The 133476-nt window shown below is 42.6% G+C and overlaps 1 protein-coding gene across 1 annotated transcript; it reads right to left on the bottom strand.

The window, feature by feature from the left end:
- Nucleotides 1–9657: 9657 nt before the first annotated feature.
- On the bottom strand, nucleotides 9658–70465 carry LOC132765227 (regulator of G-protein signaling 2-like). The gene is made up of 7 exons (XM_060759458.2): nucleotides 70173–70465; nucleotides 36626–37048; nucleotides 32762–32844; nucleotides 29422–29487; nucleotides 23430–23491; nucleotides 21059–21225; nucleotides 9658–10165 (listed from the first exon to the last, which is right to left on the bottom strand). Exons 2-7 carry the CDS (start codon nucleotides 37046–37048, stop codon nucleotides 9974–9976), a joined length of 993 nt encoding a protein of 330 aa, XP_060615441.2. The 5' UTR covers nucleotides 70173–70465; the 3' UTR covers nucleotides 9658–9973.
- Between the last annotated feature and the right edge of the window lie 63011 nt (nucleotides 70466–133476).

The following is a 133476-nucleotide window of genomic DNA, read 5'->3' on the forward strand; positions in this document are numbered from 1 at the left end:
TAGGTGGGACCTGAACTGTTTAGAGCTTTATAGATTATGACCTCCACTTTGAATTTGGCTCGGCAACTTATCGGCAGCCAATGAAGCTGTTTTCATAAGGGCGTTGCATGCTCCCTATAGTTTGCTTCAGTAAGGAGCCTGGCTGCTGCCCATTGTACCAGTTGAAATTTCTGGGCCATCTTCAAGGGCAGCCCCACATAGAGCACATTGCAATAGTCCAGTCTGGATGTAAGCAAGGTGTGGACCACCCTGGCCAAGTCAGACTTCACGAGGTATGGTCACGAGGTATTATTTATTATTATTTATTTATTATTTGCATTTGTTAACCGCCACTCTCAGCCCGAGGGCGACTCGTGGCGGTGTACAAAACATAGAACATAGAAAAGACAACAGTTTACAATAAATCAAGACCATAACATAACATCTTACGAATACACAACTAATTAAACTAAAAATCCGCTTCGTCTTGTTTGGGGTCATAATCAATCTCATAGTCATAGTCCATTCCGGTGGTCATTCCAAAAACATAGCACTTAATTGAAGGCCTTTTCAAAGAGCCAGGTTTTCAGGCCCTTGCGGAAGGCCATGAGGGAGGGCGCCTGTCTGATTTCAGCAGGGAGGGAGTTCCATAGCCGGGGGGCCGCCACCGAGAAGGCCCGCTCTCTCGTCCCCGCCAGGCGTGCCTGTGAGGCAGGCGGGACCGAGAGAAGGGCCTCCCCAGATGATCTCAAGGTCCTCGTGGGCTCGTAGGCCGAGATGCGGTTCTCAAGGTATTTTGGGCCGGAACCGTTTAGGGCTTTGTAGGATAACACCAGCACCTTAAATTGGGCCCAGTAGCAAATCGGCAGCCAGTGGAGCTGGGACAGCAAGGGCGTTGTGTGCTCCCTGCGTCCCGCTCCGGTTAACAACATGGCTGCCGCGCGCTGGACTAGCTGGAGCTTCCGGGCCGTCTTCAAGGGCAGCCCCACGTAGAGAGCGTTGCAGTAGTCGAGGCGGGATGTGACCAAAGCGTGTACCACCGTGGCCAAGTCAGTATGGCGCACGAGTTGTGCAAAGGCCCTCCTGGCTACCGCCGACACCTGACCATCAAGCCACGGCATTGAGTCCAGGAGGATCCCCAAGCTATGGACCTGTGCCTTCAGGGAGAGTGTAACCCCATTGAGCACAGGTTGCCACCCAATACCCCAGTCGGCTCCATGCAGTTATGTCAAAATTAAGGGGCCTGGTAAGTGTGCAAGAGCTAGATAGGGCAAACACAGGTAGGAAGCAAGGCTATGCAGAAGACTGGTCTTTCCAATAATGGTATGCTTCCATTTGCTTAAACAACACAATTGTGATTTGTGACTAGACAACAGGTTGGTGTGACTGGGCCCATAACCCTTTGTTTGGGAATCTGAACTGTTAGGCACAAAAATAACCCTCAGTTGGGGTGATTCTGCCATAAATATAGCAGAGTACCAGAAGCAAACTTCATAACCAGCAGAAACTTACATGTGATGAGCTGGGATAACCTTCTATTCCTTTGGATGGCACAGGATTGCAGAGTCAAAACTTTAGGTTCAAAAATATTTATTGAAGTAAAAGAAATACATTCTTGATAGAAAAGGTCTTGGAGCTAACTAGCTTACTAAATCTCATCTTCTAAAGAGGTAAAAAGGTAAAAAGTCAATGCAGCTAAATTTGCCTAGAGAGAGGCAAAATGTACATCCTCATAGAAAGAAAAAGCAGAAGAGAACAATGGTGGAGACTACATGGGCAATAAAACTCAAGGTTCCCTCACAGAATTGCATTCAAGGGGTGGGGGGAGAAGACAATGGTTAGCAGGAGGAGGAGGGAAAAAGCCCTTTTGGGAAACATGCATGGGAAAGTGGGGAAAGGAGACCCTCAGCTTTGCTCTGCCTCTAGCTTAGCTACTCATTGAGGACTGGAAACTTGATGACATAAGAAACTTGTGCAATCCAGGGATGAAACCCAACAGTGATAAATGCCCTAGTTGGATCATTGTTGTCAAGGCAAACTCATTCAACTGCTTTTAGTCAACATACAGAAAGCAACTCAAGGCAATGAAAGATTGAAGGATCCCGGTATGTTGAGATTAGAAAAGAGAAAATTAAGATGGGAAAGAGCTGTAGGAAACAGATTTCAGTTAAAGCACTCCCACACATGCACTGCTGCCCTAGGCAACATACAGAGATGTGTGGAGTTTAAGACAGAAGAGATTTTGAGTGAACATTAGAGATGTGGAAGAAAGCACAAATAAACTACCAATGATGTTTTTTTCCCTACATCAGAGTTTTTAATTTCAAGTTCGTTCCCTTCCAAAAGAAATTGATTGAAGCGAACTGAAATACTCATGTATCTGCTCTGGCCAAATTGAAAAGCTCTGTCTGAGTTGCATTGGTTCCTACTTCAGAATAAAGAGAACATAAAATAAATAAACAATGCTATTTTCTAGTACCGAGACACCCTTTTGTATGTACTTATGCCTCACATGTTAATCAATAGGGTGGGAATGGAGTGGAGAGAGAATAAAACCTCAGTGCAGCACCAAATAAGCTAAATGGATATGCATTCCTCAGTAAAATATAAACACTTCTAAAGCTGTCTCAAGTGCCCTCCTCTGTGCCTCTCCAATAAGTGCATATCCAAGCAAACCGTGTGAAATATACTTCAGAAAAAAATAAGGTGAGTGTGAAACCACACACTGAAACCAACTTCCTTACAAAGAAGGAGTCTTGGTTGTTATTTTCCTCTCCTCTTCTTCCTGTCAAGAAAGTTCATTTGGTTTGCTTAAAGGGAAGTCTTTTCTTCTCTTTTCCTACTTAAAGGGGGAAGTTGCTAAAAAGGAGAAGAAACATCTGCCATTCCTCCCCTATCATCTCTCAATCTTTCTCACACATCCAGCTACACCACACAAAGAAGTCTTATAGATTCTTTTTATTGCTTTATGCTTTCAAATCATTTCAGACTGATGGTGACCACAAGACCCCATCACAAGTTTTTCTCAGCAAGATTAGGTCAGAGGTTTGCCATCGCCCTGAGATTGGGCATCAGCTCCAGGTTTTGCCACAGAAAACAACTTGAAAATGTGACTATTTTTGACAGCAAGTTTCAGGGAAGTCACAGCCAGCTCAACCAGTGGTATTCCTGGGTGCAGGGTTATGTGGAAGGTTCTGGGAGATATCGTTGCATGGTTGTGAAAGCCAGAGAGTGTATACGTCTGGCAGAAAAAGGATCAACTCATTTGGTGTTGGAGAAGAGTTTTACAGATACTGTAGACTGCCAAAAAGGCAAATAAAAGGGTCTGAGATCAAATCAAGTCTGATCTCTCTCTAGAAGTCAAGATAACTAAACCAAAGCTTGGACATTAGGGTTGTGCACAGAACTGTTTTCCTTCGTTTCATTCCTTCTTTTGTTATGTCCGTTACCTTCAAGAGCACGTAATGGGAAGGCCCTCCCAGTACAAAATCAGCTCGACATGAAAGCAAGCGGGAGCTGATCCTGGCTCCTCGCCTGCTCTTTGTGAGCATGTGGCGCTTCATGCCTTCTTGCCTTGGAAAGTGTCTGTGTGTGGCGTGCAGGTCCAGAAAGCGTGCATGCCTGCCTGCAGCTGAACACCTCCTCTAGAGTAGGAATGAGAACTTGCCTTCTTGCTTTGGAAAGACAGTGCATGTGTCAGGCATGTAGCCGGGGGGGGGGGGGGGGGGGGGGCTCGAGGGGCTTCAGCCCACCCCCCTGAAATTCTCATGGTGGTTCGTGAAAAGGCCTTACTGGTGCATTATTTAAACTGTTATGTTTATTCATATCATGATCTGATGACCATACTCAATATGGGGGTATTGGGGTAATGATACAAAAGGTTTGCTAGGCTAGACCCTCTTTCACTCAGACTCAGCCCCCTCCCGAAACTCAACCCCCCCAACCCCCCCCCCCCAAATTCAGCCCCCCCCCCCCCCCCGAAACGAAATCCTGGCTACGGGCCTGGCATGTGTGGCCTGCAGGCCCAGAAAGCGTGTGCACCTGCCTGCAGCTGAGCGCCTTCTCTAGAGTAACTTAAGCTGTTTCTTAACCTTTTAATTTTATTATTTATTGCACAATTGTGAAATTTAAGAATTATAAACAGAAAAGGGCAAAGAGATGTATAAATAAAAATAAACTAATCTTGAGGACAGCAAGGGAGAAAAAAGAGAGGAGGAATCATAAGGGCCATCTAGTCCAACTTCTTGCTGTGCAGGAACACACAATCAAAGCACCCCTGACAGATGACCACCCAGCCTCTTCTCAAAAACCTTTAGAGAATGAGACTCCAACACACTCCAGCAATTCCACTTGGAAAATACAATTCCCTGATGTCATGTTACTGCTAACACAGAAGCAGAAGGCACTCATTACAACAAGGTAGTTTATGGTGATGTTGCAGAATTGGAAGCTTTATTTGTGGGCTTTACCTGTGAATATTGAGGAATGGGAGAAGCAATATCACCCGTATTCTGTGATGGGAACCATCTCTTTTGAATGTCAGTATGCTTGCCTCAAGTGATAAAGTTCTGAGAGATTCATGCTGGCAAAACTGTGGGTCTACAGATGTGTATACCTTTAAAGACATTGCACAAAGAGATGTTTATTACCTCCCCACACAATGATTTTCTCTGGTTGCTCAATGGCACAGCTGGTTGCCCACCAGTCAAAAAAGTACTGTCATTGCATGAACCTGATGGAAAAGCAATTAGTTTGGAACCTAGGAAAAGTTATTCTTTGAGAATACAACTTGCAGACAGTGCGTTATTCTTCTGTGTTGTCTCCTGTGGCTTTGTTTTCAAGGGTGTTCTTGGCTGTAGTTTTATCTTTTCACCAGGAGATGCCACACTTGGCCAACCTCCCACTGACTTCCCAGCGGTCATAGCAAGTTCACGCTCAATGTTGGATTCAGCCGTGACCCCATAAAGTTATTTCCAGCTATGGGTGAAGTACATGTTTACAGTACTTGTTTCCTCAATGCTCTTTGAGGCAGCGATTGTGCTTGTCCTGAGCGGCAATTCAGAGACACAGAGATGGCAGTACACATTGTGACAAAACATAAATGCTCAGGTTACTGCAGATAGATCCCTCTCATGGGTGGATTATCCACTTGGGGATCCTGAAATTTAAACTACCATAAAACAAAAGTACAAATCTCTTTCCCTTTCCAATTTTCAGCAACAGCTATTTTTCTCGGCACAGATGTTGCCTTTCCAGGAGAGTCAAGAAAGGCAAAGGCAGAAAAGCCCAGATCTCTTAGGGCCCTTCCACACAACCATATAACCCAGAATATCAAGGCAGATAATCCTCAATATCTGCTTTGAACTGGATTATCTGAGTCCACACTGCCATATAATCCAGTTCAATGTGGATTTTATACAGCAGTGTGGAAGGGGTCCAAGAGACTTGGGGTGTTATTTACACTGAAGTAAAATGCTTTCCCCCCCTAGTCTGTAAAGCCTGTATTGATGCCATATAACACATTATTAAATCAAAGTGAGACTGGCATATACAAGCTTATACAAGCTTACTTTGTTGTTGTTAAAGAGCAGTCTTGAGATGATTACATGTGCTTTCCTTCGTGTTATTTCCAAACCCCATGACTGAAGGTGCTCAATTTCTCTCCCTCCCTCCCTCCCTCCCTTGTGCATTGGAATATATGTATGTCCACATTTTATATGTACGTCTCAACAGGAGGCCCCGGTGGCGCAGTGGGTTAAAGCCCTGTGCCGGCAGGACTGAAGACCCACAGTTTGCAGGTTCGAATCCGGCAAGAGGCGGATGAGCTCCCTCTATCAGCTCCAGCTCCTCATACGGGGACATGAGAGAAGGATGATAAAGACATCAAGGATGATAAAGACATCAAATCATCTGGGCGTCCCCTGGACAACGTCCTTGTAGACGGCCAATTCTCTAACACCAGAAGCAACTTGCAGTTTCTCAAGTCACTCCTGACACGAGAAAAACAACAACAACAGGGCATTGACCATCAAAGCAGTTTGAATGCTGATTGATCCAATTATTTGCACTAAGACAGCTTCAAAAAATAATGGCAACTATATCCACATGAATGTACTTTTGAGAAACAAAGGTGGTTGTATGTGGGCTGTATGTAGCTTTCCATGAAGGGAAGTATCAGGAAACTTCCCACCCATCCCAAATCACATTGCACCCTGACACAACACCAAAGGCAACTGTAGAATATGTAAAATAATTATGGCTTTCAGAAAAGTACCAGTTAAAAGGCCAACTTTTGAACTCAGATTTGAGCCCCCAGGGGATGAAAAAGAACTGAATTAGTTTTTGAATCCTCAAGAATCTCATGTGCTATACCAAGTGAATATGTTATGATTATTATCTTTGGACAAATAGAAGAGTACCCCTTGAATTCTCTTCTGTTTGACTCTGCCATTTTGGAAGGGGTCAACTGTGGATGAAAGCTGGGGTTTGGAAGATGATGGAGGCAGGGGTTGGACTTGATGACCCACGTGGTCTCTTCCAACTCTATGATTCTATGATAGTTTGAGGGGCCTTTCTGGTGCCTCAATCCAATATGTGATCTGTTTAGGATTAAAGTGGCAGGAACCCTGCTCCAAATACAACCTGGAAACGTAGACATAGATGTTGGAAGCATGCACATGAACCATTTTTATCCACACAACTGCAAAGAATACCTCTGTACTTGCAGCGGTCAGATGTATTATATAATTTGGGATATATAACTGAACCTCCATATCAGGCACTGATATCAGGCTGAGCAGGCCCGGAGCCAGGATTTTGATTCGGGGGGAGCTGAGTCTGAGTGAAATAAGGTCTACCCTAGCAAACCCTTTGTATTGTTACCCCAATACCCCCATGCATATGAGATATATTGAGAATGGTGATCAGATCATGATATGAATAAACATAACAGTTTAAATAATGTACCAGAAATGCCTTTTCGCAGATCACCATGAGAATTTCGGGGGGGGGGGCTGAAGCCCCCAACCCCCCCCCCCCTCCCCCCCGGCTACATGCCTGAGGCTGAGGAACCATATTTTCGTTCTTGGTGGTGATTGGACCACAGGTTGGGAATCACTGATCTAAATTATAGGTATGTTCTGCCCTTTTACACTACTCTTTTAACCACTGTAGCTCATGTTTTGGAACATTGGGGCTTTTCCTCAGTCAACTTAGCACCACCTAGTGCTTAGTTTTGCATTTTCCGGTTAAAAACAACTGGATTCCACTTTTCAACCAATACCATTTTCTGATAGCGATTCAGTCCCTAACCCAGCGGGGAAAAATATGGACCTGTCGTATCAAGTGCTGTAGGAAAATTTGAAACCCATCTCTGATATACTGTATGTCTTGCCCATGAAAACCAAAATAAATATATGGGTGATCATAAGTCAAAAGAAAGAAGGAATTCATTCTTAGAGTTTGGTGCTACCTCCTGAGGTCTGCACCTCCTTATCCCTCTAGTGATGCCATTGTTTGGGAGATGTACTCCAAACGTGTAACTATTTCCAATATTGACCACTAATCCCCTTTTCAACAGGCCTATGTTGGAGATAGCAACCTTCCAAGACTCCACTGTTCGTAAATGTGTATAATTGTTAACCTATATTCTATGTGCATGTTGATTTATGTTAATTATTAATTTCTGTATGTATGTATTTTTATCTTTTACAATTTAGCTTGTAAATCGCCTAGAGCAGTGGTTCTCAACCTGTGAGTCCCCAGATGTTTTGGCCTTCAACTCCCAGAAATCCTAACAGCTGGTAAACTGGTTGGGATTTCTGAGAGTTGTAGGCCAAAACACCTGGGGACCCACAAGTTGAGAACCACTGGCCTAGAGCATCTCGGATGGAGGGCGATTAATAAGTAATTAAATATGATGATGATGATGATGAGTTGCCAGTTTGACTTACCTCTTTTGTGTGGGAGAAGTTATAGATGTGATTATACTGAGCATGTGCAGACTCAGCACTCTATTTTGTAGTCAGTCTGCTTACCACCTCATTGGAAGTGGATGTGTTTGCATCAGATCTCAGTGAAGAGGGATGCATGTAGCTGTTTGGACTTTAGTGAGATGTATGACTTTTGGACTTCAGTGAGTACAGCTATACTAAAAACTATGGACAATTGATTAAATATCATACCCGGAGTACTCAACACAGAGAAGAAACTACACCTTATCTAGCTGGGCAAAAGTATGATAGCTGGGACCCTAAGCTAGTAGCTGAGACCCTACGCTGGTTGTGTAACGCGGGTCTGAATTAATGATGGGAACACATGCGCGAGACAGCAGAGCGAGTGAGAGACGCAGGTATGACAGTCCTGGCAAGATAATACACCAGAAATAAAGGAGGGGGGACAGAAAGGGGGGGCACAACAAACAGCCAAGCATAGTGCTTAAGGCTACCCGGATATTGTATGCAAACATTACATTACTTCACTCTTATCCTGTCCCACCTGAGTTAAATTACTTCAGTGGTATCCTACCGCAGTGGCGTCTTTCACTCGCTCCGCTGTCTCGTGCACCTCTTCCTTTCCTTAATTCACAGCTGCATCATGCAAGTAGCGTAGCGTTGGGTACCAGCTATCATATTTTTGCCTCTAACTGAATTCTAATAAGAAATGTGCTTGTATGGTGAATATATACAAGAAGTTTGTTAGTAAACCTGAGATGTTATTTCTAAAGATTACTTTGTTTTGTCTCTTGAGTGCATGTTTTAAACAAGAGGTTTTTAAGGAAGAGTAGATAGGCAACTTCAAAGAAACAACCATCTCCTGCTAACTAAATATATTTTTGTAGTGGCATGTCTTTATCCTTTGTAGTTTAAAGACATGGTTCTTCAGTTTAACACCTGAGTTACCTGTGTGCCATTACATGAATGCTTGTGAATATCACTTGTTCAAAGAGTTGACTTCTAACAAGGTCATGCTTTTCTTGACTAGTGGTTTTCAAAGGTGGTCTCCACATGTTCATGGAGAGTCACATTTGCCAAATGAATGTGACATCATTTTTATCTTTTCAATAAGATTATGGTGCAGTTATTTCCCATAGCTTATGCCAGTGGTTTTCAACCTGGGATCCCCAGATGTTTTTGGCCTACAACTCCCAGAAATCCAAGCCAGTTTACCAGCTGTTAGGATTTCTGGGAGTTGAAGTCCAAAACATCTGGAGACCCACAGGTTGAGAACCACTTGCCTATGTAGTGGCAGTGCTTTTCTGACTGGCGCTGATGGATGGGCAACTATTTTAGTTTTCCATGTCGTTGTTTGCATGTGGGAGCAGAGCAGTGCCATTGAGCAGCCTGTGAAAACTACTGCATATGGAGATATTGGCAATCTCCATGCACATTTTCCACTTGCAATAACATCCTTTCAGAATTGAAATCAAACTCCAGTTGTAGTCCAATACTCAAGAGGCATTGTGAGAAATGTGAAGGAAATGTGAAGGAGCATTGCCTTGCATAGTGCTGACTACAAAAAAAAGTCCTTTTCTGAAAGAAGGGCAGGGAAGATGGCTTTCTAGGGCCCTGGCAGCTACTCGGGGATGCTGTGTTGTGAGATTTGGACTGCTCTGACCTTTCAATAAGGTATTAATTCAGGTTGGATTCCCCACAGAAGAATGGGACAGACACAGTTCAGTGAATGATTCTAGAATTCTAATATATATTATATCAGTCCACAATAACCTGCTGTGCCAAACAGGTAAAGTGCCAATTTTCTATGATCTCTTTTATCTGCAGAAAAAGTTATTTATCGACATGACAAGTCCACCGCATCACCAGAACTGGTCCAACTGGCCTCAGAGAAACCAATAATCCACTTCCTTCATGTGTTTTTAGGCTATGCAAGTCATGAACCAGCAAGCATGGGAACTCTAGGCTGAAGAAAAGAGTTTTTTCCCCCCTCCTCTCCTTGATCAGCCTCATTGGAGAAATGGAGGGTAAGTCCAGTAGGTTTACACAGGCCCATTGGGCTGCTGTCTGTTTGAATGCACCAAGGCTTGGTAAACAAGAGAGCGGAGGAATCGGGGGTACGAGTCCTTCTCCATCAGGCCAAAGATGCGCCTCTGGGCCTGTTCGAAGCAAGAGCGGGTGGGCAGCAAAATGTTCCGGTTGGTGATATCTCGGGTTTGGGAATCGAGGTTCACCTGCAAGAAGAGATACAACAAATGATCAACAAGTGGTGAGGAAATTCTGAGAGCTTCTAGGCTCCTCTGGAAAGCTGATGTTATGTTAATGTCCCTTCAAGCAAACTGTGACTGACAGTGACTCTATCATAGGGTTTTCTTGGGAAGGTTTATTCAGAGGAGTGTTAGCCACTGCCTTCTTCTAGGCTGAGGGAGTGTGACTCGCCTGTAATTAACCAGGGCTCAAGGCCTCCAAAGCCTCTTCTAAACTGCCATATAACCCAGATCAAAGCAGATAATCCACATTATTATCTGAGTCTACACTGCCATGGTAGCACAGCGGGTATAACTGCTAGCTGTAGGAAAGCCGCTGACCAGAAGGTTGGCAGTTCAAAGCTACTAGTTGGGGTGAGCTATCAATTGTCAGCCTAACAATTTGAAAGCATGCAATGCAAGTAGATCATCGCCTCAGCGGGAAGGTAAAAGGGTGCCACATGCAGATATGCAGACATTACCTTGCCTCCCCTATGGCATATTTAACATACTTAGAGGTTCCTATTCATCGGAGGGCTTTCACCCTGGCCTGATGCCGCGCTCTCCCATCAGCTGTACTCGAGGGCCGCTACCGGAAGATCCCTTTCCCAGAGAGGCTCTGCCCCTGTGACTCGGGTCATGTGGAAACAATAGAACATGTGCTCCTTCAGTGCCCGTTCTACAGGGATACCCGTGCCAGGCTTATCTTACCCTTGATAGACAAGCACCCAGGCCATTCAGGACAATTTTATACCTCCCTGCTACTTGCGGATACTAATTCAGCTACAACCTACAATGTCGCAAAGTTTTGTGCAGCAGCATATAAAATCCGCCAGGGAATGACTAGTTCCAAAAGTCAACTGTGTGTCCAGTAATCTTCTTCCCTGAATCTACAATTTGGTGATGGATCTGGGCATTGTATGTTTTTACCCTGTTTCCCCTTCTGCTCCCTCACCCATATTGTGTTTTTAGTAGTTGTATTTATACTTTTAATGTACCAAACATGCCAGGTTTGTATGGAAACGTGACACTATTTCCTGTGCTGGTCAATGACCGAAATAAATGTTTTTGATTTGATTTGCAGACATGATGGCAACACAATCGGAGATGTCCATGGACAACAGGCTCCTTGGCATGGAAAAATGTAACAAAAGCACCCTCTCCCAGTAGCCGGAGTTGAGCATTGCTTCCAGATACTGGAGATGGAAAAGGGGGACGCTCTTTATCTTTGTATGTGTTGTATGTTGTTGTTCACTGCGTGTGTATAAAGGCATTGAATCAGGTATGGGTAAACCCAGGCACAGGAGCCAGATGTGGCCCCTTGGGCTCTTTTCTCATGCCCTCCTCTCTCTCATCATCTTATCCTTCCTTCTCTCTTTCCTTCCTCCTTCCCTCTCTCCCCTCCCTTTTTCCCTCTCTCTTTCCTTCTCTTCCATCCTTTCATCCTTCATTCCCTCTCTTTCTCCTTCCTTCTCTCTTTCCTCCCTCTCCTCCCTTTTTCCCTCCCTCAAACTCCCTTTCTACCCTTTTGTTCTTTGTTCTTCTTCCTTTCCTTCCTCCTTCCATTGTTCCCTTCAACCCTTTAATCCTTCCCTCCCTTTTGTCTTTCCTTCCTTCGCTCTTTCACTCCTCCTTAACTCCCTCCCTTTCCGCCTTCCCTTCCACTCTTTTGTCCTTCCTTCCTTTTCTCTTTTGTCCCTCTCTCTGTCTTTCTCCTTCCATCCTTCCTTTTGTCTTTCCTTTATCCTTCCCTCCCTCCCTCAACCCTTCCTTCTCTCTTTCCTTTCTCCTTCCCCTCCTTCCTTCCATGCTTCTCTTTTGTCTTTCCTTCCTTCCCTCACTCCTTCCCTCTTTCTCCTTCCATCCTTCTCTCTCTCCTTCTTTCTCCTTCAATCCTTCCCTTTCTCCCTTCATCTTTCCTTCCTTCCCATTTGTCTTTCCTTCCTTCACTCTTTCCTCCTCCTTCTCTCTCCCCCTCTTTCTCCTTCCATCCTTCCCCTCCTCCCTTTTGTCCTTCCTTCTTTCCTTCCTTCCTTCCTTCCTTCCTTCCTTCCTTCCTTCTTTCCTTCTTTCCTTCTTTCCTTCCTATTCTGGATTTTATATGGCAATGTAGAAGGGGCCCAAGATACATTTCGGAAGGCCGAACAACACTGATTTATGATCCCCCTCTCATTTAAACCCTCAGTTATATATTTTTTCAAATAAAGGTAATGAGTTAATATGAAATTTCAAAGTTATCATTTCCCATTCTTTTCAGAAAAATGTGGTTAAGATAAAATGTGAACAACATGGACAGCTTTTGATGAGTGCTTATGAAAGAATTCAATGTGATTGCTAATCTCAGGCTATCTGAATATGACCACTGCTAAACTCTCATAAATGCTTCATTCTCTGTCCACCACAATGACCAGATAACAATGTATTTTATACAAAGCAACGGTAAGCCTAATGAGCTAATGAAATGAGCTTTTCTGGCTTTTTTTTTTAATCTGCAAAATTTCTAATAACACTACCACAATCAATTCCTCAGACAATGCTTGATTCAATACTCAATCTACCTAAATCAAGAAATGGGGTTTGGGCCATGGCAGAGCTTCAAAAGCTTTTCTTATTATCTTGAGTTTGCTAAACGATTTTTCTGCTGAAGCTGGAATTGTCAACATTTTCAAACTTACAGATACATTTGGACATATCTCTCCAATTTTGCAGTCAGTCTTTACATTTAGCAACTCTAAAAGTTTCTGTTCTGATTTTCTAAAATGTGCTTTGTATACACTCACGGTAACTCTTGCTTTCTGTTGCATAGTTTTTATCAATAAGGTCAATAGGTTATTAGTGTGCTAATCCTTTCTCTTTTCTTTTTCTAGTTCACTTTCAGACACTGTGGGATATTTCCCCAGAGGTCAATTTTTTCAACCAACAGCAAAACCAGAGAACCAGAATTGCGCAACTGCGAAATGACGTACTGATGAAAACACGAAATGATGGATTTTCACAATAATGGATGAAATCTCAAAATAGCACAGTTTGTCCAATCAAAGAAAAGGAAAGTTGGGTTGGGAAGTTTTTCAACCAAGGAACCGGAATTGCGCAATTGCGAAATGATGTAATAATGGCCAAAATCTCAAAATAGCACAGTTCTTCCAATCCAAAAAAAAAAGGAGAGATGGGTTACGCGGAGCAGAGCATGGGTAAGAAGGAGCAAATGATCCCAGAGCTGAAAACAGAGAAACATTTCCAAAGCTCAACCTTTGAAGTATGCTTCAAACATCCAAACTGGAACCGAAGAAAAGAATCAGTCTGGAAAGCCCTTTCCTATGGGCCAATGTTTTAAGAGTCAACCTGTCACACTGGGGCATCAATCAGCAACTATGAAATCCAGATTAATAAATAACGTAACTATGATTATGTAGAACGTAGATAAAAAATGAGGAAAATGTAACCTAGATCTGGCCGGACAAGCTCCACTTAGCTCAATCCCTTACATTGGCCTCATTGGCTGAAAGCCAGCGTTAGTTTAATTAGAGAGATGAAATCAGTATTAAATAGACATCACTGCATGTGGGATATTACACTAATCTTACAGTGGTCTCTGCGACACAAGTCTGGTAGGATTTCTATTACCTACTGGGAAAAATACCTGCAGAACCTGTTTGATCCAAGGATACAACAAAAACAGATATACACACTGAGAGCATGACTAATAGTTTCTGTTGAATCACTTTCAATTCTCACCTATTCACTCTCTCTGCAAGAATTTTAAGTACCATAAGAAAGCAAACTGTCAGCAATACAGCACAACCTCCTATCCACATCCATCCAAATATGTCTCCTCTAGAAATACGTTAGGTCTTCCAGGCCTTTATTTGACAAGCTTCTTCCCGAAGTTCCTAAAGAACCATCCTGAAATACCTGGCAAATTCCTACAGAATGCATTTTCTAGTCCTCCAGGTCACACTAGGGCAGGTATGGGTAAACCCAGGCCTGGGGCCCGAATGTGGCCCCTTGGGCTCTTTTCTCAGGCCTTCCTCTCTCTCACCATCCTATCCTACCTTCTTTCTCTCTTTCCTTCCCTCCTTACCTTCCTCTTTCTCCCTCCCTCCTTCCTTTCCACCCTTTCGTCCTTCCTTCCTTCCCTCTTTCCTCCCTCCTTTCCCCTCTCTTTCTTCTTCCTTCCTCCACTTTAGTCTTTCCTTCCATCTCTCTTTCCTCCCGCCTTTCTTCCCTCAATTCCCTTCCGTCTTCCCTCCCTCCTTCCCTCAATTCCCTTCCATCTGTCCTTCCTTCAATCCTCCTCTCCTCTCCTCTCCTCTCCTCTCCTCTCCTCTCCTCTCCTCTCCTCTCCTCTCCTCTCCTCTCCTTCCTTTCTTTCTCCTTTTCTCCTGGGGGATGTTTAGATGAGAGCAGGGAAGGTAGAGCAAACTTGAGAGCCATGTTTCAAGATTTAAAAGGGTGTCCCATTGAGGAGAAGGATGGAGAAAACTGACTTTCTGCTACTCTAGAAACCAGGATACAAGGGAGCAATGGTTTCAAATGGCAGGGAAAGGCATTCTGCTGAAAAGATTAGGAAGAAATTCCTGGAGGGAGGCATGGGCTGGCTGGGAGTGTGGTGGAGTCTCCTTCTCTGGAGGCTTTTCTATGTTGTTCATTCGTTCAGTTGTCTCCGACTCTTCGTGACCTCATGGACCAGCCCACGCCAGAGCTCCCTGTCGGCCGTCACCAACCCCAGCTCCTTCAAGGTCAGTCCAGTCACTTCAAGGATGCCATCCATCCATCTTGCTTTTCTATAGAGGCTGTCTATTGGGAGTGCTTTGATTGTGTGGGAGTCTCTTCCAGCTCTAGGATTCTAGGATCCTATTTCAGGAGTAGGCAATACGTGGTTTAATGGATACACTTTTAAGCTCCCATCCACTGTCTCATCCTGATGAAGGCTAACCCTTTTGGGATCCAAACATTTCCAGCCTTTCCTTCACTTCTGCTTCCAAAAGAGAAGAGGAAAGAGAGGAAAGGGCAGCAGGGGGACTTGGGGAGAACTCCCTCCTTTCTGACCCGTCCACCTTGCTGCGGCCTGCCATGTGGCGCCCAAGCTAGAAAGTTTGCCCATGCCTGCTCTGTCACTCCTTTCCACCTGTTACTAAGGAGGTTGTTCAGACCTTGAACTGGTGCTTGGCCATTGTGCCAGACTGGATGAGGGCTAACAAATTGAAATTGAATCCAGACAAGACAAAGATCCTACTGGTCAGTCGAAAGGCTGAACAGGACATAGGGTTACAGCCTGTGTTGGATGGGGTGACACTCCCACTGAAGGCGCAGGTTCGTAGCTTGGGAGTGATTCTGGATCCATCACTGAGCCTGGAACCCCAGGTCTCGGTGGTGGCCGGAGGAGCATTTGCACAGTTAAAGCTTTTGCACCAGCTGCGCCCATACCTTGGGAAGTATGGCCAGAGTACTGCAATGCACTCTATGTGGGGTTGACTTTGAAGACTGTTCGGAAACTCCAACTAGTCTAACAGGTGGCAGCCAGATTACTTACCGGAACAACATACAGGGAGCATACCACCCCCCCCCCCAGCTCCACTGGCTGCTGGTCCACTTCCAAGCACAATTCAAAGTGCTGGTCTTGGCTTATAAAGCCCTATATGGTTACAGCCCAGCTTAGTTATCAGAATGTATCTCTCTCTATGTTCCACCTCATAGTCTAAGATCATCTGGGGAGGCCCTGCTCTCGGTCCCACCAGCCTCGCAAACACGTTTATTCGGGACGAGGGACAGGGCCTTCTCAGTGGTGACCCCCCATCTGTGGAACTCGCTCCCCTATTATGATCTGCATGCATTATTCGCTGATATATCATACAGTCCTAGACACTTGGGAAGTGTCTGACGTGTGATCCAATACAACAGCCAGCAGAGTGATCTTGTTTGCTGTGGACTAATCCTGTCGTGTATCAAATAATGATGATGATGATGATATGTATGTGTGCATGCACACATACACATATACACATAACAGGGATGGGGAACATTGCCCTCAACTGCCATCCCAACAACTGGTCAGTTGAAATTTGGTGTCTATCATGTGCTCAAATCTATTGGATGAACAGAATAGATTTGGAGCTTTGAAGAGCGTTCAGAAACTTTGGCTGGTCCAGAGAGCTGTGCCAGAATGTTAACTGGGGTTGGCAACAGGAATCAAACAACTTCCCTGTTGCAGCAGTTCCACTGGGTGCCAGTTTGTTTACGGGCACAATTGAAAGTGTTGATGATTATAAGGCTCATATGGCTCAGGTCCAGGCTATTTAGCAAATTGTATCTCCTTGTACAAACTTGCCTGAGCCCTGAGATCCTCAGGGGAAGCCCTTCTCTTGGTTCAATCTCCGTTGTAAGCTGAGTTGGTTGGGCTTTTTCCAGGGAAGCCATAATGGCTCCCTCCTTGTTGTCTTTGTGATGGCAAGCCAAAGCCTTTTTATCCACACAGGCTTTTAAAATACAAAGTGCTGCATCGTGCTGTGAATTGTCTTTAAGTTTTCATAAGTTTATTTGAAAACTTATTCATTTATCCATAATTGAATTGTTTTAATAATATTTATTACTATTAAACATTATATAGCCCCCTGGTGGTGCAGCAGGCTAAACCACTGAGATGCTGAACCTGCTGACCGAAAAGGTTGGTGGTTCAAATCCGAGGAACGGGCTGAGCTCCGGCTGTTAGGCGCAGCTTCTGCCAACCTAGCAGTTCAAAAACATGCAAATGTGAGTAGATCAATAGGTACTGCTTTGGTGGGAAGGCAACGGCGCTCCATGCAGTCATGTTGGCCACACATGATCTTGGAGGTTTCTATGGACAATGCTGGCTCTTTTGCTTAGAAATGGAGATGAGCTCCACCCCTCAAAGACTCGACAGGACTTAATGTCAAGTTGAAGAGAGATAGCAAAACCTAGAGAAGGCAATTATGCTGGGGAAAGTGGAAGGTAAAAGGAAGAGGGGCCGACCAAGGGCAAGATGGATGGGTGGCATCCTTGAAGTAACTGGACTGACCTTGAAGGAGCTGGGGGTGGTGACGGCCGACAGGGAGCTCTGGCGTGGGCTGGTCCGTGAGGTCACGAAGAGTCGGAGACGACTGAACGAATGAACAACAACATTGACAAGCTGGAATGTGTCCAGAGGAGGGCGACTAAAATGATCAAGGGTCTGGAGAACAAGCCCTATGAGGAGCGGCTTAAGGAGCTGGGCATGTTTAGCCTGAAGAAGAGAAGGCTGAGAGGAGATATGATAGCCATGTATAAATATGTGAGAGGAAGCCACGGGGAGGAGGGAGCAAGCTTATTTTCTGCTTCCCTGGAGACTAGGACGCGGAGCAATGGCTTCAAACTACAAGAGAGGAGATTCCATCTGAACACGAGGAAGAACTTCCTGACTGTGAAAGCCGTTCAGCAGTGGAACTCTCTGCCCCGGAGTGTGGTGGAGGTTCCTTCTTTGGAAGCTTTGAAACAGAGGCTGGATGGCCATCTGTCAGGGGTGATTTGAATGCAATATTCCTGCTTCTTGGCAGGAGGTTGGACTGGATGGCCCATGAGGTCTCTTCCAACTCTTTGATCCTATGATTCTATGTTTTTTAATTGTATGGTTATCAAAGTTGTGACCTGCTTTGGATCACAGTCCTCCAGGGGAAGATGAACAAATATAATAATCATCATAATTAATAATTGATGGGAAAGGAAAAGGATTTGTAATGCTGGCCTTAATATCTTTTAGTGTTTTGTTGCCAACATCTGGCAGCAGATTGGCAGGCTTCCAGAATGGTTCTGGGGCACAGACTGGCCCTTTTCATATATGTGCATATACACAAAAAAACTTTTTTAGGGACTCAGCAATGCCTAACTTCTGACTGCATAACTTCAAGATGTTTAACACACTGAGCTTTTAACAAGTGCTCTTCTGCCGGCTAAATCACACTTTTTAGCCTGTAAGAAATGAGGCACTTTAGCATTTAAATTGCTGGCATGAATTAGGCTTTTTAAAAAAGCGTTCTTGATTGATTATTTCTCTCATTTCACTGGTTTCCTTTTAGGCTCATCTATCATAAGCACCACTCCATTGTCATCATAGGAGATCACCACTAAAACGTGAAATGCCTCATTAATATCCCAGATTACTTGCCAGACGAAGGGGGAGTCCATTTTTCTGGCCCTCTGGCAGATGGTATTATTGCAATATGATATTAATGGTTGTATTCCCTTGTGCATAATTAATCAATGCTTGGGAAAACTCATTGTTGCTGTTTTTGTTGACTATACAGTTCCCAGAATTTTCATGCCTGCGTGACTAGGGGCTGATTCCAGAAACTGCAGTGCTAGGAATTACTCTGAACTGTGCTCTGACTTATAAAAGCACTGCTTGACTATCAAGCAAAAAGTGGGCGCTAGAAATAATATCATACGAAAGCTGACTAGCACACCCTGGGGATCACAACCAGACACAGTGAAGACACCTGCCCTTGCACTTTGCTATTCTGCTGCTGAGCACACATGCCCAGTGTGGGATACATCTCACAGTGGATGTGGTTCTTAATGAGACATGCCGCATTATCACAGGATGTCTATGCCTTACACCACTGGAGAAATTATACTGTTTAGCCGTCATCTGATATCTACCGGGAAGTAGCAGCCTCTAACAAAAAAACCAAGGCACTGATTTCTCTGGCCCATCCTCTGTTTGGGTATCACCCAGCATGCCAATGCCTCAAATCAAGAAATAGCTTTCTAAGGTCTACAGAGATACTTGCAGGAACACCTCAGCAAACAAGAGTCCAAAAGTGGCAGGCTAAAACCCAGAACCTCAATCAGTGTCTGATACTAGATGAGAAACTCTCCCCTGGGCACACAGAAGACTGGGCGACTTGGAAGGCCCTGAACATACTGCACTTTGGTACCATGAGATGCAGAGCCAATCTTAAGGAAATGGGGCTACAAAGTGGAGTCCATGACATGCGAGTGTGGAGAAGAGCAAACCACAGACCACATACTACAGTGCAACCTGAGCCTGCCATATGCACAATGAAGGCCCTCCTTACAGCCACACCAGAGGTATCCCAAGTGGTCAGCTTCTGGTCAAAGGAAATTTCGCATAATGCCAAGTTTTTAACTTTGCTTGTGGTTTTTCTATACATTATAAATGTATTCTCAATTTGCTTCTGACACAATAAGTAAAAAGTGCTAAAGAGAGCATTTCCTGATGCTGTTGATTCCTACTTTCCAACTATTTGCAAATCATTTGCAGCACCAGCAGAGACTGATGGCTTCCATGTCAGTGGGTTGGTGGATCCACTTTGGGTTTTGATCCAATATCAAAGTATTTATCCAAGCTGGCTTAACTTATTTGGTGCACAGGGTGGAACACATTGGATATCTCATTTAAAATTCAGAGTAAAAGTCAGAACAGATTCACGACTAAATCTCCCTCCCCTCAACATGGAAGCCATTCAGTGTTGCATGAAGACTCTGGAAGCTCTACTCAGTCTTGGGGCCCCACTGGTTGATCTTAGGCAAGTCACATTCGCTCAGTTTAAGGCAAAAGCAAACTCCCTGTGAAGAAATCATGTCAAGAAAACACCGGGATAGGCTGCCATAAATTAGAAATTATATGGAAGCATTATGCTCTGGACTGGCCTTAGAATGACTACAATGGTGGCTAGATGTACTTGGCTGAACCTGCTGTGGTGCTGTATTGGAGTTTAGTGACCGAGCCTACAGGCAGTCCCTGAGTTACAAATAAGATAGGTTCTCTAGGTTTGTTCTTGGTTTGAATTTGCATGTAAGTTGGAACAGGTACATTTTAAGTGTTACTCCAAATATATATATAGGTATAGATATAGATAGCTAGCATAGGAAAGGATTAGTACCCCTATAATTAGTTTTGCTGCCTGTGCAGCAAAAGATTTCAGAACAATTCCCCTCACTTTCTGTTCCTGTGATAATTGGGGTTTTGAAAAATTTGGCTTGTTGTGGAAACAAGGATTTGTGATAAAGCTACAGAGGTGGCACCTTTTCCCCATGATAATAACTCTTTCAGGAGAGAATTTCCCTTCTGAGGGGTTGATTTCTCTCACTTCCTGTTGTCTCATCCCATTCTTAACTATGAGTCATTTGCAAGTTGGATGTTTGTAACTTGGGGAATGCTTGTACATTGGCCCCACTGGACGATAAGCTTGTCTTTTCTGTCACTACCACTGGTCCTGACCAGCCATAATAATAATAATAATAATAATAATAATAATAATAATAATAATAATAAAAAATCTTTATTTATACCCTGCCACCATGTCCCCAAAGGGGACTCGGGGTGGCTTACATAGAGGCCCATCTGATACTGCAATAGGGCATTTGTATGGACAAGCAAAGATGGGATAGATCAGTCTTAGCTACAGTGTTTTCTGTGTAGGCAACAGTGTGCTACTTTAAAAATTATTTTAGCTGAACATTATTTTCTGCACGGCAAATGATTTCTATACATCAAAACCATGTGCAGATTCCTCAACTGTGAATTGTTTTCAAAAACTGCTGAGTTTTTCAAATACTTTCTTAGAGCTGGAAAAAAATGGCTCAAGTTACTCCTTGCTCCCTTTGAGATCAAGATTGGGAAGAAGACACACTTGCTTTTACGAAATATTCCTAAAGCAGGGATGGGAAACTCCAGCTATTGTTGGACCCCAGTCCTACTAATCTGGCCTACATAAGAGAAGATGGGAGCTGGAGTCTAGATACATATCAAGGAGCACAGTTTTGACTCTTTCATCCTAATGACTCAGTTTCATCTCAGAATCAAAAACATTTAACCCAGAAGACAAAAACAGAGTTTTGGATACCACTTTAAGCATTTAATACCTCTTTAGGGGCCTGTATTGTAACGTATTCGTCATATATCTTCCGTGCATTTTCTTGGAGTTTCTCACAGCCACGGAGCTTCCGGTATTCTTCACATGCCATCCAAAAATCCAGGTTCTCTTCACTGAATTCTGACTCCAAGAAAGCGTGAAAGGCAGCTCGGCCATCTAGAGATAGATGAAGAGATCAAAACATTTACTGTGCCTCTTTATGTTGCACCTGAAGTTTAATGAGTTCTGCTAAAATAAACAAAGAAGCAACCTGAAAACACCACAAACTGCATCAAAACTATAAACATGGAATAAATGACAACATTCTTGTTTTTTTCCCTTCCTGCAGTTTGGACCAGTGTTTCTCAACCTGGGGTCAGTACCCCTGAAGGGGGGGGGGGGGTCATGAGGGGGTGTCAGAGGAGTTGCCAAAGACCATCAGGAAACATAGTATTTTCTGTTGGTCGTGGGAGTTCTGTGTGGGAAGTTTGGTCCACTTCTATTATTGGTGGAGTTCAAAATGCTTTTTGATTGTAGGTGAACTATAAATCCCAGCAACTGCAACTCCCAAATGTCAAGTCTATTTTCCCCAAATTCCACCAGTGTTCACATTTGGGTATATTGAGTATTCGTGCCAAGTTTGGTCCAGATCCATCATTGTTTGAGTCCTCAGTGCTCTCTGGATGTAGGTGAACTTTGGTTTATAGAATCATAGAATCAAAGAGTTGGAAGAGACCTCATGGGCCATCCAGTCCAACCCCCTGCCAAGAAGCAGGAATATTGCATTCAAATCACCCCTGACAGATGGCCATCCAGCCTCTGTTTAAAAGCTTCCAAAGAAGGAGCCTCCACCACACTCCAGGGCAGAGAGTTCCACTGCTGAACGGCTCTCACAGTCAGGAAGTTCTTCCTCATGTTCAGATGGAATCTCCTTTCTTGTAGTTTGAAGCCATTGTTTCGCATCCTAGTCTCCAGGGAAGCAGAAAACAAGCTTGCTCCCTCCTCCCTGTGGCTTCCTCTCACATATTTATACATGGCTATGATATCTCCTCTCAGCCTTCTCTTCTTTAGGCTAAACATCCCAGCTCCTTAAGCCGCTCCTCATAGGGTTTGTTCTCCAGACCCTTGATCATTTTAGTCGCCCTCCTCTGGACACATTCCAGCTTGTCAATATCTCTCTTGAATTGTGGTGCCCAGAATTGGACACAATATTCCAGGTGTGGTCTAACCAAAGCGGAATGGAGGGGTAGCATGACTTCCCTAGATCTAGACACTATGCACCTTCTCCTCTTCTTTGCCCAAGCATCCTAAGGGTAATAGTCTAAACCAGCGATTCTCAACCTTCCTAATGCCACGACCCCTTAATACAGTTCCACATGTTGTGGTGACCCCCAACCATAACATTATTTTTGTTGCTATTTCATAACTATAATTTGCTACTATTATGAATCGTAATGTAAATATCTGATGTGCAGGATGTATTTTCATTCACTGGACCAAATTTGGCACAAATACCCAATATGCCCAAATTTGACTACTGGTGGGATTAAGATGGGGGCTTGATTTTGTCATTTGGGAGTTGTAGTTGCTGGGATTTATAGTTCACTTACAATCAAAGCACATTCTGAACTCCACTAACGATGGAATTGAACCAAACTTGGAACATAGAACTCCCATGACCAATAGAAAATACTGGAAGGGTTAGGTGGGCATTGACCTTGAGTTTTGGAATTGTAGTTCTTCTCCTGGGAACAATCCAAAGGCAGGCCCATATGGAATCCCTACTGACTACTGTTTTCAGAATGCATTCCTAATGCATTCAATTGCATTCACTCCCACAAAAGTGTATCTCAAACTGGAGATAAATCCAGCATCCCGTAAGTAAGATAAACACATGTAAGTTCTCTTTTGGACTAGGGCATAGGGTTAGGGTTAGAAGTGCATAGAAGTGGCCAATCCTGGAAGGAGTTAATAATGAAGTTATTACCTCTCCTTCCTTTCCCCATCTTCAACAGTTTTGTACCGGGCATGCTGGAAATAGCTTTCCTAATGAAACTGGGTCAATGCAAATGAGGGAACAGTTTTGTTTCATCTCTCATTTTTAAAAAGCCAGCACATGTCTTTATCTGTAGAATGGACTGAAGTTAAGATTTAGGGAGAAAAAAACCCCCAAATTGAATTGAAAGAAAATGGAGAGATGCTTTTGTCCCTGGCCAAAACAAAAGGCAGTCAGAAGCAGGGATGGATGGAAATCCACTCCTGCGGGAGCCAATTGAGGATTCACCGGACTGGCTGTCGGATTCTCATTTGCTCGGGTCCCCTATGCAGAGCTGTCTGGAGAAGGACATGTTTAAGATGGCTGGTGAACAACACACACTTACACGGATGAAGTAACAGCTTTTCCAAAGAGTCAGACCATTCTTGAGCCTCCTCTGGAGACGGCCTGAAAGGGGGAAAAAAAACACACCAAAATCAGCTAAGAGATCTAAAACAGCTGCAGCATCCTCTCTAATGCCAGGGCCTTTGTACAGTTAGCTATCCATATTTGCGGCTTTCACTTTTGTGGAGTTGATTATTCGTGGGTTAGATTAATATGTTTATCTTGATTCTCTAATTCATCTCTGTGGTTAACATAAGGCCTGCAAAAGGTTTTTTAAAGCCACATTAAATGATTAGAAGTGCAAGTACTGGTTTTATAGAAATTACCGTATATATGCGAGTATAAGCCGACCCGAATTTAAGCCGAAGCACCTAATTTTACCACAAAAAAACTGGAAAAATGTATTGACTCGAGTATAAGCCAAGGGTGGGAAATGCAGCTGGTAAATTTCAAAACAAAAATAGATACCAACACAATTGCATTAACTGGGGTTAAATATTTATGATTATTTATATAAAACTGCAATTTAAGATAAGACTGCCCAACTCTGATTAAACCATTATTCTAACCTTCTTCAGTGTAAATGTGCTTACGTATCCTTCCAATAATAAAAATTGAGTAAAATAATAAATGTGATAATAATTATTATATAGAGTAAAATAATGGAAATCTAAAAATAACAGTAATAATAGAGTAAAATAATAAATGTAACAATAACAATAAAGAGAGTAAAATAATAAATGTAATCATAGTAATATAATGAAATAAAATAATAAATGTAGTCATAATAATAGGGTAAAATGATAAATGTTATAATAATAATATAATAATAATAGAAATAAAATAATAAATGTTATAATAATAATAACAGAGTAAAATAATAAATAACCTTGACTTGAGTATAAGCCAAGGGGCACCTTTTCAGCCTAAAAAATGGTCTGAAAAACTAGGCTTGTACTCGAATATATTCAGTACTTAGATGGGAAGGATCCCTGGTGGTGCAGCAGATTAAACCACTGAGCGGCTGAACTTGCTGACTGAAAGGATGTGGTTCAAATCTGAGGAGCGGGGTGAGCTCCTGCTGTTAGGCCCAGCTTCTGCCAACCTAGCAGTTCAAACATGTAAATGTGATTAGATCAATATGTACTGCTCCAGTTGGAAGGTAACAGCGCTCCATGCAGTCATGCTGGCCATGTGACCTTGGAGGCGTCTATGGACAGCACCAGCTCTTTGGCTTAGAAACTGAGATGAGCACCACCCCCAGAGCCGGACACAAGAAAACTTAAAGTCAAGGAGAAACCTTTACCTTTACTTTACTTAGGTGGGAACAATGTGTTGAAGATATCCCAACAATCTTAGAGGGCCATGGGGTTGCCTTTGGATGAGCATCACATTTTCTCTGTTCCTCTATTAAGGCCTCCCAATTTTCCCAAATAGTGAACATTTCCACCGACAGAGCAATTGAAAGGGGAAATGCCAAATATTTATTTGTGTATTTTATTTATTTATTTATTATTGGGCCACCAATAATAATCCAATGCATCTCTTAATTGTAGTCGCAATCCAATTTCGTCGTCTGTGATTAACCAATCCTTGTTCATCAGTTTCGTTGCACCAGATTAATCGAATGCTTGTTTAAACATCCATGTCTTCAACCCTTTTCGAAATACCATCAGCGAAGGGGCTGATCTCACCTCTATGGGGAGGGCATTCCTCTATGTATTTATTTCCAACTTTACTAGCTTTGTGTCTGCTTTCTCTTGATTTCTGCTCTCTCTGCTATCAGTTGTCCACTCAGGAGACGATGAACAACTCTTAGAGGAGCATTAGTGCGCATCCATCAAGTCCCCAACTCTAATGAGTTAATCACAATGCTCATGCCATCTGTAGTAGACAGGCAAAAAGCCCACACACCATCAACCCCTCTCCTTAGAAAGATGTTTTGGCCTTGGACCAGATTTAAATGGCCGGCAGCTCTTCCTGGAAGGCCAGGATAAATGGACAGGATAACAAAGAGGATTAAAAATTTAAAACACATCAAGATGCATTTTGTCCATTCATTACAAGCATATTTTTCCCTCATCATGTTTTCTTCCTCTAGGATAAAAAAAGATACTTCCTTCTTCCTTGCAATTTTTATTCAGATAATCAGTAACTGCAACCTAAAAATACGATGATTGCATTTTTATGTCACGCTAAGCAATGGTTTGTTGCTTTCGTCACGAATTTTCCCGCAGGCTACAAAACAAACCAGTCCATTTTCTTCATTCTGGTCTGTTTCTCTCCCATCCTTTTGCCAGCTTCGTTTTCATGGTGAGCAGCTCAGGCAATAAGGGAGGGCACACTATAGCTCTCAAACTCTAGCTTGTTTAAATCACGGAGTTTCTCACAAGAGGCAGGCCAATTGCAATAGTACGTAGTAAGACAACAGTGGGACTTATCTCTCAGAGTCGTCCACTTCTGTTGCTCTCTGGGATCAGGAGGAGAAGAGAAGTTATTGGAATTTGTAAGCGAAACTCTTTCCAGGCCATTTCCCACCAAGGGAGTGACAAGAGAGAAGCCCCATGATGCAATAAGACCAGTCAAGGATATGATTATGCCGATGTAATTGTGATTTGTTTGCCTCCTGAGATAAACTCCACAATTTAAACAAGCTAGAGTTCAAATACCAACAGCAAACCATGGCTTTCAAGTGTATTTTGACTAGCAGATTGTGGGGATGGCACCATGATGTGGTGGGTTGACTACAGAGGTATGTGTCGGCAGCTAATTGGCTGAGCATGCCAGGAGCCAAAACATCTGGAGGGCCAAAGTTTGCCCATGCCTGGGCTACACTGCACCCAGCCCTGTTTTAAGGCTTAAACTCACATCCAAACTATTTCTGGCTGTCTCCTCTTTCATCTCTCTCTCACACACAAGCTGCCAAATACTTGTCTCAGGCTCCTCCACTTCTACTTACAGGTGACCTATCCCTTAAGTGGTTCATTCACATCCATTATAGGGTGATTAATGCTGTTTCCGATAGACAGGCAGACGATCAGGTAATGCATTTAGGCTAAAGCAGGCATACTAACTAATAAAAGATCATTTTGCAATAATCAGCGGGCTTGCACAAATATAAAGGCAAAGCACTCCCACATACACTCTCACACACTAGCTTTGGCCCTGAAATTATCCAGATTCGGATTGCTGGACAAAACTCGAAGTATGGTTGTAAATTAATGGGGAGAGAACAACGATGGCTACGAAAGCATTAATAATAATAATAATAATAATAATAATAATAATAATAAAGAATTGGTGGAATCATAAACTTGCAAAGGTCATGGAAAACGAACATGCAAAAATACTGTGGGACTTTCAAATCCAGACTGACAAAGTTTTGGAACACAGCACGCCAGACATCATGATTGTGGAAAAGAAAAAGTCTGGATTAGTGATGTTGCCATACCATGTGACAGCAGCATTGAGGAAAAACAACAGGAAAAACTCAGCCGCTATCAAGGCCTCAAAATTGAACTGCAAAGGCTCTGGCATGAACTAGTACAGGTGGTCCCAGTGGTCATCGGCACACTAGGTGCCGTACCAAAAGATCTCAGCCGGCATTTGGAAACAATAAACATCGACAAAATCATGATCTGTCAACTGCAAAAGGCCACCTTACTTGGATCTGTGCACATCATTCGAAAATACATCACACAGTCCTAGATGCTTGGGAAGTGTTCGAAATCCAGCATATAGATCTCGTTTGCTGTGACATACTGTGCTTTTGTGTCAATAATAATAATAATAAAACTTTATTTATACCCCAACACCATCTCCCCCAGTGGGGACTCGGGGCGGCTTACATGAGGCCAAGCCCAAACAACAAATTACAATTACAATACAACAGAGCACAGCAATAATATATATACACATACACTCTTATAAATAACACATCAACAAAGCAGAATCGCAACATTTCAGACACAGAAATCGATCACAGTGGGCAGGGCCAGTTCCAATGGATTAAAAAATTAAAAAGACTGGGTGAGACAGCAGTGTAATGTATCTGGACAGGGGATCCGGAGGATAAAGTAGGGTTTGATGGCACTAACAGATAAAATAAAGTGCTTCTGAGGGCATTTGCAGGAATTGCCCTTTCAAAGACAAATTCTGTTGCCCCAAGAAACTTTCCTTTAGTTTCCAAATTGCTAGGATTGCCACTTTGGCTTTGTGTTTAGATATATAGTTTAGGTATCTAAAAGAAGCTCCCGGTGGTGAAATGGTTTAATCTCTTGTGCCGACAGGACTGAAGACCGACAGGTCAGAGGTTCGAATCTGGGCAGAGCACAGATGAGCTCCCTTTGTCAGTTCTAGCTCCCCATGTGGGGATATGAGAGAAGCCTCCTACAAGGATGATAAAACACCAAACATTGCAGTTTCTCAAGTTCTTGACACAGAAAAAAAAATCTAAAAAGAAAGGTGCACGCAATGTTGCCGAAGGAAATCAAGCCCAGCAAATAAAAGAGGCCTGGGCACAGAATAGTTTCCTGTCTCACATTGCTTGCAATGCTAGCAATTTGAGAACTGAAGGAGAATTTCATGAGAGGGAAGAATTCATAATTGGAAAAACAATTCCCCTCATTATGCCCTCCAAATAGTTACACTTCCATCTGATGGCATCTTAACGGCTAATAAAGCCATTATAACATGAACATAGTGTATCTGATTAGATGCATGGATTCACTGAACGTAAGCAAACAGAATGGTTATTAAGCTTGATTTATCATCCAAGACCTGGATTGCCCCATAAAATCCAGATGCTTTAAAGTCTTCGTAGAATAATGGAAAGGTCCCTTTGCACATCGGCTGGATTATTACAGAGTTACGCTTACACTGAAAGGATTTTTCCAAGGTGCACAGGAGCCTGAGGACACCAAAAGTCTTTATAGATCGGAATATCTGAATCATGCTTTATGGTCCATATATATAGGGTTTAACCTATAATGTCACAGAATCATAAGTTGGAAGAGACCTTGTAGGCCATCCAGTCCAACCCCCTGCCAAGAAGTAGGAAAATCATATTCAAAGCATTCCCAACAGATGGCCATCCAGCCTCTGTTTCAAAGCTTCCAAAGAAGGAGCCTCCACCACACTTCAGGGCAGAGAGTTCCACTGCTGAACAGCTCTCACAGTCAGGAAGTTCTTCCTCATGTTCAGACGGAATCTCCTTTCTTGTAGTTTGAAGCCATTGTTCCACATCCTCATCTCCAGGGCAGCAAAAAACAAGCCTACTCCCTCCTCCCTATGACTTCCCCTCACATATTTATATATGGCCATCATCATGTCTCCTCTCAACCTTCTCTTCTTCAGGTTAAATATGTCCAGCTCTTTAAGCCGCTCCTCATAGGGCTTGTTCTCCAGACCCTTGATCATTTTAGTTGCCCTCCTCTGGACACATTCCTGCTTGTCAACATTTCCCTTCAATTGTGGTGCCCAGAATGGGACACAATATTCCAACAGAGTTGCAGAAATATACACAGTGCTGCCAAAAGGAGGCTTGATCTTTGGTGTGTGGTGGAGGCTCCTTCTTTGGAGGCTTTTAAACAGAGGCTGGATGGCCATCTGTCGGGGGTGCTTTAAATGCGATTTTCCTGCTTCTTCGCAGGGGTTGGGCTGGATGGCCCATGAGGTCTCTTCCAACTCTATGATTCTAAGTTTGGAAGATGCATTTCCCTCCTGTATACACAGACACTGGAATGGGTGTGTATGTGTATGATCTTGGTGAATTTACCCAGGACCCCTGGACATTGTGGTCCAAGTGGGCTCCCACTTATTTCCTATTAGGCTGTCTCTGTTTACAAAGCCAGGGCTAGGAGTCAGGAAAGCTACTGAAGCCCACCCCGCCCCCTTTCACTTTCCATCACAATATCCGGAGGCCTTTCTAGATAACATTAAAGTGAATGCACGCAATGTCATGCTTGATAGCAGAAGCATTAGAGGCCAATTACCTTAGAGAGTGCATGTCCTGGCTTCCTGAGCTCCATAGTCGTAGGAAGTTTTTTTTGTTCCTCTTGCTGTAATGATAATAGGGAAAAATCATAATCGTAATGATGTCAAGAGGCAGCTGAGGCCAAACTGCACAGCAAAATGTGTAAACGATGACTTCAAGCGAGAGGAGAGAGGAAAGGTTTGAAATGGAAAAAGTAGAAAAGAACAGTCTGGGGAACAATGAGCCTCTATCTCGAATCGTAGAATAGGAAGGCACCACAAGGGCCATCCAGCCCAACCCCACTCTGCCAGGCAGGAAGGCACAATCAAAGCACTCCTGACAGATGGCCATCCAACTTTTGTTTAAAAATATCCAGAGAAGGACAACTAGTCATATGACTGGTTGTCCTGACATGACAAATAAATAAATATCTGGAGAAGGAAACTCCATCACACTTCCAGGATGAATATTCCCCTTTTGCTAACAGAAGTGCATCTCAATGTTTAGGTGGAATCTCTAAGTTTGAAGCCATTGATCCATGTCCTAGACTCCGAAGCAGCAGAAAACTGATTCCCTCTTCAATGTGACATCTTTTCGACCATTTTAACATGGCTATCATGAGTTGTCGAAGGCTTTAATGGTACAAATCACTGGGTTGCTGTGAGTTTTCTGGGCTGTATAACCATGTTCCAGAAGTATTCTCTCCTGGCGTTTCACCTTCATCTATGGTAGGTGAAACGGACATCCTCAGAGGTTGAAGGGTCTCTAACTAGGCAAGCAAGGTTTCTATATCTGTGGAATAATGTCCAGGGTGGGAGAAAGAACAAATGTTGCAATTGGCCACCTTGATTAGCATTTAATAGCCTTGTAGATTCAAAGCCTGGCTGCTTCCTCTCTGGGGGATCCTTTGTTGGGAAGCGTGAGCTGGCCCTGATTGATTCTTGTCTGGAATTCCCCTGTTTTGTGAGTGTTGCACTTTATTTACTGTCCTAATTTTAGAGGTTATTTTTTTTAAAAATACAATTTACTGTTATTATTTTAGTGTTGTTTAATACTGGTAGTCAGATTTTGTTCATTTTCATAATAGCCAGATTTTGTTCATTCTCCTCCTTTCTGTGGAAATTGTCCACATGCTTGTGGATTTCAATGGCTTCTCTGTGTAGTCCGACATGGTAGTTGTTAGAGTGGCCCAGCATTTCTGTGTTCTTCAATAATATGCTGTGTCCTCTTTGGTTCATCGGGTGCTCATGAACAAAATCTGGCTACCAGCATTTATAAAACCCCCTCTAAAATCAGAATAAATAAAGAGCAACACTGAAACAACAGGGGAATTCAAGACAAGAATCAATCAATCAGGGCCAGCTAACACCTTCCAACAAAGGATTCCCCCGGCAGCAACCAGCCAGGCTTCGAAAATACAAGGCCGCTAAATACTAATCAAGGTGGCTAATTGCAACATTCACACTTGCCTCAAGCAGACAAGATTTCTTTCTCCCACCCTGGACATTTTTTCATAGATATATAAACCTCACTTGCCTAGTTTCCAACTGACATCACAACCTCTTAGGATGCCTGCCATAGATGTTGGTGAAATGTCAGGAAAGAATGCTTCTGGAATGTGGCTATATAGCCCAGAAAACTCACAGCAACCCAATGGCTATCATGTCTCCTTTTCACCTTCTCTTCTACAGGCTAAACATCTCTATCTCCCTAAGCCACCTGTCATAGGGCTTGGCTTCCAGACCTTTGACCATTTCGCTTGATCTCCTCTGGACATGCTCCACCTGGTCCATATCCTTTATGCACTATTATGCCCAGGACTGGACATGGTGTTCCAAGTGAGGTCTGACCAACACAGAATAAAGTGGGTCAATTACTTTTCTTGATCTAGACACTATGTTCCTATTGATGCAGCCTAGAATCACATTGGAAATTCTCTTTTCTCTACACTCTTCTCCACCTGGGTCTATATCAGCAGCACACTTTGGCAGAGAAGGCTAAAGATCCCTGCATTCCATAGCACTGAGCCACTGCAGTCAACATTTACACGGCATCAATTCTACAGAGTGAATGCACCTGAAGTAGAAAATGTCACAATGGACCTCTCTCCATTTACCTACCAGTAAAAATGCAACAGTAGCAGTAACAACAACAAGCCCCTCAGCTGTGGAACTCCCTCTCCAACAGCAGCAACAACAGCAGCAACAACAAGCCCCTCAGCTGTAACTCCCTCCTCAACAACAGCAACAACAACAAAGCCCTTGGCTGTCCAACTCCCTCCCCAACAACAACAACAACAACAGCAGCAGCAGCAGCAGCAGCAGCAACAACAACAACATCAACAAGAAGCCCCTCAACTGTGGAACTCCCTCCCCAACAACAACAGCAGCAGCAACAACAAGCCCCTCAGCTGTCCAACTCCCTCCCCAACAACAAGAGCAGCAGCAACAACAAGCCCTCAGCTGTCCAACTCCCTCCCCAACAACAACAACAGCAGCAGTAGCAGCAGCAGCAAGCCCCTGCGCTGTGGAACTTCCTCCCCAACAACAATAACAGTAACAACAACAAACCCCTCGGTGTCCAACTTCGTCCCCAACAACAACAGCAGCAGCAACAACAACAACAACAACAACAACAAGCCCCTCAGCTGTGGAACTCCCTCCCCAACAACAACAGCAGCAGCAGCAACAAGCCCCTCAGCTGTGCAACTCCCTCCCCCAAAACAACAGCAACAACAACCCCCTCAGCTGTGCAACTCAATCCCCAACAACAACAGCTTCAGCAGCAATAACAAGCCCCTCAGCTGTGGAACTCCCTCCGCAACAACAACAGCAACAACAACAACAAGCCCCCCAGCTGTGGAACTCCCTTCCCAGTGACATTAGATCACCCCCCTCCCTCCTGGCCTTCAGAAGGAAAGTGAAAACATGGCTTTGGGATCAAGCCTTTGGACAATAGTGCAGCGCAATAACAGATAAGGAATATGTGCAATGACCATGGAATAGCCTTGGACTACGATTACGGATGGCATAATCTTTAGTATTGAATGCAATATTTTAATATGTTTAATATGTACTAATTTTAATGTTTATTGGAATCCTATGTTGCTCTAAGGCATTGAATAATTGCCAATATGTAAGCTACCTTGAGTCCCCTTTGGGGTTGAAAAAGACAGGGTATAAATATGGTAAATAAATAAAAATAAATAAACAGCAATAATGATGATGCATTCATGGCAATCACTTTGATGACCAAATCTGCCGATGTACCTACCTTGCTCTGTCTTCGGGTAGGGACAGGCTTATCTTGTGTAACCTTATATGTACTAAAGACTCACTAAACTTCACAGCCACACTCACCGTCGCGCTTTCTGTCTCTGTCTTGTCTGTTGAGTGCTGTCACAATCCGATCCCAAATCTGACTCCACACTCGAGGCCAGAGACTGAAACACAGAAAGAAAAAGGCCCAAGCCCTGTAACACTCCAGATTTACCAACGGCCAACATAAAACATGTGGCTGGTGGGCTCAAACTCATTAGAATCTTTCTGTCTTCCATAGGAGGGAATCCCTGTTTATCCCCAACCTTAATTTTTATGCTCTTTGGCATTCCAAAGAATTATTTTTACTTGACTTTGGGCAAAGCAAAAAAATTGATTAATATATTCTTTCTAGGGACCGTGGTGGTGCAGCAGGTTAAACCACTGAGCTGCAAAGCTTGCTGACCAAAAGGTTGGTAGTTCAAATCTGCAGGATGGGGTAAACTCTTGTTGTTAGCCCCAGCTTCTGCCAACCTAGCAGTTTGAAAACATGCAAATGTGAGTAAATCAATAGGTACCACTTTGGCGGGAAGGTAATGGTGCTCCATGCAGTCATGCTGGCCACATGACCTTGGAGGAGTCTATGGACAACACCAGCTCTTCGGCTTATAAATGGAGATGAGCATCACCCCTCAGAGTCTGACTCAACTAGACTTAATGTCAAGGGGAAATCTTTACCTAGACATTTCTACATGCTCCAATGCCACTCTATGGCCAATTTCCGATGGAGGTTAACCTTAGAGTGGAGGACCTAGAGATTCCTTCAGAACATACTCCTCTAGGGATGTGTTAGTCGTCCAGTGCAATTCAATAGTCAACCTCCAGCAAACATTGACCACATCATTGTACTGGAGGACCTCCATATTCATAGAGGAGTGTTGTCTTAGATTACATTCATAACTTTTGCCAACTTGACTGCACTCTGATATTGCTTGGCTACAAGTGTTTCCGCTTTCATCTATGAAATGCTTGAGGATATGAGAACAAGAACAAGACATGCTTAAGGATATATAGTTGGGGAGGTGGGAATTGGTGCTTTCAAGAACCTTATAGAAATTATCTAATTCATACACACTGTGTCTTTCATATACTTCCCTGGTCCTAAACTGAAATCCTACCTCACTGTTTATCTTTTTTGGGCTCCCCTCAATCACATAATTTTTATTCCTACCTCATCCAGGGTTTTATCATTTTACCTTGTCCACTGGTTTGCCCATTCTGTTTGATTTTATATTGTGTTAATTTGCTTTATTTATGTTATTTTGTACTGTGTGTATTTTATTCTGGTGCAAATTATGTTGTCTGTAGTTTGTATGTTATTTTTGCTATATTGTACCTTTCGGCTTGGCCTCATGTTTGCCACCCCGAGTCCCCTTTAGGGAGATGGTGGTGGGGTGTAAATAAAGATTATTATTATTATTATTATTATTATTATTATTATTATTATTTCAGAGAGATAAAAGTCACCTTCTCTAAAAGATTTGTACAGTTTCCAGACATGTGTAACAAAATCATAAACATTTAAAAAGTACAAATAATTCCCAAATGCATATGATTAAAAAAATTGTGTCAAGAGCGACTTGAGAAACTCCAAATTGCTTCTGGTGTGAGAAAATTGGCCATCTGCAAGGACATTGCTCAGGGGATGCCTGGATGTGTTACCATCCTGTGGGAGGCTTCTCTCATGTCCCCGTATGGGAAGCTGGAGCTGACAGATGGGAACTCATCGCACTCCCCAGATTCGAACTGCCGATTTTTCAGTCAGCAGCCCTGCCAGCACAAGGGTTTAACCCATTGCAGCACTGGGATCTCCAATTTAAAATTATGTAAGTACATAAAGTGAACATAAATATACTTTAGTCGATGTATGAAAATGTTTACTTGGGGGAAAGTTGGAAAAACAAAGACACATTTTGTATCTTTCCAAGCTGAAGTGGATAGGCAAGCCCAAGACTCGCAAACTTATCAGAGCAAGGTATCATTTCACTGACCCACTTAAATATGAACAAAAAATAAAGGAAAACGCGAGAAAGTTGCCAAGGATACCTTTGGTTCTGACAGATCTCAAATTAAAAAAAAATCCATACATAGGTGGGGATAAAGTGGCACCAGAAACTGCTAGAAAAAAAACACTCTGGGATGACAGAAACATCAGTTGGATGTGTAAAATAAAAACTGAGAACACAGCAATAAATATCACAGCCTCCCAACATATTTGCTCTACACTGAAGAACCCCAGCCATGGCCACTTCTCACTTCATTGACTATTCTCAGACAACATCAACATATAAAGTCAGGGAAATATCTGAATCTTGGCATAACATGGCTGAGAGTAATTTACACACTGCTCAATCTCATAGTGGGAACAGCTAAACAAACCACCGGCTTGTGGTTGTTTATTATGAGGGTGTTTTCCTTTCTCTGGTTTCTTTTTCTTTGGAAAAACCAGAGGGGAAAAAAGGAAACTCCAAACAAACTTTGGGATTATTGGGAGTGAAATAAACCAGGGAGAAAAAAATAGAAATCATTACAAACAACAATTATTTGGAATTGTGGGAGTTGGAGTCCAAAACATCAGGAGGTCAAAGTTTGCCCATCCCTTTGATAACCCATCAACTATGGACTTTATTCCATCAGCGTGTTGTCTTCTTGCAACTGTATTAAGTGGGATACCATCATTGGAAAATCATTTTCATGTCTTGCTACAATTTTACAATTATAGCACTGTCTTGATGTAAATGCCTGCCATCAGCTGTGCTTACTACACCTATTTACCCTCCCCGGCATATGTGCACAGTTCTCCTTTCCACCCCACCATATTTCCCTTCCTTGCCTATATCTGTTCCTTCTTCTGCACCACAACATCGAGACTGCAACCTTTATCCCAGGTCTTTCTCTATCTGATGACTGGATTGGCCATTCTGCTAGAATAATAGAATCATAGAGTTGGAAGAGACCTTGTGGGCCATCCAGTTCAACCCCCTACCAAGAAGCAGGAAAATCATTTTCAAAGCACCCCTGACAGATGGCCATCCAACCTCTGTTTCAAAGCCTTCATAGAAGGAGCCTCCACCACACTTTGGGGCAGAGTTCCACTACTGAACAGCTCTCACAGTCAGGAAGTTCTTCCTAATGTTCAGATGGAATATCCTTTCCTGTAGTTTGAAGCCATTGTTCCGCGTCCTAGTCTCCAGGGCAGCGAAAACAAGCTTGCTCCTTCCTCCCTATGACTTTCCCTCATATATTTATACATGACTATCATGTCTCCTCTCAGTCTTCTCTTCTGCATGCCCAGCTCTTTAAGCTGTTTCTCATAGAGCTGGTTCTCCAGACCCTTGATCATTTTAGTCACCCTCCATGGGACACATTCCAGCTTGTCAACATCTCCCTTAAACTGTGGTACCCAGAATTGGACACAGTATTCCAGGTGTGGTCTGACCAAGGCAGAATAGAGGGGTAGCATGATTTCCTTGGATCTAGACACTAGACTCCTATTTATGACTTCTTTGGATCTGCTGGGAAGAATGGCTCCAAAATGTAACTTTCCTAAACTCTGGCTAAGAATAGAAAGCCAGGCTGACTAACTGGACACCCTTCTGTTTTTTTGCCTCACAGATTTTCAGAGATCTGCGGAGTTTCTTCTCCCAGGCCCTCTGCCATAACCCTTCCTTGATCATCAGCTTTCTACTTAGCCTTGGGATACATTTTTCGCTGCAGGAAATTCCAGAGATTAAAACCATTGGGAACAAAGACACTAAAATATTTATAAGAGCAAGCTGGAAAAAGAAAGGGAAAAAATAATAATTGGGCTTGTGCTTCTCATGAAAGCCAGAGGGTTGAGGGGAGAAGATAATAAGTGATAAAAGGGATGAACTTAGGAAGCCAGAAGACAAGAGATCCACTAACTTTATTCGAGCCTCCAAAGAGGCTCTTCAAGTGCTCCTTTGCTGCCGCGACTCTCTCTCGCAGCCGCCGTTCTTTCCGCAGAGACTTTGGAGAGGGCAAACTCCACCCGCTGCCGGTTTTCTCCCCCTCGGTTTCTCTGGTTTGACAAGGCACTCCGTTTTGGTCCAAGCGCCCCTCGCTGCGGGAACGCCACACCCCTCCAGGGTCTTGGAGCAAATGGGGAGAGCAGGCCGTCACATCTGGGACTTCCAAACGGATGCTGGGGGGCCGAGGGGTCTCCCTGTCCTGCTTCTCACGGCTGTCTTCAGGCGCTGACCCATCACAGCTTTGTTGCCGCCGGTGGAGGGTGCTCCGGTGCCAAGGTAGAAAGTCACAGTCAACTAGACAGCCTTCAGAGCCACACTTCTGTAGGGGGCTCAGCATCTGCATGGAAACAAGAAGAAAAAATGTATCAATTGGGTCACTATGCGGCTGTGTATGGTGTGGCCTGAGCATCAAAAATGGTGACACTGAAATGAGTGCCCATAATTTTTTGTGCATATTTCAATAGTAATTTTTCTAGAAAATTATTTTCCAGATAGACATAACCACGACATTTTTAATAAACCCAGATTACATGTAGTGTATGCTAGAATCAGAGTAATAGTCGGAAGGGATTGCATGCACCATCCAGTCCCAATCCTGTGCCATGCATAATCAAAGCACCCCAGACAGATATAATGATGATGATGATAAATGTAGACTCTGCAAGGAAGCAGATGAAACAATAGATCACATCCTCAGCTGCTGCAAGAAGATCGCGCAGACAGACTACAAGCAGAGGCATAACACCATTGCTCAGATGATCCATTGGAACTTGTGCCACAAATATCATCTGCTTGCGACAAAGAACTGGTGGGATCACAAGCCTGAAAAAGTTACAGAGAATGAACACGTCAAGCTACTCTGGGGCTTTCGAATTCAGACAGACAGGGTTTTGGAGCACAATATTCCTGACCTCACAATCGTGTTAAAAAACAAAGTATGGATTGTCGATGTTGCAATCCCAGGTAACAGCAGGATTGAAGAGAAACAACTGGAAGAGCTGACACGATATGAGGATTTAAAGATCAAACTGCTGAGTTAGCTACATGGAATTATTTTGAACTCAAATTACAGTAATAGAAATAAGATGAGAACTAAGTAGGGAAACGAAGGCACAGGATATCTGAAAAGCAGGTGAAAAAAGTAGGATAAGAGAGAATTAATTAGGTTTATCCATACTAGCTGTATCAGTTGAAGGATCTGTAAAGAAGAACCAAAAAGCAGAGTATAGGATTCCTAAGGTTAGGACTATCCAAGGCTCTGCGATTTCAAGATCACAACCTGAGATCTAGAGAAGACCCCCTTCTGTTGTCAAAGAGGACATTCTCTGGTGATACCATTAAGCGTGATGCAACTGCCCTCGCCCTCACTTGCACAGAGAATGCCATTCAAATAAAAAAAGACCAAAAGCACAACAAAGAGTAAAGGAGGAAATGTTAGAAACATTAAAAATTAATTAGGTATTTTTAATTACAAAAATGTGAGTTGAGCACTCAGGGGTGGCTCAACCCATTACGCAAAGTAAGCATTTGCAGTATAGTTGATTTTGCCCAGGGGTGCTCTTGGGGGAAAATAGACCTTGACATATGCGAGTTGTAGTTACTGGGATGTATAGTTCACCTACAATCAAAGAGCATTCTGAACTCCACCAATGATGGAATTGAACCAAATACGGCACACAGAACTCCCACGACGAACATTATATATATATATATATATATATATATATATATATATATCAGGTTTGGGGGGGGGGGCTGCAAAAATATGGTTTGCTTACCGTTGAAAATTACCTAGGGCCGCCTCTGTGAGCACTGAAGGGGTTAAATGGATACAATGACTCAGCAAAAGCTGCTGTTCAATATAAATAGGTGTTTCTCTAGCTTAGTAGCTGTCAGTCTGAGAGAGGTCTCAGTGGGAGAAAGGCCTCAGTGTTAGTTTACCCTCAATCTGAGGTAGCCCTCAGTCTGTGAGAGATCTCTGTGAAAGAAGGGTTTCAGTGTGTTAGTATGCCTCAGTGTTAGTTTGCCTCAGTATGAAAGAGACATCAGTCTGAGAGAGCCCTCAGTGTGTGAAAAGCTCTCAATGGGAGAAAGGCCTCAGTAAGAGTAGGACTGGTGTGAGAAGCTTTGGTGAGAGAAGCCCTAGGTTAAAGGCCATCGTATGTGAAGGTTCTGTGTGAAGACTGCTGTGTGTATAAAACTACTGTGTGAAGCTCCTGTGTAGAGAGTGAAGCTGTTTATCTGCATTAGAAAAAAGCCCAGCATGGAAGCAAAGAAGGAAGTATAAAGAACTTTATTTGTGTTATGGAAACCTTGTTCTTGTAAATAGTGCAACCATATTATTTTGCTATATTATTTTGCTCCTATGGAAGAGATAACATTGATCTGTGTTTTTTTTTTTGTTCTTTTTATTACATTTGGCTACTGGTGCTAGGTCACAGCGCTGCTAATAAGTTACTCTGCTGTGCATTTATGAGGAGGGTCTTTTGTCAATAAGCCCACTCACCCAACAGGAAACACATCCACATATACTTTTAAGGCATTGCTCTCACCCCGAAATTCCTTCTCTTACCCTTAGATCCAGTGAAAGTGATCCAGCCCCTCAGGCTCAGTATAAAGATCGACGACCCTTAGGCAACAGGGAGGGAAGCTAGACTGAAATGGAGCCTGCCTGGAAAAAAAGCAACGCTGTCTCTTGTTTTTGTGCCACAAGATTTTCCTGGCAGTGGATATTCTCATCGGTTGAACTTTCCTTGCATCACTGAATGACAGATTGGGGAGAATAACAGAATCGTAGAGTTAGAGGAGACCACAGAGGTCATCCAGTCCAACTCTCTGTCATGCTGCGGCTGCCACTGACAGGCTGATTCAATCCCAAATGACATTCAAATTTGCAGACAAACGACCTTCAAGACAAAAATAAATAAAAATAGGGACATAATGTTGGGAGGAGGATAGCAGGGAATTGCACCTGGGAAAAGGGCACCTAAAGGTAAATTGTTCAGTATAGTTCCAAAAATAACATCTCGTTTGAACTGAGATTTTTATATATCAAGTACAGAGACACTTTGACTTTCAAATGTTTTGGACAATTTCCACAGTCTCTTATTGTTGGCCACGCTTGATGCAGCCAGTTAAGTGATGCTGGCCAAAATACCTGGAAGAGGAAAACGTCCGTTCTGCTGTTATGAACTAAAAATAATTTCTGCTCAGCTATTCTACATCTTCCACCATCTCACAGATGAAAACTCAGATTCATCTGACCAGGACACATCGGAGTTGGGTCAAAATGCCAAAAGCTATGAATAATAACATAAGCTAGGAGAGGTTGCAACAGTTTGCTTTTGCCTGGGTCTGTTGGAAAGAACACTATTATACGTGATCTGAGTACAAACTCAGCTGGCCCTCCGTATCCATAGATTCTGTATCCAGAGATTCAACCAGTCAAGGCTTGAAAATATTCTCACTAAAGGACCTGCCCATTGGATATTTGTGCTATCAACTCACGCTCTTTCTATGCTGCCATATAATCCAGATTATCTATAATCCACATTATCTGCTTTAAACTGGATTATATGAGTCCCTCTCGGGGTGAGAAAAGTGGTATACAAATACTGTAAATAATTATATGACTCTAGGTAAAGGTAAAGTTTTCCCCTGACATTAAGTTGTGTCCGACTCTGGGGGTTGGTGCTCAACTCCATTTCATAGAATCATAGAATCATAGAATCATAGAGTTGGAAGAGACCTCATGGGCCATCCAGACCAACCCCCTGCCAAGAAGCAGGAATATTGCATTCTTCTAAGCTGAAGAGCCAGTGTTGTCTGCAGACGTCTCCAAGGTCATGGGGCCAGCATGACTGCATGGAACATCGTTACCTTCCCGCTGGAGTGGTACCTATTGATCTACTCACATTTGCATGTTTTTGAACTGCTAGGTTGGCAGAAGCTGGAGCTAACAGTGGAAGCTCACCCCGCTCCTCGGATTTGAACCTGCAACCTTTTAATCAGCAAATTTAGCAGCTCAGCCATTTAACCCACACACTGCTATATAATCCAGTTCAAAGCAGATAATCTGGATTTTATATGTCAATGTAGAAAGGGCCTTTGCAGCAACTGAAATGAGCTGAGGACAAAGGGAGAGAGGAGGAGATAGTAATAGGGACTATAGGAGTATAATAGGAGTAATAGAAGTTGAAAATGTAGGCTGGCGGAGAATTGAGTGAGACAGAGCAGTTGGTGAAAATGGCATGAAAGTCCATTTCTCTCATTTTATTTTGGTAAGCTTGACCTGACATATTTGCTCCATCTGGAGAAGCCATCTGTTTACTGACCCCTTTGGGCTGACATTTACATACTCTCTAACCGTTCTGATTTGGACAGTGAGAGGCTATATGAAAAACAGAGGAAAATGTCTAAAGGAAGAAAGAAAAAACTGTTTAGAAAGAGAGGAAAGGGACTACATTTTTTTTAAGAGTACGTTTTCCATTTGAGTTCCCTTTCCTCTTCCAAAATGTAGCAAAGGAGAAAAAACTTGAATTCTCTCTCCATGCCTAAACATATCCTTGCCAACTAATAGAATTTGCAGTTTTCAAAAATATATTTAAAGGTAGCGTATAGTATGACCCCTACATTTCTGACTTTGAACGGATGCACAAAACCATAGATAATAGCAACCCGACTGAAATGAAGGACATCTGGCCAAAGAATATCATGCCATCCTGAAAACGCCTACATAGATCATTGGATGTGGAAATATGAAACCATGGTTATATAGGTTGTACATTTCAAAAGGTTTGCTCTTTTGACTTGGTCTCTGTTTAAACACTTCATCATTCTTTGTTTGTTTGACCCAAATATGATAATATCTGGATGAAATACAGGAATTCCAGTCTGATGCATTCTTTTGTGAGACTGTTGCAAATTTTATCCTTGAGATTAATAACTTTGAAGTATGTTTTCTTTTTATCTGTGATTTCCTCTTGTTGTATATAACAACGTTGGGCACCAATTTTGTTGTATGCCAATAAAGGCTGTGTGTGGGGGTTGTATCTCTATCTATCTATCTATCTATCTATCTATCTATCCACAAGTATTATTTATTTATTTGTTTGTTTGTTTGTTTGCAGTATTTATATTCCACCCTTCTCACCCCAAAAGTGACTCAGAGCAGATCACAGAACACACATATGGCAAACATTCAATGCCATTATACACTGACAAGACAGACAACTATACTTAGAGGTGTATATATAGACTTTTCCATCTTTGGCTTCTTGGAGGTTGTACTTGGTTCTGTCCATGGGAGGGTGCTATCCACCTTTCCTGCCGAAGAGCTTTGTTTGTAAACTTCCTCCTTGATCGAATTGCTAGCATTTTTCTGGCATTTCCTTATGGGTGCTTTAAATACCTCTCCACTTGAAAACGGTAGGTATTTATTTATTCAGATCGCTGTTTTCGAAAATGCTAGGTGAGCAGAAGAGAGGGAAGGTATATGTGGGAAAGTAAGGGGGAAAGGAGAGAAAGGAAGGAAGGAAAACAAAAAAGAGGGATGGAGGAGTGTGTGGGAAACCTAGGAAGGAAAGTAAGAGCCACAAAGAGAGCTTGAGTGTTGACATGGAGACATTCTGAGGCAGGCCTTCTCAGAGCTGGAGAAGGGAGAAAGGAGGTGGGCAGTGGTCCCAACAACACCCTGGCAACACCAGGTACATGTGCTAGTTTGATATAAAAGAAGGGTTTATTATCATGTCACTGTTTCCTTTAGAAGTGGGGATGTGTGGACTGAAGAGGTAAAACAGCTGCTTCTCTTGCCTATGGTGACTGTTCCCTCTGCTTTTGTGGAAATTAGGGGAAAGTGAGATTAATACATCTGTTGCTTAAACTGGAATCAGATACAAATGCAAAGTCCAGCATGACTGGAATCCATATTCCTTCTCCTATGTCTTTCAGCTTGCATTAATGATATTTGTATCTGGAACAAAGACCAAGGACACTTATTCAAGCTTGAGGACCAACCCTGCAAAATCAGGACATTTGGGAGGCATCTCAGAGCTGTACTTCTTTCTCCAGATAACTTTAGGGCAGGAATGGGCAAACTTCAGCCCTCCATGTGTTTTGGACTTCAACTCCCACATTTCCTAACTGCCTAGTGATTTGCCCATGCCTGATTCTAGGGATAAGGACACTATTGCATGTAGTTGCCATTCAGTGGTGTTCATGTGACTGATGATCCCAAGTATGTACTAGGATGGTCACTTTCCTTACTGCATGCCTAGGGACATTTTCATCACAAGAAGGTGGCAAACTGGCAATGGATACCACACAACATCATGAGATGGTACCATCACTAAAGGTGATGGTCCTGTTTTTGTGATGGTTTGTTACCACCATGCAATAAAGCCCTAAAAACTTGGGTTGAATCCAGTCATGTTGGAAAATTTGGAGAACAGTTCAAATCCCCACCCACTCAGGCACTCAGCTCCCTCTCCTGCTGGTTCAGACACTGCTCTTTGGACCTTCTGGCCTTTTACAATCTTGTCCTTTTGCTTTCCAATCCTGGGATTCTATCCAAAGTTGCAAATATTTGAAGGAAACTCATTATAAAATGATTTGGTCAAGACTTGGAAACAAAGAGAAGGAGGCATGTAGAGAGGAATTGCATCTATCCATCACCATATACAGACACTTATGGCTGAGTATGATTGACTTCCAAGGGTAGAATCTTGATTGTGGGTCTGTAAGTGGCTATGGAGAGCTATTCTGGATCCAAGTGGTCTTTTACAGTAAGGACACAGATTTTCAAGTGGAAAGAGGGCGCAACTTTGCCTCTAATATCCTTCCCTCCAGTGAGTAGTCAGGCTTTATTTCCTGGACTGGTTTGATCTTCTTTTGGTCCAATATTATTTATTATTTTATTATTTACTAGCTGTACCTGCCATATGGAGCTCGCAGTGGATTAAAGCACTGAGCTGCTGAGCTTGTTGACCGAAAGGTCGCAGGTTCGATTCTGGGGATTCTGCCCAATTGGGACAATTAGTGGTTATTCAGGTATATGGAAGGGGCCTTAGATATAAATGCAATAGAAGAGCAAACCTAGAAAACCGAACTTGTTCGTAGCTGGAAGACTGCCTGTAATTCTACAGGCGTGTCTCTTCCTTTTCCTTCCTAAACGGTCTCAAGGGCTATAAAGCTGCCCCTATCAACACGCACCACTCTCTTGTGGCACTCTGTCAATGCTCAGGGGCAGCCTTGACCCGCCAGGGTCATCCTTCTCCTGTGGGAAGGATCTTCTTGGGGGATCCCTTTTGGTGATGCCAAGTCCAGAAGAGAAAGCTATGGGAAGGGAAGGAAAGGGAGGGAATTATAGCAGTGCCATTATTTCATCCTATGGAATTCTGGGATTTGTTGTTTGATAAAATGTTAGATCTCCCTGCTGAAGGGCACTCATGCTGATGTTCAGCTGAGAGTGGACTAGAGCTCTCTGTTGCAGAATTCCAAGTATCTTATTAAACTACAAGTCCCAGAATTCCAGACGAATGAGCCACGAGAGTGGAAGTATCATCAAGACATTGCAGCTGTGCAGTATAGACTTCTCTCCTTCCTTTTGTCTTTATGTTAGCTATTGATTTAAATCTTTTGACCTTCTCAGCTGCTCAAATGGCATCTGAAGTAGCTGACATACCATCAGTAAAAGCAAGACAAGCACAAGGGACCACGAGTGAACAAAACACAAACCGGTTACTCAGGAAGTAAGGTTCCAAATTCCTTTTGCCATGAAAGAGCCTTAATTGTACTTGCATTATTTAAATCCCTGCCACGGTACAAGGAGAGCCGGCAACAGTGCGAGCGGAGAGTAATGGACCAAAACTTTGACTCTGAGAGAAGGCAGCTTTCTTTGTTGAGATTTTGGTACAGATTGAGTATGCCTGATTCAAGCAGTCCACTGACACTACAAAGTATGATTCCACTACTACTGTAGTTTCATTTTCTGAAATCCTGGGGTTTGTAATTTGAGGAGTTCTCTGGCTGAGCATTTCAAATGCCCCTATCTTAATTACAAATCCCAGGATTCCATAGGATGGAACAAGGGTATTTACGAGGGTTGAATGAAAAGTAATGCCTCCACCTTTGTAACTCCTCAACAGATGGCAGTACTGGTATGTGACAGGTACTGGCTTGTTCAGTAGACTTTCCTCTACAGTTCCATTTTGACAGGAAGTCTTAGCATTGAATGGTTGTGTTGTTAAAGTGCGAAGTATGGAACACTGCGCAGACAATCAGTCAATGCGGCAAGCAATGTGCAGTCATTGAATTCTTGACAGCAGAAGGTGTCACTCCAAAGGATATTAATCAGAGAATGCAAGCTGTATATGGTGATTGTCCTGATGTGAGTACTGTGCGTCGTTGGGCAAGTAAGTTTAAAGATGTTGAAGTGGGACCATCTGACTTGCATGACTAACAAAGTGTTGGATGTCCTGTGACAGCAACCACTGAGTTTCACAAGCAAAAGGTTGACAGATTGATTCAGGACGATCAGCGTATCACTCAGAGAGAAATTTCAAGCATAATCAGCATTTCACAAGAACGTGTGGGTCACATTATTGCTTTGCTTGGCTACCCAGGATGCTGACACCTGAAATGAAAGCGCACAGACTTGAAATTTGCCAGGAACTCTTCTCGTGTTACGAGAATGAAGGTGACGCTTTTCTCCATTCAAAATGAATGGTATCACACCACTACAATGAATGGGCTCCCTGTGTGGGATCATAATGGGAAGGGCTGTTATAACATCACAGTACTGTGCGGTCAGTGTGCTGTTGTGTGCTTTCAAGTCAATTTGTTTTATGGCAACCTAAGGCGAACCTATCACAAGATTTTCTTGGCAAGATTTCCTTAGAGATTTTTCCTTTGCCTTCCTCTAAGAATGAGAGTATGACTTGCCCAAGTTCACCCAGTGAGTTTCCATGGCTGAGATGGGAATCCTGTTCTCTAGAGTCATAGTCCGATGCCCAAACTTTCCATGTGAAGGATAATGTATATTTCCATCACTAATTCATAAACAAACATTAGCCTAAATCCGATTGTAGTTCTAACTAGAGTACATCAATTGAATCAATGGCATTTGCAGAAGTGTTGACTCAACATTCAAGAATGAATGAGTCTCTTCTAGTTAAATCTAACTAACAGAATACAGGCTGTTATGTATAACATACAGATGGCCAAAGGTTTCCACAGGCTTGTCTTGTGGGAACAAGGGAGAGAGCGTTCTCCGCTGTGGCCCCCTGACTTTGTGATTGACTTTTACTGTATTGTATATTGTTCACTGTATTCTCGTGTTTTATGTATTTTATTGTATTGTTGTTTTATGCCCTGGAATTGTTCCAGAATTCAAAATATTATTCACAAATGAAAACTGGGACAAGTGGGTTGTTGTAGGTTTTTCTGGGCTACATGGCCATGTTCTAGAGGCATTTTCTCCTGACGTTTCGCCTGCATCTATGGCAAGCATCCTCAGAGGTAGTGAGGACTGTTGGAAGTAGGAAAATGGGTTTACATATCTGTGGAATGACCAGGGTGGGACAAAGGACTATTGTCTGCTGGAGCTAGGTGTGAATGTTTCAACTGACCACCTAGTAACACAAAGTGCTGTCAAAATGGCAAAAGTAACGATAAAAAACCAGACAATCTAGGAAAGACTGCACAGTTTGCTTTCACTTGAGTTTCATGGGAAGAACAAGGTTGGCCTCTCTCCTCCTCCTCTTTCCCCTTCTGAGATATTTGAGTGCAAAGTACCTTTGCACTTACAACTCTGTTTGCAGGAATGGAAGCAAGCTGAGGACAATGGGGGAATTAAGGAGAGAGAGAGAAAAAGGGATGATTTAAAAGCAGCTAAACAAGTGGGACAAGGGGGGATTAACTGAGACCGTCCCTGCCCAATTGGGACAGTTAGTGGTTATGGTATAATTGTTTCCTATGTGCCATCTGTTGAAAAATAGCTTAGACACCACTTGCTCAAACTGGTATTGCATCTATTCTTTCGCATCACTCATTAATGTGACAAAACGGTTCATTGTTGAAACTGGAGATGACCAGAGATCCATTCTGAAGTCTCACATGTTGAAACATTGGCACTCCACTCCTTGTCTTGTTTCAAGTGGCATGGCCACTAGTCTCATTCCTCACAGAATTATAGAATTAGAAGAGACCACAAGGGCCATCTAGTCCCACCCCTGTCCGAACGTATCTCTCCTTAGGAACCATCTAGGAGCTTAAGGTTGTCTGGGGTGGCCCTGCTCTCGATCCCTCCAGCATCGCAAATGCGACTGGCGGGGAGGAGGAACAGGGCCTTCTCAGTGGTGGCCCCCCGGCTATGGAACTCTCTCCCCAGGGATATTAGATCATCCCCCTCCCTACTGACTTTTAAAAAAAGGTAAAAACTTGGCTCTTTGAGCAAGCTTTTGAGAATGCAGCAGAATAGATAACATGGAACTATGAATGATGAATATGGAATGGCCAGACGATGTTACTGGGAAACGATTTTAACAAGGTGACGTCAATGACTACATGTTTTAATCATTTTTATATATGCTTTTATATTGTTCTGTTGACTATATTTAATCACACTTTTATGAATGCATTGCATCAAATTGTGCCAATCTGTCACCCGCCTTGAGTCGCCGAATGGCTGAGAAAGGCAGGCTATAAATATCGTAAATAAATAAATAAATAAATAAATACAAGAAAAACACAATCAAAGCATCTCCAACAGACCGCCATCCAGCCTCTGTTTAAAAGCCTCCAAGGAAGGATCTTCCACCACACTGCTGAACAACTCTCACAGTCAGGAAGTTCTTCCTAATGTTCAGGTGATATCTGTTTTGCAATTTAAATTCATTACTCTGGATCTTAGTCTCCAGAGCACCAGAAAACAAACTTGTCCACCCCTCAATGTGATTCCATATCATCCAACACCTCATACGGGTGGCCATGCAACATCACAGAACGATCAACATGAGAATGAACAGACAAGCTAGAAAAAGACATACAGCGGTTTGCTTTTGCCCGAGTCTATTGAGAAGGACTTTCCCCTTTCCTTCCTAGTGCTGAATTAGTGAGTGTTGGAATTCAGCCTGTGATTGTGTCTAATGATCAGGGTACTCTGGATGTTGGGAATGACAGTGATATTTCTAATGATGAGGCTGAGAATGACAATGATGTTTCTAATAATGAGGTTGCCCTAGATGCAGAGAATGACAATGGGAGTCCTGTTCAAATTGTCTTTTCTGATGAATCATATAATCATAGAATCAAAGAGTTGGAAGAGACCTCATGGGCCATCCAGTCCAACCCCCTACCAAGAAGCAGGAATATTGCATTCAAATCACCCCCAACAGATGGCCATCCAGCCTCTGTTTAAAAGCTTCCAAAGAAGGAGCCTCCACCACACTCCGGGGCAGAGAGTTCCACTGCTGAACGGCTCTCACAGTCAGGAAGTTCTTCCTCATGTTCAGATGGAAATGATGAGAATGTTCTTGAAGAGTTTGGGGATGATGTTATGGTCCCTGGAAGAGGGCCTGAATTGCTACCAGAGAATTCCCAGGACTTTGAGCCTGAGAAAAGCTCGGCACCTGGGCCAGCTGCAGAAATTAATGAGTCAGTAGATAAAAGGCATATTTTCAGTCAGCACAGGCAAATAAAACCAATCTCTTAGGCGTTCTGACAGACTGAGAGAAAGATTGATAACAGAGTCAAGGCTGAAACAAAATCCGTTCCTGGCCGCTTGGGACATAGAGTAGATTAGGGGATCAAGGTGCCAAGTACAGAATCTATAGTCAGATGAAGCGACGTTGGAATAGAGTCAAAACGTCTTTCCTGGTCCTTGAACGACTTGCCTTGGATAGATTCATGTGTTAAGTGCCTTGTTTGATTTTATCATTCAAGTTTTGGAGTTTTACCTTGGAAGTTTCTGTATTTGTTTTTCATGAACTCTGATGGACTAATTTTCTGGACTATTTGTTTCTGCCTATCTTTCTACCTAATTGAATTTACCTATTTTTATGGAGTGTTTTTATTGCTACTGCTTTTTATTTATCTTCAATAAACTGCTTGCATTTTTACTCAGCTGTGTGGTGTTGAAAGTCAAGAGGGCTTTCCTGGAGTGCAACAGTGAAGTCAAAGCTGCTGCCTCAATTTGAATTCTGTCTTACAGCAAGCGAAGTGAGTAGAGGATGAAAACAGAAGGAAGAGAGAGAGAAACTAAGACATTTCATGGCCAGAATCACTGGGTTGCTGTAAGTTTTCTGGGCTGTATGGCCATGTTCCAGAAACATTCTTTCCTGACGTTTTGCCTGCAACTGTAGCAGGCATCTTCTGAGGTTGTGAGGTATGTTGGAAACTTGGAAACATTCACACCTACCTACAACAGACAAGAGTTATTTCTCTCATCCTGGACATTCCACAGATATATAAACCTCACTTGCCTAGTTTCCAACAGACCCCTCAACCTCTGAGAATGCCTGCCATAGATGTGGGTGAAATGTCAGGAGAGAATGCTTCTGGAACATGGCCATACAGCCTGAAAAACTGACAGCAAACCAGTGAAGGGGCAGTTTAATTTGGACTATCAATGCCAAATTAGAACTATTTGGATGTATGACATTTTTATAAACAACCTCTGGGCTGAGCAACCTTGGAGACAACAATGCTCTAAAGCATCTCACAAACAAAAAGAAGATTTCTTCCCATCCAGCAATGCTTACCCTGGGAATTTTAACCAACAGCCTAGACATCTGGAGAAGCAGGGAAATTCTTAGAGGCTTCAACTGGTATCTTGATACCTGGCAACACTAACTGTAGGCAATGGGGGACAGGAATGTTTTATTCCTCTCTCGCAGGTACACCAGGGACACGAAGCTTTTGGTCACCTAGCAGCCGCCGTTCTGCCTGAACATGTTTGTATCCCAATGGAGCATTAGAATGGAATCTTTTTAGCCACTGGTGCTTTTCTGTTTTCCTTTTTTCCTCTCTCTTGCTCTGATTTCTCTTTTCCTCTTCTTGCATCCTGTATTTTGAAATGGAAGCCTGCGGGCAAGGAATGCCTTGGTTTAATATGCTTATTTGTTTTCAAGGTTGATCAGTCAGATGTTCATTCTAGGAGTCATTGGAGCTGAACAGCAGGATGGAAATAGGCATAATCCACAATGGGTAGAGTGTGGCCCAGTTTTGTGGCTCACAAAACACATATCATTCTCCGGATGCAACCCTAAAAATGTCCCAAACATTTCAAGAGTCCAACTTACCCACACAAGCTCACTACTAGAAATATTAATTCAGTGCAATAAACCATCATTGAAATTTCCCTTCACTTGGAACAAAGGCAAACCCTATTATGTTGCAATTCCTCCCTGTTAGGTTCCTCCTTCTGACCTTAAGAAGGCATCTAGAGTGTTGAATTAATGCAGTTTGACACCACTTTACCTTCCTTGGCTCAATGCCATGGAATCTTAGGAGCTGTAGTTTCGGGAGGCACTTGCACAGTGGTTCTTAACCTGTGGATCCCCAGATGTTTTGGCCTTCAACTCCCAGAAATCCCAACAGCTGGTAAACTGCCTGGGATTTCTGGGATTTGTAGGCCAAAACACCTGGGGACCCACAGGTTGAGAACCACTGCACTAGCACTTTTTGGCAGAGAAGGAAAGAACTTGTAAAACTACAACTCCCAGGATTCCATAGTACTGAGCCATATCAGTTAGAGGAGTATCAAATTGCATACTTCAAGCACTGAGCTACTGAACTGGCTCACCGAAAGGCTGCAGGTTCGAATCCAGATAAGGGTGTGAGCTCCTGCTGTTAGCCCGGGTTTCTGCCAACCTAGCAGTTTGAAAACATGCAAATATGAGTAGATCAATAGGTACCGCTCTGGCAGGAAGGTAACAGCGCTCCATGCAGTCATGCTGGCCACATGACTTTGGAGATGTATACAGACAACGCCGGCTCTTCAGCTTAGAAATGGAGATGAGCACCAACCCCCTGAGTCGGACACGACTGGACTTAATGCCAGGGGAAAACCTTTACCTTTACTTTACTACAATGTAGTAGATGGATCCTATAACTACTTGTTTACAGTAGCAGACCATCTGAAATTAAATAGCCCACACAGTTCCAGATGACTGGATTTCACAATCCTTGGTGATGCTATCTATTGTGATAAGTAAACCAAAACAAAGAGAACTCGCGCCTGGGATAATTTGGGATTATTACAAGATGCCAGACAGAAGGTGATGTGTATTGATCTAAGATGTTCAATTTTGCTGTGCGCTTATCTGAGAAAAAAATATTGTAAAGGGTATGGGGAAATCATTGTCTTATCTTGTGGTGGACTTCTAGAGGGAACGCCACATTTCCATTACAGGAATAAAGAGTTATAGTAGCTTATTGATGCATAGACCACATCCATTTGCATGCAAAATAAATTCACCCAATATTAACTTGCTACCATATAAAAGTGACTCGTACATAACATTGCCATATAGATCCTGCATATTAAAAATACAATACCATTAAAATAAATGTTAAACATAAACCACACCATTAAAATTGAGATTCAATAAAGATCAGAAAACAGCATCCCCAGAGCAACCCACTAAAACACTAGCAGTAAATGTTGCCTGAATTTTCATTGCTGCCAAGGTGAAAAAGGAAACCTTGTGAGCTTCCAAAAATTAAATCTTTTTCTCCTTCCTCACACTGCTTGGCTAATTGGACTATCTGCTTGGTCCCAATTCTTGCAACAACGATTCCCAAGATAGGTTCTTGTGGGTTTTTTCGGGCTATAGGGCCATGTTCTAGAGGCATTCCTCCTGACGTTTCGCCTGCATCTATGGCAAGCATCCTAAGCATCCTCTTAGGATGCTTGCCATAGATACAGGCGAAACGTCAGGAGGAATGCCTCAAGAACATGGCCCTATAGCCCGAAAAAACCTACAAGAACCTAGTGATTCCAGCCATGAAAGCCTTCGACGATTCCCAAGATACTTACGTTATCCCTCTCAAAATGGCCACATGAAATCCAAAAGTATCTGAGCTTGATGGGAGATCTAGCCTCTTGGAAGCTGGTCCCTGGCATGGCCAAATGGTCCCTGGCATGGCCTTCCAGGTATTTTGGACTTGAACTCCCACAATTCCTAACAGCCAGTATGTATAAATTGACCTTATTGTTAGCTGAGAGCATGTTTTGAGGCCACAGTTGTGGATTTTGGTATGACCTGTAGATAAATCTAGGGGGAAACACCAATGCCAACTCAGGGGATCAGACACTCCCAGGCATAGAAAAATGACAGAAATAATAACAACACTTTATTTATATTCCGCCCTATCTCAGGGCAGATTTCATCATATACAGATACAATGAACACAGATATACAGATCTCTGGCTCTGGGACGGGGTGCCCATGTCCATTTCTAAGCCAAAGAGCTGGCGCTCGTAGACACTTCCTAGGACAGCATTTCTCAACTTGGGGGTCGGGATCCCTGGGGGGTCACCAGGGGGTGTCAGAGGGATTATTATTATTATTATTATTATTATCTTTATTTATACCCCGATAACATCTCCCGAAGGACTCGGTGCGGCTTACAAAAGGCCAAGGCCCTCAATAAAACAACAGCATAACAATACAATAAAACTCATAAAGCAAAACAATAAACATTAAAGCAATAACAATAAACATTAGAACAAAACACTACGACACATTTAAAACTAAGGCTGGGCCAAATGGAATGATTTAAAAGTGCTGGACTTGACAGGTGAAGTGTATAGGTTATTAGAGGTAGGTGCGGTGTGCAGACAATCTTAAATCTCTAGTAAAGATTGGCAAAAGACCAGTTGGAAAGCACTTTCTGTTGGTCATGGGGGTTCTGTGTAGTAAGTTTGGATCAATTGCACCGTTAGTGGGCTTCAAGGGGCTCTTTGATTGTAGGTGAACTGTAAATCCCAGCAAATACAATTCCAAATGTCAAGGTCTATTTTCCCCAAACACCACCAGTGTTTACATTTGGGCATATTGAGTATTTGTGCCAAGTTTGGTCCAGATCAATCATTGTTTGAGTCCACAGTGCTCTTTGGATGTAGGTGGGCTACAACTCCGAAACTCAAGGTCAATGCCCACAAACCCTTCCAGTATTTTCTGTTGGTCATGGGAGCTCTCTTGATGTAGGTGAACTACAACTACCCCAAATCATGACGAATTTTCCCCAAAGACCTCCTGTATTTTTTAATATTTTTTTGCTGGTCATGGGAGTTCTGTGTGCCAAGTTTGGTTTAACCCCATTATTGGTGGCATTCAGAATGTTCTTATATTGTAGGTTAGCTATAAATCCCAGCAACTACAACTCCCAAATGACAAAATCAATCCCCCCAACGCCACCAGTATTCAAATGTGGGCATATCAGGTATTTGTGCCAAATTTGGTCCAGTGCATGAAAATACCTCCTGCATATCTGATACTTACATTACAATTCATAACCGTAGCAAAATTACAGTTATGAAGTAGTAATGAAAATAATTTTATGGTTGGGGATCACCACAACATGAGAAACTGTATTAAGGGATTGCAGCATTAGGAAGATGGAGAACCACTCTCCTAGATCATGTAGCCAGCATGACTGCATAGAGCACCGTTTACGTTCCTGCCGAGGCGGTACCTATTGATCTACTCACATTTGAATGTTTTTGAACTGCTAGGTTGGCAGGAGCTGAGCCAAACAGTGGGAGCTCACCCTGTTCCGCAGATTCGAATCACCAACCTTCTGGTCAGCAAGTTCAGCAGCTCAGTGATTCTTATCTGGTCCTCCTGGGCAGACTCGGCTCATTCCTTTCTGCTCAGAGAAGAAAGTGGCTTCTTTTTTTTATAAGAGTTTAGGTACACTGCTTCTTAAATGATGGGCCCCGACCTCAATATGGAGTCACATAAAGGAAAATGGGGTCAATAGAAACAATTGAATTTTGGAAATAAGTATTGCAACTGGCTGGTCTGGGGTGAAGGGTCAGTACTAGGTGAAGGTTAAAAATAATGGAAGGCAGATAGAGGTAAATAACAAGTATGTAATAGAGCTAGAGTATGAATACATTATAGGACATACTTATTTCTATATTACAAATCTGTTACGGGGAAGTGGTATGTATAAGAATTTTTAAGCACTGAATATGTAAAATTCACAATTATTTAAATAATATTATTAAAAAATTAAAAAGAGAATGGGGCTATGAATAAACTGGCAGTAGTAAAGGGTTGCTGAGAGTCACGCAGGGGTTGTTTCAGATATTTACATGGATCTGTTAGCAACAACATGCAGTGTTTACAGTGGGCTCTGCAGAAAATTCTTCAGCTGCACTACATAAAAAGGAAGAATCCGTCTGTTTTGTAAGCCTTGCAAAGGTGGATTTATTATCAGTAAATGTTTAATTTTTATTACTAGCTTAAATACTCACTAGCGGTACCTGCCACACATTGCTGTGGCCAACCTTGCCTCCCTCTTTCTCTCCTCCTTTCTGTCTCTCCTTCCTTCCTTTCCTCCCTTTTTTATTCTCTCCTTTCTTCTTCTCTTCCTCTTCCCTCCCCCCCCCCCTTTTCTTTCCCTTCCTTTTTCTACCCTTTCGTCCTTCTCTACCTATTCTTGGACTTGGACTCCAAGCAGTCCTCCTGATCAATCAATCTACCTACCTACCTACCTACCTCTATCTATCTATCTACCTACCTATCTATTTTTATCTAATCTATCTATCTTATCTATCTGGAGGATTGCTGGGAGTTGCAGTCCAGGAATAGGAAATTGGAAATATGCAGGGATTGGGATGCTCTCAAAGAAATCCAAGGAGAAGAAAGCTTGCAGCTTGGAAGCAATGCATTTGGATCATCCTCCTCTCCTAAAGGGCCTGGTCTAGGGGATGCTGGGAGCTGTAGTCCAGAAGAGAGTGTGGATATACTATTGTGTGTTTTGTTTGCTTGGGGGAGTTATTTTGAGCATATGCTGTAGTGTCTTTTTGGGGTTCTTTGGGCTTTTAAAGTCCCATTTGCTGTGTTTTTCAGTATTTTTATGACTGATGGCCACTCGTTGGCCTGATATGTGTATTGTGTCCAAATTTGGTGTCAATTTGTCCAGTGGTTTTTGAGTTATGTTAATCCTACAAACAAACATTACATTTTTATTTATGTAGCTATACCTGGGGTTGCGTAAAAAATTCTCAGATAAAAAGGGGTCATGCGCGGAAAAGGTTTAGGAAGCACTGTCTTGAACAGCACTTACACTGATCCATGGATCAGTCAGCTCAGGTTTTTTGGGTTGACTAAAGTCCCAGAGTTACAAGCATCCGATTTACAAATGACTCATAGTTAAGAACAAGGGTGAGACAACAGAAAGTGAGAGAACTCTACCCCTTGGAAGTGAAATCCACTCCTGGAAGAGTTATATTAAACTGCTGTTTAATATCTACATGAAGCCGCTGGGTGAGATCATCCGGAGTTTCGGGGTGCGGTGTCATCTGTACGCAGATGATGTCCAACTCTGTCACTCCTTCCCACCTGCTACTAAGGAGGCTGTCGAGGTCCTGAACCGGTGCCTGGCCGCTGTAACGGTCTGGATGAGGGCGAACAAACTGAAACTAAATCCAGACAAGACAGAGGTACTCCTGGTCAGTCGCAAGGCCGAACGGGGTATAGGGTTACAGCCTGTGCTGGACGGGGTCGCACTCCCCTTGAAGGCGCAGGTTCGCAGCCTGGGTGTGACCCTGGACTCATCGTTGAGCCTGGACCCCCAGGTTTCAGCGGTGACCAGGGGAGCATTTGCACAGCTCAGGCTCGTGCGCCAGCTGCGCCCGTATCTCGGGAAGTCTGACTTGGCCACGGTGGTACACGCTCTTGTCACATCCCGCCTGGATTACTGCAACGCTCTCTACGTGGGGCTGCCCTTGAAGACGGCCCGGAAGCTTCAGCTGGTTCAGCGCGCGGCAGCCATGTTACTAACTGGAGCGGGTGGCAGGGAGCACACAACGCCCTTGTTGTCCCAGCTCCACTGGCTGCCGATTTGCTACCGGACCCAATTCAAGGTGCTGGTGTTGGCCTACAAAGCCCTAAACGGTTCCGGCCCAAAATACCTTTCCGACCGCATCTTGGCCTACGAGCCCACGAGGACCTTGAGATCGTCTGGGGAGGCCCTTCTCTTGATCCCGCCTGCATCACAGGCACGGCTGGCAGGGACGAGGGAGAGGGCCTTCTCGGTGGTGGCCCCCCGGCTGTGGAACACTCTCCCTGCTTACATCAGACAGGCGCCCTCCCTCATGTCCTTTCGGACAAGCCTTAAGACATGGCTGTTCGAGAGGGCATTTAATTAAGTGCTAAATAACAAAACAATACGGTAATAAGAACTGGAATGGAACAAGGAATATGAGATTGGCTATGATTCCACTAAGAGACGAAGCGGATTTTTAATGTAGTCTGTAATTTGTATATTGTTTATATGTTGTTGAAAATGGCTTTTGTAATTGTCTTCTATGTGTACTGTACACCGCCATGAGTCGCCCTTATGGGCTGAGAATGGCGGTTAATAAGTGCATCAAATAAATAAATAAATAAATAAATAAATTATCATGGGGAAAAGGGATCTCCAGTTTTGTCATCAATCCTTGTTTCCGCAACAAATGTACCTATTCCAACTTCCAAACAAATTCAACTTAAGAACAAATCTACAGAACCTATCTTCTCCATAACTTGGGGACTGCCTTAGTCAGCCCACCATATCCATGGATTTTGTTTCTAGAGATTCAGTCATGCATAAATCTTCCAACTCAATCATAGAATAATTGAGTTGGAAGAGACCTCATGGGCCATCCAGTCCAACCCCCTGCCAAGAAGCAGGAAAATTGTATTCAAATGGCCCTTGACAGATGGCCATCCAGCCCCTGTTTAAAAGCCTCCAAAGGGGGAACCTCTACTACACTCCAGGGCAGAGAGTTCCACTGCTGAACAGCTCTCACAGTTAGGAAGTTCTTCTCAATGTTCAGGTGGAATCTCCTCTCTTGTAGTTTGAAGCCATTGTTCCGCATCCTAGTCTCCAGGGCAGCAGAAAACAAGCCTGCTCCCTCCTCCCTATGACTAACCCTCACATATGTATACATGGCCCTCATCATGTCTTCTCTCAGCCTTCTCTTCTGAGGGCTAAACATGCCAGGCTATTTTAGTTGCTCCTCATATGGCTTGAAAATACTTTTAATCCAAGAAATAAACTTTGATTTTGCCATTTTATATAAGAGACATCAGCCAGGCCTCAAAAGATACCAAGTGTCCACTGTATTCACTTGGCTCCAAAATTAATCCTTGGTGGATGTTTGCGTCCCATGATCCGCCCTCTTTCCATTCTGGTTATATGATTTAGGGTAGCCAAACTTACGCAATATAAGAACAACATACAATTAACCTCAGATGCTTGAAGGGGGTGGGACGTAAACAAATATTACACAAACCTTGTTATCATCACATGCCCATTTCTTACATAATCAGCATTAAGAAATACGTATAGCAATAATATTTATTCAAGTATGTTGTTTTTAAACTGTTAATTTGTATTTGTTTCAACAATCACAAAGGACACTACACATATAAAGTAAAGGTAAAGGTTTCCCCTTGCCATTAAATCTAGTAGAGTCCGACTCTGGGGGGTAGTGCTCATCTCTATTTCTAAGCCAAAGAGTCGGCGTTGTCCATAGACGCCTCCTAGACCATGTGGCCAGCATGACTGCATGGAGCACCGTTACCTTCTTGCCAGAGCAGTACCTATTGATCTACTCACATTTGCATGTTTTCGAACTACTAGGTTGGCAGAAACTGGGGTTAACAACAGGAGCTCACTACACATATAGGTCTACCAAATGTTTCTGAAATCCCGATGAAGTAGTGTTTGAACTATATTGAAAGCATTTAGTATAGAATGAACTGTGGAAACATCTACGAAAAAGATGCAGATTTTCATTTTCTTAATATTAAAAGAAATTGCCAAAAAGAGGGTTAGAAAGAAATATCGTATTTTTTTGAGTCTAAGACATCATTGAATGTAAGATGCACACTAATTTCAGTACCACCAACAGCCTATATATATGTGTATGTATGTGTGTGTGTGTGTGTGTGTGTGTATATATATATATATATGAGAAAAGCATCTGCAATACTAAGACTCACCTAATTTTTAGAGAGGTTTATATGGGGGGAAAGTGCATCTTAGAATCGAAGAAATAGGATGTTTCAGTAATATTTATTTGTCTTAGTAAATATATAGTCAAAATATGAAGAAAAATAAGCAAAGCAACTGTAATCCTAGTATGTGACTATGTATTTACAAGTCTTATGTCTGCATCTACTGTATGTATCTACAAGACGGCATGGCCATCCCATGAATTTCATAAATTTTTCTCAGGGAAAGAAAGATCTTTAGAGGTGGTTTGCCTTTTTTCCACCTTTGAAATATAACCTATAGCACTTGATATTCATTGGTGGGCTCCCTTCCAAGTACTAACCAGGGATGGCTCTGCATAGCTTTCAAAATCAGATACGATCTGGTGCCTTTAAGATATTTAAGTCTTGACAATCCAAAACTATCATTAAAAGTAGGGTTAACATTCTGAAATATGTTTTCTCACCACGAACATTAATCATACCTGGTAAATAATTGCAAAGTTTGGAAAAAAATTACCTTTGATATGAATCGTAATGGAAAAAAGGAGCTCAGCCAAGAGTTGTACATTATACGTCAAAGAGGTGTATATGGCTTTTGAGTTGAATGTTTTGGCCACTCTTGCCATAGGGGAAGCATGGAAGAAGTCTCCAAATAATACCTGACAGGTAAAAGCTGGTGGAGAGACCAAATATGTTCTGTGCATATAGAGGAAGCAGACTAAAAAGGCCAACTAAAATCAAGGACATGTACTCAAACACGCAAGTTCCTGTTCCCTCAAATTGAGGAAGGACAGAGTTCAGTGTGAGAGACCAACATTTTGCAAATAACAATTAAGACATTTGTGGCCAAACAACATTAGAATGAGGCCAAGCTGGCCAACCTTATTAATGAGGAAGAATACACAAGTTATGCAGTTTGTTTTTGCTTGGGAGGAGCAGAGTTCTGCATCCCACTGTTCATTATATACAAATGATTTTGCAGTTCAGACTGAATTTGCTGTAACTAAAATAAGCTGAGCACAAAGAGGAAGGAGCAGACAGAAACAGGGACATTTCAAAATTTGCAGAGAAAGTGAGATGACAAACAGACTCTGGCAAAATATTGGGAGGATTTGAAAGAACATTATTTGTGAAACTTCACTGCACTCACAAGAGCCCCCGGTGACACAGTTTGTTAAACCCCTGTGCCGGCAGAACTCAAGATCAATAGGTCTCAGGTTCGAATCCGGGGAGAGGCGGATGAGCTCCCTCTATCAGCTCCAGCTCCTCATGCGGGGACATGAGAGAAGCCTCCCACAAGGATGATAAAAACATCAAATCATCCGGGCAATGTCCTTGCAGGCGGCCAATTCTCTCACACCAGAAGTGACTTGCAGTTTCTCAAGTTGCTCCTGACACGACAAAAACAAACAAACAAACAAACTGCATTCACAATAACCCTTCAAGATAGGTTAGGACAAGCTTACAGTCAATTTTTTTTTTGCTTCAGTGAGACAACATGAATCCTCCAATCTTCATTGCTATCTTCACCGGAGTAGGAATCATCTATTGGACAGATGGCAAACCATTTAACCTCAGAAGACTGAAAACCAAAACCGAGATCACAACTACACCTGTCATAGAACTCCAATATGGCAATGATAACGTAGTCTGTGCACTTTCAGAAGAAAACCTACAAGCCACTTTAAACACATTTGCAGAAGATTGGCTTCTCGTTGAACACTGAGAAAACCAAAGTGCTCTCCAAGCAAGCACCAGCCAATCCCTCTGCAATGCCAGAAATACAGTTTAATGGTATAATATTAGAAAATGTTGACTATTTTTGCTACCTTGGCGGCCACCTCTCCACAAAAGTCAACATTGATACTGAAATATGACACCACCTGAGCTCTGCAAGTGCAGCATTTTTCCTAATGAAGCAGAGGGTGTTTGAGGATCAGGACATCTGTTGGGATACCAAGGTACTTGTTTATAAAGCTTTTGTCCTCCCAACCTTGCTATATTCCTGCGAAACATGAAACCACAGACGTCACACTCAACTCCTGGAACAATTCATTCAGCGTTGCCTCCAAAAAATCCTTCAAATTTTCGGGAAGACAGGCGGACAAATGTCAGCGTGCTGAAAGAAGCAAAGACCACCAGCATTGAAGCGATGCTCCTACGCCATCAACTCTGCTGGACTGGCCATGTTGTCTGAATGCCCAATCACTGTCTCCCAAAACAGTTACTATACTCCCAACTCAAGAATGGAAAATGGAATGTTGGTGGACAGGAAAAAAATTAAAGATGAGCTTAAAACTAACCTTAAAAACTGTGGCATAGACACCCAGAATTGGGAAGCCCTGGCCCTTGAGTGCTCTAACTGGAGGTCAGCTGTGACCAGCAGTGCTGTGGAATTCAAAGAGGCACGAGTGAAGGGCGAAATGGAGAAACATGCCAAGAGGAAGGCGCGTCAAGGCAAATCTGACCAGGACCGCGTTCCACCTGGAAACTAATGTCCTCACTGTGGAAGAACATGCGGGTCAAGAATAGGGCTTTACAGTCGCCTATGTATCCACCACCAAGACACTACACTTGGAAGGCCATCATACAAGGGCAACGAGGGGTCGCCTAATTTACTAAGAAACCCCAGTTTTCAATGAACTGAGTGCCCCAGTTCAAATCAAACATTTTCTGCAATAAAGCACACTGTAGAATTAAATGGAGTTTGACAGCACTTTAACTACTATGGGTCAATGCTATGGAAGCCAAGGAGCTGATGCCTCTCCAAACTACAACTTCCACAGCCTTGAGCCATGGCAGTTAAATTGGTGCCAAACTGCATTAGTTCGACAGTGCAGATGCACCCTGGATTTCATGCGCTTTGGAAACAGAAGATCAAAGGTTCAATTTAATCTCTCTCGAGTTAAAGCCATCTAAGGGAATAAGGCTATGAAATTGGAAGATCTGAGACCTTAGATGTATGTGAGGTGATATAGGGCCATTTTCTAGATGCATAAGAAAAACAAGTATCCTAGAGAAGCAATAAGGTATTGGCAAGAAGTAACCGTCCCTTGTAGAATGAAACTTGACCCACTTGCTTGGGTCCTCAGGAGGTCTACCCTTTTTCCACTCGAGTCCTCTTTTGGTCCTAGAAATGTTTACATGACCCCGGGTACATAGGTATATAAAATAGGTATAAAAACAGTGATTTACTGATAAAAATCAGGATTTGCAACAGGTTGATTTTCCTTTTTATGAAATACAGCTGGAGCATCTCCTGCAGAGTCAATTAACAAATTCATGTAAATGTCTAAAATGGCCACTAGGTGACATTCAGAAACCTTTTCATGTTGCTAATTTTTTGGCACCCCAACACTGAGCTAAGAAGGGATTTGTGGTTGCGACCTACAGTTTAAGAAGCAATGCTGCAGAGTAGTGATCCATAACCTCCAATATTACACAGATGAAAACTGTGGTACATGTGGCAATGAAGATCTGATATAGAAAAATCATTTATGAGGAGGAATGCACAAGATCAGAAAGACTGAAGCAGTTTGCTTTTCCCTCTACTTACTAGGAAGGGCCTGATTCTTCCCCCTTCTCTTCTCTTTCCAGACAAATGTTTATGAGCATCAAACTCAGTTTGGAAATTTACGGTATGTTGAGGACAAAGGAGGAAAGTGAGATGATGGGAGAGAAATCGGGACATTTTAAAAATAGTTGAAACATGGGGGCATGAATTGGGATGATCCCTTTCAAATCAGGGCAGTTGGAAAGTACAATCGGCTCTGGAGCTATTTCTCTGCTAGCTGCCTATGGCTATTGCTGCATTCACACACTTCCAAACTACACTGCAGCAGGAAGACCTACAATTATGGGTAAACAATATTATTAAAAAATCCCTACAATGGAAAGAAGATTCTACCCCTCTATTCTGCCTTGGTTAGACCACACCTGGAATATTGTGTCCAATACTGGGCTCCGCAATTGAAGAGATATATTGACAAGATGGAATGTGTCCTGAGGATGATGATTAAAATGATCAGGGGTCTGGAGAATAAGCCCTATGAGGAGCAGCTTAAAAAGCTGGGCATGTTTAGCTTGAAGAAGAGAAGGCTGAGAGGAGACATGATAGCCATATATAAATATGTGAGAGGAAGTCATAGGGAGGAGGGAGCAAGCTTGTTTTCTGCTTCCCTGGAGTCTAGGACGCAGAACAATGGCTTCAAACTACAAAAAAGGAGATTCCACCTGAACATCAGGAAGAACTTCCTGACTGTGAAAGCAGATCAGCAGTGGAACTCTCTGCCTCAGAGTGTGGTGGGGGCTCCTTCTTTGGAAGCTTTTAAACAGAGGCTGGGTGGCCATCTGTCGGGGGTACTTTGAATGCAATTTTCCTGCTTCTCGGAAGAGGGTTGGATAGGATGGCCCATGAGGTCTCTTCCAACTCTATGATTCTATGATTCTTATAGGGAGACAGGATGTCCAAATCATGCCCATTGCCCATTCAGGTTACTAAAGGTAAAGGTTTCCCCTTGACATTAAGTCTAGTTGTCTCTGACTCTGAGGGATGGTGCTCATCTCCGTTTCTAAGTTGAAAAGCTGGTGTTGTCTGTAGACACCTCCAAAGTCATGTGGCCGTCTCTAGACCCTTCCAAAGTCTTCCCACCGGAGCTGTACCTATTGAGCTACTCACATTTGCATGTTTTCAAACTGCTAGGTTGGCAGAAGCTGGGGCTAACAGTGGGAGCTCATAGCAATAAAATTATTCATCATCATCATAATCATCATCATCTTTATTTGTACCCCGCCATCATCTCCCCAGAGACTCTGGGCAGCTCACAGAAGCACTCCAAGTGCCACATGCAGACAACAATACATAAGTACAATACAATGACCTAAGTATAATCAGCAGTGCTCACCCCATTCCCTGGATTTGAACCACTGACCTTTCTGTCAGCAAGTTCAGCAGCTCAGCGGATTAACCCACTGCGCCACTGGGGGCTCGTTCAGGTTACTAGACACACTTATTTTTCATAGTTGGGAGAGATAAAAATATTTCTGTACCCACTGCAAGGATGGAGAGCATCAACATATGGGGGGGGGGGAATAGAGCATTTATCAATACAGCATTGGATAAACAGAGTATGGGCTATAGCTTTATCTGAAAATGAAAACATACAAAGTAAGATTATAGAGAGAAGAAATAATCTTGTTTGAAGTTATATGGAAACAATTAGAGCAACAGCAGATTTAAACCAGACTTTGGATAAATGACATAGGGAAGGGCTGTTATTAATCATATTAGACAATTGAGTGGAGCATGATTTATTAGTAAGAGCACTGATAGGGAAGTATAGGTAGTCCCCAAGTTGCAAACATCTGACTTACAAATGACTCATAGTCAAGAACAGGGTGAGACAACAAGAAGTGAGAGAAATCTACCCCTCGAAAGGGAAATTCACCCCTGAAAGAGTCATCATAAGGAAAAGGTGTCTCACCTGAAACTTTATCCCCATTTTGTGTTTCCACAATAAGCCAATTTTTGTCAAATAGCACTTATAAGAGAGACAGAAACAGGAAATAGACAGCAAAACCAATACCACAGGGCTGTTAACCCTTCCCTGTGCTACTTGACTAGGGTTAAACGTAACCTGTCCCAACTTACATACAAATTCAACTTAAGAACAAATTACAGAACCTATCTTGCTTGTAACATGGGGACTGCTTATAGTTTGTAAATGCCTATGACTCAGGGAGGGGAGAGAGGCAGGATGAGATATAACCATGCTTTCGAATTATGATTTATGGCTGCACTTTAATATTGTATGTATCATGGCAAATTAATAACATTAAGAGAAAAATATATTCCTATACTCCTAGTCCGTTGGCAACCACAGAGCGGAACATGTCAAGATCTTCCCAACGAGTAGTTCAAAAATAACAATCTCCAGCAATAACCGTATGCATTTATGGCTCTGTGGCGCCGGCAAGGTTTCCTCGTCTCTTTATGACTCCGTCCTGAGCTTTTCTTGGGCTTAGTTTGCCCTCCTGAGTTGACCTGCTGCCTTCAAAGCTTTCCTATTGCTCAAGGCCAGGGGGAAAGAAGAGTTAATTCTTCTCCAAATAGTGCTTCACACCCCAAGAGAGAGTAAAAGGTCAAGGATGGAGTTTCTGGCTTATGTCTCTGGGGGAGATGTAAATCATGTGCCTGCAGAAAGGGAAAACAGGGAAGGGAGACGCTGGGCTCCTGCCCCACGAGGCTGTGCTATTATCGGCCTCATCCCAAGCTTCGGTCCGGTTTTATCCTATACAAATATGTTTATATACATACAAAGATAGGAGCCCTCCCACCAGGAGAAGGATGGGAGCCAAATAAAGATGGATTTTTCTTTCAGGAGCCTCCAATATATCCTCCAACCCATTCATCCTGAAGACTGAGGAATGTCCAGAATATAAACATGACCAGCAAAGGGGGCCCTTGGGGAGAAACACAGCAGGATTTGCTACTTACTGCCATGTAGAATTATAGAATCATAAAATCAGAGTTGGAAGAGACTTTGTGGGCCATCCAGTCCAACCCCCTGCCAAGAAACAGGAAAATTGCATTCAAAGCACCCCTGACAGATGGCCATGCAACCTCTGTTTAAAAGCCTCCAAAGAAGGAGCCTTCACTACACTCCGGGGCAGAGAGTTCCACTGCTGAACAGATCTCACAGTCAGGAAGTTCTTCCTAATGTTCAGATGGAATCTCCTTTCTTGTAGTTTGAAGTCATTGTTCCGCGTCCTAATCTCCAGGGAAGCAGAAAACAAGCTTGCTCCCTCCTCCCTATGACTTCCTCTCACATATTTATACATGGTCCTCATCATGTCTCCTTTCAGCCATCTCTTCTGCAGCAAAACATGCCCAGCTCTTGAAGCTACTCCTTGTTTTCCAGATCCTTGATCATTTGAGTCGCCCACCTTTGGACACATTCTAGCTTGTCAATATCTCTCTTCAATTGTGGTGGCTAGAATTGGTCATAATGTTCCAGGTGTGGTCTAACCAAGGCAGAATAGAGGGTCCCTGGATCTAGACACTATGCTCCTATTGATGCAGGCCAAAATCCCATTGGCTTTTTTTGCTGCCACATCACATTGTTGGCTCATGTTGAACTTGTTATCCACGAGGACCTCAAGATCTTTTTCACACGTACTACTCTCGAGCCACACGTGCCCCATTCTGTATCTTTGCATGTAAAATCCAGATTATCTGCTTTGAACTGGATTATATGGACTTGCATTCCAGTTCTGGATTAGATGGCAGTGCAGATCCAGCCTTAGTAAGGAGAAAGTGATTTACGTGGGGGAACTACAACTCCCAGATTCCTTCCCAATGGATAAAATGGGGAAATCGATATTTGCTTTTTGAGGACAACACTGAATATTTTCAAGCCATGGAAGGCTGAATAAATGGATACAGAATCCAAGGATGCATGAAACCAACTGTGTCCAATTATACCTCTGGGTCCATCCTAGGAAGTCCTGGTATCGGTAGTTTAGCGAAGGATTTCTAATTCTCTGCTAGAGAGTTCTAGTTCTGGTTTGTAGGACTGGAGGAGAGAAATCAAAGCTCTGCAACAAAAACCGTACATCCTAAGAATCTGTAGGATGGAACCATGGAAGTCAGTGTGAAGCCAAAATGCTCTACATATGCTATTAATGCCTAGGCTGGGGAGAGGATGCCCACAAAGAGGTTTGAGTAGAGTTATAGATCCCAATTCGCAAGGAGGCAATAAGACCACAGAAGAGTACATGCTTAAGGTGTTAACATGATGATGCTGTGGTTTCAGGGACCCAGGGGTTTTGCTGATTATTCGTTCAGTTGTTTCCGACTTTTTGTGTGAGCTGTCTTGCCACCCCCAGCTCCTTCAAGGTCAAACCACTCACTTCAAGGATACCATCCATCCATCTTGCCCTTGGCAACTCCTCTTCCTTTTCCCTTCCATTTTCACCAGTATCATCATCTTCTCCAAGCTTTCCTGTCTTCTCATTATGTGGCCAAAATACTTTGCCTCTAATATCCTTCCCTTCAGTGAGTAGCCAGGCTTTGTTTCCTGGAGTATGGACTGGTTGGATCTTCTTGTGGTCCAAGGCACCCTCAGAATTTTCCTCCAGTATCACAGTTCAAAAGTGTCTCTCTTCCTTCACTCAGCCTTCCTTATGGTCCAGGTCTCGCATCCATGGGTTACTACGGGTAATACCATTGCTTTAACTATGCAGATCTTCATTGCTCGTGTGATGTCTCTACTCTGCTATTTTATCAAGGTTGATCATTGCTCTCTTCCCAAGAAGTAATGTCTTCTGATTTCCTAGCTGCAGTCTGAGTCTACAGTAATACAAATTCTGTCACTGCCTCCATGTTTTCTCCCTCCATTTGCCAGTTATCACTCAGTATGGTTGCCATCATCTTGGTTTTTTGATGTTTAACTCCAACCCAGCTTTTGCCCTTTCTTCTTTCACTTGAGTTAGAAGGCTCCTCAGCTCCTCCTCGCTTTTGGCCATCAAAGTGGTATCATCTGCATATCTAAGATTATTAATGTTTCTTCTAGCAATTTTAACTCCGGCCTTGGATTGATCAAGCCCAGCATGTCACATGGTGTTTTCTGCGTACAAGTTGAATAGGTCAGGTGATCCTGGAGACTAGGGTTCAAATCCTTGCTTGGCTGTGGGAACCCTTGTGAAATCCCTCACTCTCAGCCTAAGAGGAAGGCAAAGGCAATCCCTGCCCCTGAACAAATCCTGCCAAGAAAACCCCATGATAGGTTGCCTTAGGCTAGCCATAAGTTGGAAACAACTTGAAGGCGTTCAACAACAACAAACATGCCTAAGATTGCTCTTTGAGGGAGGCAAGAGAATAGGAGAAAAGAGGCAGGCATTGGAAGCTGGTCTGAGATTCTTGTTTGATATAAAAAGGGCTTAGCCTTTGATCTGGCAGGGGCAAACTTCAGCCCTCCAGGTGTTTTGGACTTCAACTTCCAAAATTCCTGTTAGGAATTGTGGGAGTTGAAGTCCGAAACACCTGGAGGGCTGAAGTTTGCCCCTGCCTGGCTTAGATACTTCTTTCATGTATGTTATTCCAATATACAGAACCCTGGGATCTGTAGTTTGTTGAGGGTATGAGACATCACTATTGCACCTTCCTATAGAATTAGAGTTCTCTGGCAAAGAAGTCTAAGTGCCTTACAAAACTACAAATCCTAGGATTCCATAGTGTGGAGTCATGGCATTTCCTAAACAAATATTAATAAATAGCTAACCTAGATAAGGAGATAGGGAGGTGTGAAGACATGTAGACCGACAAGCAAGATAGAACATGACAGGAAGTCAGGAACATAGTAAGGAATAAGTCAAGAGCAAGGTAAGGATAAAAGAATGATGGGCTTCATTAAAGACCCTATAAGTTTGCTGCTGCTTTATCATTTACAGTCCATTTCTCCTCCAGTAATCTTTGGGTGATACTCACTTCCCACTTTATTCTCCTTCAAAACAACCCTATGAGGAAGGTCTTTTGTGACATGCAAAAGCTTCCTTCATTTAGCAGTAAAAAAAGGTGTGTGTGTTTGCAATTTTTTGCTAGAAAATTGGAAAAAATAGTTGCTGATTCCCTCATATTTACCATAGACAGGAACCCCTGGGGACACAATGGGTTAAACCCTTGTGCCAGCAGGTCTGCTGACTGAAAGGTTGGCAGTTAGAATCTAGGGAGCAGGGTGAACTCCCGCCTGTCAGCTCCAGCTTCTTGTGCAGGGACATAAGAGATGCCTCCCACAGGATGATAAAACATCCAGGAGTCTCCTGGACAACATCCTTGCAGACAGCCAATTCTCTCACACCAAAGCGACTTGCAATTTCTCAAGTTGCTCCTGACACACCACACAAACCATAGACAAAGGTCTACCTTCATCCCATCCCTGGTTTAAGAGACTCGTTCTCTTTGGGGCTTTTAAAATCTGGCATCACCTTGAAGACTAACAGCTGCACTTTGGCTCAGTTTCATGCCACAATAAACCTGTTAATTTATTAAAACAGCAGAAGAGTTCTTTTCATATCTATTAAAGGGGTCAGGAAGGGATAAGCTGATAGATTCAATCTGTGGTACTGAATAAATCCATGTTAGCATAATATACTTTGTATTGTCGAAGGCTTTCATGGCTGGAATCACTCAGTTCTTGTGGGTTTTTTCGGGTTATACCTCTGAGGTCACCTCTGAGGATGCTTGCCATAGATGCAGGCGAAACGTCAAGAGAAATGCCTCTAGAACATGGCCATATAGCCCGAAAAAACCCACAAGAACTGGATAATATACTTTTCTCTTAGGCATACAACCTGTCTCCTCTCTTTCTTTCATATTCCCATCATTTGCATTTGGTAACATTACATCTGATAATGAAATCTGGAGATCCCCAAACTGTACCAAGTTTTTGGCATCCTTTAAGTAAGAACAATAACAATAACTTTATTTCTATCCTGCTCTATTTCCCGAAAAGGACTTAGAGTAGTTTGCAACAAAAATTGGCAAACAATAAATGTCAAGAAAAACATAACAAAACAAATCAAATCATGGACAATCAAATAAACAACATCTAACCCATTTTGGTTACACTCCTCCCCCAAATATATACACCCTCAACAGCTTACATTACTAGAAGAAAATGTCCTTTGCTTTAAGACAAAGGCATGCATCTTAATATGATCAAAGAGGAATATGTAGTAGGAGAGTATCAGAAATACGAGAGGAACTTGAAATGAGGTTTGCAACGTTGAGCTTTGGCAACGTTGCGCAAGGAATGTACAAATACCTGATACAAAAAGGATTATGGACTTCTTAATTTTGATTCAATTTACTCTTTAAAATCAATGTATTTACTTTGTCTTCAACTACTCACCATAGCTACTATATGCTGTGAAATAGTGCATTTTTAAAGTGACAGACACGAAATCAGATTGCCTGCAATCACTCACTATAGATACTATTACCCGTTCAAGGTAATTCCTCTTATACATATGATTTAAGTATGCTGTAAAGATAACAGCATTCACTTCACCTTCAATCAATCATTTCGTGTAGATGCTGCTATTACCTGTCAATGGGTGCATATATACATATAGAACCTTGTACAGATGAAGGGGCTTTCTCTCTTTCAACATTACCATAGCCACTATATTACCTGTTAAAGGGTGTATGTGTGTATGTATATATATGTATGTATGTATGTATGTGTATGTATGTATATGAATTTTCTTTGCCTTCAACCACATATACGTACAATAATAACAATAATAATTTATTTATTTACGACATTTATATGCCGCCCTTCTCACCCCGAAGGGGACTCAGAGCGGCTTATAAGATATATATACATACAATATATTATGTTATTAGCATAGTGCAATATCAGTATTAAATATTACTATATTGTACTATACCATTATATCGTAATATTATTAGTAATATTACGTGTAATATAAATATACAATTATAATATCATATTATTATTAATATATATATATATATATATATATACTTTGTTTATATATATACATATACATATATACACACACACACACTTTGTTTATATTCTGCCACCATCGCCCAGAAGGGACTTGGGGTGGCGTACAAAAGTACGTAATAGTGAAGTAAAATATACAAAATATAGTAAAGCAATAATGACAAAACAATAAAACAAATCTGTATGCATGTGCGTGTGTGTGTGTATATATATATATGAACATTGTACACTTTGCCTTCAACAACCACCATAGATTCTATTACCAGTTAAAAAGGGTACATATGTTTGTGTATATATATACATACATACACACACACACACACTTGGAGAAGTTGTTCAGATAAGACTTTCTTCCTCTTCTCCCCAACAATGCAGGAAACCCTCCCTTTTCAGTTTCCCAAAGGTTGTAGAATCAATGCAGTTTGGCCCCACTTTAACTGCCCTGGTTCGATGCTATGGAATTATGGGAGTTGTAGGTTTGCAAGGTCTTTAACTTTCTCTGCCAAGGAGTGCTGGTGCCACCCCAAACTACCCATGCTAATGGCAGGCAGTTACATGTGTTGCCACACTGCATTCATTCCCCAGTGTAGTTAGGTACAGCAAAATAAAGTCAGGAAGGAACAGCACTAAATCAGGCAAAGTTTAATTTGTAAGCCAGTAGAGAAAGGAAGATGAGGAGGACAAATAAAACTGGTGCATTTGGGCTCACCTTTCTTGGGTTGCTGTGCAAAGAGACTTTCTGGCTGGAGTGCCTCTTCTGTGCGCCTCTCTGGAGCTGTGGCTTTGGAGCTCTGAACAGCAGCAGCAGCCAAGCTGATCCCTCCCTCCTTCCTTCCTTCTCAGGCTCTCTCTCCCTTCCTTGCTTTCTGTCTTTCTTTCTCTCTTTCCCTGCCTCCTTACAGGGAGTGGCAGGCCAGTGCCCTTCAGGGTGTAAAGAGGGAGGGATTTGGGCATGTGGGTGGCCTTGGATTGCGCACCAGGGAAGGGACAGCACAGGGCTGCTGTTTGTGACACATCGGAAGTGTGTGTCTGTCTGCATCATCTCCTACACATTTTTTGGGAGGTTTTTTTAAATATATTCCAGCAACAGAGGACTTCACTGCACACTTAGAAAAGTTAGTGATTGTGTCAAACACTGCTTTATATGCCCATCTAACACGAAACACAAAAGTATCCCAACTAACATAAAACACTAAAAAGATGAGCGCTATTGTCCTTTCTAGTAAATCATGTCTTCTCATGATATGGGTAAAGTACAACAGTGTGTTGCTGAAGGCTTTCATGGCTGGAATCACTGGGTTGCTGTGAGTTTTCTGGGCTGTATGGCCATGTTTCAGAAGCATTATCCAACATGTTAATGACAACGTCGTCTGTGCGCATTCAGAAGAAGACCTACAAGTCACTCTAAATACCTTCGCAGAAGCATACAAGAAAGTTGGCCTTTCATTGAACATCAAGAAAACTAAAGTGCTCTTCCAGCAGGCACTAACCAATCCATCTGTAATGCCAGAAATACAGCTTAATGGTGTTTGAGGACCAGGACATCCGTAGGGATACCAAGGTGCTTGTTTATAAAGCTATTGTCCTCCCAACCCTGCTATACACCTGCAAAATGTGGACTATCGACAAACCTCACACTCAGCTCTTGGAATGATTCCATTAGCGTTGCCTCCAAAAAATCCTGCAAATCACTTGGGAAGACAGGCGGACAAATGTCAGTGTGCTGGAAGAAGCAAAGACCACCAGTTGATGGTCCTACACCATCAACTCTGCTGGACCAGCCATGTTGTCCGAATGCCCGATTACTGTCTCCCAAAGCAGTTACTCTACTCCGAACTCAAGAATGGAAAATGAAATGATGGAGGACAAGAAAAGAGATTTAAAGATGGGCTCAAAGCCAGCCTTTAAAACTGTGGCATAGAAACCGAGAACTGGGAAGCCCTGGCCCTTGAATGCTCTAGCTAGAGGTCAGCTGTGACCAGCAGTGCTGTAGAGTTTGAAGAGGCATGAATGGAGGGCGAAAGAGAGAAACGTGCCAAGAGGAAGGTGCGTCAAGCCAACTGACTGGGACCGCCTTCCATTTGGAAACCGATGCCCTCACTGCAGGAGAACATGCGGGTGAAGAATAAGGTTCCACAGTCACCTACATACCCACTGCCAGGACACCACACTTGGAGGACAATTTTACTCGGACAACGAGGGATCACCTAAACAAATCTCCTGATGTTTCACCTATATCTATGGCAGGCAACCTCAAAGGTTGTGAGGTCACCTCTGAGGATGCCTGCAATAGATGTGGGTGAAACGTCCAGAACATGGCCATACAGCCCAGAAAACTCACAGCACCCCAAACTACAACATCCTCAGTTTAGACATCTTGGCTTCCAGAGATAGGTTAGGTTTTATTTACTCTTTTATTTATGGTTCTTTTTAGAAGTCCCTGATATCTGCAGAAATCTCCTCCAGCACTATATCCTTAATAAGTGGGCTTTCTTTATCTATCACCTTTCTTCATAACTTCTTCCTAACTTTAGTATTCAATGACATATCTTTATACTTCGGGGTCTTGTCTACTTCCTGCTCCTAATTCTCATTTTCTGATTTCTTAATTACAGTCTCCATTCTGATTAATGACAGAGTAAAGGTAAGGAAAAAAAAAGATGACTTAATCAACTGCTTTTAAATGATGTAAATCATCTGTGGTCATTGTATGAAAGTAGTGCTAAGGGATTTTTGGGGTTAAAGGGCCCTTAGGTGGGAGAAAGAAACATGTGCCCAATGATAATTAAAGGTACAGGGCACAAGTATTCCCTATCCTTCAGAATTGCTAACTAGAGAAGTTCGCTACCTGAGGCTCAGCAGTGTGTACCATTTTCCTTTACACAACCTATGCACTACCATCTATTGAGTAACGGTTATTCATTACTAGAGTACCTATCTGGCATTGCCCAATAGAGTCTGCCCACCTACTTTCTCCCTTCTCCAACTCTGAGCATGCCTACCTAACGATGTCTCCATGGCAATGCTATTACAACTCTCTTTGGGCAAGACTTCTTTGTGGCTCGTTCTTTTCTTCCTTTGTTTCCATCATACACCTTCTCACTCTATTATTCCTTCCTTCCTTCCTTCCTTCCTTCCTTCCTTCCTTCCTTCCTTCCTGCCTGCCTGCCTGCCTGCCTGCCTGCCTGCCTGCCTGCCTGCCATCCATCCTGCACTTCCCCCTCCCTCCCTCCCTCCCTTTCTTTCTTTCTTTCTTTCTTTCTTTCTTTCTCTTCCCATCCCTCCTTTGACCCTTCTTTCTTCCCTTTATCTTCCTTCCTTCCTTCCTTCCTTCCTTCCTTCCTTCCTTCCTTCCTCTGTCTCTTTCCATGCCTCATATTTACACCCCTCTCCTTTCTCTTCCTTCCCTCCTCTTTCTTACTTTCTTTCTTTCTTTCTCTTCCCATCCCTTCTTTGACCCTTCTTTCTTCCCTTTATCTTCCTTCCTTCCTTCCTTCCTTCCTTCCTTCCTTCCTTCCTTCCTTCCTTCCTTCCTCTGTCTCTTTCCATGCCTCATATTTATCCCCCTCTCTTTTCTCTTCCTTCCCTTCTCTTTCTTTCTTTCTTTCTTTCTTTCTTTCTTTCTTTCTTTCCCACATTTATACCTTGCCCTTCTCACCCTGAAGGGGACTCAGAGCGGCATTACACATAGGCATTCAATGCCATAGAAACATAGGTAAAGGTTATCCCCTGACTTTAAGTCCAGTCGTGTCTGACTCTGGGGTGTGGTGCTCATCTCCATTTCTAAGCCAAAGAGCTGGTGTTGTCCATAGACACCTCCAAGGTCATGTGGCCAGCATGACTGCATGGAGCGTCATTACCTTCCCACCGGAGCAGTACCTATTGATCTACTCACATTTACATGTTTTTGAACTGCTAGGTTGGCAGAAGCTGGGGCTGACAGCGGAGGCACACACCACTCCCTGGATTCAAACCTGCGACCTTTCGGTCAACAAGCTCAGCAGCTCAGCGGTTTAACCCACTGTGCTACCAGGGGCTCCATAGAAACATATGCAATTAAAACATATACAACTAAAATAAACATTTACATTAAAAACAAAGAATGAAAAGATCTAAACATTACACAAATTAGTAAAAACCATGCAATTCTGTCTTCCCTCTCCCTCCATTCCTTCTTTTTCTCTTTCTTTCTTTCTTTCTTTCTTTCTTTCTCCCTTTCCCCTCATACATATGTCACTTTCACTCCCTTTCTTTTCCAGTCACATCACAGAGGGCCACTTCACCTTGCAACAGCCAATCAACAGCCCATTCACTTTCTTCCTTCCTTTTCCTCTGCCCTGAGCTCAAAAGGGGAGGTTCTTTTAGTTAATCCCTCTCAATTATTTTAAATTGGATAATAAAGGGTATGTGTGCCAAGTTTGGTCCATAGCCAATGAGCCATACAGGAGTCTTTGTGGCACAAACCAACCAACCAAGAAGCATACATATATGCACACATACATAATTTGAAACACACACACACGTGTGTGTGTGTATATATATATATATATATATATATATATATATATACACACACACACATATACATGCATACACACACATCCAACTAAAATGATGAAAAGTCATGAGTACTTTAATTAGCAATTTCATAAACACATTTCCATATTTGCTATAGGTAACATTAACAAAGAAAGTAACTGTTTGCCTTTTATGGCTACATACATCTATAATATTTCCTCTTTTAAAGTATTGATCAAACTCTGGACATGTAAAGTTATGGTTTTCTCCTTTTAATTCTGCTCTTATGTATCCTTTGTGGGATACATAAGGAAAAGATGGCAATCATGTACTCTTCCAGACATTGTAGGACTGCAACTCCCATCACCCCCGACGATGGCGTCCAGGGCTGTTGCTGCACAATTCCTCCACCTGAGAGAAGGAACCTGAGTAACCTGGTACAAGAGGTAGGTGTGAATTCCAGTGCTGAGCAATGCATGACTCAGAAGGATGTGATATAATCCAAAAATAATATATATGATACGATCAGAGGGTGCGGAGAAATGCCCCAGGAGGCAATACTCTTTCTGGCTTGCCAGTCCTATGAATGTTTCAGACTAATAAAACTAAAGCAAGGCTTCATTGCTTTGGAATTTTTGGACATATTTGAAGGACAACATATAGCTTTGTATGACCCTTCCCAGACCTTGACATGATCAGGAGAACATCTTGTTTCAGTCTCACCCCATTCACTGGGGTTTTGTTTGTTTATTCGGTCAGTCGCTTCCTTTCGTGACCTCATGGACCAGCCAGAGCTCCCAGTCTGCCATGGCCATCCCCAGCTCCTTTAAGGTGAGACCAGTCACTTCAAGGATACAATCCATCCATCTTGACCTGGATGGTTGATGGTTAGATGAGACAGGATCTTCACAGTGGCTGCCCCATAAGGGTCCATCTACACGATGGCAATAGGAGATTATCACACCACACAGTTAAACTTCTGTTAATCTACTTTGAACCCTGTTTGTAGTTTAGTGATGCCTAGGACCTCTCTGGTTGATAATTTTGAAGGTTTCTCCCTAAAATGCAAATCCTAGGATTCCACAGGAGGCAGCCATAGGATTTAAAGTGAAATGACAGCACTTTGACCATGTAGTGCAATAATTTCCTGATTAACATTATTGGTCACAGCTGGAGGTCAGCTGTGACCAGCAGTGCTGTAGATTTTGAAGAGGCACGAATGGAGGGCGAAAGAGAGAAATGTGCCAAGAGGAAGGCACATCAAGCCAACCCCGACCAGGTCCACCTTCTATCTGGAAGCCAATGCCCTCACTGCGGGAGAAGATGCAGATAAAGGATAGGGTTCCACAGTCACCTACGGACCCACCGCCAGTACTCTGATCCTGGAAGACTATCCTACTCGGACAACGAGGGATTGCCTAAGTATAGTATAAGTAAGTAACATTACTTTAACTGCTATGGCACAATACCAAAGAATCTTGGGATTTGGAGTTTGGTGAGAAGGCAGAAGACTTTGTAAAGCTACGAATCTGAGGATTCTATAGCTTTGAGCCATGGTAGTAAAAGTGATGTCAAACTGCATTATTTCTTCAGTGTAGATGTCCCCATAGAGAAGCTGCTGCAGTTTGTTTTTGCTTGAAACTATGGGGAAAGGCAAGACTTTGCCCCTTCTTGCACCTCCCTCCTCTCCCCCCGCATTATTTTCATTGCGACTTCATAACTGTAATTTTGCTACTGTTAGGAATCATAATGTAAATATCTGATATGCAGGATGTGTTTTCATTCACTGGACCAAATTTGGCACAAATGCCCGATACATCCAAATTTGAATACTGGTGGGGTTGAGAGGGGGGTATTGATTTTGTCATTTGAGAGTTGTAGTTGCTGGGATTTATAGTTCACCTACAATCAAAGAGCATTCTGAACTCCACCAATGATGGAATTGAACCAAACTTGGCACACACACAACTCCCATGACCAACAGAAAATACTGGAAGGGTGTGGTGGGCCATGACCTTGAGTTTTGGAGTTGTAGTTCACCTACATCCAGCAAGCACTGTGGATGGATCCAAACAATGATGGATCTGGACCAAACTTGGCATGTATACTCAATATGCCCAAATGTGACCACTGGTGGGGTTTTGGGAAAATCGACCTTGACCTTTGGGAATTGTAGTTTCTGGGATTTATAGTTCACCTACAATCGAAGAGCATTCTGAACCCCACCAAAAATAGAATTGGGCCAAGCTTCCCACACACAACCCTCATGACCCACAGAAAATACTGTGTTTTCTGATGGTCTTCGGTGACCCCTCTGACACCCTCTCTTGAACCCCCAGGGATCCCCACTGCCAGATTGAGAAACACTGACTTAGATGGGATGTATTTTCATATACATGTCTCATTGGGAGTTCTGGGTTCCATGCCTTGGATTACAACTCCCATCATTCCAAGCCAGTATACCTAGTAGAGCATAATTGTGAAGGGTGACAAGAGCTGTCAACCTAAACATTTATTAAATCAAAGCCTGGAAAAGTTATTTCTTTGGGTTAGAGTTGCTAACCCCTCTCAGCATTGGCTTTGGTTGTTGAACCTTCAAAACATCAGGAAGAATAAAGGTCACTCCTACCCTTGGGCAAACTAATTATTCCAGCAAAACATGATGCAAGATTGTTTTCTGTTTCTCTAGAGACTACTAGGTCATGGAGCAATGGATTCAAATTGCAGGAGAACAGATGCCATCTAAACCAACGTTTCTCAACCTGGGGGTCGGGAACCCGGGGGGGGGGGGGGGGGTGTCATGAGGAGGGTTCAGAGGGGTTGTCAAAAACTATTAGAAAACATATTTCTGATGGACTTAGGAACCCCTTGGGAACCCCTTTGGCAGAGAAGGCTGAAGATCCCTCCACCTGTCCTTCTCTTCCTTTTTGGAAACAGACTGTGAATCCTCCCATCAAAACTCCTCCTCCATTGTGATTGACTGGCCTCTCAGCCAAGGGGTGGGCTGTTTCTGAGACTGCAAGCAGGGGAGGGGAGAGCAGGTGTGCTCTGCGCATCGCAGCATGATGGGCATGCATGGATGAGGGAAAGTGTGTGAGGCTAGAAGGAGGCTCGCACCAGCAAGTCCCTTCAAGGCATGGGGGTTCTGCATGAGAAGCTTGGTCCAATTCTATTTTTGGTAGGGTTCAGAATTCTCTTTGATTGTAGGTGAACAATACATCCCAGAAACTACAACTCCCAATTGTCAAGGTCTGTTTTCCCCAAATTCCACAAGTGTTCACATTTGGGCAAACTGAGCATTCATGCCAAGTTTAGTCCATTGTTTGAGTCCACAGTTCTCTCTAGATGTAGGTAAAGTACATCTCCAAAACTCAAGGTCAATGCCCACCAACCCTTCAAGTATTATCTGTTGGTCATGGAGGTTCTGTGTGCCAAGTTTGGTTCAATCCCATTGTTGGTGGAGTTCAGAATGATGTTTGATTGTAGTTGAACTATAAATCCCAGCAACTACAACTCCCAAATGTTAAGTCTATTTTCCCCACCGGTTTTCACATTTGGACATACTGAGTATTCATGCCAAGTTTAGTCCAGATCTATGATTGTTTGAGTCCACAGTGCTCTCTGGATGTTGGTGAACTACAACTCTGAAACTCAGGGTCAATGCCCACCAAACCCTTCCAGTATTTTCTGTTGGTTATGGGAGTTCTGTGTGCCAATTCCAGCAACTACAACTCCCAAATGACAAAATCAACCTCCCCATTCTAACCCCATCAGTATTCAAATTTGAGAGTATCAGGTATTTATGCCAAATTTGATCCAGTGAATGAAAATACATCCCGCATATCAGATATTTACATTATGATCCATAACAGTAGCAAAACTACAGTTACGAAGTAGCAATGAAAATAATTGTATGGTTGGGGTCACCACATTATGAGGAACTGTATTAAGGGGTTGCGGCATTAGGAAGGTTGAGAAACACTGATCTAAACATTACAAAGAACCTCCTGGCAATGTGGCTGTTCAGCAGTGGAATATCTTGCCTTGGTGTGTGGTGGAGACTCCTTCTCTGGAGTTCTTAAATAGGTGTTGGATGGCCATCTGCCGGGAGTCCTTGAATTGTGTGCTTTCTTGCACGACAGAATGGAGAAGGACTGGTCGCAAACTCAAACCTTCTTAAGCAAATCTGCAAGATAACAAGATGTGATTTTGTCCGGGGAAGACTGCGGTACACCAACTCAAAGATAAATATTCTCACTGTCTGAAGGTGAATCCAGAGGTTATGTTTTCACAGCAAGGCAAGCAGGAGAATGAAGCTGTCGTTCCTCCCAGTGCTCAAGTGTCCCAGTTCTGTTATGGAGCAACTTCTCTGGTTCTACTGGTCCTGCAGGGGATTGCAGTCAGCTCCAGGCTATATCCTGAGAAACCTAACACTGTCTCCGAGGAGCTCAGCTTTAGATGTGGCCAAAGAGGCAAGTTTAACAGGCTGAAGCTGTCAGTGGCTCTAACTGGATATTGCACACAGTGAGTAGCACAGTCCCCATCCTGTGCGGAGGAGGTTTAGGAACCCTGTAAAAAGGTTTCGCTCACACAGGAAGCTGCAACAAATGTCACAGTACAGACCTCCCAGAATATAGCAACCAAGAAGAAAGCTGCTGAGAGTACAGGCACTCCCCGGGTTACAAATATAGAACTTACAAACGACTCCTAGTTAAGAACGGGGGTGAGACAACAGGAAGTGAGAGTAAATCTACTCCTTAGAAGGGAAATTAGCTCCTGGAGGTGTCATCATGGGGAAAATTGTTTCCACTGATGCTTTATCACCAATCCTTTTTTCCACAACAAGCCAAATGTTGCCAAATCCAATTCTCACAGGGACAGAGAATGTGGTGAAATCTTCTGAAGAGGGACACAGACAGCAAACAAACACCACAGGGCTGTTAACCCTTCCTTATGTTATCTACTTAAGAAATGTACCTGTTCTGACTTACATACAAATTCAACTTAAGAACAAACCTACAGGACCTATCTTATTCATAACTTGGAGACTGCCTGTATTGACTTTTTAACTGCAGCAGGTTTTTTTCCTCCTGCTGCTTCAGAGACTAGAACAACAAATGGATTCAAATTATAGGAGATTCCACCTAAACATTAGAAAGAATTTTAATTGTAGGCACTGTATGACAAAGGAATGGATTACTCCTCACCTACGAAGGAGCTCTGGTAGCGCTGAACTGCTGAACTTGCTGACCAAAAGGTCACAGGTTCGAATCTGGGGAGTGGCATAAGCTTCTGCTGTCAGCCCCAGCTTCTGCCAACCTAGTAGTTCAAAAACATGCAAATGTCAGTAGATCAATAGGTACTGCTCCAGCGGGAAGGTAACAGCGCTCCATGAAATCATGCTGGTCATAAGACCTTGGAGGTGTCTATGGACAACGCCAGCTCTTTGGCTTAGAAATTGAGATGAGCACCAACCCCCAGAGTTGGACACAACTGGATTTAACGTCAGAGGAAAACTTTTACCTTTACCTATGAAGTTCTCTAAGCATAGGTCGGATGAGCATTTTTCAGGAGTGCTTTAGTTGTGTCTTCCTGCATGGCGTAGGGTTGAACTAGATGGCTTTTGTGGTCCCTTCTATGATTCTGTGGCCCCATCTACACTGCCATATAAACCAGTTTGAATTGCATCATATGGTCAGTGTAGACTCAGGCTCCATCTACGCTGACCATATAATCCAGTTTCTGAATTCATATTCTCTGCTTTGAACTGAATTATTTGAGTCTACACTGCCACATAATCCAGTTTAAAGATGACAATCTGCATTCAGAATCTAGATTATGTGGCAGTGTAAATGGAGCCTCATATAATGCAGATTGAACTGCATTGAATTGGGTTATATAGTTGTAGTACATTTTATGGTGTTATGAACCTATACTGCCATGTAATCCATAGAATCATAAAGTTGGAAGAGACCTCGTGGGACATCTCAGAAAAATCGCTTTTCTAGTCTCCAATTCTGAAAAAGAAAAGCCCCTCTCTGCCTGCCACACCAAGTAGCAGAAGGCCAGCAATTGTTTAAAACCGCGATAACATCATAATTCTTGCAATTATTATTTATATTCTCAGACTGGGCTGCTATGGTTACATGTGAGCATTCGCTTCTGCCAGGGGAAAGAACGGGCACTGCTTTTTCAGTAGCACACTGTATATTGCCAAAAGAAAACAATTTAGGTAGTAAATGCCAAAGGGGTGAGCGCTGTACCCGTTATGGCCAAGGCACTACAAAACTGTCTTGTATTTTCTTAACAGCAACAAAAGAAGTCTAACCTTCCATCCCACAACCGAGCCTTAAATTCGCACACTCCACCGACAGTGGAATGAGGAAGTTGGAGGTGGTGTAACAAGACAAGTTGCGGCTTGCTGTGCAAATACTGACAACTTTTGTGACAAAAGACAGATAATGAGGTTGTTCTTTCCCTCTGTTCCCTGCCCTCGTTGTTGCTTGTCTGATGGTTTTGCTATCAGGGGTCTTTCAGTAGCTGTGACAAGTGGAATGCTATGGGATCCTTGAATTTGGATTTTGTTGAGCCACCAGCAGAAAAGGCTCAAGACCTTATAAAACTACAGTTTCCAGGGATTATAATATAGAATCATACAATCATATAGTTAGAAAAGATCTTGTGGGTCATCCAGTCCAACCCCCTGCCAAGAAGCAGGAAAATTGCATTCAAAGCACTCCCAACAGATGGCCATCCAGCCTCTGCTTCAAAGCCTCCAAAGAAGGAGCCTCCACCACACTCCGGGGCAGAGAGTTTCACTGTTGAACAGCTCTCACAAGCCTCCACCACACTCTGGGGCAGAGAGTTCCACTGTTGAACAGCTCTCACAGTCAGGAAGTTCTTCCTCATGTTCAGGTGGAATCTCCTTTCTTGTAGTTTAAGCCATTGCCTCCAGGACAGCAGAAAACAAGATTGCTCCCTCCTCCCTATGACTTCCCTTATATATGGCTATCATGTCTCCTCTCAGCCTTCTCTTCTGCAGGCTAAACATGCCTGGCTCTTTAGGCCGCTCCTCATAGGGCCTGTTCTCCAGAGCCTTGATCCTTTGAGTTGCCTCCTCTGGACACATTCCAGCTTGTCAACATCTCTCTTGAATTGCAGTGCCCAGAATTGGACATAGTATTCCAGGTGTGGTCTGACCAAGGCAGAATAGAGGGTAGCATGACTTCCCTGGATCTAGACACTAGACTCTTATTGATGTAGTCCAAAATCCCACTGAATTTTTAAGCCACCGCACAACATTGTTGGCTCATGTTGCACTTGTTGTCCATGAGGATTCCAAGAGACATCTGTCCGTCCGATCTTATGGGATTCATTTCGGCTTGTTTGACCTGATGACATGGATGGAATTCTTGGGGCTGTGAGGGCAACCACTTGTGCTCTGGACCCTTGTCTGTCTTGGCTAGTTAAACTGGCCAGAGGTGGGCTACTAGATTAATTTGTCAATAATTAATGCCTCATTGGCTCAGAGAAAATTTCAGTCCTGTCTTAAGTAGGTGGTAGTAAGACCAATTTTGAAGAAGACCCCCCTTAACCTTACTGTGGCGAACAGCTACAGGCCAATCTCTAACCTTCCTTTTCTGGGCAAGGTGCTGGAGCGGGTGGTCGCCTCCCAGCACCAGGGATTCCTAGATGACTCTGATTTTCTAAACCAGTCACAGTCTAGTTTCAAGTACCAAGACAGCTTTGGTCAACTTGGTGGATGACCTCTGCAGGGAACTGGATAGGGGGAATGTGACCCTGCTGGTTTTCGATACCACCGATCATGGTATCCTTCTGGGCAGGCTCTCTAGTATGGGACTTGGCGGCACAGCTTTGCTGTGGCTCCGGTCCTTTCTGGAGGGTCATTTCCAGTTGGTGAAGCTGGGGGACACCTGCTTGGACCCCTGGCTGTTGACCTCGGTGTCCTGTAGGGTTCCATTCTGTCCCTCATGCTCTTTAACATCTACATGAAACCGCTGGGAGAGATCATCCAGAGTTTTGGAGTTTGGTGCCATCTCTATGTGGATTACACCCAACTCTTCTATTCCTTTCCACCTAACTCCAAGGAAGTCCCTTGGATACTGGACTGGTGTCTGGCCGCTGTGCTGGTCTGGAAGAGGACAAACAGGTTGAATAATAATAATCATCATCATCATCATCATCATCTTTTTCACATGTCCTGCTATCGAGCCAGGCATCGTCCCCCATTCTGTATCTCTGCATTTCATTTTTTTCTACCTAAGTTGAGTATCTTGCATTTGCCCCTGATGAATTTCATTTTGTTAGTTTTTGCCAATCATCTCTAATCTGTGAGGATCGTTTTGAATTCTGCTTCTGTCTTCTGGAGTATTGGTTCTCCCTCCCAATTTGGTGTCGTCTGCAAACTTGATGACCATGCCGTCTAACCCTAAACTGCAGTGTTGAAAGGTGATACCACTAGCCAAACTCACCCAGAGTGAAGAACTATTGGTTTGCCAGATGTTTTGTACTACAACTCCCACAATCTTTCAGCATTGGACTTGGCTGGGCGGGCTTCTAAAAGCGGAAGTCATGAACATCTGAAGAACCAGACTGTCACATTTAATACATTACTGACTAAGCCTCACTGGCAGAAGTTCTGAAAAACTGAGAAGCACATCCCTGAAAAGCATGTAATTTATAACACAGCCTCTCCATCATAAATCCTACTTGGAAGAGCAGCTTGACTCCTCTGTCTGTTTACTGGCCGTGGAGTTCTCAATAGATTTTTTTTTTACAGCAAGTAGTGATAAAAACAAAGCATGGATACTTTGCTATTAATCTGATTTCTCAATTAGGTAAATAAATCCAGTTGTGTCCAACTCTTGGGGGGGGGGGTGCTCATCTCCATTTCTAAGCCGAAGAACCGGCATTGTCCACAGACACCTCCAAGGTCATGTGGCCAGCATGACTGCATGGAGCGCAGTTACCTTCCTGCTGGAACAGTACCTATTGATCTACTGACATTGGCATGTTTTTGAACTGTTAGTTTGGCAGAAGTTGGGGTTGACAGTGGAAGCTTACGCGCTCCCTGGATTTGAACCTGTGACCTTTCGGTCAAGAAGTTTAGCAGCTCAGCGGTTTAACCCTTCGCCACCAGGGGCTCCACGATTGCTCCATTATTTAGGCTCAATTTACTGCTAGGAGCACAGCTCTAGGTCCGGATGAAAAGTTGACAACCTAACCCCAAAAGCACAGCAGCACAGCAGCAGGCCACGCTGGGATTTTCCGATTAGTTGGCAACCTTTTGCAATTTTTAACAAAAATAAAATGGGTCGCTGTGAGTTTTCCAGGCTGTATGGCCATGTTCCAGGAGCATTCTCTCTTGCCAGAGTCTATGTCATAGGTATTTCTCAACCCACACATTTCCTGACGGTATATATAGAAAGCTGACTTGTACTAACTAGACCAAGGTTTTTGTCCATGTTGCTCAGTATTATGCATCTGGCACACAGTGTCTCTCTCTCTCTCTCTCTCTCTCTCTCTCTCTCTCTCTCTCTCGCTAAATTTGTAATTTAATCCTGGGCTGGCCTTTGCATGCAGAGTATGTGCTCTGCAAATAGGATTTCCAGTTCTCAGAGTTGCAAATTCTCTACTTTCTTTTTCTATTGTTTCTGGGTTAGCTTCATACAAAAGACAAGGGTGAATGCAAATATCTAGTCGAGTCAGAAGCCACCTCACTGGCTGTGCATTTCTGCAAAGGTTCATTGTCATAAATTACCTATTGCAAGGCAGAAAGCTACTTTATTTTAGGAAGGAAAATATCTTCTTGTTGTGAGTTTTTTGGGCTGTATGGACATGTTCCAGAAACATTATCTCCTGACGATTCACCTGCATCTATGGCAGGCATCCTCAGAGGCACAGTGGGTTAAACCCTTGTGCCAGCAGGACTGAAGACCGACAGGTCTCAGGTTCGAATCTGGGGAGAGCGCAGATGAGATCCCTCTGTTAGCTCCAGCTCCCCATGCGGGGACACGAGAGAAGCCTCCCACAAAGGTTGGTAAAACATCAAAACATCCGGGTGTCCCCTGGGCAACATCCTTGCAGACTGCCAATTCTCTCACACCAGAAACGACTTGCAGTTTCTCAAGTTGCTCCTGACATGAAAAAAAAAATACTCAGAGGTTGTGAGGTCTGTTAGAAACTAGGAAAATGGGGTTTATATATCTGTGGAATGTCCAGGGTGGGAGAAAGAACTCTTGTCTGTTTGAGGCAAGTATGAATGTTTCAACTGGCCACCTTGATTAGCATTTAATAGCCTAGCAGTTTCAAGGTCTGGCTTCTTCCTGTCTGGGGAATCCTTTGTTGGGAAGTGATTAGCCTGCCCTGATTGTTTCTTCTCTGGAATTCCCCTGTTTTTTTTAGTGTTGTTCTTTATTTACTATTATGATTTTAGAGTTGTTTAATACTGGTAGCCAGATTTTGTTCATTTTCATGATTTCTTCCTTTCTGTCCACATTCTTGAGGATTTCAATGGCTTCTCTGTGTAGTCTGACATGGTAGTCTTCTATCTATGAGGGTATGTACAGTTAGATCATACATATGTGATGTACAGTCACATATGTACAGACTGTACATAAGTGTGTATGACCAGTCATTGCTAACCAGGAAAATATCTTCTATCTATGTGTGTATGTATGTACAGCCATGTGACTATATATATGACCAACATCCATCTTATGTTGACCATTGATTTGCACTGTAGAACCTAGATATTCCTATAGAAAAGTCATCGAGCCTGACACTATGACCAACTTCCTGTCAAAGTTGGTCATAGTGTTGACTGGAGGATCCAGACTCTAGATTTGAGAGTTTTCTTGAGATAACATTTTAATGAAATCCATGGATAATCCAATCTACAAATGTGAAACCCACAAATTACATTATCTTTTCTGTCTCTTTGTCAATAAAGCTACTCAAGCTGTGATGGCCCTGTCTTCTTTGTCTGATGCAGGTTTGCTCCTATCCTTCTTACGTTAGCAACTCTGACTTCCTGTTCTCATTGTAGCACCATTCAAGGGATTGGTTTGACCAGTGAAAACTTAACCGTCTCCTTTGTGCGTAGGTGTAGTGATGTTTTCAAGAGACCACGTCTTCCTCTTCCTTCCCTGTTGCCACTGTCTCTATGGTTGCAAACCCCAGATTGCTGCACACTTTCCCAAAGTAGTAGAGAGAAGTTTTCAAATTGCTGTTGTCTGTTTGGCTTCCCTTCACAAGGAGAAAATGAACTGCAGACACATACCCATGTCATCATATTCTGCTTGATTAGCTTCATATTCAATGATGTCTCTTTCCACTTTAGGATTTTGTCTTGCCAAGTTGTACCCATCTTCTGATTTCTTGCTTACACTCCATGGGAAATCAAATCAATGGGGTTAGAGAGACAGGTGACCCTGCCTGGACCTGTCTGAAGGGAATAATCAATGGGTGAAATAATCAATTGCAGATGGGCCTCCATCTCCACGAATTCAACAGCCACAGATTTCATCATCCACAGCTGGAGAAAAAGTGCATCCATTCCAAAAAGTAAACCTTGATTTTGCCATTTAATGTGCAGGACCCAATTGTACTACTCCATTTTGTATTATTTATTTACTTATTTAAAACATTTATATTCTGCCCTTCTCACCCCACTGGGGACTCAGGGCGGAACACAACATATATACGGCAAACATTCAATGCCGGGACATAAAACCGTATATATATATATACAAACATTAAAATCACTTATATCCAGTTTAAAATCAGTTGCTTAAAAACCATCTCAAGGTCCCATAATGGGCCTTGAGCATCCACAGATTTTGATCCTGGAACCAAATTTCAGTGGATACCAAAGACCCACTGTATCCACTGGTCTTTGGTATCCACAGGAGTGTCTTGGAACCAAACCTCAGTTAATACTGAGGATCCACTGTTTTTGGAACCAAACCTCAGTTAATACTGAGGATCCACTGTTTTTGGAACCAAACCTCAGTTAATACTGAGGATCCACTCTTTTTGATTTCCACAGACCAGACTGGGCTGGTGGATCCAGGAAGGACCAAGGGAGGCTACCAACTGGGAGGACTGAAATGCCAGAAGGGAAAAGGTTGAAAGGAATGGTGGCAAAGCCTTTCTTGGAGGGTTATTTCGGGTCTTCAAGGACATTGTGACATATTGATATGGAAACAGAGAAATGCTACAGTGCTTTGTCTGTCCCTAAGAGTTGCTATTGGAAACGGAGCTGAGATCCAGACCTTTGTGCTAAGAAACACCAGCTGTTTTTGAAAGGACTGCTGTTGGTATAAGAAACATTTTAGGATAGCCATGAGCAAAATACAACAAATTCGATGGTACACTGATACTTAACCACAAAACAGTGCTATAAATCCACAAAAGATTGGTATAAGAGGCTGCCATATAATGCAGATTGACGAATGTAATGCAACTTAACTGCTTTGAACTTCATTATATGAGTTTATACTAATCATATAATGCAGTTTCAAATGGCATTATACAGTATTGTAGATGTGGCCTAAGACTACAATTTCTCATCATTCCAACTTTTATTGGGGAAATAGTTGGGAGAGCCTGGGAAGCTTTATAGAAATCTATGACTATAGACTATGTTTACTTTTAGTAAAGGTAAAGGTTTCCCCTTGAGTCCGACTCTGGTGTGTGTGTGCGTGCGTGTGTGTGTGTGTGTGTGTGTGTGCTCATCTCCATTTCTGAGCCGAATTGCTGGTGTTGTCCATAGATGCCTCCAAGGTCATGTGGCTGGCATGACTGCATGGAGCGCCATTGCCTTCCCACCGGAACGGTACCTGTTAATCTACTCACATTTGCATGTTCTTGAACTGCTAGGTTGGCAGAAGCTGGGACTAACAGTGGGAGCTCATCCCACTCCCCAGATTTGAACTGCTGACTTTTTGGTCAGCAAGTTCAGCAGCTCAGGAGTTTAACCCACTTCACCACCAAGGGCTCCATATTTACTATTACTTGTATTTTTAAAAAGCAAATATGGTATATGGCTTTTAAGCTGATATCTGAGAAATGTGTTAGGCAAAGTATCCCCAGAGGTGATTCCTCTGAAATTTGTCCTGGTATTCGGTGGCAGTCTCCCATTCAAAAAATATTTAGTGCCGACCCTGCTTAGTTGTCTACATTGTTATTTACTGCTACATAAGTTTCATAACTGACTTACTGGCTTTCCCCCCTTTTCTCTTTGCCTTTGTCTATTGCACCATCGAGTCAAGTCTTTGCAAAAACCAGCAAGTCATGCAAGTGCTGCAGGAAGAAGATAGGCAGAGAAAGGAAGTGGCTACGGCACATTCTGGCGCTCTAGTCCAGCGGGCAAAAGCTACATCCAGGTGCTCCGACTTTGACGACTGCAGGTGCATCTACACTGCAGAAGCAATGCAGTTTGACACCACTTTATCAATCCTGACTCTATGCTATGGAATCATGGGAGTTGTAATTTTTCAAGGTCTTTTGCCATCTCTGCCAACGAGAGCTGGTGCCTCCCCAAATTATAAATCTTCAGGATTCCATAACATTGAGCCAGACCCGTTAAAGCCCAAATTGTGTAAAACATACGGTACTTCACCCACCATATTTTGCTGTTACATCCAAAGATATGAGAGTTTTGGAAAGAGGTCTTGGATAAGCCCAATAATAGGTGAAACAATCCAATTTAGAGGCACATTTATTCTTATCACCTTATTTAAAAATGGAAATATGAATCAACTGGGTAAAGACCTTTTATCATTTCGGATATAGTGATGACAGAATCCTAGAATAATAGAGTTTGAAGAGACTCGTGGGTCATCCAGTCCAACCCCCTGCCGAGAAGCAGGTAAATCACATTCAAAGCACCCCAACGGACGGCCATCCAGCCTCTGTTTAAAAGTTTCTAAAGAAGGAGCGCTCCGTGCAGTCATGCTGGCGACATGACCTTAGAGGTGTCTATGGACAACGCCGGCTCTTCGGCTTAGAAATAGAGATGAGCACCAACCCCCAGAGTCGGACACGACTGGACCTAATGTCAGGGGAAAACCTTTACCTTTACCTAAAGAAGGAGCCTCCACCACACTCTGGGGCAGAGAGTTCCACTGCTGAACAGCTCTCACAGCAAGGAAGTTCTTCCTAATGTTCAGATGGAATCTCCTTTCTTCAAGTTTGAAGCCATTGTTCTGCGTCCTAGCCTCCAAGGCAGCAGAAAACAAGCCTGCTCCCACCCATATTTATACATGGCCCTCATCATATCTCCTCTCAGCTTTCTCTTTTGCAAGCTAAACATGCCCAGCTCTTTAAGCAGCTCCTCATAGGGCTTGTTCTCCAGATCCTTACTCATTTGAGTTGCTCTCCTCTGGACACATTCCAGTTTGTCAACATCTTCCTTCAATTGTGGTGCCCAGAATTGGATACAGTGTGATTCCAGGTGTGGTCTGACCAAGGTAGAATAGAGGGGGAGCATGACATCCCTGGATCTAGGCACTACAATGCATCCAAGTAGGGAAAAAGAGAGATTGTGTAAACAACTGTGGGAAGATATAACTATTATTAATAAAAAATAGACAATTAAGGAGTGGGAGATTTATTAGAAAGAGAAGTATTTTGCCTAATTCTATTGATGGGAGAAGAGAGGGAGGATAGATAAGTTGAAAGCAAGATTTTAGTTTATAATTTCTTATTGTATTGTTATACTGTATGTATGATTAAAAAAACTAATAAAGATTATTAAAAGGGACAAAATCACGACTCCTCTTCTGAAAGCTTTTTCTAAAAAAGCCTGTGCATCTCTAGTTTGACTTTTGATCTGAATTGTTATGAAATCGTTTGAATGATGAGCCATGCGCTCCATCTAGGAATTCAGTTGTCGCCTGCTTCTCTGTATTAACATCACGACTCAGGTCTAGGTTTCGAGTAAGTCATATTTTTCATTCCCATTTTAAGAAAAAGAAAGAATAGGATACAATAGGGTGGGGAGTCTGGAGAGGGCACCACAAGCAGAAAGCACGTTAAAGAAGTACTTAACCTTCTTTCTCATTTTCAGACCACATAGTATGGTAGGACTTGAAAGAAAGATACGTGTATTAAATTGTTAAGTGTGGGTTACCCTGGCAATCACAAGAGAGAGCTCAAGAGAGAAACCATAAAGAACTTCACAGTGGAATGAACTCTGGGATGAGTCATCTCTTTCACACAACACAATTACAGCACTCTGATACCATGTTAATTATTGTACCCCCCCCCCCCCCCCATCACATAGAATACTGATTAATAGTTTCCTGAACAATTAAAAACAGGGGGGAAAAACCAGGATTAAATTAGAGGTATGTTAAAGGTGGTGGTGGTGGTGGTTGTTGTTGTTAGATTCAAAGAATCATAGAGTTGGAAGAAACCTCATGGGCCATCCAGTCCAACCCCCTGCCAAGAAGAAGGAATATTGCATTCAATTCCTGCTTCTTGGCAGGGGCTTGGACTGGATGGACTGGATTATTTGTCTGCACATTTCTGAATTATTGAGACCCTATTGATATTGTGCCTTTAACTCCAATATGCTAATGACAACGTCATCTGTGCGCATTCAGAAGAAGACATACAAGCCATTCTAAACACCTTCGCAGAAGCATACGACAAGCTCGGTCTGTCATTAAACATAGAGAAAAACCAAAGTGCTCTTCCAGCTAATCCCTTTCCAATGCCAGAAATACAGCTTAATGGTGTAACATTAGAAAATGGTGACCATTTCCACTACCTTGGCAGCCATCTCTCCACAAAAGTCAACATTGACACTGAAATACAACACCGCCTGAGCTCTGCGAGTGCAGCATTTTTCTGAATGAAGCAGAGAGTGTTTGAGGACCAGGACATCCATAGGGATACCAAGGTGCTTGTTTATAAAGCTATTGTCCTCCCAACCCTGCTATACGCCTGTGAGACGTGGACTATTTACAGACATCACATGCAACTCCTAGAACGATTCCATCAGCGTTGCATCCGAAAAATCCTGCAAATCTCTTGGGAAGACGAGCGGATAAATATCAGCATACTGGAAGAAGCAAAGACCACCAGCATTGAAGCGATGGTCCTCCACCATCATCTCTGCTGGTCCGGCCACGTTGTCCGGATGTCTGACCACCGTCTCCAAAAGCAGTTGCTCTACTCCGAACTCAAGAAGGGAGAACAGAATGTTGGTGGGCAGGAAAAGAGATTTAAAGATGGGCTCAAAGCCAACCTTAAAAACTCTGGCATAGACACTGAGAACTGGGAAGCCTGGGCCCTTGAGCGCTCCAGCTGGAGGTCAGCTGTTACCAGCAGTGTTGTAGAATTTGAAGAGGCACGAATGGAGGGTGAAAGAGAGAAACGTAATAGATAACACGGAACTATGAATGATGAACATGGAATGGCCAGACTGGATAACGTTTTTAACAAGATGACAGCGATGATTATATGCTTTAACAGTTTTTAATTATGTTTTATATTGTAATGTTGATTGTTTTTAACGGCACTTTTATGAATGCCTGACATCGAATTGTGCCAATCTGTAACCTGCCTTGAGTCGCCGTATGGCTGAGAAAGGCAGGCTATAAATATCATAGACAAATAAATAAATAAATAGTCTGGTGTGCTGACTTGAGCATTGTAGAGCACTGGATGCATCTATACTGTAAACTTAATGACACTATTTTAACTGTCATGCCTCAGTGATCTGGATTCCTGGGAGATGTAGTTTGCAGAAACACTACTACTCTTTGTTACAGAAGTTCAAAGACCTTGCAAAACTACAACTCCCACCATTCTATAGGATTGAGCCATGGAGGTTGAAATGGTGCCAAACTGCATTCATTCTGTAGCGTAGATGCACCTACTGATTTTCACATAAAAGTATAAAGTTTTTGTACATTAAGGTACAAAACACTTTTTAAAAGAGGAGATATATATATATATATGTATATGTATATATAATGTTTGGTTCAGTTCATATCCTGGCTGCAGGACTCAAGGTGGACACTGACACACGCAAACACACTGTACTTTAACCATAAATTGAGCATTAGGCATATTTGGGGAGCTGATATAACCCAAGCAACCCAGCAAGGGCCAACCCTGAAGAGGGCAAACAAACTGAAACTTAATCCAGACAAGACACTTCCAACAAGACTCCAGTATTTATAGAGCCTGGATAGCTCTAAAAAACAATTATTAGAGTTGCCAGCCTAAATGTTTACAGTGAGAAGAGAGATGGTGTTTGCTGAATCAAGTGACTCAAAGACTTAACTGGCAACTCCCTGCTGTCGATCTCATTTCAGCAGCACTATGAAGAGGCTTTTTGCTGGACTTCAGGTCCTAGAATCTCCCAACAAACATTGCCAATTTGAGGAGCAGGGAGACTGACAAGGCTCTAGCCAGATTTGGGGGGGGGGGGGGGGGAGGAGTTGGGGGGACAGGGACTGGTGTGTTGATCAGCTAGCCCAGCGAGATGAACATAAGACAAAAAAGTGACTTTATAAAATGTAAGTGTTGGCTATGTGCTGGAGAAGCTGATTCTCCTCTGCTTTCATCCCTTCTTTCCTCCTCCCCATGCCTTTCCCCTTTTCCTTTCTCCTCCTTCCCTCCTTTATCTTCCTTCCTTCCTTCCTTCCTTGCTTCCTTCCTTCCTTCCTTCCTATACATGTTATCTTTCTCAGTGACATTACAGAGGGCAATTTCACTAGCAACAGCCTTTGTGATATATACATACATGGTTACTTTGAGACACACACACACCAATAAAATGTTATGTTTGTATGAGGGATTAACATAATTCAGAAACCACTGGATAAATTGACACCAAATTTGGAAACAAGACACCTATCAGGCCAATGAGTGACCATCACTCATAAAAACACTAATAAACACAGTGGAAAAGACATAAAAAGACAAAAAATAAAATTAAAAATACATTACATTACAATGTATGCGCATAACCATATAAATACACATATACACAAATACACACAAAACACATATACACAGACTGGGCCACAGCAATGCATGGCAGGGGAAGGCTAGTCACTCATAAAAACACAGATAACCACAGTGGAAGAGACTTTAGAATTATAGAATCATAGAATCAAAGAGTTGGAAGAGACCTCATGGGCCATCCAGTCCAACCCCCTGCCAAGAAGCAAGAATATTGCATTCAAATCACCCCTGACAGATGGCCATCCAGCCCCTGTTTAAAAGCTTCCAAAGAAGGAGCCTCCACCACACTCCGGGGCAGAGAGTTCCACTGCTGAACGGCTCTCACAGTCAGGAAGTTCTTCCTCATGTTCAGATGGAAGCCTAAAATATTACATTACAATGCATGTGCATAACCACATATATACACACACACAAAACACATATACACAAACTGGGCCACAGTAATGCATGGCAGGGGACAGCTAGTGTATAGATAGATAGATAGATAGATAGATAGATAGATAGTGTGTGTGTGTGTGTGTGTGTGTGTCTGTGTGTCTGTGTCTATGTGTATATATGTGGGGGCCCCGGTGGCACAGTGGGTTAAACTGCTGAGCTGCTGAGCTTGTTGACCGAAAGGTCGCAGGTTCAAATCTGGGGAGCAACGTGAGCTTCCGCTGTTAGACTCAGCTTCTGCCAACCTAGCAGTTCAAAAACATGCAAATGTGGATAGATCAATAGGTACTGCTCCAATGGGAAGGTAACAGCGCTCCATTCAGTCATGCTGGCAACATGACCTTGGAGGTGTCTACGGACAATACCGGCTCTTTGGCTTAGAAATGGAGATGAGCACCACACCCCAGAGTTGGACACGACTGGATTACTGTCAGGGGACAACCTTTATATTTACCTATGTTTCTATGGCATTGAATGCCTATGTGTAATGCCACTCTGAGTCCCCTTCGGGGTTAAAAGGGTGGGATATAAATATGGGATAGAAAGAAAGAAAGAAAGAAAGAAAGAAAGAAAGCAGCCTCAGACTGCTTCTGAACAAAGCTGGCCACAAAACCCACATGATAAGTCTACCGTAGGTGAGGAATAATTTGAAGACACACAATGACAACGACAACAACAATAACAATGACAATCATATTTTTCATTTTCATGTCAGTCATGAATTTCCCAGCACTTCCTCTGGTTCCAGCCTCCCTTAATCTCCAGCTATTGGGGGGTCAATAATGCTGGCCTACTTTACAAGGATGTTGTAAAGAACACTGAGATTATCCAAACAGTGGTCTTTGATTATGAATACTATGTTTAAAATAAAATGTTTGGGCTTGAAACTGAAGGTGGAAGCCAATGTGGTCTAACAGTTTACCAGTTGGACCCCAGTTCAAATCCCTGCTCAGCCATGTTTCTTTCAGCCTGACCTACCTCACAGTGTTGTTGTGAAAATAAAGTGCCATGCAAAGCATCAAATATGGTTCCTTGAAATATAAATAAGTCATACATTTCACAACCCCTTAAGGATGTATTTGTTTTCTCTTCAGGCCCCTTCTGGGTTCAGGGTGTCAACAAAGTAGGAACTGAAAATGATGGGGAAATACTGTATATGTCAATCAATTATACTTTTTAAATCTAATACTTTCTTCCAAAATCCCCATGTTTCTGACACCATTTACTACAGTAATGTTTATGATAGCACTTTGGTACTTGTGGAGGTCCATTGAAATGATGGTCCTCTGTCATCCACTCCGCTGGACCAGCCACGTTGTCCGGATGCCCAACCACCATCTCCCAAAGCAGTTGCTCTAATCTGAGCTCGAGAACAGAAAACGGAATGTCGGTGGGCAAGAAAAGAGATTTAAAGATGGGCTCAAAGCCAACCTTAAAAACTGGCATAGACACTGAGAATTGGGAAGCCCTGGGCCTTGAGCACTCTAGCTGGAGGTCAGCTGTGACTAGCAGTGCTGTAGAATTTAAAGAGGCACGAATAGAGGGTGAAAGAGAGAAACGTGCTAAGAGAAAGGCGTGGAAACCAATGCCCTTATTGCGGGAGAACATGCGGGTCAAGAATAGAGCTCCACAATCACCTACATACCCACCACCAGTAGACCAGTCCTGGAAGACAATCCTACTCGGACAACGAGTGATCACCTAAGTAAGTAAGTAAGTAAGGTACAAGCACCGGACACATAGATATTTCTGGCTATTCTTGTTGCTGTTACTCTGGCTCCATCTACACTGTCATATAATGCAGTTTCAGAATGCAGATTAACTGTGTTGAACTGGGTTATGTGGCAGTGTAGACTCATATACCCCAGTTCAATGCAGTTCAATCTGTAGTATGTGAGTCTACACTGACCGTTATAATGCAATGTGTTGTCGAAGTGTTCAAGCTGCATTATATGGCAATGCAGATGGGGCCCATGTGACTTCAAATTGGCTCTGGGTGTGTCTACACTGTAGAATTAATGCAGTTTGACAACACTTTAACTGCCATACTGCAATGCAATGGCATCCTAGGAGCTGTAGTTTTACACCTTGAGCCTTCTCTGCCAGAGAGGGCTGGTGCCTCACCAAAGTATGATGATGATGATAAAACAACACCACTTTATTTATATTCTGCTCTATTTCTCCAACGGGACTTAGAGAAATTCACAGATAGGCAATCATTTAATGCCTTTAATATTCAATGCAAGGCTTTGATTGAAATATGTTACCTCTTGATTGATTTCTGCTAAAAACATATAGACTAGGCTGCTTAATTTTCCCCCTTTGATCAGTTGACGACTCTACCTTTAACGTTTATATAGCAAGCTGTCGAGGTTCCCAGTGATCTATGCAAATTATTTCAAGGAAGTTGCTTAATCAGTGAGTTGACAAGCAAATGATGAGTTGAATCAAACTTCTCCACGTAGGTCTGGCAACTGTAAGTGATGAAGATGACGAGAGAGCTACTGTGATTGACGGCAAAGGGAACACAACTAGTCTGAGCTGTTTCGACAGTTTTCATAGCTTGTGAAGCAATCTTCCCAAATGAACTAAGAGACCTAGTGGTTCATCCTCCAGATGATTAAGGCTGTGCAAGAGCACGGTAAACATCAGACTTTCAGAACCGCTCCTGGGCACTCTTGCTACTGGAATCAAAAGGGGAAAAACCTGAACCAATTCCCCAGACTGAAAACAGCTGCATTTGGAGTTAAATATTACTGCAAAAAAAGTAATAAGAGGTCATTCTATCCAAGACTTGGGAAAACAGTGTCTTCCAGAATTGCCCAGCCAGCATGCCATAGTAAAAGAGGGAGATCTTGGATGGATTGGTTCAATGAAGGAAGGCACAACCCTGTGTTTGCAAACTTGAGCTCTCTGGGTGCATCTACAGTGTAGAATGAATGCAGCTTGATTCCACTTTAACTGCCATGGCTCAATGCTATGGAACCATGGAAGTTCCAGTTTTGTGAGTGCTGGTGCCTCACTAAACTGCAAATCACAGGATTCCATAGCATTGAGCTATGGCAGTTAAATTGGTGTCAACCTCAGTTGGGTTATTTTGATAATTCATCTGGCCTTACAGATATGATTTTATTTACGTTACATAGGGGTGTGTAGAGGCTAAGGCAAATTAGTGTGGCAGGAGGGACTGTTCTTTCCCTATCCCACCTTGCTACCAATATTTATTATGTAGCGGATTACACCCAAACAGACTGGGCTATGTATGACAATGAGGAAAGCAATTATTCCAGTGTGAATAGCTTAGCTGTACCTGAGGTATTTATTTATTATTTGTTTATCTTAGTATGTATACTTGAGTGAGAGAGGCCTGCAATGCTGGTGTGAGGCTTGACTTTTAAAATATTTGCCTGAGGCACTTTTAAATTGAGTAAAGCAATACCATAAATTGAATCCCATCTTGAATATCTTCAGCTGTCTTCCTCTGAGGTAAATCTTCTCTTCAATAACTGGACACAAGTCTTTATTATAATAAACTGAACAAGGAAATATTTATTCAAGGATTCTCAGGCACATAAATCTTAGTTGGTTACACAGTAGTTCTTAGATGTTGTTGCAACCGTTTTCTGTTATCACAAACGTTGAAACAGTTTCCAATATAACTCCCAGAATGGCTTATCCTTTTACCAGACTCGCTTGATCCTATTTCACTTCAAGAAATTATTTCTTTTCAGTCTCCTGACTGACATTTAAGGTACTGACTTGCCTTTTACTCCCTTCAGCTATCCCACTGAATTTACAGAGTACTACTGGGGTTCCTTTTCCCCTTGACTGAACAGTTTTTTACTAATTCAAATAGGTTCAGTTGACACTCTAAATAACCAGGCTGAAGACTTAAATCCCTTGGTCCAGCTCTAAACTAGCCAGAAGCAAACTTCAAAAAGAGTGAGGCTTGGGAAACCAGAAAGTCAATTAAGTGGGTAAACAAAATCTTGGATCCTGGAGGTTGCTGGCAATCAGTCTCTCAGTAGGGAGTCTATTGGAAGTAGTCCAAAGTCACATAATCACTACCTAATATTGTTTTTGTTTATTTATTCAGTCGCTTCCGACTCTTCGTGACCTCATGGACCAGCCCACACCAGAGCTCCTTGATGGCCATGGCTACCCCCAGCTCCTTCAAGGTCAAGCCAATCACTTCAAGGATACCATTCACCCATCTAGTCTTTGGTCAGCCCCTCTTCCTTTTTCCCACCATCATTATCTTCTCCAAGCTTTCCTGTCATCTCATTATGTGGCCAAAGTACTTCATCTTTGCCTCTAAAATCCTCCCCTCCAATAAGTATCGGGCTTTATTTTCTGAAGTATATAAGTTACGATATTTTATAACCTTGGGTCTAATGGGTCTTGGGCTGGTCCATTGTACATCAGGAGCTCAGTTGTAGAAACAGAATGGTTGGAGCTGGTAGTTTGATTATGCAGAGTTTTGTGATAGTGAAGAAGCTAGGAAAAAAGGAAAGAGATATACAGAGAGAAAGAGCCACTATATATGAAATGTCTGATTTGATATACAGCTGTATATGTAGGTGTTTCTTGGGGCAACAGGGTTAATCAAATTTTATCTCTTTTTCTCAAGGCTGAGAGGATGGGATGCAGGAGATTAGGAAAAGGTCAATAGTCGTAGCCTGATCTTGGCTCAGGGGTTTCCTCAGAATGGCAACAGAAGAATTAATCAGCTTAATTTGTTAGGATTTCCTGAATGTTCAATTTCCCAACAGTTTCCCAAGCACACTTTATATAAAGTTTCTTTGGGTGCCCTGGAATTTAACTACGGTTGTACCCCTGTTTTTCACTATATACATTAGTATTTTTCTCCCTCTGGTTATTAATAAAGAATCAAGACATAGGAGAGGCTCTAAAATGTTTTGTCAATGTAAACCTCTATAAAGGGCCATTATTTATGGCTGGGGGTGGGGTGTAGTATTAATCCTCCCAAGAATGTTTGGGTTTGGGCTAGGGCTGAAATCCAGCTATGACATGTAAAAATATATTATAAATTTATAGTTATTATTACAAGAGGTAGGGGGTTGAGTTTTCAATAACAAAACTACAAATCCCAACCACGATCAGACTTCTTACACAACATGGGAATAAGCTTTGTCACCTGGAAATGCCTCCATGGGGAAAAATGTAATCTATGTACAATATGCAAAGTGTAGGGCTTTTTTGTGGGCCTCAGAACTCTTTTTTACCAAAGCATTTCCTTTTTATTTCTTCCTATGAACTGTCTCCCAGGTGATATAAGAGATATACTTGGAATTGCCAGACTGGGACAACTGAAGAATATGGAGCTGTAATCTGCTAAATCCATTTTACCTGACTACATCCAATCCTGAAAGTAATATATAGCTGTGATAATCAATTGCCATTAAATAGCTTTTTCAATTCAGGACCATTTGTAGCTGGGTTTTCTGCGCACTTCTTCCCCATTTCCCCCCATTTTCACTTCTTGGTATTATTAAAGCAACTTCCTCATAGCTTTCATTATTTTACTGCAAGTGGGCGTACCGTAAGTCTAAAGGTGACTGCTTTGTGCTGTTCTTCCTTTTAAAGACCAGATTACAGACAGCATTTATAGGCCTGTAAATTATATTGCTTATCAGGCTAATGAGGTAGCGGATATCATATCTATGAACAATCAAAAAATAGTTTTGTCTTGATTCAGATGTTTTCCACCATTGTATTGGTTGGAGGGACTTAACTGGAGAGCCTTTACATGTTTACTTTTAAAACAAAAGCATTTATAGTCCTATCTTCAAACAAGTTGTAGAGAGTGTTCCCCATGTACACTCTGACTATTTAATGCTGTTTTAACCTGGTATTGAAGAAAGTAGTTATACTGTGCAGAAGATTACATAGGAAATCCTGGTATCAGTTTGAGGTCCAGATAGTAATGACACAAACCATAAAGCAACGATGCACACTAAGAACTTTCTTTCAAGCATTTTCATGGGAGTTTGTTGTCTTGTTACTGCAGTTTGAACTTAGTTTTGAACTGTGTGAAATGGTAGCTCAAAGATGCCTTAGAGGGCATCTAGTCCAACCCTCTGCTAATGGAAAATGAAATGAAACGAAACATTGTTTATAGTCTGCCCTATCTCCCCAAAGGGACTCAGAGCAACTCACAACAAAATACACCATGGCAAATATTTAATGCTGACAGCAATATATAAGCAAATTAATAAACAAATCAAGAACAACTCAATAAATTATAAACCTTAATTACTTCTTACTTACTTAGGTGATCCCTTGTCCGAGTAGAATTGTCTTCCAAGATCGGTGTACTGGCGGTGGATCCGTAGGTGACTGTGGAGCCCTATTCTTGATCTTCATCTTCTCCTGCAGTGAGGGCATTGGTTTCCAGATGGAAGGCAGTCCCGGTCAGGGTTGGCTCAACACGCCTTCCTCTTGGCACATTTCTCTCTTTAGCCCTCCATTCGTGCCTCTGCAAATTCTACAGCACTGCTGGTCACAGCTGACCTCCAGCTGGAGCGCTCAAGGGCCAGGGCTTCCCAGTTCTCAGTGTCTATGCCAGTTTTTAAGGTTGGCTTTGTGCCCATCTTTAAATCTCTTTTCCTGCCTGCCAACATTCCGTTTTCATGCCACCAACATTCGTGCCTCTTCAAATTCTACAGCAACTGCTTTGGGAGACGGTGGTCGGGCATCCGGACAACGTGGCCGGTCCAGCGGAGTTGATGGTGGAGGACCATCGCTTCAATGCTGGTGGTCTTTGCTTATTGTCCGCCTGTCTTCCCAAGAGATTTGCAGGATTTTCCGGAGGCAGCGCAGCTGGAATCGTTCCAGGAGTTGCATGTGACGTCTATAGACAGTCCACGTTTCACAGGCATAGAGCAGGGTTGGGAGGACAATAGCTTTATAAACAAGCACCTTGGTATCCCTAAGGATGTCCCGGTCCTCAAACACTTTCCAGGTTCTGAAGAACCTGGATTATATGCCAGTGTAGACGGGCTTTATGCTCTCCTGCTTTTATGGCTCAGTACATTTTTGTCTCGTTTTGGCGCCATCTAGTGTTTAGTCCTTCACTTTGCAAGCCAACAAAACCTATCTGACAGTGGTCCAGTCCCTAACCAGCTAGATAGGTGTGACCTATAGGAGGGAGGGGGAAATTGCTTCTGTTCTTAGGGTTGGACAGAAAATATAAACCTATTCCATCATTCATTGCTGAGCCCTTCCACATTCAGGCCCATAAACATAGTTTGGGGTTTACTCCTCTGGTTGTTTTGACATACAGTTTCCGTCAGTCCCACCCAGCATGGCAAGGGATCCTGTGGGCTGGAATCCAAAATATTTGGCCAAAGTTCATTTTCCAATGTAGTCAATTGTATGTCTTTGATGGAATTTCGTAGAATATAGGGCAAGGAAAGCCAGCATAGTGATGTTTTTCCTGGGTTGACTTTCCATCACATTTTTTTTTGCTTCTGGGCAAATTTAGGTCCTGCAGAGGCCTCTTCTGCCCCTCCAACCATATTGGAAAACCTGTCATTACCAGTAGAAGTGTTTAGGGACAAAAAAGTTTTTATTTATTTCGTTTCCAGGAGCGGGTTTTTCAAGCTCCGTATAGAATCATAGAATCATAGAATCAAAGAGTTGGAAGAGACCTCATGGGCCATCCAGTCCAACCCCCGCCAAGAAGCAGGAATATTGCATTCAAATCACCCCTGACAAATGGCCATCCAGCCTCTGCTTAAAAGCTTCCAAAGAAGGAGCCTCCACCACACTCCAGGGCAGAGAGTTCCACTGCTGAACGGCTCTCACAGTCAGGAAGTATAATGCAATATAATGCAGTTTCTGAATGCAGTCAAACTATTTAATGTCCTTCCACATGTGTCTCTCTGCAACTGTGGCCCCTTCTTCACTGCCATATAAAATCCAGATTATCTGCTTTGAATTGGATTATATGGCAGGGTAGACTCATATCATCCAGTTTGAAGCAGATAATGTGGATTATCTGATTTGATAACTGGATTATATGGCAGTGTTACTGTTGTATGCCTTCATTTCTGATTTATGAAAACTCTTAACACAAACCTATCATAGGGGATTATTGTTAATGTTTGTTCAGAGGAGGCCTACCACCGCCTTCCTCCAAGGCTGAGAGAGTGTGACTTGGCCAAGGTCATCCAATGCGTTTCCATGGCCAAGTGAAGATTCAAACCTTGTGTCATAAGCCCCTTCTACACTGCCATACAAAATCCAGATTATCTTCTTTGAACTGGATTATATGGAAGTGTAGACTCATATAATCCAGTTCGAAGCAGATAATGTGGATTATCCGATTTGATAATCTGGATTATATGGCAGTGCAGAAGGGGCCATAGTCCAATACTTAATGCACTACACCATGCTGGCTCTTATTCTAGTAGAGATTAGCAATTGGATTGTGCCCGTTCTTCTCCCACAGCAGAGTTACCATTGGGAAAAAAATTAAAGTGGAAGAGATGTGCCTTTTAAAAAGTTGTTGCTTTGTTGCTGCTTGGTGTTGTCAAGCAGAGCAGCCCCATCCCTTCATCGGAATCATCTGATTTTGTCTGACATCATGGAATATCCTTGGAAAACATTTTTCTGATCACAGAGTTCCAAGGAAGACGTGACATCTGGCATAAATCTCTTTCTCTTGATGTTTGATTTGGGTTTTAAATACTCCAAACAGACTTCAAAAGAAAGGAACCAGGGATGAATGGGTGGGCTTGCTTCATCTTTTCCTTTCTGGCTTTCTATTCCAAATCCTCCTGCTGGCTTCAAATGCTTTTCTTCTAAAGCTTGGAAAAGTTGATTTTCCGGACTAGCACTTTCTGAGCTTCAGCAGAATTATCTTATCTCACATTAGTGAATCATGGCAAAGTAGATGGAAAAGAACTTCTGTACCATACAGCCAAGCTTTAGATTTATGTAGAAAATCCCAAATAAAAGGTTTTCTGTAAGATATCTGGGGCTGAATCTACACTGCCATATAATGCAGTTTCAGAATGCATGAGGGTTGAATGAAAAGTAATGCCTCCACCTTTGTTACTTGAGTTTTGATGGGAGTATTTTAATAAATCAAACGCATAAATAATCTGTAGAATGTGCTCTTTAACTTGTTTGAAATTTCTCTCTGAGTGGTACGACGATCATCCTGAATAAATCTGTCAACCTTTTACTTGTGAAACTCGGTAGTTGCTGTCACAGGACGTCCAACTCTTGGTTTTGTTACGCAAGTCAGATGTTCCCACCTCAACATCTTTAAACTTACTCACCCAACAATGCACCGTACTCACACCAACACAATCACCATAAACAGCTTGCGTTCTCTGATTAATCTCCTTTAGGATGACACCTTCTGCTGTCAAGAATTCAATGACTGCACGCTGCTTAAGTCGCATTGACCAACCATCTGTGTAGGGTTCCATACACACTTTAACAACACAACCATTCAATGCTAAGGCATCCCGCCAAAAAGGAAGTGTAGAGGAGAGTCTACTGAAGAAGCCAGTACCTGCCGCATACCAGTGCTGCCATTTGTCGAGGAGTTACGAAGATGGAGGCATTACTTTTCATTCAACCGTCGTATGGCAGGCATCCTCAGAGGTTGTGAGATCTGTTGGAAACTAGGAAAATGGGGTTTATATATCTGTGGAATGTCCAGGGTGGACTTGGATTATATGAGTCTACACAGCCTTATAATGGCAATTTGTGATTTGAAACTTTGGCTGCATCTACACTACCCTATGTTCCAGGATCTGGGTTGTTGTGAGTTTTCCAGGCTGCATGGCTATGTTCCAGAAGCATTCTTTCCTGGCATTTCACCTGCATCTATGGCAGGCATCCTCAGAGGTTATGAGGTCTGTTGGAAACTAGGCAAGCAGGGGTTATATATCTCTGGAATAGTGGGAGAAAAAACTCCTATCTGTTGGAAGTAGGTGTGAATGTTTCCAGTGGCCACCTTGATTAGCATTTAATGCCCTAGCAGTTTCATGGTCTGGCTTCTTACTGCCTGGGGGTATCCTTTGTTGGGAGGTGATTAGCTGACCATGATTGTTTCTTGTCTGGAAATCCCTGTAAATAAAGTAAATAAAGAACAAACCCAAAAAAATCAGAGGAATTCCAGACAAGAAACAATCAGGGTCAGCTAATCGCCTCCCAACAAAAAATTCCCCCAGGAAGCAGAAGCCAGACCGTGAAACTTCAAGGCCATTAAATGCTAAACAAGGTGGCCAATTGAAACATTCACACCTACCTCCAACAGACAAGAGTCCTTTCTTCCATCGTGGACATTATTCCACAGTTATATAAACCCCATTTTCCTAGTTTCCAACAGACCTCACAACCTTTGAGAATGCATGCCATAGATACAGGTGAAACATCAGGAGAGAATTTATTTATTTATTATTTACTACATTTATATACCACCCCTTTCAGGCCAAGGGTGACTCGGAGCAGTTAACAATAGACAACAATTTGATGCCGGTGCAGTTACAGCAAAATTAAAAAATTAAAACAATCATAAAATACTAACAGGAATATAAAACATAAAAATTGTACACAGCATTTAAAAACATTATCAAAGGGTCTCCATATCAAATCATTGACCGGTTGCGTCATCAGTTATCCATAATATCATATATCTGGAACATGGCCATGCAGCCTGGAAAACACACAACAACCCAGTGATTCCAGCCATGAAAGCCTTCGACAATACAACCTATGATCTGATCCCAGATTATCTGCTTTGAATTTGACTATGAGTCTACACTGCCAGAAAATCTGGGATCAGCATAGATTCAGGCAAAGTATTTTCATATTCCCCAAAGATGAAGATTTTTAGCTTCAAACACCATTTTCTGCAACCAAGGAACAGAATCTCTCATATTGAGTACAAAATTGTATTGCTGTTGTGTACATTCAAGTCATTTCCCCATGATTAGGTTGCCATGGAGTCACCATAAATCAGAAACAACTCGAAATCACATAACTCTAACAATGGCTAACTTTGTTTTATTTTATATCATGTTAGCAATTACTTTCCATGCCAGTTTCTTGCTTTGATTTTGAATTCCGTTAAGCACTGCTTTGAAATGCAATAAGAGAAATAAAATTATGCCACATAATGACATGAACCCTGCTAGGCATTAAGGAGTGGCACAATTGCTCTGTCTGGAGCTTTTGTTTTCAGCAACAGCTTGGCCTTAAATTATACTATACAGATCATGCAGCTAGAGACTCTGGCATAGATATTGAGAACTGGGAAGCCCTGGCCCTTGGGCACTCCAGTTGGAGGTCAACTGTGACCAGCAGTGCTGTAGAATTTGAAGAGGCACGAATGGAGGGCGAAAGAGAGAAACGTGCCAAGAGGAAGGTGTGTCAAGCCAACCCCGACTGGGACCGCCTTCCACCTGGAAACCGATGCAGATTAAGAATAGGGCTCCACAGTCACCTACGGACCCACCGCCAGAACACCGACCTTGGAGGACCATCATCCTCGGACTAGAGAGATCACCTAAGTAAGTAAGTAAGTATTATAGCATGTACATTTGGTTCTTTACACTGGCAGGTTTGACTTTTGCAGATTTCATCTATATATATAAATCTGTTAGGTTGATTCAACGGGACAGCAAAACTCTTAAAGCCCCCAACGAAACTTAACCAAAATTCCCATGCCCACAAGGTACAAACATATCTACTCAAAATGAAAAACAACACAACAACACACTCACAAAACGGCAAAACAACAAAACTCTTAAAGCCCCCAACGAAACTTAACCAAAATTCCCATGCCCATAACACAACCCACAAGGTACAAACATATCTACTCAAAATGAAAAACAACACAACAACACACTCACAAAACGGCAAAACAACAAAACTCTTAAAGCCCCCAACGAAACTTAACCAAAATTCCCATGCCCATAACACAACCCACAAGGTACAAACATATCTACTCAAAATGAAAAACAACACAACAACACACTCACAAAACGGCAAAACAACAAAACTCTTAAAGCCCCCAACGAAACTTAACCAAAATTCCCATGCCCATAACACAACCCACAAGGTACAAACATATCTACTCAAAATGAAAAACAACACAACAACACACTCACAAAACAGCAAAACAACTGAGCATGCGCATTGGCGCCCAGCCGCAGAAGAGAAAGAAAAAGGGGGAAGGAAGGAAAGAGGTAGAGAAGGAAGAAATGAGAGACAGAGGGAGGGAAAGAAAAAGGGGGAAGGAAGGAAGGAGAGAAGGAAAGAAAAAAGGGAATGAAGGAAGGAAAGAGGGAGTGAAGGAAGGGGGAAGATGTAAAGAAAGAGGGAGGGAAGGAAAGAAGGGAAGAGAGAAGGAAGAAAAGAGACCAGAAGAGAAAGAAAAAGGGGGAAGGAAGGAAAGAGATAGAGAAGGAAGAGGAGAAGGAAAGATGGGAGGGAAGGAAGGAAGGAAGGAAGGAAGGAAGGAAGGAAGGAAGGAAGGAAGGAAGGAAAGAAGGAGAGAAAGAGGGAAGGTTGGCCACAGCAACACGTGGCGGGTAAAGGTTGTTATTTCTATGATTATTATGATGCTATTATTATTCCTATGAGACCCTTTTAGGGGGAATGGGAGAGGTGTCAGGTCCCAGAGGCAATGCATTGCAATATTGTTATTGTTATGATGGTGGTGAAATAAAAGGAAATAAAAAGAGAAAGAAGGAAGCAAACAGGGAGGGAAGAAAGGCAAAGGAAGAAAGGGGGAGGGAATGAAGGAAAGAGAGAAGGATGAAACCAAGTAGTGAAAGAAGGAAAGAAAGAAAGAGGTAGAGAAGGAAGAAAGGAGAGAAAGGGGGAGGAAAAGGGGGAAGGAATAGGTAGGGACCTCTCTTTCATAATAGTCCAGATATCTACCTCAACTTTGATAAGTTTTACTATAGGCCACAGCAACGCGTGGCAGGGCACAGCTAGTGGATTTATAGATTTGATTAAAATATTGTCTGTAGTGATTTTGAGATGATTTGCAGCAATTTATTTTATTTATCATGTCAGAAGCGAAATGGGAATACAGTGTGTGCCTATGTGTATACCACAACCAAAGTTAAAAACTTGGTATTTTGCTGTTTCCTCTGACCAGAAGCTGGTCACTTAAAGTGCCTCTGGTGTTGTGAGAAGGACCTCCATTGTGCTTGTGGCAAGGCTCAGACTGCATTGTAGTAGATGGTCTGTGGTTTGCTCTTCTCCACACCTGCATGTTGCAGACTCCACTTTGTAGGCACATTTCTCAAGATTAGCTCTGCATCTTGTGGTGCCAGAGTGCAGTCTGTTCAGCACCTTCCAAGTCGCCTAGTTTTATGTGTGCCCAGGAGGGAGTTTCTCATGCAGTATCAGCCACTGATTTTTTACTTGCCACTTTTGGACTCTTGCTTGCTGAGGTGTTCCTGCGAGTATCTCTGGGGATCCAAATTGGGTAAAAGCTGAAGAGCACAGACCACCATGTTTAAAAAATGTTTTTCTCCATCCATGGATTCAACGGCCCTTTGAAAGCAACCATAAGGCTGATTAAAATGAGTCCAAAAGGTCCGTGGTTCTAATCCGGGGGTGGAGTGAGCTACTGCTGTTAGCCCCAGCTTCTGCCAACAGAAAGGTCAGCAATTCAAATCCGGGGAGTGGGGTGAGCACTGTTGATTATACTTAGGTCATTGTATTTATACTTATGTATTGTTGTCTGCATGTGGCACTTGGAGTGCTTCTGTGAGCTGCCCTGAGTCCCTTTGGGGAGATGGTGGCAGGGTACAAATAAATATGATGGTGATGGTGATGATGATGATGATGATGATTATTATTATGAGCTCCTTCTGTTAGCCCCAGCTTCTGCCAACCTAGCAGTTCGAAAACATGCAAATGTAGATAGATCAATAAGTACTGCTCTTGTGAGAAGGAAACAGCACTCCATGCAGTCATGCCAGCCACATTGCCTTGGAGGTGTCTACAGATAATGCCAGCTCTTCAGCTTAGAAATGGAGATAAGCACGAAGCCCCAAAGTTGGACATGACTAGACAATGTCAGGAGAAAACCTTTACTTTTATCTATACCATATGATATAGATCACAAAGTAAACATTCTCAAAGTTTGGAGAAGTGCCTGGTATTTGTTGGGATTCTTAGGACTATTTTAAGTCCCAGTGACTTAGTAACATGTGCAAGACTCTTGAATCTGTGAATTCCACTGAGGTAAGCATGACACTTTTCCAGCTTGGTGGCTAATATCTGATAAAAGATGGATTGATCAGGTGGATCAATACAATAGCAAATGTTTCACTGTACTGTGGCAAGGTGACTGATATTTTGAAACCTACTGGGTGGCCATGGGTAAGTCACACTCTCTCAGCCTCAGAAGCAGCCAATGGTAATGAACCTCTTGCCACAAAAAGTCTGGCCCCTTCTACACTGCCATATAAAATTCAGATTGTCTAGTTTGAACTGGATTATATGGCAGTGTAGACTCAAATAATCCAGTACAAAGCAGATAATGTGGATTAATGTTGATAAACTGGATGATAAAGCAGTGTCAAAAGGGCTTCTGTGGTAGGGTCACCTTACGCAATCATGGCAGAAATGACTTGAAGGCACACACCAATAACAACAACAACATTATTATAACTTACGTGTTTTTATACAAATGGGAAGTTTCATCGAGCAGCCCCAGCTGAAATTCCCTCTTCTATACAACCATGAAAGGTAGAAAAACTGTCTCTGTTTTCATTCTTGCTACCCAAAGTTTTATTAATATACTTAAACTTTGCCTCAGAGAGAGTAATATATCTTTGGCTGCTACTACAATGGGGCCTCTATAAAAACTAAAAATACAAGACACAGGCGGTAAATGAATCACAAGATGCAAAAAAACATTACCCAGACCACTTTTTAAAACAGCAATATAATCCAACAGTAGTGAAGCCGAAGCTGTAAAACAATAACAGCAGCAGTTAAGGACATTTCCCTTTTTTTCAAAACAGTCCAGCGCCTCGGGCTGTTGTCTCCAGGGTCAGTTTCCATGCGAAGAAAGAGACATTTGGAATTCTGGGTCATTTATTTATAAATGGAGCAGCGGAGCCTTTGGCCAAATGCCTCAGTTTCTCATTCTTAACCCAAACCAAGTCTGTTGTGTGTATATTCGTTGGCTCACATTCCCATCATAGTGTTTTTGGCTGCTCAGTTCTCTATGCTCATTTGTCCTGCTTCATGTCATAGATCAGCACTGCGTTTATGCTCATTGGAGGCAGGGAGTTGCAGGGTTTTGGGTGGAGGAGAGAGGGTTTTGACGCTCCTAATTCCCGTTCTGAGATTTGGGAAATTCTCTCTCTTTTTTTAATTAAAAGATTTTAAAAGTTACATTAAAAGTTACAAGACAATAAACATAGAACACAAACATAAAAGGTGCCAAGGATAGAAAGAAAGTAGGAAGAAACATAGAAAATAGGCAAGAAAGATCCACATAGTCAAAGCAATGGTATTCCCCATAGTCACCTATGGATGTGAGAGCTGGACCTTAGGGAAGGCTGAGTGAAGGAAGAGAGATGCTTTTGAACTGTGGTGTTTGAGGAAAGTTCTGAGCGTGCCTTGGACTGCGAGAAGATCCAACCAGTCCATACATCAAGAAATAAAGCCTGACTGCTCATTGGAGGGAAGAATAGTAGAGGCCAAGATGAAATACTTTGGCCACATCATGAGAAGAAAGGAAAGCTTAGAGAAGACAATTATGCTGGGGGAAATGGAAGGAAAAAGGAAGAGGGCCTGACCAAGGGCAAAATGGATGGATGGTATCCTTGAAATGACTGGATTGACCTTGAAGGAGTTGGGGGTGGTGACAACCGACAGGGAGCTCTGGCATGGACTGGTCCAAGAAACATAGAAAAGACGAGAGGAAAAATAGAAGAAATAAAAAAGAAAAGTACGGTCCATCTTCTTGTGAAATCCTGCTTAGATTACCGCAATGCGCTCTATGTGGCGTTGCCTTTGAAGACGGCCAGGAAGCTTCAGCTAGTCCAATGGTGGTGGCCAGACTTCTAACCAGATTTCTTACAGGGAGCATGCAAATCCTCTGTTGCGTCAGCTCCACTAGCGGCCGATATGCTATGCTATGAGCCCAATTTAAAGTGCTGGTTTAGGCCTAGAATCTTTTTGATTTTCTGTTATTTTCTTGATTCTTTTTATTTAGTGGGACTGACTGGGAGTTGGGAACGTGTGGGACAGGTGGGTGAGCTATGTGCACACGTTTGGGGGCTTGGGAGTAAGAAAGAGTACCTTTCTCTTTGCTCTTGCTGTGCTTTTCTTTAGAAATATTTGGGAGGCTCTGAGAGCCTTGAGTCACCCTTTAGCTCTTTTTCTTTTCCTCCTTCAGAAAATACTTCTAAAAGATAATAATAATAATACAAAAAAGAAAACCCTCATTCTCAGAAAACAATTACCTTACCTACGACCTTCCTTTGCAAACTCATTCTCTCTTTATATATCTCTCTGTGCTGCTTGTCTCTGCCTTCTGAATTTTCTAGTAAAAATATAATAATAATAAGTATTGGCTGACTGTTGCCACTTGCTAATAGTACGAAGAACAACTACAACACTTACTTGGGCTTCAATCTGTGGAGAAATGTAGCCAGAATCTATCATCTTCCATCCACTCCTTCAGAAAATACTTCTAAAAGATAAAAAACAGAATAAATTATTAATAATAACAATCCCAGCAAACACAATGAAAACCCTAATTCTCAGAAAACAATGACCTAGTTACCTACCACCTAGAACAAGAAATGCAAAAGCTTTGGAAGAAGTTGCTTGCTCTTTTAATTATTATTTATTATTATTATTATTATTGACACAAAAGCACAGTATGTCACAGCAAACGAGATCTATATGCTGGATTTCATATCAAAAAATCACAAGTCGAACACTCCCCAAGCATCTAGGACTGTGTGATGTATTTTTGAATGATGTGCGCAGATCCAAGTAAGGTGACCTTTTGCAGTTGACAGATCGTGATTTTGTCGATGTTTACTGTTTCCAAATGCCAGCTGAGATCTTTTGGAACATCACCCAGTGCGCCGATGACCACTGGAACCACCTGTACTGGTTTATGCCAGAGCCTTTGCAGTTCGATTTTGAGGTCTTGGTAGCGGCTGAGTTTTTTCTGTTGTTTATTATTGTTTATTACTGTTTATTATTATTGTTATTATTATTATTATTATTATTATTGAGGAAAGTCTGCCCATTGCCACCAATGGACCCAATATAGCTCTATTTTTTTTGGCTGCGGCCCAAAAATGGCCATCCAGCTGCACACTTGTTTTCAGGAGGTGTGCAAAAACTGATATGGAGGCAGAAACAGATTGAGGTTCAGCCAAATTGCACAAGCCTAGTATGAGCCTTGTTAATCAGGTTCAGTCAAATTGTACTTCCCCCTTCTAACTCCAGAGTGCAGAAGAGTACCATGATTTAAATATCTGCTGCCACTTGAAGGCAGCAAAAGCTTTGGAAGCTCTTTCCAGGTAACATTTTTAAAGAAGGAAAAGGGACAAACCAAAGACACTACTGCCATGCTGTGCTCTGAATGCATCTAAACAAAACGCATAGCAGACATGCTTTTAAATTGCTTTTAAAAGTAATTGATAGTTTAACTATTGTGACTTTTGATATATTTTTACTCTTATCATAGGTATCTGTTGGGGTTTGATTACAGGATAATAATAGCAAATCCCAAGGATATTCAAGTCCCATGATTTGCAATCTCTCTCTATATATATACATGTAATGTTTATTCATGGGTTTAACCTAACTCATAAACCACTGGACGAATTGACACCAAATTTGGACACAATACATCTATCAGGCCAACAAGTGACCATTACTCATAAAAACACTAAAAACACAGTAGAAGGGACTTAAAAAGCCAAAAAAAATAAAAAAAATCATTACAATGCATGTGCATAACCACACACACATATATACGCAAACACACATATATACACAAAAACACAAATATATACACACACAAAGCACATATATATGGACTGGGCCACAGCAACACGTAGCAGGAGATGGCTAGTGAGGCAATAAAAATGTTGTCCCTTACATAAATTAAAAAGCAGTGGTTTGCTTTTTGGATCTTTTTTTTGGAGAAGAAAGCGTTCCTAAATTTTGTAGGTCTTCTTGAGCATTAATAGAGCAATTCTGTGGTTGACTTCTGATGGAAGGAAGATTAACCGTAAAGTCATGCTGGTGGGCCTAGCAGTTCCTAGAAAGGTGTTCCCTCTGATTAAAAATGCAACCGAAACAACAAACCCATCATGATTTTTATGTACAAAAGAAATAATATGCAAAAAGAAAAGTTTTTTTTATACAGGCAGTCCTGAACTTACAAACAAGATAGGTTCTGTAGAGTTGTTCTTAACTTAAATTTGTATGTAAGTTGGAACAGGTACTTTTTAAAGTGTCACTCCAGCCTCTCTCTCTCTCTCTCTCTCTCTCTCTCGGCTTTGGATAGGTTTAAGACCCCCGCGATGTTTCTTTTGCCTTCTGTGTCCCTGTTCAGAAGATTCCGCCTCACTTTCTGACCCTGTTGGAATTAGATTTTGAAAAAAGTGGCTTGGTGTGGAAACAAGAATTAGGGATAAAGCTTCAGTGGAAACAACTTTTCCCCATGATAACTCTTTTAGGAGTGAATTTCCCTTTCTGGAGTTGATTTCTCTTACTTCCTGTTGTCTCACCCTTGTTGTGAGTCATTTGTAATGCAGATGTTTGTAACTCGTGGACTCTCCCTCAGTGGATTGTCACCTTGTCGTGGTGAGGAGGCCTGCATGCTCCAATGAACCTGCGGGCGCAACAACTAGTGCCGTGCACTCCCAGGAGTGGCTGCAGGGGAGGTTCCAGACCAAGCATAATTCAACCCTCCAAGAAGGACTGGAGCCATGACAGAGTCATACCCCCAAGTCCCATCCCGGAGAGCCATCCCAGAAGGATACCATGGTATCGAATGCTGCTGAGATGTCCAAGAGAACCAGCAGGGTCACACTCCCCCTGTCCAGCTCCCTGTGGAGATTATCCACCAAGGCAACCAAAGCCATCTCGGTACCGTGACCAGGCCTAAAGCCAGACTGTGACTGGTCCAGGTAATCAATGTCCTCTAGGAATCCCTGAAGCTGAGAGGTGATCACCCGCTCCAGCACCTTGCCCAAAAAAGGGAGGTTGGAGATTGGATTGTTGTAGGTTTTTTCGGGCTATATGGCTATGGTCTAGAGGCATTCTCTCCTGATGTTTCACCTGCAACTATGGCAAGCATCCTCAGAGGTAGTGTGGTCTGTTGGAACTAGGAAAAAGGGTTTATATATCTGTGGAATGACCAGAGTGAGACAAAGGACTCTTGTCCGCTGGAGCTAGGTGTGAATGTTTCAACTGACCACCTTGATTAGCATATAACGGCCTGACATTGCCTATAGCAAACTTTTGTTGAGAGGTGATTAGATGTCCTTGTTTGTTTCCTCTCTGTTGTTGTGCTGTTGTAATTTTAGTTTTTTTTTTTTTAATACTGGTAGCCAGATTTTATTCATTTTCATGGTTGGAGATTGTCTTATAATTGTTGAAGACTGTAGGGTCAAGGGAGACCTTTTTCAGGATTGGTCTAATCACAGCCTGTTTCAGACCAGAAGCATTAATGATCAATACAAACCAATCAATCAACCCGCCTCTAGCTGATTTAATTAGCCAAGAAGGACAAGGGTCCAGAGCTGACGTGGTCGCCCTCACAGCCCCAAGGACCCCCTCCACGTCATCAGGATGAACAAACTGGAAAGAATCCCACAAAACAGGACAGGCAGATGCCTCGGTCACCTCCTCTGGTACTGTATTTAAGCTGGTGCTAGAAGGGCTAGAAGGCATGATCATCAAGTTTGCTAGGGCTAGAAGGCATGATGAAGGGCTAGAAGGCATGATCATCAAGTTTGCAGATGACACCAAATTGGGAGGGATAGCCAATAGTCCAGAGGACAGGAGAAGAATTCAAAACGATCTTGACAGATTAGAGAGATGGGCCAAAACTAACAAAATGAAGTTCAACAGTGACAAATGCAAGATACTCCACTTTGGCAGAAAAAATGAAATGCAAAGATACGGAATGGGGGACGCCTGGCTCGAGAGCAGTACGTGTGAAAAAGATCTTGGAGTCCTCGTGGACAACAAGTTAAACATAAGCCAACAATGTGATGTGGCAGCAAAAAAAGCCAATGGGATTTTGGCCTGCATCAATAGGAGCATAGTGTCTAGATCTAAGGAAGTAATGCTACCCCTCTATTCTGCTTTGGTTAGACCACATCTGGAATACTGTGTCCAATTCTGGGCACCACAATTCAAGAGAGATATTGACAAGCTGGAATGTGTCCAGAGGAGGGCGACTAAAATGATCAAGGGTCTGGAGAACAAGCCCTACGAGGAGCGGCTTAGGGAACTGGGCATGTTTAGCCTGAAGAAGAGAAGGCTGAGAGGAGATATGATAGCCATGTATAAATATGTGAGAGGAAGCCACAGGGAGGAGGGAGCAAGCTTGTTTTCTGCTTCCTTGGAGACTAGGACACGGAACAATGGCTTCAAACTACAAGAGAGGAGATTCCATCTGAACATTAGGAAGAACTTCCTGACTGTGAGAGCCGTTCAGCAGTGGAACTCTCTGCCCCGGAGTGTGGTGGAGGCTCCTTCTTTGGAAGCTTTTAAGCAGAGGCTGGATGGCCATTTGTCAGGGGTGATTTGAATGCAATATTCCTGCTTCTTGGCAGGGGGTTGGACTGGATGGCCCATGAGGTCTCTTCCAACTCTTTGATTCTATGGTGTCTAGCTCGAGGAGTATCCAAGCGACTTTATCCACAAAATGGTGCATGAAAGACCTCAATGGTGGAGCAGGTGGAAGATAACATGGTACATGTTACAACTGCTGTGAAGGTAGAAGAAGGCTACAACAGATTGAGAAGCCACCATTGTCATGTTAATCATGCCACGGGATGGGACCTCACTCTGTGAAGACTGTGTGTTAACTAGCTGTGCACTGACCTCCACACATTTAAAAAAAAAACTTACACACAAGGTGTCTTCCAAGAAAAATAAAAACAAACTAACAAAAAGTGCCATGGTGATCAGCGAGTGGCGACGGAAGCAAGACCGTAAAATCTGGAAGTCCCTAGTTACAGACTGGCACAGACTGGCACAGACTGGCATATGGACTCAGTCATTCTACCTCAAGGTCCAAGGCAGTTGAGTTGCTTGGCAGCTGCATCCATGTTTGAGCAGCCCTTTTTAGGATCCATTCTGTTCACCCCACATGGGGAAGGGACTAGAAAAGGTGCCCTAAACATAGTCTGTCTCTCTTATCCTTGACTGGACTGCCACGTCCAGAGGGGTCACCACCCTGTGACCAAAAATGAAAATTAACTTTGGAACATGGAACATACGGACACTAATGGACAACACTGACAGCAAATGCCACGAACGCAGAACTGCCATCATTGCAAGGGAGCTAGGATGCTTTCACAAATGATGAAAAAGAGAAATGTGCCAAGAAGAAGGTGCATTTAGCCAACCCCGACCTGGACCGCTTCCACCTGGAAACTGATGCCCTCACTGCAGGAGAATATGCAGGTCAAGAATAGGGCTCCACAGTCACCTACATACCCACTGCCAGGATACTGCACTTGGAGGACAATCTTACTCAGACAACAAGGTATCACCAAGTTACTTACTTACTTACTTACTTACTTACTAGTAAGTAAGTAAGTAAGTAACTTGGGGACTGCCTGTACAGCTACTTAGTATAACTTCAGTATTGTAGATGTTCTGCGATAAAAATTTTTTTAAAAAAAGAATTATCATACCCTCTCTGTGTCCTAAGAGTTGGAGCTTCGAGGAGCATATAAATACAACCCACACAAAAATGTCACAAAACAGATAGAAGGCAAGAAAAGAAAACAATTCCTATCCTGTTTCAAATTGGGTTCTGGCCCAAGCTACCTATTCGACCGCATCTCTGCCTATGAACCCACCAGGACTTTGAGATCTTCCGGGCAGACCCTGCTCTCGATCCTGCCTGCTTCTCAAGCTCGGCTGGCGGGGACGAGAGATGGGGCCTTCTCGGTGGTGGCTCTTCGGCTGTGGAATCCCCTTCCTACGGACATTAGACTAGCACCATCTCTAATGGTATTCCGCAAAAAAGTGAAGACCTGGCTGTTTGAGCAGGCGTTCGAATAATTAGTGCAATGATTGGTTAATGAACACTGGAATGGAACAATGGATGACGAATCTGGAACATGTTTTTGATGACGAGACGACAGTGAATGGATATTGTAGTAACTGTTTATTAATTGTGTAATGTGTTAGGTTGTTAACTGTTTCTATACTGTAGCACTGAATTTTTGCTGTTCGTATTTGTTGTGAACCGCTGTGAGTCGCCTTCGGGCTGAGAACAGCGGTATATAAGTAAGGTAAATAAATAAATAATAAATAATTAGCCACTTTAACCAATTTCTGTGCACAGGGCGTAAACTGAAGCCGATTCACTTTTATGAGGGTCCTACGCCCCTAACTAACCCAAGCAAATGCAGAGAGCTGGCTATATAATCTTCAATCCACATAGTCTGAGCAGTAGGGGTGGATGATGAGGAGCACGGGGATCCACAGGAACGATTTCATTTTCTAAAGGGTGACTAAAATTCAAGGCTTCCCCCACCTCTGCAACCGAGGAGGTGGGGAATGTTACAGGTTTCACCACAAGCAACATCTGAGTGTTTGTAATATGACAAAACGTTACGAATAGGAAGACTGTACAAGCTAGGACAGGATGCAGCGGTTTGCTTTTGTCTGAGTCTATTAGGAAGGGCAAGATTTAAACAACTCCTTTTCCTTTGCTGAATGGATGGAGTGCAAACTATTCAGTTTGAGACAATTGAAGTAAGATGAGAGCAATGGGAGAGTGTGGGAGAAGGCGAAAGGAAGCGGGACATTTTAAAAGCAGTTGGTGGCAGAGGGTTAGGTAAGGTAGTCCCCTGACATTAAGTCCAGTCATGTCTGGCTCTGGGGTGTGGTGCTCATCTCCATTTCTAAGCCGAAGAGCCAGCGTTGTCCATAGACACCTCCAAGGACATGTGGCTGGCATGACTGCATGGAGCGCCGTTGCCTTCCCGCCGGAGCGGTACCTATTGATCTACTCACATTTGCATGTTTTCGAACTGCCAGGTTGGCAGAAGCGAGGGCTGACAGCGGAAGCTCACGCCGCTCCCCAGAATCGAACCTGCGACCTTTCGATCAACAAGCTCAGCAGCTCAGTGCTTTAACCCACCGCGCCACCGGGGCCAGAGGGTTAATCCATGCTAAATGGCAATAGTTGAAAATTAGGCCATGCCACATGGGAGATGTCATTCTTATTTTTAGACAAAAGAAATGATGTTTCTCTGTTTTGGGAACAGTCAAAAACTAAAAGAGATCATAATAAGACCAACCCCCCCCCCCCCCCCCACACACACACACACTCCATGCCACTAGGATAAGATCGCTGTGGCTCCCTCCGCACTGCCATATATTGTAGTTTTAAACTGTATTATGTGGTCAGTGTAGTCACATATAATGTATTATATGGCAGTGCAGATGGGGCCTCGGAGAGCTGCAGTGCAATCTCCATTAGGATGCTTTAAGGCAATGGTTCTCAACCTTCCTAATGCCATGACCCCTTAATACAATTATTATTTTTTGAATCATAATGTAAAGATCTGATATGCAGGATGCATTTTCATTCATTGGACCAAATTTGGCACAAATACCCTATACAGCCATATTTGAATACTGGTGGGGTTGGGGGGGGGGGGTGTTGATTTTGTCATTTGGGAGTTGTAGTTGCTGAGATTTATAGTTAACCTACAGTCAAAGAACATTCTGAACTCCAGTAATAATGGAATTGAACCAAACTTGGTACACAGAACTCCCACAACCAACAGGAAATATTGGAAGGGTTTGATGGGCATTGACCTTGAGTTTTGGAGTTGTAGTTCACCTGTATCCAGAGAGCATTGTGGACAGAAACAATGATGGATCTGCACCAAACTTGGCATGAATGCTCAATATGCCCAAATGTGAACACTGGTGGAGTTTGGGGAAAATAGACCTTGGCATTTGGGAGTTGCAGTTGCTGGGATTTATAGTTGACTTACAATCAAAGAGCATCCTGAACTCCACCAATGATAGAATTAGGCCAAACGTCCCACACAGAAACTCCATGACCAACAGAAAATATAGTGTTTTCTGATAATCTTTGGTGACCCCTTTGACACCCCCCCTCATGATCCCGTCCAGGGGTCCCGACCCCCAGGTTGAGAAACACTGCCTTAAGGCTATGTTAGAAAATAGTCCACAAACTTTTTCCTTGTCCATGTGGGAGCACACTGAGGCCCCTTATACGCTGCCATATAATCCAGATTATCAAAGCAGGCAATCCACATATGCTTTGAACTGGATTATCTGAGTCTACACTACCATTTAATCCAGTTCAAAAGTGATAACCTGGATTTTATATGGCAGTGTAGAAGGGGGCTGTATTTTCTTCAATTAGGATAAATGGGAGAAACAGAATTGGAGACATATGGATGGCACCAAACCTCAAATCTACAATCAAACATGCCTAAAATTTGTATCTAAATATTAAATATTAAATAGAGCTGTCAAAGACTTTCATAGCCAGAATCACTGGGTTACTGTGAGTTTTTTCAGGCTATGTGGCCATGTTCCAGTGGCATTCTCTCCTGACGTTTCTCCTGCTTCTGTGGCAGGCCTCTGAACAGCAGGTGAAATATCAGGAGAGAATGCCACTGTAACATGGTCATACAGCCTGAAAAACTCACTGCAACCATTAAACAGGGATATTAAGGCTGCCTATAAGAATGCCAACATCCATTGAGAACAACAGAAATACATAACATCACTTCTCAAGGCTTCCCTGCAGAAAAAAAAAATTGAAGCCACACTAAAGGGTCACCTACACTATAGCATGAATGCAATTTGATGCCACATCAATAGCCAAGGCTCAATGCTATGGAATCCTGGAAATTGTAGGCAGTCACCAATATTTTTGGGGGAGAAGGCTAAAGACCTTGTAAAACTACATCTCTGGGGATTTCATAGCATTGAACTATGTCACTTAAAGTGGTGTCAAACTGTCAAACCCATTGGATGACATTGGATGAGTCACACTCTCTCAGCCTCAGAAGACAGCAAGGAGAAACAAGCCTTGCTAAGAGAATCCAGTGATATATTTACTTTAGGGTTGCCATAGGTCACAAGTGAATTGAAGGCAAAAGACGGAAGAGATGTTGACATTTAGAAAATCTTTTGGCTGGGTGGGCCTGCCACAGAAATTGTGGTTTATTTAAAGGGGAAATAAAAGTTAGGCATAAGACTGTTTAGGTTTTTGTTTTCTCATCTTGTGATTGAAACAGAATGGTCTCAAGTTGAAGGAAACTTTTGTTAGTTTCTCTGTGTAACTAACCCATCCCGAAAAGTCCTGGTTAATTCCCTTGCTGGATTTGTTTAAAGGAAAAATGGAACATGAGTTGTTTTTCTATTTCATATTCATAATTAACAGATCATTTTGCATTTCAGGTTAAAAGGCACTTTATGCTAATGAAGAGCAGGTAATAAATACTGCAAATAAACAAATAAAATAGTTAAACTGCATTAATTCTGCAGTGCAGATGCATCCTTATTTGCATAAAGTTCCGAGCACAATTCAGTTCCGAGCACAATTCAAGGTGCTGGTTTTGACCTACAAAACCCTATACGGTTCTGGTCCAGTGTATCTGTCCGAACGCATCACCTTCTACGTCCCACCCCGGAGTTTGAGATCATCTGGGGAGGCCCTGCTCTCAACCCCACCACTATCACAAGTGAGGTTGGTGGGGACGAGGAGCAGGGCTTTCTCAGTGGTGGCCCCTCACCTGTGGAACTCACTCCCGGGGGAAATTAGGGCATCAACATCCCTCCTCTCCTTCAGGAGGAAAGTAATGACGTGGTTGTGGGACCAGGCCTTTGGGCAATCTGACAACTAGATAAGGACAATCAGACGATTAGGACTGACAGGACTGACAATGTGGAACTGGAATTTGGACTATGAGATAGTGAACGCTGACAGTCAATGAGGAGTAATTGGGTTTGTATTGTTTTATTGGTTTTGTTGTTGTAATGCAGGAACTGTTGTTTAATTGTTAATTGCTGCTATTTGTTTATTACTGTTATATGATGCCGGCATCCAATTGTGCCTTTGTAAGCTGCCCTGAGTCCCCTTCGGGGTGAGAAGGGCGGGGTAGAAGTAACCGAAATAAATAATAATAAATAAAACATCAGAAAATCTGTCAAACAGAAAATCAGGTGTATTCAGTTCAGTATTCTGTAAATAGATTCAGATCTCTCAGTTGTCCAGGGATTCCCCATAATTAAATTTATTATGTATTGACTATATAGACTGGTGGCAGCAAAGCTTGAATGGATGAGTGAGTAATGAGTTTTTTGTGTATTTGGTTGGTTGGTTACAGGCATGTAGCCAGGGGGGGGGGGGGGGCTCGGGGGGCTTCAGCCCCCCCCCCCCCCCAAATTCTCATGGTGGTTCGCGAAAAGGCCTTATTGGTGCATTATTTAAACTGTTATGTTTATTCATATCATGATCTGATCACCATACTCAATATATCCCATATGCATGGGGGTATTGGGGTAATGATACAAAAGGTTTGCTAGGCTAGACCCTCTTTCACTCAGACTCAGCCCCCCCCCGAAACTCAGCCCCCCCCCGAAACCCCCCGTGAAAAAAAATTCAGCCCCCCCCCCGAAACAAAATCCTGGCTACGGGCCTGGTTGGTTACTGCTTAATTTTGCTAATTTTATCTATACTTCTCCTCATCTCCCACTGTGACACATGCTTGTATAACACCCACCTATTTCACATGAATCAATCCAGAAAGGATGTTTTTGTTTTATTTACATAGTGATCGCACACACCCCCTGCAAGGCAAGAAAGGGCAGATGCTTGTTGGATCTCCTTTTTAAGGAAAAAAAAATCTAAATTTCCAAGATTCAACAACCAGATTGAACAAACAAATTCTTCATTCCTGAAGTGGTTTTTTTTTTGTGTAAGATTTTATTCAGGAGAGATTTGCTCTGGCCTTCCTCTGTGTTCATCTTTGTCTCTCTTGTTTTTGGAATCAAACCCCCAGCATCCATAGCCATTGGCCATTTGTGAGCTTAACTTTTATGGATTTGATTGTGTGTGGATTTGCTTAATAGGGTGTCTCTAGAAATCTGTTGTGTCTACATTGTGACTTTATAACCAATTTCCAGCAGAAGTGGTGTTTTAACTCTTTCAGAACAAGATTCCAGACTCTTTGAACCATTTGAATCTGGGAGTATTTTATTCATTGCTTGGGAGCCCTTATTAATTAAATTAAATATAATAAAAATAAACAAACCATTTAGCCATTTATTCCTGTAATATTCAAGTTCTTAAATGTTCCTCATTACATGAATGCAATGTATAGACGGAGTAGCTTTCTTGCGCCTACTGTTTAATCGGAGCTGGAAATGGTTGCTGGGCCGATTTGAAAGCAGCCAGAGGTCTATGAGTCAATCCAAGTCCGACTCCTACTTATGAGAAGACATGACTCAGTAGAAAATATAATAATGCTTGGTAAATTAGGGTTTAACAAGAAAACCTGGACACACCTTGAATGCACCACTGGCTGTCTACACAATGCCCAGGGACCTCTGGTGAGTATCCCAAGTTTTCCATCCTGATTTTGCTCCACTTTATGCAAAGTTGAAGAATACTCTGTTTACAGGAAATTCTGGAATATCCTTGGCCACCTGGACAGCTGCATCTGATCAGTTTCACACCGGTCTCCGGTCCAGAACAAGGTATAGTGATGTCTCATCTCCATTGTCATGACCAGCACTGACAGTGAGGATAAGGAAGAGGGACTGCCTCTCCCAGCATTCCAGTTGGAGTCAAATACAGAGCAACAGCACCACTGGCCAAACAGTGAAGAACCCGCCACTTCTCAGGCTATAGATCAGGAGCAACAGCACCAATGATTGGACAGCGAAGAACCTACCATTTCTCAGGCTACAGATCAGGAGCAGGTCCCTGAGCTGGAAGACAATGAGTTAAGTATTTCAGCCCAGTTGCAGTTGAGGCTGAGGCAAGAAGGAATACAAGTTTGCAGGTCCAGTCATTTGGCAGAAAAGAGGGCCAGCAATTGGGAACAGCTGCAAAACCAGCATAAATAGCTGGGGTTTGGAGCAGTAAATTGCTGGTAACAACGTTGTTAAGCTGTGCACGATGCCTTGTACATTGAGAGGCAAACTGTACCTAAGATTTTGTTTTTGGGTTTCAAATTGGAATATCTTGGCTTCTGAACTTTGAAACATATTCATGGTTTGCTCTACTGCTTATCCCTTTTTATGATTGAATGGTGATTTCCCTCTGGACTGACTCCGGACTACTCTTGTGGTGTTTGCTGACTGCTACAGAGACAAGGGAGAAACCCTCAAGTTGATGTCATAACTTTCTGTCACCAGCAAAGCTTGCTGTGACTGCCTGGCCATTGCCTATTGTATCTGCTGATGCCAGAACAGGGATCTACACCATCAGCAAAAAGAAGGGGGTCAAATTATCCTCTCTTTCTTGCTGGTACCCCATTGAGTACCCCATTTGACATCAACAAATGCAACAGGCAGTGAACAGGTGCTTGCAGCTAGCTCTGTGAATGATGGAGCAGCAATGACATGGAGGATGAAGTGATGTCCCAGAAGGACTAAAGCGGTCCAAGCCCAGTTGGATCGGTTTGACACTGGCTTCAGATTCAGAATATACATGATGGATGCACAGCTGCTCTTGGTCACACCACTGAGTTTGCAAGACAAGAGCAGGGCTACTGAGCATAGTTCTGACAATGTGCAGACGGTTAGTAAAACAAATAAGTGGGTCATAGGATGTCAAGTCTGAACTCTTCCTAGAAGCCAAGATGACCAAGCTGAGGCTGTCATACTTTGGCCATGTATGAGAAAGCATGACTCATTAGGAAAGACAATAGGCTTATACACAGAGGCAGCCCTAAGTGATTTTCAACGGTAAGCAAACAGTATTTTGGCACCCACCCACCCCCAACCAATCACTGATATATATTTTCTGTTCATTGTGGGAGTTCTGTGTGCCATATTTGGCTCAATTCCATCATTGGTGGAGTTCAGAATGCCCTTTGATTGTAGGTGAACTAAACATCCCAGTAACTACAACTCGCATATGTCAAGGTCTATTTTCCCCCAAGAGCGCCCCTGGGCAAAATCAACTATATTGCAAATGCTTACTTTGCGTAATGGGTTGAGCCGCCCCTGCTTATACAGTTACAAAACAGTAGCAGAAGAGAAGGACTGCATTCTAGATGGATGGATTCGATTAAGGAAGCCATGGCCCTGAGGCTGGATCTACACTGCCATATAATCCAGTTTTTGAATCAAGAATATCTGCTTTGAACTGGATTATATGGCCATGTGGATTCATATAATCCAGTTCAAAACAGATAATCTGGGTTCAGACACTGGATTATATAACAGTGTAGATGGTACTTGAATTTGCAACTGAGGGACTTGGAGGCCTTTTATTTATGGTCTCTCCATAAATCCATGTCTACTAGAAGGCAGTTAACAGCACAACAAAACTCCTTCTCATTCCCACTCAAAGGAACATCATATATGTTAATTATAAAGACAGGGTTCGGCTACGACATCACAATTGCTTTGCTATTGGTCAGAATTTTCACCAGGACACAATTATCCTCTTTGGTCTCTAAATGTGGCTTCTCGAGTAGTCAACAGACCTTCATCCCAACACAAGAGGGAAGTATCAGGAAACAAGAGAACCTTCTGATTTGGAGAAGTATTTTGTTTTGTTTTTTTTAAATACATTTTTGGGGAAACCCAAAGGGCAGCAGGAAATCCCCAAATGATTGAATTGTGGATGTTCAGCAGGTATGGAATGCAGCTTAACTGTTGAGAAGGCAAAGGAAGCGCAAATCGGGGAAGTGAGAGATAACAGTGGAAAAAGGAAGGCCTCTTAAAGATGCATAAAATAATGTATGTTGTGCAGAAAGTAAAACTTTTCTCTTTCTCTGGGTGCATCTACACCATTTTAACCACCCTGGTTCAGTGCTGTGGAATCCTGGGAACTGTAGTTTTACAAAGTCTTTAACTTTCTTCTGAAGGGTGTTGATCCCTCACCAAACTGCACATTCCAGGATGCCAAAGCATTCAGCCACTGGCGGTTAGGTGTTGTGAAACTGCATTAACTCTACTGTGTAGATGCACTTCTCTCATGAAGTATTTCCTATTTCCACATCAGAATTTGGCCACAACAGGTCCTTATACGCTGCCATAGAATCCAGAATGTCAAGGCAGATCATCCACATGATCTGCTTTGAAATGGATTATCTGAGTCTACACGGCCATATAATCCAGTTCAAAGCAGATAATCAGGAAGAAATCATGAAAATGAACAGAATCTGGCTACCAGTATTAAAAAACTCAAAAATTACAACAGCAAAACAACAGAGGGGAAACAAACAGGCACATAAAATCACTCTCAACAAAAGATTCCCCCCAGGCACTTCCAAGCCATTGAATGCTAATCAAGGTGATCAGCTGAAACATTCACAGCTAGTCCCAGCAGACAAAAGTCCTTTGTCTCACCCTGGTCATTCCACAGATATATAAACCCATTTTTCCTACTTCCAACAGACCTCACTACCTCTGAGGATGCTTGCCATAGATGCAGGCGAAACGTCAGAAGAAAAATTGCCTCCAGAACATGGCCATATAGCCCGGAAAAACCTACAACAACCCAGTGAGTCCAGCCATGAAAGCCTTCGACAATACTATCTGGATTTTACTCAGCTGTGTAGAAGGGGCCAAGTGGTGGGATAGATCCTGCAATTGCTTTGCAGGATCTATCCCACCACTTTGATTTCTCAACAGAGCCAATGGTGCTCACCAAATACTGGCATTTTACTGTTTTTATGCCCTCCCACTGCCCTGATTTGACAGGGACAAATATGATCAATCCTCTGCATTTCCCCTTTTTCAGATGCTTTTCAGAGATTCCAGTTTCTTCTTCTCCCACCTTTCCCATTTGTTCTATTTTATTTCAGTTGCTGCAGACTGAGTTCAAAGGGCCAAAGAAATATTTATTTAATCTGGAAATTGATGGGATCTTGTCCTTTCCAGTAGGCTCGAGCAAAAGCAAACTGCTACAGCCTTTTCTATGTTATCTTTTCCTCCCCATTAACAACATTTGTCATCTCAATCAAATTCTGATTTTTTTGGTCATGCATATTTGGCTTTCATCAGTGAAATGTTGGAAGGTAGAGGTGATGTTTACCTTTTCTGAGAAAGCCACTCCACAAATAATAAAGGCACCTTCAACACAGTCCTTATATCCCAGGATTTGATCCCAGATTATCTGCTTATTTATTTATTTATTTGCAGTATTTATATTCCTCCCTTCTCACCCTGCAGAGAACTCAGGGTGGATTACAATGTACATGTACATGGCAAACATTCAATGCCATAGATACACAGCATATATAGACAGACACTCCGAGGCTATTTAACATTCCAGCTTTTTCATTAGGGTATTCTGGCCACCAGGGGAGCTGTCACTTCACAGTCCATTTGTGACACTGATGAAGTACTTCTTCATTCTTTTCATGCTTGCTGGAAATTTTTATGGTGTCGTAAATTAGCCTCCCAGCATACGTGGTACCTAAATTTCCTACTTGAAGATGCAACTGTCTTTCGGGCTGCAAAGGTCAACAGCATGCTACACAAATTGGTCAGAAGCTCACCCCGGCCCGGGCTGGCTTCGAACTCATGACCTTTTGGTCAGTAGTGATCTTAATGCAGGTGACTCCTGGCCAGCTGCGCCACAGTCCCGGTGCAGATTATATGGCAATGGAGACTCACATAATCCAGTTCAAAGCAAATAACTTGGGATCAGATCCTGGAATATAAAAACACTGTAAAAGAGTCCAAAATCTCTTAGGCTAGCTGTGCATGTAAGAGGTGTAACTCATTTGGAGATGATGAAATTCCCAAACAATGTCAGAACTTGGAGATGATGAAAACTACTATGTTAAAACTACTATGGAGTGGATCCATCCAATTTTGAAAGAAAGGCAGCAGAGTTTTAGGTCAGAAAAGGTGGTTGACACAAAAGTGTAATCTTTGGTGCCTTTCCAGCACCAGCACATAGCCCGTAAGCTCCAGCAAAGTCTTTTTTGGTACTACCGAGAGAGCTGAGTCTTGAAGTTAGTGCGAGAAGCTCCAGCCACAAGGACCACAAGAAAGATGGTATCACACACCTCAGATAAATTAGTTAAGAAGAAATGATGACAGCTCAGACTGTGCTGTGGAATTAACCTTTTAAAGAAAAGCCACAACCCAGATTCCTAAATTGATTATCTCTGTCCAATTTATTGCACATAAAAGAAAGGCGACAGTGTTGCAGGCGGAGTAAAGTCAACTCTCCAAATTCACTTGGGGTTAGGGGCACAGGACCCCCATGAAAGTGAAAAATCACAAATAAAGGAAGTGGTAAGTCTTTAAGCAAACAGATCTCTAGGAATTGCTAGGTTTTCCACTACAAGACTATGGTCAACTTGCAGAGGGAGCTGAACACATAATTGAAAAAGATCTTGGAGTCCTCATGGACAACAAGTTAAACATGAGCCAACAATGTGATGTGGTGGCAAAACAAGCCAATGGGATTTTGGCCTGCATACATTGGAGTATAGTGTCTAGATCCAGGGAAGTCATGCAACCCATGCTCTATTCTGCCTTGGTTAGACCACACCTGGTATACTGTGTCCAATTCTGGGCACCACAATTGAAAAGAGATGTTAACAAGCTGGAATGTGTCCAGAGGAGGGCGACTAAAATGATCAAGGGTCTGGAAAATAAGCCCTATGAGAAGCGGCTTAAAGAGCTGGGCATGTTTAGCCTGAAGAAGAGAAGGCTGAGAGGAGACATGATGGCCATGTATAGATATGTGAGAAGAAGTCATAGGGAGGAGGGAGCAAGCTTGTTTTCTGCTGCCCTGGACACTAGGTTGCGGAGCAATGGCTTTAAACTACAAGAAAGGAGATTCAGTCTGAACATTAGGAAGAACTTCCTGGCTATGAAAGTTGTTCGGCAGTGGAACTCCCTGCCCCAGAGTGTGGTGGAGACTCCTTCTTTGGAGGCTTTTAAACAGAGGCTGGATGGCCATCTGTCGGGGGTGCTTTGAATGCAGCAAACATCCAATGCCCTTATACCATTAACTGGGACAGACAATACATAAACAGAGGTAAAGGCTTTTCCCCATTTTTTCCATTTGCTGAGTTCAACTCCAGCGATGGATGGGAATGCAGTTGCTCCATCTACCATGCTGAGGATCTTTGTTGTCCTTAGATGTCCTCCCAATCGAATTGCCACCAGCATGTCCTTATGGGCACATTTCATTACCTCCCTTCTTAAAGCAGTACCTATTTATCTACTCACATTTGTTTTTGATCTGCTAAGTGGGCAGGGAGTTGGGGCTGATGGCGGGTGCTCACCCTGACCCAGGCTTGAACAGCCATCTTTCAATGGTAGGATTTCTGCATCTTAGCGGTTTAACCCACTGTGCTAAGCCTGGCCCCCTACAGATATGCGATGCCTGTTAGGCCTGTCAGTCACCAAGATACAGTGGCTTGCTCTGTATTTCTTAATGCTTTACCACCTCAAAGTGAGCATAGTTTCTGAAATGGAGAGGGTAAACCACATGCTCTCAGCATCAGAGAAAGACAATGGCAAACTTTGCCCCAATATTTCTCACCAAAGAAATCCTATAATGTGGTTGTTGTTAGATGGAGTTGCCTTGAATGCACATAACAACAACGTTTGTTCATAATAAAAAGGTCCTTCTGTGGGATTGTGAGATGTAAAATAATTTGAGTATTTTATACAATACACACACACACACAGAGAGAGAGACAATACTTCCTATAGCTGCATCCATAAAGGTCCCTTTTCAGAGTTGGCAAATGTAAATCAAAAAGGAATTATCTCGTTTTCTCATAACCTTTCACTTTCTCTAAAAAACTGCTTGCGCTGCAGTCATTAAAGCAAACATGTGACCCACAGCAGCCGCGACAACTCAGAGATGCTTGCTCAGATAAAGTTGATGATAACTTTGCCACACTTTTATCTGCTAATTGAATTGCCGGCACAGATAAGATCCATGAAGGAACAGACTAAACAATTTCCTTGAATAGTTTGTTTTCTGTACGTTTTGCAGATGGTATCTATAAACCCTAACCTGTTTTTGAGGCAGAGAGACCTAAAGCAGTAGCTTGCCAGGGGAGCAAATTTTATGGTGGCAGTGTGTGTATTGCAAACTATATATGAGAACAGGAAGGGAGGAATTTTATCACATTAGGCAGGAAAATTGCCATTGAAGCCTTGCTAGTCTGCCTCCTCTAACCTGTCTCCCACTATTGATGGGCAAATTCCTCCAATAGCTTATAATCTCTTGGTTGTTGTAGGTTTTTTTGGGCTATATTGCCATGGTCTAGAGGCATTCTCTCCTGACGTTTCACCTGCATCTATGGCAAGTATCCTCAGAGGTAGTGAGCTTATAATCTCTCCATTGCCTACCTTGGGAACTGTAGTGGTACAACAGGTTAACTCGTTGAACTGTTGAATCTGCTGACCTAAAGGTTGGCAGTTTCAAACTGCGGATTAGGGCTTGAAACCTGAGAGGAGATATGATAGCCATGTATAAATATGTGAGTGGAAGCCACAAGGAGGAGGGAGCAAGCTTGTTTTCTGCTTCCCTGGAGACTAGGACGCGGAACAATGGCTTCAAACTACAAGAAAAGAGATTCCATCTGAACATGAGGAAGAACTTCCTGACTGTGAGAGCCGTTCAGCAGTGGAACTCTCTGCCCCAGAGTGTGGCGGAGGCTCCTTCTTTGGAAGCTTTTAAACAGAGGCTGGATGGCCATCTGTCAGGGGTGCTTTGAATGCAATATTCCTGCTTCTTGGCAGGGGGTTGGACTGGATGGCCCATGAGGTCTCTTCTAGCTCTATGATTCTATGTGAGCTCCCACCATTAGCCCTAGCTCCTGCCAATCTAGCAGTTTGAAAACATGCAAATGTGAATAGATCAAATGGTACCACTTTGATGGGAAAGTAATAAAGGTGTCCCATGCAGCCATTCCGGTAACAGCAGCAGGATGTGTCTACGGACAACAGGCTCCTTGACTTGGAAATGGAACAAGAGCATCTCTCCATGGCCAGAGTTTTAGCACTGCCTCCAGAAAGCCGGAGATGAAAGAGGAAGCCTTTACCTTTGTTCTGTGAAGTTGTATGTCATTGTTATTTCCACTGTATTAAAGGCATTAAATGTCTGCCTATCTGTTATGTTGTAATCTGCTCTGAGTACACTCAGGGAGATAGAGTGGAATATGAATAAAGTATTATTATTATTATTATTATTATTATTATTATGGTAATAGCACATCAGCAGTAAAGTGATATCACGGAGTGGAATTTTTGGCCTTTCTCATTCTCTCTCTCCTCCTTGCTATTCCTATGCTGGCTGTTTTCTGTATATTTTATTTTCTACAGTTATGTTTGCCTTTTTATGTATGTTTCAATCTGCTTTGGTCAAACCGCGCCTGAAATACTGGAATACTGTGTTCACTTCTGGGCACCACAATTCAAGGATATTGACAAGCTGGAGCATGTTCAGAGAAGGGTTCCCAAAATGGCCAAAGGTTTGGAAGGAAACCAAGCTTGATGAGGAGTGGCTGAGGGATATGGGGGTGTCTACTAGCTTGGAGAAAAGGCTGAGCAGAAGACATGTCATTCATGTTTAAATATTTGAAGGGATGTCACACTGAGGAGGGGGGCTGGCTTGTTTTCTGCTGCTCTGGAGACTAGGACACGGATCAGTGAATTCAAACTGCAGGAAAAGCAATTCCACCTAAACATTAGGAAGAACTTTCTGACCACAAGACTGTTCAACAAGGAATATGTTCTTTGGAGGTTTTTAAACAGAGGCTGGAGGGCCATCTGTTCGGAGTGCTTGGGTTGTGTCTTGCTGCATGGCAGAAGGGGGTTCGCCTGGATGGCCCTTATAGTCTCCAAGATTCTGTGATTGGCTATATGTTCAATTTAATATCTTTCTTTTGACCATGAGTGTGAGTGCGTGATTGACTTAAAATTTTGATTGCGTTTTGCAATATTCATCTACAATCAGCCCCATTTCAGCATATGAGTCACTCACATCTTGCCATATTTGTGGCTAACACCTTGGCAGCAACATTGGAAGCCATCAGTTTGCATGGAACTAAAGATGACGAGACTTGAAACCGATACAGCGCTGTATGGAAAAATCAGAGGAGACGATTTTTGGGTTTTCCTCCTTCTATGCTGGCAACAAAAACCAAGTGTGATCTGCGTACTGTGCCTGTTTCCTTTGGAAAACTGTGTGACACATGGCACCGTATGTGGCAACAAACCCCAGTTCCTCAAGAGTCGTCGTTTTGATACCAACCATGTGTAACAGTTGGACTGGGACTTGGGAGGTTCAAGCTACCACTCACACATGAAGGTCATTGGGTGGCCTCACACTGCCTTGAACTCCTTTAAAAAAAGTTGTGATAATAAATTTAGTGTGTTTAGCGTGCATTCTAGCCCTTTCCAACATACGGTGATCCTAAGTGTTTTCTGAGGCTGAGAGTGCATGACTTCCCCAGGGTCACCCAATGGGTTTTCATGGTGGAGTAGGGAATCATAGACTCATAGAGTTGGTAGAGGCCTTGTGAGCCATCCAGTCTAACCCCATTCTGCCAAGAAGCAGGAATATTGCATTCAAAGCACCCCTGACAGATGGCCATCCAGCCTCTGTTTAAACGCCTCCATAGAAGAAGTCTCCACCACACTTTCGGGCAGAGAGTTCCACTGCTGAACAGCTCTCACAGTTAGGAAGTTCTTCCTCATGTTTAGGTGGAATCTCCTTTCCTGTAGTTTGGAGCAATTGCTCTACATTCTAGTCTCCAGGGTAGCAAAAAACAAGCTTGTTCCCTCTGTCCTGTGACTTCCACTCACATATGTATACATGGCCATCAAGTTTCGTCTTAGCCTTCTCTTCTGAAGTCTAAACATGCCCAGCTTTTTGGGCTGCTCTTCATAGGGTTTGTTCTCCAGACCCTTGATCATTTGAGTCACCCTCTTCTGGACACATTCCAGCTTGTCAACATCTCCCTTCAATTGTGGTGCCCAGAATTGGACACAGTATTCCAGGTGTAGTCTGACTAAGACAGAATAGAGGGATAGCATGACCTTCCTGGATATAGACACTAAACTCCTATTTACGCAGGCCAAAATCTCATTGGCTTTTTTTGTCGCCGCATGACATTGTTGGTTCATGTTAATTTATTGTCCACGAGAACCCCAAGATCTTTTTCACACATACTGCTGTCTTTCTGTATCTATGCATTTCATATAGATACAATCTATGCATTTCATATAGATAAAATCTTTGCATCCTCAAATAAATATCCATAAAAGAAATTATAGGAAGCACAAACATAGATCTAAAGATGGGACTCATTCCTGTGACGTGTTTGGAAACTTCTGTGATGAGAAGTGTCGGCTGGCAGAGATAGCTGGTGGAATCAGTGAACCACCATGGAGTATATCAGAAGATCATATCCTGTATGGTTCCTAAATGTGTGAACCCTGATCTATTTCTGTGGCGGAAACATGCTAAACCGAAACCTGTTGTATGGTGAGGGTGACCCATTTGCATTTTGATTATGACACATTAGCATTTTATTTATTCCTCAGCATCTTTTGACATATTAGAGCCTCTCTGGAGAAGGAGTCATTTTGAGATCAAAATCCACTGGCTTCTATTTTAAAAAAGAAAACTTAGTTATCTATTTATCTACTCACATTAATGTTTTCGAACTGCTCAGTGAACAGAAGCTGAGCTCATGGTTGGGAACTCACTCCAACCTGGGTTTGAACTGTCAATCTTTCAATCAGCCAGATTTTCTGCAGCTGGCTGTTTAACCCGCTGTGCTAAAGCCCGGCCCAATCTTTCGATATATTTATTTATTTATTTACTTTATTTGTATACTGCAGTTTCTCAGCCCGTAGGCGACTCAACGCGGTTAACAACAAGAGCAAAAATTCAGTACTAACAACATACACTATTTAAAAACAATTAACACCGTAGTATACTAAGTAATTAGCATCAATAAACAACACATTAACATCTCATAACTAGAATCATGATCCAACTCGTCATCCGTAATTCCGTTTTCCTATATTCATTATATTCATTTCACTGCTTATCCGAACGCCTGTTCAAATAGCCAGGTTTTCAGTTTTCTTCGAAACACCATTAACGAGGGGGCTGATCTAATGTCCATGAGAAGGGCGTTCCACAGTCGAGGGGCCACCACTGAGAAGGCCCTGTCCCTCGTCCCCGCCAAACGTGACATGATAGTTATGCGACTTAATATTCACTGTTCTATATTTAATTTGGGTGGGATTTGTGGGATGGGGGGGGGGGGCGGGCTGATTGGTTTTCTTCGAAACCAATTTATTTATTTCCTGTCTTTCTCTCCATAGGGATTCAAGGCAACTAACAACAATGTGTCACAACACAACAGAAATGTATATATTTGTGTCATAAATATAAAAGTTAAAATCAAATCAAAAATATATTTAAAAACCAATCAGCCCACCCCCCCATCCCACAAATCCCACCCAAATTAAATATAGGACAGTGAATATTAAGTCACATAACTATCATGTCACATTCACTAAGACATTCATTGGAATGGTAGCTAATTGATTCAGCTTTTTAACAGATTTGTAAAAACATCAACTTTCAACTTCAATTAACATGTCTCATTGTCCTTGTAGCGTCATAATCAGGTTTTCCCTAATAATAGTTTTCTATAGTGTCTATGTGATAATTGCTAAAGACTTTTCCAAATTAATGATCTGGCCCCTTATCATTATCTTAAGCCATTTTACATTTAATCACCGCTATCCCATGCCAATCTCATATGTTCTGTGTAGCATTCAAGGGTTAAAACCCAAACACTTCCTAATTGCATTAATCATATATAAGCATGTATCTCCTAGCCTCATCAGCATTTTGGGCAGCATGTCAGGACTTATAAGGAATTTTTCTCAGGAAGGTTTCATCATTGCCTTCTCTTCCCTGCATTGGAAGCATGACGATGCAGCCTAATTACGTCACTCTAACTAATATTTTCTCCTTATCTCACTCACTGTATTGCTTATGGAATAAGATGGTTTACGTCTTATCTTTCTGTACAGTAGAGCCTAGTGCACACCCAATGCATATGATGCGCCCTACTACCTGTTTGTCAGGTATTTCTACTGCACTGACTCACAAAGTGATCTGAGGTCAGTCTTTATGTTTTTATTGTTTACATTCTTTAAATCAGTGGTTTCCAACTTTTGGTCCTCCAGGTGTTTCGGACTTCAGCTCCCACAATTCCTAACAGCTGGTAAGATGGCTGGGATCTCTGGGAGTTGTAGTCCTAAACAACTAGAGGACCAAAGGTCGGGAACCACTGCTTTAAATGAATCCTGGAATCCTTCTCAGACTTGACATCTTAAAAAGCATTTCTCTTCTTTTACTGCAAGACTGAAAATGGGTAGATACTATTATAAATCTTATGCTCTATATTTTACCATCTATGGGTTCTACCAGGTTGTGTGTCATTGAAGCGATGGTCCTCCACCATCAACTCCGCTGGACCGGCCACATTGTCTGGATGCCCGACCACCGTCTCCCAAAGTGGTTGCTCTACTCCAAACTCAAGAATGGAAAACGGAATGTTGGTGGGCAGGAAAAGAGATTTAAAGATGGGCTCAAAGCCAATCTTAAAAACTCTGGCATAGACACTGAGAACTGGGAAGCCCTGGCCCTTGAGTGCTCCAGCTGGAGGTCAGCTGTGACCAGCAGTGCTGCAGAATTTGAAGAGGCATGAATGGAGGGTGAAAGAGAGAAATGTGCCAAGAGAAGGCGTGTCAAGCCAACCGGGATCGCCTTCCACCTGGAAACCAATACCCTTACTGCGGAAGAAGATGCTGATCAAGAATAGGGCTCCTATCCTACTCGGCCAACGAGGGATTGTCTAAGTAAGTAAGTAAGTAAGTAAGTGTCACTAATATAAATATTTAATGGTCTTTTGCGCTGGAGTTACCAACTGATTTTTCTCTTACCCTCCCAACTCCATTCATTTCCACTGAGGGTCGGTAATCCTCATGGTATTTCAAATAAATTCATTGAGGCTGAATCTACACTGCCACGTAATGCAGATTAACTACATTGAACTGGATTGTGTAAAACTGCACTGTCATATAATCCAGTTAAATGCAGTTAATCTGCATTATATGGTAGGACTGTGCGATTGACGAAAAAATGAGAGAGCACTGGCATTTTGTTTCTAAAATATTGTTAGTAAAAATTTTGTTCCTATAATGAGAGTAATTTTGTTACTTTTTTGTTTAGTAATTGAGCAAGTAGGCTAACTTCATGGGCTCATTTCTTCCTCATTTTTAGAGCTGCTGTGATGGAACTTGCTATAATTGTACCACACATTTTCCACTGTTAGCGCACCAAGTTTCAGAACTTTACACTCATCCACTAATTTTTGGGAAATATTTGAATTTTTTTTACAAACTATATATATTACAAAAGCTTTCTACTTGAATTTTATAAACAATGCAAAAGACAACCAGGGCATCAGTCCCCCCAATTTTTAGAAAGATTCACACATTTACTGCTTTTTGGTGATTTTTAAAATTTAAGACGAAAACTCCCCCCCCCCCCC

The sequence above is a fragment of the Anolis sagrei genome, chromosome 2 (assembly GCF_037176765.1).
Source record: "Anolis sagrei isolate rAnoSag1 chromosome 2, rAnoSag1.mat, whole genome shotgun sequence".
In the NCBI taxonomy this organism is placed as follows: domain Eukaryota; kingdom Metazoa; phylum Chordata; class Lepidosauria; order Squamata; family Dactyloidae; genus Anolis; species Anolis sagrei.

Bases quoted from the DNA above. Each gene is read 5' to 3' on its own strand.
- LOC132765227 (XM_060759458.2), bottom strand. From the start codon at position 37,048: ATGCTGAGCCCCCTACAGAAGTGTGGCTCTGAAGGCTGTCTAGTTGAC. The intron at 32,845-36,625 runs GTTAGTGGATCT...TCTGTGTTTCAG, and splicing joins TCTTTGGAGGCTCGAATAAA to TCTCTGGCCTCGAGTGTGGA. The intron at 10,166-21,058 runs GTATTAAATGCT...CTCTTCTTGCAG, and splicing joins CAATACAGGCCCCTAAAGAG to GTGAACCTCGATTCCCAAAC.